At 40.2% G+C, this 144,179-nt stretch overlaps 1 protein-coding gene across 2 annotated transcripts; it reads right to left on the bottom strand.

Moving 5' to 3' along the window:
• Positions 1 to 46,479: 46,479 nt before the first annotated feature.
• Positions 46,480 to 102,388, bottom strand: LOC124776789. Of its 2 annotated transcripts, none has more exons than XM_047251927.1 (3): positions 101,927 to 102,388; positions 57,147 to 57,376; positions 46,480 to 47,237 (listed from the first exon to the last, which is right to left on the bottom strand). In XM_047251927.1, exons 1-3 carry the CDS (start codon positions 102,251 to 102,253, stop codon positions 47,159 to 47,161), a joined length of 636 nt encoding a protein of 211 aa, XP_047107883.1. In that variant the 5' UTR covers positions 102,254 to 102,388; the 3' UTR covers positions 46,480 to 47,158. The 2 variants fall into 2 exon arrangements, with proteins under 2 accessions (XP_047107883.1, XP_047107884.1); XM_047251928.1 differs by having other exon boundaries at positions 57,147 to 57,367.
• Between the last annotated feature and the right edge of the window lie 41,791 nt (positions 102,389 to 144,179).

Here is a 144,179-nt window from a genome sequence, read left to right as displayed (position 1 = left end):
GAAAGTTCGTTGCCAGTGGCAATGGCCAAGGTTCGGTGGCCGCAGCAGGTTCAGTTGCAGAAGGGGGCGTGACTGTGGGCAGAGCCAGTGACGTCCCAGTTGCTTGTTTACTGCTTCCCGGAGTGAGCGGAACGGTCGGCACAGTACAGCCCCAGCCGCGTCCGGCCGCAGGGCCATGAGCCTGAACCTGAGACTTGTCAGGTAGGCAGTGGCTGGCGAAATAGAGCAGTGATGCATCGTGTAGCTTGTCAGCAATTGTCAGTTTGCTCAACAGGTTCGGGAGACCTCTGAGCCAAAGCTAAGCGGATGTGAGGAGATAGTTTACCTGACCAGATGGCAAGGAGAGCTGTGTCAGAGAGTTGATCGGCGCTGACCACGGCACGTAGCCATCTCCAGAGCTGGGAAGGTTTGTCGTTGCCTAGTTGCTCAACGTGGAGCACTTGCCGTATTGCTGCCTCAGTTGAGTGTGCAAGCCGACATAGAACTGTCTTTTTGGCTAGAGTGAACCGGGTAGATGAGTCGGGGGCAACGACCAGGTCAGCAACCAAGTCCTCCTGGTCGTGCAGGTGGGTGATGAGGCACAGAAACCTGGTTGACTCGTCGAGTTTGTAATGGTCGAACACTTCGTCCACAATTTTGAACCAGGTTGTTGCTCTGTTGGGATTAAACGGCGGCAGCATCGGTGAGCATTGTAGAATGTTCAGAAGAACAGGTTGAGTTGATTTTGTTGGGGCACTGTCTGAATCGAGCTGTTGTTGCTGTAGTATTCCAGGAGAGTGTGCCTCCAGAGGATGTGGCAATGACGGCTGTTCGGGTGGCAGCATGAAGGTGACACGTTGTGGTTGAAGGATATCCGTCACGATGCAGAAGCCGACGTGGGTGAGACACTGTAATGTGTCGATTGCGGTTGTGGAAGCTCAACACGTTTCAGGTCTGTTCAGATTGATGCAACGTGGAAGACCGACGTGGATGAGGCACCGAGATGTGCCGAGAACAGTAGCGGAAGCTCGACTGGAGCCGGCGTGGGGGCGAGAGGTGAGAAAAAGTTCAAAGTTTGAGAATGCGTGTTAGTCCGTGGAAAGCTCGATGTATGATCAGAGCCGGGGCCACCTGTGTTGCAGGGAGGCTGCGGAGGTGCGGGCTGTCCAGAAGCACAGTGTGGGAAATGATGTCGAATGTGGGACGGAACGTGTGATGTTCACTGTCCATAGTCACTCCACTCAAAATGGTGTGCAGATAAGGTGAATGTTGTGGCACAAAACACTGAGGCGTAGCAGTGGACGGAGTTGGAGGTCAGGCACAGATAAGAAGTTATTTTTCCTGTTGCCGGCCGAGGTATCAAAGTAGGAAGTCATGCGCTGATGCTGAACCGAGCAAGGCGCCGGTGTGGTCAGATGTTGAGGAGGTAGACCTGTGAACGAAGTAGTTCCGGCCACGTGGAAGGTACCTGTGTGGTACTGCACGGATTGCAGTGTGGCAAATCATTGTCCTGGCGGTAGTAGGTTGTCCGACAAAGCATGTGCAGAAATCGGCATTGGTCCCGCACTGCAGTTGATAATGGAGGGCACATGTGGCAGGAACAAAGGCGTTTGATAGCCGGAGTCATGCGCACTCCTAACCTCACTTATTGTTGCAGGTTCGAAAACGTCCGGTGAAATCGGCAGAATCATTGAGTGAGAGGCATCGTGTTGCAGTCCTGACGGGTGCACATCGCCCGCAACATGATGCATGTCAATCACAAAATCTGGCGTTAGGTGCTGGGCCAAAGTAATTGTTCAAATGCTGTGTTGATGTAATACACGTGAAAATAACTGTCGCGGAGGTTGTAGACACAGTAAAACGGCGAAAACGAAGGACGTTACAACTCGGGGTCACCAGTGAGAAGGATTACCGGGATGGCTGCGCCAATAATCACACCCATTTAGCAGTAGTTCATTTATTAACCTTAACACATACAAGGACCACAAAGAACTGAACTGAACATGGTGGAACAGCCAAAGATAATACTTAGAGTCCACAGATGAATGCATATCGATGTTGGTATTGATTTCATCGGCGCCACACATACAAATACACAATGAATGAAAGGTTACTGAAAACATTTACAATAACTGTCTCAGTTTGCAGTTGTCATGAGGCACAAAATGTCTGCACCATCATCTCTGTATGAAATCTCTTGGCTTTGTACACTGACAATAACAACAGCACTGTCTCTGTTCTGAAACATTTACGTAAATAGGTAAAAGAACATTTCATCGCACCTACATTTTACATTACCTTATTCTACAAAATTTCCAATTTTCTCCTCATTTATTCTCATCCACTATTTAGTATATTAGTACAGTTTTAGTTAATACTGAAATTTTTTCAAAATTGGTTTATACTTTTATCTTCTGCAAAACACTATGTACACAAAATAGCAAAGAAAGAACAGTTGATAGCAAAAGTTCTGAATGAAGGAGAGGTAGGTTGACAATACGAAAATGAAAAGGAAATAACATAGCCAATAACTCAGGATGCCTGCTGTTCATCAAACACCTGATGTGACTAAGAATGTGCATCTCCTGAGGCCAGTTAGTTATTACTAGCCCTATCATCTTTCTGTATTCTTTTTCCATGTTCATTGTACCCCATGATATCCTCCTTCTTCCTGCACCAATGTATAGGTACATCACATTGCTCACCTGCTGGATATCACTTTCTTCCTGCAAATGGTACTGTTAAGCACTTTCCATCTACAGTAATGACAGCTTTGTTATTCCCAAAATCAACCTTCCCTTTGTATTTTTTCAGAATATGTGCCCCAGCCAACACCTCCAAACTTAACACAAAAGTTATCGGGAAATTTTGGTACAGTTGCTCACCCTGAATCTTCACAGGTAACATAACCTTGTGAGTTACTGCTTTCTTACTTTTGCCTGTTTATTCTGGAAACAGGCATAACTATTTCTTTCTGATTGGCAATAGCATCTACAAAATTTTTTGACACTGCAGAGTAGGCAAGGAACTTCTTCACTAGAAACTACAACTTCTATTATCGCTTGTCCTGATAATTCTTTAACAATTTCAGGATCTGGTTCTTCCAATAAATCCCACATTACCTCTTGACAGTCAAATCCTATACCTTCTGTGAAAATAAAATATAAATTTATGGGGTCTTTTTCCTTTTTAATATTGACAGCTTTAATTAATCTGTGTACTACTGACTAGTCAAAACATTTCTTCAAAAATTCTTCTTCTCTGATCCTCTCAGATTTGGAAACACTTCCTTTTATGTTTCAGAATTCTCAAAATAACCTCCAGCTTCATCTACTTCTGTGGCTGCATCACTATCCAATGAGCTTTCTTCTACTCTACTTACACCTTCTTCGACATCTGAAACAGCTCCATCACTATCAGACAGAATCTCCTCTATTTCACCTAAAACTTTGTCCGCCCCTGGTGGCTGAGTGGTCAGCACAACAGAATGTCAATACTCAGGGCCTGGGTTCGATTCTCGGCTGAGTCGGAGATTTTCTCCGCTCAATGACTGGGTGTTGTGCTATCCTAATCATCATCATTTCGTCTGCATCGACGTGCAAGTTGCCGAAGTGGTGTCAAATCGAAAGACTTGCACCCGGCAAATGGTGTACCTGATGAGAGGCCCTAGTCACATGACCTAAAACTTCATCTACTGGTAAATCCTTCTCCTCTGCTATGTTTGCCCCCTATACAGTGCTTTCTTCCATGTTCCCTGTAGGATCCTCTTTAGTATTGCAGTCCTCAGTGAAACTAATATCCTGCTTCACAATCTCATCAGGTAACGTTCCTCTTGCTAACCTGGTTCCTAGATTCACTATTTGCCTGTCTGCAACTTGACAGGTCTTTACGGTATGTATCTATCTTTCCCCACACTGTTCATATTCCTACCTGGTGCTTCCACTGTTTAATTTTAACCTGACTACTTTATAAATTTTACAAGTGTAAAGCATCTACATAAAATGATTTACATGGAAAGACTTTTTAACAAATTTAAATAATTTATTTCCTATAAAACATTAAACATGTGTTGTTTATTCTTATTTTTAACTAAAAATTATATTTAAATTTTGTTTCAGATAGCATGATATCTGTCTTAATATTTTCTCCTCTTTTCATTGGACGATAAAAAAGTCTGGTTGTGTTGCTAGGGTTAAATTATAGTAGAGTTGTATTTTGAAAGAAGTAGAAAATGGTAAAGTAGCCTTAAGGTAGGATTTTCTTGTAAAAATGTTTAGGGGTATAGAATGAGTTCGGGTTAAACTTTCGCCTGATCAAAAGCTGTTTCATATTTATTTATTTCTTACACCGTGGATCCACTGTGAGAATTTCACATGGATGTAGTGTGTGTCAATTTTTACATTGTCAGTGACAAGTACTTATACACTATGTTTACAAGCAAAGATTAGAAAGTTACGTAAGTACTACAATGATCCATAACGCAATAAGATGAAATGAGAAATCTTAGGCCTACAAATTACAAAGTTTAAAACATAGTAAATTAAATATGAAAAGGTCATATAACCCAGAGAGTTAAATATAAGCAGTTAACACTAAAAGAGTTACATATGTGACAAGAATGTACAGCTTACTGTTCAATTTATACGATAAAACATCTTATTTTATTTTAAGGCAGTTTCTCATTGTGTTTCACAAATTCTTCCAAACTGTAAAAGAAATTGCCTCAGAAGCTCTTTAAATATAGATTTGTTGGCTATTTCACATTTGATTTCTGGGGGAAGAGCATTAAATATCTTTATACCAGAGTACTGTACACCCTTCTGCACAACCTTCAAATTTTTACCTTCAGTGTGTAAAACATGCTTTCTCCTTGTGTTGTATTGATGGTATTCACTGTTACATTAGTATAAATCAGTGTTTTTACTTATGAAACACATAAGTGAATATATGTATTGAAAAGTAGTTGTAAGAATTCCCAGATTCCAGAATAGCCTTCTGCAACTGCATCTAGGGTCTACACCACACATCACTCTTACAACATGCTTCTGAGCAATGAATATTTTCTTTGCAAGAGGTTGATTTCCCCAGAAAATAATTCCATATGCCATCAGAGAATGGAAGTAACCATAGTATGCTGCTTTTTTAATGCTGAAGTTTGCACTGTCAGAGATGATTCGCATTACAAAAACTGAAGAGCTGAGTCTCTTGTAAAGATCTGAAATGTGATGGGACCAGTTTCCTCTACACTGTTTCTATGACCTGTATGGCATATTTAACAGTCATTTCTTCCTCAGTTTTGGCAGTTGGGATGAACTGAATATAATTAGTCTTACTAAGGTTTAGTGAAAGACCATTTGCAGTAAACCAATTCATTAAATCTACAACAATAATATTAACAGACTCTTGAACATTTTCCCATTTATGACCATTAACCATTATGTCCGTGTCATCTGCAAAGATAGTAAAATTACGCTGTATCATGATAGAATAAGGTAAATCATTTATATATAACAGGAACAGTAAAGGATCAAGAATAGAGCCCTGTGGCACTCCACAATTTATGTCTCTCCATTCTGAGGAAATCATGCCACCACACAAATTTTCTGACTTATATAAGACTACTTTCTGTTTCCTATCTGTCAGGTATGACTGAAGGCAGTTATTTGCTACACCACTTATTCCTAGATGATTTGCCTTCAGTAATAGTATTGGGTGGTTCGCAGTGTCAAAGGCTTTAGATAAATCACAAAATACCCCTGTTGTCACCATTTTTTCATTTATATATTCCAAAACCTTATCTATAAAGGCATATATCACTTCTTCAGTGGACAGACCTTTCCTGAAACCAAACTGATGTTTGCTAAGAATATTGGATTTATGTAGGTGTTCTAAAATTCTACAATACATAAGTTTTTCTAGTACCTTTTAAAACACAGCCAGGAGAGATACTGGTCTGAAATTTATAACATTAGTTTTCTCCCCTTTCTTAAAGAGATGTTTCACGATAGCATACTTTAGTCTACCAGGAACAATTCCTTGTTGCAAAGTGGCATTGAAAATATGATACCATGTACCACTTACAAAAGCACAACATTGTTTTAACAATTTGCTAGAAATATTGTCTACTCCACAGGAGTTCTTGGTTTTCATGGAGGCAATTGTTCTTTCAATTTATGATGCTGTAATAGGTCTAATATGCATTTGAATGATTTTTTTAGGGACAGCATTTTGCAAAAAGGTCAAGGCATCATTCACAGAACCCTTGCAGCCTATTTGCTCAGACACTGACAGGAAGTGTTTATTAAAGATTTCAACTATGATCTAAGGATTTTGTACAAGATTCCATTCGTCTTTGATTTTGAAGCTTTCTACGGGTCTTCTTTTATTTTTCCCTTTCTCCTTGCTAACCATTTGGCAGCCAGTCTTTATTTTATTATTGGAGTAATCAATTTCTTTTACATAATACAGTGTTTTTTATGTCTGTATAACTTTCTTTAGGATTTTACAATACATTTTATAATGGCTGATTGATTCTCTGTCCCTGGGCCCTCTGGTTGCAATATAAAGTTCCCTCTTACATTTACATCCACCCTTTGTGATCCATGGCTTCTTTAAGGATGAGGAAATATTGTTCCTAACAAACTTTTTAGGAAAAGCTTCTTCAAAGTGGGATAGGAAATTATTTATGAATATGTTTAACTTTCTATCAACATCGTCTACTCTGTGCACTGAATTCCAGTCTTCATGCTGCAGCTTATGTTTAAAAATTTCCAGGGCCTCTTTGTTCATAAGTCTGAATGCCTTCCAGGATGTGTCTGTTTTCTCAAGAGGTCTGTAGTCATGTAGAGTTAGGAGCTGTCCTTCATGGTCTGATATTCCATTTAAGATCGTGGTGACAGTGAAGTTCTGGTATAAGCTTATATCTAAAAATATATTGTCTATTAGAAATTGACAGTCAGGTGTGGTCCTAGTAGGAAAGTCAACCACCAATGTAAGATTGTAGAAACTCTGCAAATTCTGGAGCTCTACTTTGTTGTTGCATTCAGTTGCAAAGTTGACATTAAAGTCCCCAAGTAAGATAATGTCATTATTTTTTTTAAAATAAGGTTGATAGTAAACAGTTCTAACTGCATGATAAAGGCTGTGAAATTGGTTCCTGGTGCCCTGTAGACTGTAACCACTATTAATTTTGAACTGTTTAGTGTTGCTTCTACTGCACATACTTCAAACTGTTGGTCAATGCAATCTACATCTATACCAGTAGAGGTGACACTTTGCAAGATGCAGTTAATGAAACTACTTGTCATTTACAATTGTGGTTTGAAGCAAATAGACTACTCATAAATACTCAAAAAACTGTAAGTATGAACTTCCATAGTAGACAAAATCTAACCCCCTTCAATGCAGTTATAGTTATCGGCAAAGATGACATTACGAACAGGCAGGACACCAAATTTCTTGGACTTACCATCAGTAACACACTAAATTGGAAACCACGTATTGAGGCATTGTCACAAAAGCTTAGTAAAACCTGCTATCTATTACGATCATAAAAAGACACAGCCAGTGTAGATACCTTGAAGCTGGTGTACCATGCCCTGTTTGAGTCTGTCTTGAGCTATGGCCTAATCTTCTGGGGAAAGAGCTCTGATTCTCTCACAATTTTCAAGTTACAAAAACAAGTAGTAAGAATAATGAAATGTAAAAAAAGAACTGAACACTGTAAACCACTATTTCAACAGCTAAAAATCCTGCCACTGCCATGCCTCTATATATTGGAACTAGCTTGTTTTACAGTACAGCACTTGGACATCCTCGACAGTAATGCAGACCGCCACACACATGACACCAGAAACAAAACACAGTTACAAATTGTAGCCCACAACACAAAATTATATGTGAATGGGGTTAAATGTATGGGCATTAAAATATACAGTCACCTCCCAACCGACATAAAAACAAGCAAAAACCCAAAAATAATGAGAATTAAATTAAATGAATTGCTACTAAATCACTGTGTCTATTCCGTACATGAATTTTTTGAAACAAAATTTTAATTACTTGCAATAAGCTGTTTATTCAATTGTAGATGTTTCTACTTAGTAAGATAATTTAATTATTGTATCTTATCTATATTCTGTCTGTATCTCATATATGTATTCTGATATGTGAACTGTGTACCACAATATTTTAATTACTTGTAATAAGCTGTATATTCACTTGTAAATATTTCTACTTAGTAAGATAATTTAATTATTGTTTGTTACTCATATTCTGTCTGTATCTCTTACATGTATTCTGCTATTTGCAGTATGCACCACTGTCATCTCTCATCACACACCACCTTTCTTATATTTTGTCTGTATATCCTATATGTATTCTGCTATGTGAGTTATGTGCCACTACTGTCATCTATCGTCATATACCATCTTAACATAATTTTTCAAATTGACTTGTCCTATATCATGATGTGCTTTGTTGTACAAATTGTATGATCTACAGGACCAATAATAAATCAAATCAAATCAAATCTATAGATCTAAAAGTTATTTTTCATGAAACTAGCTACTACACGTTTTCCCATGCTGCCTCTACAGTATTAGGTAGCAACGCTATAGCTGTCTATATGTAACATTTCAATTCCTTCTGTAATATGGTGTTCTGAGAAACATAAGATCTAAGCATTGTTCATAAAGTTTATATCATTTTTGTTAACTTCTAATCAATCTAGTTTGCTTCTTATTCCCCTTATGTTTTGATGAAAAATGGAGAAGTTGTTTGGGTTATTACCTATTTGAGTGGTTTCTTCTTTCTCATGCCTGTGATTAAAAAAATCCTTCAGATGAGGAGGACACACAACTTTACATTAACCTGCTGTTCTCCGTGAGGATGTTGATTTTTCTTCAGGAGATGCTGCCTTCTTTACTGAAGATGATGAAGCTGTTGACTTGCTTGTTGATTTACCTCGAGCTGATGCTTTCCCTTGAAGATGATGAAGCTATTGTCTTGCTTGTAGGTGGGGTTAGGACTGCTGTTACTGTAGGTTCCAGGGATCTTACTGCTGTTGCAGCTGGCCTTTCTGCTGACAATGATATTTTTGATGAACTGCATGTAGGTGGGTGAACAAGTAGTGTTGCTGTAGGTTCAAAGGGTGGAACTGCTGCCTTTTCTTCTTCAATTTCGATTTCTTCTGAAGTACATGTAACCATTGAGTTACTCTGTTTGATGATGAAATTGGATCATCTGAGCATTAGCTACTGAAACTTCTGATGCATTCATTTCCTTCATTTTTGTTATTAAGCTTACTGGCAGAGGGATTACAGCATGACTTCCCACTGTGTTGCAGATAATAGCATTTAACACTTTTTTGAAAATAGCTTCCTTGCCCTGTGTGTTCCTATGCATACCATGCTTTGTAAAGTGACCTCTCTCCATGCTGTTTGCATCAATAAAGGTACCCTGTGGGAAACTGCAACAGATTTTTCATATTCTCCTGTGGACTTTGTTAATTTCTAAGTTAACACACGAGCTACTTATTAAGTCATGCCTATGAGGAGCACTAAGCATGAAAACTTTTATATGTGAGAGTTTTTCCAAAGTTTCTTTGAGTGCACCTGTTGCACGATGGCTTTCATTACGATAAACATCATTTACATCTACATCTACATTTATACTCCGCAAGCCACCCAACAGTGTGTGGCGGAGGGCACTTTACATGCCACTGTCATTACCTCCCTTTCCTGTTCCAGTCGCGTATGGTTCGCGGGAAGAACGACTGTCTGAAAGCCTCCGTGCACGCTCTAATCTCTCTAATTTTACATTCGTGATCTCCTCGGGAGGTATAAGTAGGGGGAAGCAACATATTTGGTACCTCATCCAGAAACGCACCCTCTCGAAACCTGGCGAGCAAGCTACACCGCGATGCAGAGCGCCTCTCTTGCAGAGTCTGCCACTTGAGTTTGTTAAACATCTCCGTAACGCTATCACGGTTACCAAATAGCCCTGTGATGAAACGCACCGCTCTTCTTTGGATCTTCTCCATCTCCTCCGTCAACCCGACCTGGTATGGATCCCACACTGATGAGCAATACTTAAGTATAGGTCGAATGAGTGTTTTGTAAGCCACCTCCTTTGTTGATGGACTACATTTTCTAAGCACTCTCCCAATGAATCTCAACCTGGTACTCGCCTTACCAACAATTAATTTTATATGATCATTCCACTTCAAATCGTTCTGCACACATACTCCCAAATATTTTACAGAAGTAACTGCTACCAGTGTTTGTTCCACTATCATATAATCATATAATAAAGGATCCTTCTTTCTATGTATTCGCAATACATTACATTTTTGCCACTCCCTGCACCAAGTGCCTATCCACTGCAGGTCTTCCTGCATTTCGTTACAATTTTCTAATGCTACAACTTCTCTGTATACTACAGCATCATCCGCGAAAAGCCACATGGAACTTCCGACACTATCTACTAGGTCATTTATATATATTGTGAAAAGCAATGGTCCCATAACACTCCCCTGTGGCACGCCAGAGGTTACTTTAACATCTGTAGACGTCTCTCCATTGATAACAACATGCTGTGTTCTGTTTGCTAAAAACTCTTCAATCCAGCCACACAGCTGGTCTGATATTCCGTAGGCTCTTACTTTGTTTATCAGGCGACAGTCCGGAACTGTATTGAACGCCTTCCGGAAGTCAAGAAAAATAGCATCTACCTGGGAGCCTGTATCTAATATTTTCCGGGTCTCATGAACAAATAAAGCGAGTTGGGTTTCACACGATCGCTGTTTCCGGAATCCATGTTGATTCCTACATAGTAGATTCTGGGTTTCCAAAAACGACATGATACTCGAGCAAAAAACACGTTCTAAAATTCTACAACAGATCGACATCAGAGATATAGGTCTATAGTTTTGCGCATCTGCTCGACGACCCTTCTTGAAGACTGGGACTACCTGTGCTCTTTTCCAATCATTTGGAACCTTCCGTTCCTCTAGAGACTTGCGGTACACGGCTGTTAGAAGGGGGGCAAGTTCTTTTGTGTACTCGGTGTAGAATCGAATTGGTATCCCGTCAGGTCCAGTGGACTTTCCTCTGTTGAGTGATTCCAGTAGCTTTTCTATTCCTTGGACACTTATTTCGATGTCAGCCATTTTTTCGTTTGTGCGAGGATTTAGAGAAGGAACTGCAGCGCGGTCTTCCTCTGTGAAAGAGCTTAGGAAAAAGGTGTTTAGTATTTCAGCTTTATGCGTGTCATCCTCTGTTTCAATGCCATCATCATCCCGGAGTGTCTGGATATGCTGTTTCGAGCCACTTACTGATTTAACGTAAGACCAGAACTTCCTAGGATTTTCTGTCAAGTCGGTACATAGAATTTTACTTTCGAATTCACTGAACGCTTCTCGCATAGCCCTCCTTACGCTAACTTTGACATTGTTTAGCTTCTGTTTGTCTGAGAGGTTTTGACTGCGTTTAAACTTGGAGTGAAGCTCTCTTAGCTTTCGCAGTAGTTTCCTAACTTTGTTGTTGCACCACGGTGGGTTTTTGCCGTCCCTCACAGTTTTACTCGGCACTTACCTGTCTAAAACGCATTTTATGATTGCCTTGAACTTTTTCCATAAACACTCAACGTTGTCAGTGTCGGAACAGAAATTTTCGTTTTGATCTGTTAGGTAGTCTGAAATCTGCCTTCTATTACTCTTGCTAAACGGATAAACCTTCTCCATTTTTTTTATATTCCTATTAATTTCCATATTCAGGGATGCTGCAACGGCCTTATGATCACTGATTCCCTGTTCTGCACATACAGAGTCGAAAAGTTTGGATCTGTTTGTTATCAGTAGGTCCAAGATGTTATCTCCACGAGTCAGTTCTCTGTTTAATTGCTCGAGGTAATTTTCGGATAGTGCACTCAGTATGTCACTCGATGCTCTGTCCCTACATCCTAAACATCTGAGTGTCCCAGTCTATATCTGGTAAATTGAAATCTCCACCTAAGACTATAACATGCTGAGAAAATTTATGTGAAATGTATTCCAAATTTTCTCTCAGTTGTTCTGCCACTAATGCTGCTGAGTCGGGAGGTCGGTAAAAGGAGCCAATTATTAACCTAGCTCGGTTGTTGAGTGTAACCTCCACCCATAATAATTCACAGCAACTATCCACTTCTACTTCACTACAGGATAAACTACTACTAACAGCGACAAACACTCCACCACCAGTTGCATCCAATCTATCCTTTCTAAACACCGTCTGTACCTTTGTAAAAATCTCGACAGAATTTATCTCTGGCTTCAGCCAGCTTTCTGTACCTATAACGATTTCAGTTTCGGTGCTTTCTATCAGCGCTTGAAGCTCCGGTACTTTATCAACGCAGCTTCGACAGTTTACAATTACAATACCAATTGCTGCTTGGTCCCCGCATATCCTGACTTTGCCCCGCACCGGTTGAGGCTGTTGCCCTTTCTGTACTTGCCCAAGGCCATCTAACCTAAAAAACCACCCAGCCCACGCCACACAACCCCTGCTACCCATGTAGCCGCTTGTTGCGTGTAGTGGACTCCTGACCTATCCAGCGGAACCCGAAACCCCACCACCCTATGGCGCAAGTCGAGGCATCTGCAGCCCACACGGTCACAGAACCGTCTCAGCCTCTGATTCAGACTCTCCACTCGGCTCTGTACCAAAGGTCCGCAGTCAGTCCTGTCGACGACGCTGCAGATGGTGGTGAGCTCTGCTTTCATCCCGCTAGCGAGACTGGCAGTCTTCACCAAATCAGATAGCCGCCGGAAGCCAGAGAGGATTTCCTCCAATCCATAGCGACACACATCATTGGTGCCGACATGAGCGACCACCTGCAGATGGGTGCACCCTGTACCCTTCATGGCATCCGGAAGGACCCTTTCCACATCTGGAATGACTCCCCCCAGTATGCACATGGAGTGCACATTGGTTTTCTTCCCCTCTCTTGCTGCCATGTCCCTAAGGGGCCCCATTACGCGCCTGACGTTGGAGCTCCCAACTACCAGTAAGCCCATCCTCTGCGACCGCCCGGATCTTGCAGACTGAGGGGCAACCTCTGGAACAGGACAAGCAGCCATGTCAGGCCGAAGATCAGTATTAGCCTGAGACAGAGCCTGAAACCGGTTCCTCAGACAAACTGGAGAGGCCTTCCGTTCAGCCCTCCGGAATGTCTTTCGCCCCCTGCCACACCTTGAGACGACCTCCCACTCTACCACAGGTGAGGGATCAGCCTCAATACGGGCAGTATCCCAGGCAACCACAGCCGTAGTCTGATCGGGGGATGCGTGGGACGAGCTGGCCGTCCCCGACAAACCCCCATCCGGACCCCCACAGTGATGCCCATTGGCAACAGCCTCAAGCTGTGTGACTGAAGCCAACACTGCCTGAAGCTTGGAGCGAAGGGATGCCAACTCAGCCTGCATCCGAACACAGCAGTTGCAGTCCCTATCCATGCTAAAAACTGTTGTGCAAAGAACGTCTGAACTAATCTACAGAGAGCGCAAACAAATTGACACAAAATTTAAACGGTTATTAAAATACAAGATTGCCTAGTAAATGCAGTAATGCTGCTACTTGCGCACTGCTGACACACTGCTCGGCGGCGGAAGGAGACTACGCGATTTTACACTATTCAGGTACTAAAACGCGATGCTACAACTCTCAAATACTATAATACGCCCGAAATTTATGAATTAAACAATGCAAGTACCAAAAAAAACACAAAGAAATTAAGAATTAAACTATGTAACAAATGAGTGAGCTAGGAGTATACGACTTGCTGCTGCAGCTGCTTATCCAACGGCGGCAGATAGCACACTGACTGTGACCAACCGACACTGGCCGTTCAAAACAAAAACAGAAGACAAACGACTACGCGAATTTACACTATTCAGGTACTAAAATGCGATGCTACAACTCTCAAATACTATAATACGCCCAAAATTTATGAATTAAACACTGCAAGTACCAAAAACACGCAAAGAAATTAAGAATTAAACTATGTAACAAATGAGTGAGCTAGGAGTATACGACTTGCTGCTGCAGCTGCTTATCCAACGGCGGCAGGGAGCACCATATTATGACACTGACAGAGGATCTTTTTGTTAACTGTTCACAGTTTTTCACAATATTGCCAAGAGTAGCACCTGATTTTACAACACTTGTAATTTTGTAATGCGATTGCATAGCTATCATTATACTGGCTACTCCTTTGGCGTGGCTATCTCCTAATATACATATTTCACTTTTATGTGGCACTGAATTGACATTAAAATTCTTCACTGTAGGTTTTGTTTTCTTTTCCTCCAGTATTCCTCAAAGAAAGCCTGTTTAAAACTTTCCATGTTGTCTTACTTGTCTACAGCTAAATTTTCCCAAACACGAGCTTCTCCCATAATATTAAATACCACAAAGCCTATTTTCTGTTTATCCTGCCATGACATAGGCAACACATCCTCAAAATCACTCCAGAACTCTTTGGGATCACAGTTTTACTGGCATAAAATCTCAAAAACTGTCTGTCATTAACATAGGCAATTTCAGATGATTCTGCAACACTATTTATTATTACATGAGCACTACTGTTACTACGAGGGCGGTTCAGAAAGTAACCCCCGATTGGTCACAGTGCGGGTTGTGGGGGGAATAGCGACGCCATCTGTGCGTTCACGCACTCAACAGGTCAGTCGGCATCAAGCCGTGGTCGAGTGAACGTCGTACCTGCGCTAGTTTAGTTTTTGTGGCAGTTTGAAATGTGTGCTGCAATAGAAAACCCCGCCAAATGTGAAGTGCGTGCTGTCATAAGGTTTTTTACAGCCAAAGGATATTCTGCAGCAGCTATTCATCGTGAGCTTTGTGCCGTGTACGGACCAAGAGTTATGAGTGAAGGAGTTGTCCGTGAATGGGTACGTTTATTTAAAAGTGGACGAGAAAACGTTCATGATGAAGAGAGGTAGACCATCATTGGTCGTTCAGACAGTTGATGCAAAAGTTCGTGAAAATCGACATTTCTCAATGTCGGAGTTGTCTACTGGTTTTCCACAGATTTCTAAGACTCTCTTGTACGAGATAGTGACAGCAAGATTGGGTTACCGTAAGTTCTGTGCACGATGGGTGCCCTAAATTCTTACCGACCACCACAAAACTCAAAGAATGGCCTCTGCATTAGACTTTCTGTCACGTCATGAGGACGAAGGAGAACCATTGTTAAACAGAATCGTGACCGGTGACGAAACCTGGATTAAGTACGTGAACCCTGAGACAAAAGAACAATCAAAGATGTGGGCACATTCAAATTCGCCTACCAAACCAAGAAAAGCCTCGCAAGATTTTTCTGCCAGAAAACTGATGGCAACGGTGTTTTGGGATGCCAAAGGGGTGTTGTTGGTTGAATTCATGGAACGTGGTACGACCATTAATCAAGACGTGTACTGTGAAACAATAAAAAAGTTACGACGGGCTATACAGAACAAACGCCGTGGTATGCTGACTTCCGGTATCGTTTTTTTGCACGATAACGCCCGTCCTCACTCTGCTCGCAGAACAACGGCCCTTCTTGAGTCCTTCAAGTGGGACGTTATCAACCATCCATCTTACAGCCCAGACCTGGCGCCAAGTGATTATCACCTCTTCATGCATTTGAAGAAATGGCTCGGGTCACAGTGGTTTGATGACGACGAAGAGCTCAAAGATGCGGTCACAGGCTGGCTCCAGGCACAAGCGGGTGATTTTTATGCAGAAGGAATTTCAAAGCTTGTGAAGAGATACGATAAGTGCCTCAATCGCTATGGAGACTATGTAGAAAAATAGTGCAAAGGTGTAGTTGTAAGATGTATATATTTAAATATTTTTATTTAACTTGGTGTATTTTTTTAAATCAACCGGAGGTTACTTTCTGAATGGCCCTCGTAATTCTCTATTCTACATTGGTTAGCCTAATGTCATGCTCTTGTAGGTTCACATTTACTGCTGCTCTAAATTGGAATAAGTTAGTTTCTAAATCAGTTATTTTTGTACACACTTACCCTCCAAACATTTTACAGTTATCGCTTTCCTCCTTAATTTTAGTAGCCAGAGTTTTATGATCCTCATTACACTGTTTTTCACCATGACCTACTTGGCCTGTACTTTGGTCAAATCAGTACTAGCTGTTTACAATCTTCAGCAACTTGCTTTGTATGAGTAGTCTGTTCACCTTTTACTGTTACAACATCATTCTTGCATTCTTGTTTTACATGGTAAATTTGCCCTCTCATGCTTCCGTGAAGCTGGGCTATTGCCTTTTTTAAAGAATCACTTAAGCCTGAAATTCTGTGACCCTTTTCCTTCTGAATTTCCTCTTTAAAAATTTTCAATTTGTTATCAAACTGTTCTGACTGGTTTATAAACCCCTGATTAATCTGAGAAGCTAATCAACTTATTTTACTGTCCATTTCATTGCCCAGTCCACTTATTTTTGTATTCATATTGCTATTCATTTCAGACCAAAGTTAATTTATTTTAATATTAATACCCCCATCTGTATCATAATGTTTTGGAAGGTAGTCGCAATGCAAACATTCTGCTCACCAGTCCCCAATGCCGGCTCTATTTTCACTTCAGTGACCATAAATAGTACTAATTTAACATTAGGACCAGCTACCTGATTCCTACTTATTTCTTGAACAGGAGTACTTTTATTTTTCTCATCAACTTCAAAATATGATTCACTTTTTATTTCCTTTATGGCTTACCCCATGTTAGATACTGAATTTGGATAATCACTGTTATTAATCTGAGACACATCAAAACTAAAATTTCTTCTTATATTATCATCTGCATGTACTGCATCATTAAAATCTACACCCTTCCTCCTTTCACTTATTACAGGCTTATCACTTTTCTCTATATTCACAAGTTTCTTTCCACACACACACACACACACACACACACACACACGCACACACACACACACACCAAAGGAAGGAAAACACTACTTAGCTTTTTCTCCACATTGCCAACATGTCAAAATGCTACTGTGAGTCCATCCTCCAAAGGCTGTCAACTCCAATCCAGTTTCTGGGACTGCGCGGCACTGTCCATGGCTGCCAACTGCTCCTTGTGCCAATCTGCTACTGACACTGCTCCCAGCTGTTATTGTTGTCATTCCTGAAGTTCTCTGACCTCTCTGCCTGCTCAGTCCAGAACCTCCGCTAATATTGTTCACAGTTCTGCACTGGATTTAAGCCCTCCTCCTATCACTTTGGTTTACAAGTTAATTTGCACACACATTGGTTTTCCTAACATGGGTTTTGCACTGCTGCTTTTGGAATTCATTCAACACTTAACTTTATTTACCTGGCCAATGCACTATATGGGGTGGGGTAGATTGCTCTCTCTTTTTCCTTTAAACAATCTGTCCACCTGCCTGGACTGGTTTCAGGTTGTCTGCCCCTTCACTCTGTGATGGTAGATATTGATTTAGCCAATAAAACAGTGTTGACAAAAAGTCATTTAAACAGCTACCATGAAAAGGCCATGTAACTCCAATCCATGGGCAGCATCTGAAAGTTAGTTATGTTAAATCCAGGCTAGTCATCAAAGATAGGGTGCCTAGGACACCTGTTTTCTCGAATCACTAGACAACATTCAAACAAATTGTATTGATGAGTTTTATTACAGAAGGAAAAGATTACAATATTTAACTTTGTGATTACACAGATGTGTTGCAAGCAAAGGGAAACATATGAAATAAACAAGTTTCTTCAGTATAGACAACGCTATGTAGTACAAGCGAAATGACTAGGCTTGAAGCCACTCTTGAACTGGGCTGCGATCAGTCGAGCGTGATGCTTATGTCCTCTTTGCATTGGGGCCATTGGGTCACGTTGTCATCCTGGAGAGGGCTCGGTCAGCGTGTGATTGGCTGAGAATTTGAGAAATTCCTAAATAGTTTTCTTGGTTTCTTTAAATAAACATTTCCACCTAGACTCTGCAGCAATAAAATAACAAATAAATTAAAGTGGATTACCCAGGGCATAAAAATTTCCTGTGTAAGTAAAAGGCAATTGCAAGAGAACTAAAATACAATAAAGTTTTTGATATCATTAAATATGTTAGACTCTATAAAACCATATTTAAAAGAGCTGTCAGGGCAGCAAAACAACTGGCAAATAACAGACTGATTTTAAATCACAAAAATAAGACAAAGGCTGTGTGGTCAGTCATTAAATCTGAGTTAGGTGTTAAATCCTGTAACCAATAAATTTCAAAAATTGACATTGAAAGAACTACTATTGTAAGTCCAACTCAGATACCAGAGTACTTTAATGAATTCTTTATAAATGTAGCAAAGTCTGATGTAGATGTAACAGATTGTCACAACAAAGTAAAGCCCTTTGGCCTAGGTGAAAACTCTGAAAAAAAATTACAAAATTCTTAAAGGTTTCTGTGGAGGATGTAGATAATGCTAGTCTAGCAGTAAGAAATAAAAAGTCTGCAGGTTGGAATGGAACACCCACCAAAGTTATTAAAGTGGTACACAACAGAACTGCAAACCCACGAGGCTCAAATAATAAATCAGTGTTTTGAAGAGGGCTGTTTCCCAGAGGTACTGAAATATGCTGAAGTCAAACCACTCTTCAAGAGGGGATCAAGAGAGATCACGGGAATTATCGTCCCATCTCGATTCTCCCAGTCCTATCTAAAATATCTGAAAAACTTGCTGTTGCACAAATCCAAAACTTCATTGCAAAATATTCTGCTGTTCTAAACAATCAGTTTGGTTTCCAGCAGGGGAAAAACACCATAGATGCAGTAAACAGTTTCATTGAGAAAATACGTACATCATTAGACAAGAGAAATAAGGCGGCATGAATTTTCTGTGACCTCACAAAGGCGTTTGATTCTGTAAATTGTGCATTGCTTGTTTAGAAACTTGAAAAGTATGGCATTAGCAGCAGTGCCCTACAATGGCTTAAATCCTACTTATCAGACAGAAAGCAAAGAGTTAGCATCTCTTCAAATGGTGCATATTATTTTTCTGACTGGAAAATAATAATAATAATAATAATAATATCTCAGGGTGTTCCAGAAGGCTCCATATTAGGCCCAGTCCTATTTCTCTTCTATGTTAATGACTTACCATTAAGTATCAGTGCCCCATCAGTTCTGTTCACAGATGATACTTCTGTCTTAGGTGAAGATCAGGATTTGGAGAAAATTCCCAAATCTGTGATCAAAACCCTCAGTACCTTAGAAACTTGGTTTCAGCTAAATGGGTTGAATCTAAGCATGTCTAAGACTCACATGGTGCAGTTCAAAACCAAACAGTCAAAATGTGAGCAGATTAAGACTGTACACAACAACCAAGCTACAGAAGAAGTTGACTCAGTCAAATTCTTAGGTTTAAATGTAGATAAAAATTTGAGCTGGCAGGCACACATTGGATATCTAGCAAACAAACTGAGCAGCTTTGCATTTGCAATGCAAATATTATTAACTGCAACTGACATGGACACACAAAAAGTAACATATACAAGCTACTTTGAATCCATTATTAGGTATGGTATTGTTTTTTGGGTAACTCAACAAACATAGTGTGGATACTAAAAATACAGAAAAAAATAATTCAAAATATGTGCACTGGAAATCACAAAGAACCATGTCGACCATTATTTAGAAAACTTAAAATATGAACTCTGCCATCCTTATACATATATGATATTATTATGTTTTTGTACACCAGACATGAATTATTTGACTGAAACCACTTTGTCCATTCACATGATACTAGAAACAAACAAAATTTTATGCTCACCACCCACCACCTCAGACTGTATGCCCAGGGACCTCAACACATGAGAACGAAAATTTGTTTTAAATTATAAGGGAACAAGTTGATGCAGATGAATTTAGGTTCACTTAAACAAAAGCTGTATGAGGTACTGACATTGAGGTGTTATTATTCAGTGGATGAATTCATGCAGGACAAACTGGAAATGTGAGCTGCGTACAATGAGTTACATATTCCAAGAAATATCCTTATAGTGTTATTATTTATTGTAGTGCTATTATTTAACAATGTAAAAATCATTGTAACTGTATTATAAATTTTTGACGTGTCTTCCATATGCAAACCAAAATGATTGCAAATGTACATCATAAGATGAATAAAACACAGTTCACAAAATTCACATGTCATGTACTAGGAAAAGGAAACGATTTAAAATGGTTAGGACCAACAGAGAGGTAGGACTGATTACACACACCACACCACTCAAAGATTAGGCACTAGGCCTGTTCTGACTGAGCATCTGCTGCCTGCAAGGCAGTGTGAGGAGCAATCTATGATTTTGAGACATTTAATCAGTATGTCATCAATCCCTCCAACTGTTATTGCCAGTAGATGAACCCTGATGATGCCACTGCTTCTATATTCAAGCAGCTCGTCATTTGGGCTCAAAAGGGGTGAGTGGACTCATAACAAGGCATCCCTCCTCAGAAAAAATCTGAGAGGGTACTGGGAATCAAACCCATGTCATTCTTCACCAAAGTCAGCAATGCTAACCATTTGACTACAGAGTTGGTCATTGATTACATATTACAAGTCATACAAAAATCAAAAACTCTCTGTACAATGCCTGAAATCAGATACTGAAATTCAATCTCTATGGCCAATAGTTGAAAGAGAAACATGAAAATCAGTCACAAAATATGTCACTGCAGGAAACAGCCATTTACTAAATGATAACAGGCAGGTAGCCCAATGTATTTAAAAATCATTATCTTGAAGTGGGTCAGAAGATTGTCATGAACATTTCAATGGATAAAGTAATAGAATGTAAGCCAGAAGCAATGCCTCATACATACTGGCAAAATACACTCCGCCAAAGACATTAAGAATGTAATTACCTCCATCAAAACAAAACACTCTTACAGAGTTGACAGTATGTCAGCTAAAATACTAAATTCCTCTTCTTCACATACATACATGTATTCAGTCATGTGTGCAACATGTCCCTGTCACAGGGGATATTTTCAGACTGACTGAGATATGCTATGGTCAGACCACTTTACAACAAAGGCACAATGCAGATATGAAGGACTACTAACCAGCCTCCTGCTTACTTCCTCCTTGAAGGTACTGGAAAAAATATGTATGCATGAACTATAACACAAATATTTCAAAAGGGTCTCCCTCCACAGAACGTGTTAATTTTTCAATTCACAAATCAGGTTACACAAAATTTAAATGATGAAATATTGCCAACTGATATTTTCCATGACTTGTTAAAAGCATTTGATTGGGCTGTACATAGTACTCTCCTAGGGAAGCTGAAATATTATGTATCAGAAATCTTGCTAGTAAATGGTTTTCATCCTATCTCAGTGGAAGGATTCTGCTTGTCACTTTAGAAAATCAGAAATTGTATATGGTGAAACAGAATCTTTAGAAAGTGGGAAATAGAATCTTTAGAATGTACCATAGAATGTCTATAGATGTACCACTTCATGTGTTTTTGTTGTATATTAGTGAAGCAGAAATAGTTCACTTTGTTGACATTCCAGGTACTGTAATCAAGCCCAATTATGACCTGAAAATGTAAATAGTATTTCACTGAGAATTAATAATGGTTCTCTGCAAATGGACTGTCACACAATTTAGGTAAAACACAATATACACAAAGAAGTACTGTACAAGACCTCATGACATCATTAAAATAATTTATGAGGATGAATCAATAAATGAAATAGAATATTCGAAATTCTTAAGTGTTTATATTGATAAGTATTTGAACTGGAAGTCATGTATTACAAGTCTTAAATGCATGTTCTTTGCAACTTACATGTTACGTTTACATTTTGGAGTTGAAATTGTAAAAAAGTACACTTACATTTTCTACTTTCATTTACTAGTATCCTATGATATGGTATTCTGGGGTAACTTGTCACTGAGGAAAAGAAATATTTCTTGCATGGCAGTATTTAATAAAGATAATATGTGTTGCCATTCTAGAATGTCTTGAAGACAGCTCTTTAAACAGCTGTACATACTGCCAATAGCCCCTGAATCTATTTATGTATAAGCCACTATTTCCTTATAAATAAAAATAATAAAAAAACTTTGGAAGTCATGTAAAAAGTCAATATGTTAGCATATTTTCCTCTGAATATATGTGCTACAAATTGTAGTGGTCACCCCTTGGGTCAGGATTTTTAGTAGATGTGGATGCTGAGCTGGTAAGGTGGTGGTGTTATTGGTGCAGGAGGCTGATCTCAGGAGCTGGTGTGAGTGGTTGTCATATGGTATAAGTCATAAGTGAAACACTGGTGTCTGGAATCATATTTACTACTTGTGATTTTATGATAGGTATTGGCTTCTCCAGCATGGCAAAAAGCATGTTGATTCACACACTCAAGTGTGACAAGGAATGTAGAGACAGCACTTCGTCAGCTGTGGCCATCAGGTAGGTCAGGACCCAACAGCAACGTCATGCTGGTAGCTGGGACAAGAATCTGCAGGAGCAAACTCATTGTGGCTCACTGGCAGCTAGTGCAACCTGCCTCAGCACTCTTAGAAGATGGACATGTGCTTAAACGTGTGCCATCAGCATATCACAGATGGTGGCTGTCACGAAGGTGGAAGCCCAGGACCCAAATAAGCTACACAGAATACAGCCAGGGAGGCAGCCCACAGGTATCTCACCCAACAGGTTGCAGGCAGTAGTTTACGATTACTTGTTATGGCCTTTCACCAGGGGAAAGTCAAGATTCATTCACATCTTCTTCAATCAAGGCAGTGACCACACAGCAGTGGCAGCTTGCAGCAGCTAACTCCCACTACAGCTGGCTGACTGTGGTGTCGGAGGTGAAGTCTTGTCTTGGCAGCAGGCAGCACATCGTGATTCGTCAACCAAGTTATCCTCTAACTAGTGAGACTATCATTTGTCGAAATCAGAGATGCTGACGGGATGACCACACAGTGAAACTGAGGCTTCTGAAACATTCGTATTTAAGCTGGACAGGATTTCATCGAAGCCAGCAAAGCAGTCGTTTTCCCTCATTATCTGGAGGTGTCAGTGGGCTTCTTCCCACTGTTGTGTATCAATTATTGTTGATTCCCTTTGCCTTCACACTTTCTGTGAGTGCTAGGAAGCTGTGGAGAGGTTGAGTGTTGAGGTTACAAGTTACAGCTGCATATTGCAAGGCTTGCAGAATAATGCAATAGGTGCTATCATACTGCATTGTTTGCACTTCTTGATTATGACCCAGCTCAGTGTGGAAATGAATTGTGAGCAGCATTGTATCTTCTACAACAATGCACTCTTTGCATGCTCCAGATACCAGTTATGACACACGGTACGAGCTGGATCTGATTCTCTGCCATTTGTACCAAATAATAACTTTAAAAAGTTATATGCACATTGTGGAAGTTGGACTTGCTGTTCAACAATTCTGTCTTCTTCAATAAATTCATCTCATATTTTACTGTTATGTTGCCCTAGACAACTTCATTTTACATGTATGGTTTATACTATACTATCCTCATGAGAGTGAGTTACATTATTTGTCCCCACTTAAATCTGGGTTTTACTCCCTAACATGGTCAATATCTTTCTATTCTACTTGTTATAATTTAATTGCAAGTATTGGTACCACTGGTTTCAGTTCATACTTCTTAGCAACGGTGTTAAGCCATTCTATGGGGAACTGGTGCAAAGGTAGGTCTGGAGGATTCGCAGATTTATGCCTCCAATGTAGGTAGAGTGTATAAGTTGATAAAAGAAACATGGCTACGCAAGTCACAGGAACACTTATAGTGACAATCGTCTGATGCAGTTTTTCCCAGAAATGTTGGATGCATTTGAATATCTGTTCTGTAGTAATACACCCCTTTTCTGATGCAATAAGTTCATCTGTTGAGTGTAGGATTTCCATATGTAAAGTGTCATTAAGAAATATTAGATTTTGGATAGGTTTGGTATTCAAATGATTTTCCGGCCAGTAAAACATCGTTGTTGATATACTGATCATGGTCTCACCAGTAACGGTTGTTAGAACCAATAGTTCATCCATGCTACAGCACCCATCAAGCCATTAATAAACATACCGCTGCCCTGAAGTTCCATCCTTTTCCATGCCCCTAGATTTCCCAACTTCACAACAGTTGATGATTAGTCTGTGGCATAAAAACTGAGTAAAACCAGTGGGTACCTACTTTCTAAAAATGTGTTTGAGGTTCCAACCCTTCTGTATGCCATTGTATTGCATCAAGTTTACCTCTTAGTAGCTATGTTGAAGGGAGATGTTATTTATCTTCTGTAGACATCCTTATGTGGTGAGTGACCTTGGCACTGTACATGCCAACTATAAACTGGAGGTGTGTGTCTTAATCTTATGTTGGCTGTTAACATAATGACCCATCACCTTTGAAATTGTTCTATAAATCCATTCCATTTGCCCGTTTGCTTGCTGTTGGAAGGGACTTGTCCATAACTTGTGAATGCAAATTATATGGCACAGGTGTTTCTTAAAATCAGACAAGAAGTTCATATCCTGATCAGCCAGTAAAGTTTCTGGTATACCAAATTAAAAAATCCAGTTATTCACTAATGATGAAGCAACAATAGCATCCTGCTAGTCATTAACAGCTGTCATCGATATAAAACCCAGAAATCTACATCTATACTCTGCAAATCACTGTGAGGTATATGGCGGAGGGTGTGTTCCATTGTACTGGTTATTAGGGTTTCTTCCTGTTCCAATCACGTACAGAATGATGAAACAAACCTGTGACCATTCGTGCTGCCCTTTTCTGTATACATGCAATATCCCCTGTTAGTCTTATTTGGTATGGGTTCCACACACTTGAGCAATATTCCAGAACCATTCATATGAGTGATTTGAAGCAGTCTCCTTGTAGACTGATTGCACTTCCCCAGTATTTTATCAATAAGCTGAAGTGTAACACCTGCTTTACCCTTGACTGAGGCTATGTAATCATTTGATTTCATATCAGTACAATGTGTTGTCATCCAGGTACTTGTAGGAGCTGGTCGATTCCAACTGTGACTCATTGGTAGTATAGGATACTAAATTTTTTTATTTTGTGAAGTGCACAATTTTACATTTCTAAATATTTAAAACAAGTTACCACTCTTTGCAAAACTCTGAAATCTTACCAAGATCTGGCTAAATATTTATGCAGCTTCTTTCAGGCAGTACTTCATTATAGATAACTGCATCATCTGCAAAAAGTCTGAGATTACTATTAATATTACCTGCAATGTCGTTAATATACAACATGAACAGCAAGGATCCCAACACATTTTCCTGGGGCACACCTGAAGTTACTTCTACATCTGATGATGACTCTCCATCCAAGATAAGATGCTGCATCTTCCCTACCAAAAAGTCGTCAACCCAGTAAAAAATTTCCACTTGATAACCCGTATTATGTACTTTTGAAAATAAGCATAGGTGTGGTACTGAGTCAAATGCTTTTTGGAAATTAAGAAGTACTGCATCTACCTGCCTGCCTCAATACAAAGCTTTCAGTATGTCATGTGAGAAAAGTGCGAGTTGGGTTTTTGGAATAAATGCTAGTTGGCATTGAGCAGATCATTCTGTTCAAGATACCTCATTATGCTTGAGCACAGCACATGTTCTAAGATTCTAGAACAAATCGATGTCAGCAATATTGGACTCTATTTTTGTGGATAACTTCTACCATCCTTCTTGTAGACAGGTATGACTTGTGCTTTTTTCCAAGAACTGAGCACAGTTTTTTGTTTGAGGAATCTATGATAGATTATAGTTAGAAGGGGAGCTAACTAAGCTGCAAATTCAGTATATAATTTGACAGGGATTCCATTGGGACCTGGAGCTTTGTTCAATTTTAACGACCACAGCTGTTTCTCAACACCACCGACACTAATACATATTTCACTTTTCAGTGGCACAGGGACAAAATTGGGGCAGTTCTGAGTTTTCTTTTGCAAAGGAAAATTTGAAAATGTAGTTAAGCATTTCAGCTTTTGATTTGCTACCCTCAATTTCAGTTCCTGTCTCATTCACTAGCCACTGGACACTAACTCTGGTGTCACTAACAGCCTTTACATATGACCATAATTTTTTTGGGTTTTGTGAAATGAAAATGAAATTTCATGTGGTGAGGGACTCTCGTCTGGTAGACCAGTCACCTGGTGCAAGTCTTTTTAGATGACACCACTTCGGTGACCTGCATATTGTTGAGGATGATAAGATGAAGATAACACAAACCCAGTCCCTAAGTGGAGAACAAACCCAGTCCCCTTGCCTGGCATTCTGCTGTGCTGACCACTGAGCTATCAAGGTGGACAGTTTCATGAAATATCATTTGACAGCATTCTGCTATGGTAGTCATTGTAGGCATCATGCATTTTTCTCTTAACAGTCAGATGTTTTTCATTCAGCATTTCTCTATCTATAGCACTGCAATTTGCTTTACAACTATTATGCAGGAATCTCTGTTTCTTTAGAAGTTTCTTTACAGTGACTGTGTACCATGGAACTGTTCTACTGGGTATATATCTATCCAGTGCATCATCAACTATTCTTTTAAACTTGAGACATAGTTCCTCTGCATGCTGCTGACCTGTGCTGAAAGTTGAAAGTTTCTCATTGATATATGACACTATTGATTTCTAAAAAGGTTTTGACACCTCTGGCAGTCTTTAAGAAATGAAATTTTTTGTAGTTAACATCAGTTCGTTGAACGTACTGCTCCACATCACATTTTCTCATCTGCCTCCACACTTTTTGGCTACCCTTCTCTCTGTCACTCTTCAACCACCATGACCTGTCGACACACGGTCAGGTGCCTGTTGCATTTCTTCATTGCTCAGCAAAAACGGAACCATTAGGCGCAGTCTACATTTTGCTGACTAGCCTTTATAAGCCCTTGTGCATTATAAACTGCACATGCAACCTGAGTTCCTTACAGTCTGTGTCACTTATCTGCACTCTCTGCCACTCACTCACGCGTTTCACAAACGCCTATAGCACTATGACCTTGGGGCAAAAAAAAAGTGTCCATGTTTGTATGTTTTTCCCAGTGTTATGAATGACTTCATAGACGAACTCACTCAACTTAAGAGAACATCTTGTCAACCTGCCAGAGGGATCATTCAAACCCAGTAGCCATTTCAGTGAAGCTGGTCTGTTACAACTTTGAATTTCTGCCTGTATATATAACATCGAAAGTAAGTGATCCCATAGATCACTGCCACCATTTCCTTCTCAATGGTAGATAAACTGTGTTCCACTCTGTTTAGCTAATTAGATGTGTATGCTTATAACCTCCCTCTTCCTAATCAGCATACTGGATTGCATTATAAATGACCCTGATCGCATTTGCCTAATGAAATTCTGAAGTATGTGAGGCTATTGTTACTGAAGGAAAATAACACCAGTTAGTTGAAGGAAAGTGTTGTACAAAAGAAAACACTGATTAGCTAAAATGGGGATAATTGGACGGTCGCCATCCTGCTAGGGCAATGAATCTCCAGAATCTTAAGAAAGGTAATGGCAAAGAAATTTATGCAAATAACCACTAGTGTGGCAACAGAAGGTTGTCAGGCTTCTCCACAATGCAACAGTTCATGAGAAAATAAATGAATCTGAAAGCACTGTGTTTGCAGTTACTTATTCTGAAATACTAAATTTTGAAAGTAAAGTTAAATGGAGTTACTGATTAAATAAATGCAACTAAAGCTTTGCTATGGAAAAAATTAGTGTCAGTAATCTCAGTGTAACATAACGCAAAATTTAGAGAAGAGCAAACAATTTACTTTTGATTACTGAAAGACTGAACTAAATTCCCTTTAAGCAAATGAGCAGCTAATTTTACTTGTAATATAAGAATAAGTGAAATTGTGCACTCTTAATTAGTGCTGTATCTTTAGTTATTAGTTTTGCCAGTGAAATTTTATGTTACTTTAAATAAATGAAGTTAATACTCAAAATCGCAAATTAGTTAAGCCTCTGTTATGCAATAAAAGAATGAACAGTTACTGATGCAAAAACTTTAGACTGAAACTGGTCATTAGCAAACACACAGAACTGTCAATAAATAGTTGGTCAATTTTCATAATTTTATGACACTTGGTGATTGCCTGGGAAGGAAAGGGACTCCGTTTGGTAATAATGTCAGGACAATGACAACACAGGTGCCCAACAAGTTTAAACTATTACAGGTTATTATTCAAGTTAATGATACTTTGCGAAAGAAATGCCTCTGGGTAATGCCTACATAAGTTTATAATTTTCCACTTAACAGTCTTACGATATAGCTGTATGGATGATGAAGAATGTAGCTGACAACAATGCTGAGCTGTCACTGTTGCTGCTCGTTGAGAACCTCGATCCGTCTCCAGAGCCACAGGTAATTATTGGACAGGCACAAGTCAGAACTGCAGCTTCTCCACCCGTCTGCTACTACTGTGCTCTCAATACTTGCGTGTTAACAACTTTGGTAAGCATATATTGGCACGATCATAGCTGCAAACTGCCTCAGTGGGAGTGCCCAACAAACATTTCTGGACTTTCTCATGACTCAAGCTGTTCTGCTTCCTCTCTGCTTGCAACACGCAGAGACTCTCCAGACCAAAAGATAAACAACAGCAAAGCTACAGCCATTTCATCATTGCTATTGATACGTTTATAAGTTCCCTTGGCTATTACCCAGCAATTTACAATATTTTCATTATAATTACAATCGATTACATACTGTCAGAAATAAATATACTATTACATCAATTATGTATTAAATGTACTTTCTGTAACAAAGCTTACAGATTCAGAATCAGAAGTACAGTACAAGTTATCAATGGATATTAAACGGAGAAAAGTTTTGGATGGTGCAGAAGATATTTTATCTACATTTTCAGTGTTACATGCTACAGGACACTCTTTACCATCTATTTCCTGACAGAGACCGCAATCAAAACCACTATCGCTAGCATTACAGGAAAGGGTGAATTCTTTGTCGAAATTAGAAAACACCAGTACTGGGTCTTTGTTTCATGCTTTTTTCAAAGCCTGAAAGGCACACCATGTTCCAGTGGTCATTCAGATATAGCAACTCTTTTCAGGAAATGATTTAATGTTTTTGACAATTTTTCGGCAATAGTTACAGAGCCACAGAAAAGACTGTAACTGTTTCATTGTTTGAGAGGTTGGAAATTCAGACTACTGACACTAAATGGGGATCATTCCATATACCCTCTTCCCTAGTAATGTGGCCTCTCATTGAAATTTACCATGCATTTTCTAGATTTTAGACCACACAAAACCGCATCTATCAATCTCCGAATGTGGTTGGTGCATTGACACTACCTCCATCAGGTGGTAATTACTCTGCATGCTCATTGTGGAGTAGTATTTGCATTTGCCTATGTCATTGAGCATTTCCTTGATATTTGGTATTGGATAGATGTCAGTGGTGGTTCGAATGTTCAAGTATGTAAAACTAAACTCTGCTTGAACAGGTCACGAAGTCCCAATGGTGCCGACCGGCTACTGTGTCGCCCTCGGCCCACAGACATCACTGGATGCAGATATGGAGGGATATGTGGTCAGTATTCAAGTATCTATAGTTGCAACGAAAACAATCTTTCAGGACCAGGACCATGAGTGACTATCATTGTGTTCTACCAGCTGCCAGTCGATGAATTCTTCCATGAGTTGTTGCAGTTGCACAGGAATACACAATAAGGCTTCCTATAAACCACAGCACTATTTCATGTCAGTAGGCGATGTTGGGTAAGCAGTGTCATGGCTAATGGGCACTGTGCATTAAACAGATTCTTAAACTGTAACAATAGTGCTTCCACAGCTCTCTGATCACTGCCCTCCAGATGACTCATTGTCACATAACGCAGAATCATTGCCAGTATGCTTGTTTGTGTGGTCAGTACATGACATATCTCTATCTTCCTCATGCAAAACATCAAATGTGGTGAGCTTTAAGCCCTGTTGTAGAGTGGCATCATCCACACCAAAATTATCTATGTTAACCAGAACCATACATTCACCATTCATGTTACTTATTTGTGCTATGCTTCTGCATACAAAACAGTGCGTTGTATCCAAACTCTCATTATCTTCAAGTGACTCAAACACACATAACTCTCCTACAGTAAGTGTGTACTCACTGAGACCCAAACTACATTCCCTGTATCAGATGGTATGTTAACAAGGAAACCCACCTTTAGCGCGAGTGTACCCAGTGCAGATAACAACACTACCTTCATTGCGATGATATCATCCAGCAGAAACAAAGTCCTTCCAAGCCCAACTGTATGCTGCAAAATATGAATTTTAGCCTGCTGTCTAATAATGAAATCAAACCCAGAACTGCAGAATACCCTTCACCAGCCAGTGGCAACACCACCATGTGCTCAAAAAAGTCTTAACGCCTGTGCTAAACTTGAACAGTGTTGCTCCAAGTAACTGTAAAGCAGAGACTGTCATCTGTTTCTACCCAAGAGATCTAGTGCAACAACTGATACACACATCCTTGTATCTACTAAAAACCTATATTACTTGGCACCAATAGCAGCACTACATTTTATTGGGAATGATTTCTGATGGCTGATACATTCTCGTTTGTGTTTAATAAATGATTTTGCTGATAGCAATTCTCCCATTTCTTAGGTACTCCTGTGCTCCAATGCTTTATGACCCATTCGTTCCCACTTGTAGTATTCCAACTGATGACAGTGTTGTTAGATGTGTTACTCATGACCACACCTATGGTATTTTATTACTCAGGCACACCCATGGAGGTCACCATGCCCCCTAACTGCTATATTTCTCTCTTCCAGCTGAGTGGAAATTCTTATAGGTGGGACCAAATTAGATGAATCCTCTCTCTTAACCCCACATGACTTTTCAGTGGAAATATCAAGTACAAATACATCAAGAGCCTGGTTCTTGGCTTCTTAGTGTAGCACTGTATTGATTTCCTTGTCCACCATTAGTTCTTATGTCTGGATGTTGATCTTGTGGATCCTATCCAAAAATGATTCAACATACTTGTTATGCTTCTGCGTCAACATATTTAATTTCCCTCTGAAGAAGCAACTGCAGTTTTACTTATGATACCACTGTTGTAACCCTCAGCTAGCTGTTGAATGTCTGTGCATCCTGCAAGGTCTCATGGTAAGTAACATATGCCTTAGCTTCTCCCGTCACCCGCAGTTTGGTCATAAGAAGGCAAATTTCATCAGACCAACAGCTCAACTCAGCTGCAGCTCAGACATCATTGAGAAACATGGTTATGTCCTCTGTTGCCTTGCCAGGAAAAGGTGATCTCACGTCCTCAAGTTTTCCTAGTACTTTTTGCTTCTCAGCGTGCATTACCTCTGCCTGCTCCTTGTAATATTCTAATTCCCCAGCTTCCTATTTAAGGACTGCTTGTAACCTAATGATCTTCTCCATCATGGCAGCAACAGAGTCAGCCAACCTAGTAGTGCACATGTTTCTACCCGGATCTTGTGTATTCTACTACTGCCCAAACAATAAAGAAATAAAAAACACAAAATGCAATCATGTCAGGTTTATACTACAGATTACAAAATACACAAGTTACTCTAGTTCTTACAGCATATCATAGCCCACCTACATTCACTACAATCTCAATCCAAATAACCCCATCATTGGCAAGTGAAACACTCGGCTGGTGCAGCCTTCATGCACATAGCTCATGGCCAGAAAGACTGCAAAACACACAACCTGAAGGTGTTAAATACGACTCATGACAGTTACCCTTAAGAGCAGACAAGTCAGGAGGTTAACATGGTTGTATACAGGTTGCCTTCAGATTAAAATGAACATTCTTACGAGCCACTATGCCCACTGAATGACATAATGAAAATGGCCATGTCGGCTGCACACTGATTGAAGCTGCTGTGATGACGGCGACACCAGAAACTGATTGTAGCAGTGTCCATTGGTGGTCCACTTCTAACCACCAGTTGTAGAGGTCACCCCTTGGGTCAGGACTTTTAGTGAGTGTGAGTGTGGAGGCTGAGTGGGTGAGATGGTGATGTTATTTGTGCAGGAGGCTGAGATCGGGAGCTGGTGTTGGTGGTTGTCATAAGCTCTAAAATGCCAATGAAACAATGTCGTCTGGAAACATATTTATTACTTGTGATTTTACAGTATGGATTGTCATCTCTGGTACGGCAGAAGACATACTGATTTGCACACTAGAGTGTGAGAAGGAATGCAGAAACAGCACTTTGTTAGCTGTAGTCACTGTGCATTTCAGGACCCAGTGGCAATGTCGATCAGGTAGCCAGAAAGAAGTCTGTAGGCACGAACCTGCTTTGGGCCACTGGCAGCTCATGTAGCCCACCCCAGCAGTCTCAAAGATGGATATGCACCAACAGCATATCATGGGGCCTGCACTCAGGTGTCTCGCCCAACATATTGTAGGTTTTGCCCAAAAGTGTCTCACCCAACATATTATAGGCAGTAGTTTGCAGTCACTTGGTATTGTCTAAACCAGGGGAAGGCCCAGATACATTGGTTTCTACTTCAACGATGACAGTGAACAGACAGCAGTGGCGTCTTGCAGTGGATAAGTTCCAATACAACTGGCTGACTGTAGTCTCAGAGGTGAAGTCTTCTCTTGGCAGCAGGCAGCACATCCCAATTCATCAAACAAGTTACCCTGTAACTAGCGAGACTGTCATTTCATTGGAATCAGAAATGCAGACAAGGTGATTACACATTTAGACTGAGGCTTCTGAAATGGTTGTATTTAAGATGGACGTAATGTCATCATAGCCAGCGATGCAGTCATTTGCCCTCATTATCCACAGGTATCAGCAGACTTTTCCCCACAATGGTGTATCAATTATTGCCAGTTTTGCTTGCCTTCACAATTTCTGTCGGTGCTAGGATGACATGTAGTGGCTCAGCTTGGAAGTTACATATTACAGTTGCATACTGCAAGGCTTGCAAATGATGCACTTTGTGCTTTCGTACTGTGTTGTTTGCAGTTCTTGATAATGGTTTGGCTCCCAATGGAAATATATTATGAGCTGCACCCTACCTTCTGGAACATTGCTCTCTTTGATTACTCCAGATACTAGTTGTGATACAGTGTATGAGCCGAACGTGATTCTCTGCTGTCTGTGCCAAGTAATAACTTATAAAAGTTTATGTGCACAACCCAGGAGTTGGCCCTGCTGTGCAACAAATTATAAAACTGATTTTCTCCATAATATTATGAGAATTTACAATATTATGCTCCATGGAATGTGCAAGTAAGTAACATAAATACTTAAAAATAGATAACAGTACTTCTAGCTTTGGCGATTACAGGATAAGCCCAGTTTTTAAGGCATTTGAACATGATGAACAGCTTCCACCCACCATCACCTACTCCGCTGTTAGCAAAACAAGTTTTAAAATTAAAGGTAGTACACTTACAAAACAACTTTTGTCATTTATCAAGTGATGTGTTCATTTTATGGTTTTCTACATGGAGGTGACAACCATCAAATTGGCAAAACATAGGAATGGACTTATACAAATTGTTGATCTTTGAGGTAACTATTATCTAGTTGGAGATAATGCTTTCAGTATGGCTTGAAGGATCAAAGTGCCTGCTATGCTACATTGGCCATTTGGACCCTCCAGTTCAACACAAGTTTTCCATAATTCTGGATACAGGTGTTTGTGCTCCAAAAAATCCTAAACTTGCTGTAATCTTGGATTTGACCCATGTTAGCCTAACACTCCATTTCCGTTCCTCCTCTGGTATCTGTCAGAATACTATCTTATTTTACTTTTATTTATTCTTCACAGTACGTGGCCCTACTTTTAACAGTTTGTCCTTTATCTATTTATTATAGTTTATTTATATTGTTCTTTCCGAGTCACTATATATATATAATAGCCATCTTAACTTAGGAAATCAGCAGTCACAATTTGTGATTAGTATACTTTTCCGAAATAGCCTCCAGTGGCTGCTTCTGTCAATGTATAAGGGTCATTCCACATCCACAAAAGCTCTCTTACATGATAAGACCTATGGGACATGATGTGTGAATGCATAAATGGATAGATGCTTGAATGAAAGAATGGACTTTTTGGTCTGTTCATCATTTCTTAAGTGAAGCTGACACAGCACTTACCAATGTACTACCTTTGGCCTTACAGTCTATCTCACATCTTTTCCTTTTTTCCTTCTTTCTTCTTCATACAAGACATGTCCCTATTGGCCAGGTGTTCTGAGTGATAATACTTTAATTCCCTGCCAATTAATTTTTTCCCCATCAAGTCCGTGTTCAGTCTTGATCTTTCTAAAGGATGAGTCTTCAGAGAAAGATCTCAGTTTACAAATAACATGCACAGAACAAAAGTTAGATAAGCAACAGAAATTACACATTGTATTCCAATTCTTATGTAGGATATACATCCATGACCTGTATTCTGTCCGAACTTATTTACTGCCCACTGTATTCAGATCTAATTATTGTAGTGTGGTGTAATGATAGACATGCATCCCCCTCTCTTTCTTGTGACATTGTAGAAGAGAAATTATTAATTGTGAATCATGTTGCAATGTTTACCCGAGTGTCAGTTTCATGTGGTGTCGCACACCCCTAAAGTTTCAATGACATGGATGGCTCTTGTCATGGTATATATCCAGTGTTTCACAAAAAATGCCGCAATCTTTTTTATAAAGACTCTAGTATGGGTTAACAGAACACACGCCAGTAAGTAAGCAAGTGTTACTAAACTGTGTGTGCTGCCTTATTGCTGTTAATGAGGATATGAGTGTCCAAGGGGTACAAGCGACAAAAAGTTAGTTTTGAGATAATCAACTTTAAACTTGAGGTTGCATAATTGATTCCACAACAAATATAGAAAAATTTATAGCAGATCATTTAAAGATATTGTTTAGTATTTCTATGCTTTATATTACTGTAGCAAATATTTTAGTCAGTTGACAATGATCATTGATAATTTTATGATGGGCTTCGCTTGTACCACTTTGCTTCCAAGCAAGAGTTAGGAAGGTATGAACTCAAAGAAGTATTAAAAGATTTTTCAAATGTTTTACTTTAATGTGGATCATAATATATAATGCACATTAAATACAATAATACTGAATGTTCGAAACAACCCTAGAAAAAAATTTCTTTTCTAATTATAGATAAACTGTAAGTTCCCGATATTTCTCTTTTGGTTCAAAAAATAAATTAAATGAAGTAATAGAATCAATCCTAAAATTCTTCTTGTATTATTACATTCTTAATCTGAATTGCTGTGAAAAATATTGTCATTTTCGTCTTCTGCATAATTGCTCTCTGAGATAGACTGTTCTTCATGATGCGCTGCACATGCTACTGACAAAGACCGATGGTTGTTTCTCTCTCTTATGGTTTTCCTCCGCAAGCTTAGTTGATTCCTTTCCTCTTGCGGACGGACTTCAGCATTGAGTTCTGTGCAAAATCAGTGATGACCAGGAGGCACAAATGACAGAAGGTTCAGTAAATCTTTGTACGTTTTTGCCGTAATTTTTGGCAGAGTTGTTCAGCAAGTTACGACTTCAAGAGTATCTGAACATTTCTTCCAATGGATTTATCTTTATACTGTAGGTGAAGAGTTCAAAATCTTCAAAATATACGTTTACAAGACACTGTCCATGGTTCATCTTTTTTGAAGTGCAGACACTGCATTTTTTAAATTCCTTTTACAGATTTTGCACAGAATGGCTCAACCATGTCCAATGTGATAAAATCCTTATCACCCAAAATGTCTTTATGTATTGGTGATTACATTACTCCAGTCTCGAGGAATGTAAATACCCCTTTGTGAAATTTTTCTAGCACACTCAATTCTTCCAAAGTCTCTGCTACAATCATTAAACAAGTGGCCAAAACGTAGAAACTTACAGACAATGATCTGAATGTGAGTGTTGTTGACTACATAGAGCCAAAATTTCACTATGTATTGACTTTTGTTTTGTCCTCCTGCAGTGTCATTAAATGCAGTGAGATGCATGATGTTTGGTGGCAAACTATTAATAAATGTCAGTGCAACAAGACTTTATCTCTTGAAATCCACGGGAAGCCTAACGTTTTTGCCACACAAACATGATGGCTTTTTCCATTCCCAAATCATGTACACACAAATTGTAAGTTCACAGTTGTTGAGAGTAATAAGCTCATGAACATGTCAGAACTGATGTTAAGAGCATTTTCTGTAAGTCACACGTCAAGACTCTTTAGCAACCAATTTTTTTGCCTCTACCAGTTTTTCCCAAACACTTCTTGCTTTCTGAAGTTCCTTTTGAACAAGAGCATCACCTTTTTCACCAGGTAATCCATGATGAATGCTATTTTGCACCTTATCACACACAGAAACTGTGTCTGTATATAGCCTGTGGGAGATAAGATTAAAGCATTTGTTCAAAATATGGCAGTAAAGGGTTTCCTGTACTGGCTCGGTTTCCTTTCCTTCACAAAATTCCTTATAAAGCTGGTACATACTCTTGAGGTTTAGGTTTCCTGCAAGATATTTCTCATTTGGTGCTTTCTGGTGCGAATAGTGGCTACTGTACTTTGCTCTAATGTGTTGCTTTAGCAGATATACTTTAGCTTGTTTCCAGGGGTTTTATGGCCTCACTTGTCCTTATGTGAAATATTTGTGGTCAAAGTGTTTTTATTTTGTGCCACATCTGTTACTCTCTTGTTAGATGCACCTAGGGTCCTCAAAAACAACTCTGCACACCCTTCTGCCCTGGCTAACAGATTTTCTTTTTATAGCATTTCCTTCCCTTCTACTCGGCTCACTGACAGCAACCAAAGAATTTAAGGAGGAGGTCTGCAGGTCCTAGTTACTAGAACACCAATATTCCTTAAATATTTCCTGTCTTTTTTGTTCACTGTTGTTTGGATTGCACTTGAATTGGCAGTTGTGACTGAACACACTTATCTCCCTTCACGCAACCTTCCATTGCAATCCATATACACTTTGTCTTCACTGAGTTTTCTAGATGATATTACTCTATTCCATAAATAGGTTCTTTATGTTTTTATTCTTCCCAAATGTTTTACTCTCTCAGAAACTGTGTGCTCTCCATTGTTTCACTCACTTTCATCCAACCCCTCATTTTTGCCTGAAAAGAAGAAGCACAGAGCAATACATTAGTCTGGTTAGTTTTAGTTTCTGAGGTAATTAAAGTTGTTTTGATTTTTCACTCTTTGTTAATTGTTGGTAAACGTAAAGCATGTAAAAATTTTCTGGGCAGTTTCATCAAAAGGAATGCGTGAATAGAAGGAAAATGCACTGCAATGCCTGCAGGGAAGGGAAGGTGAGGCGAGATATTTCTGTGCAGTGCTGCCAACTTCATACATCATACCGATAATTCGCTATGGTAGAAATGATGCACAGAAGTAATGCGCTGAATGAAAGCATATTATAGACACATTCACATTCAAAATAATGCACTTCTTTGTCGTAGTAATGAATTTGTAATTAATGATTAAGGCTTTTGTAGCACTTATGACTATTCAGTTCCTTACTATGGTTGGCAGTGGCTGCAAGCAGAACAGAAATGGCACAACGTCTTCTAACTTCTACCGACAAGTATCAATCGGAAGTAGGGAGCAACTCTGACTTGAAAATTTTTACAAACTATAGCTTTCTTTATTTCTTGTTTTGCATCAATTACTGAAAATCACCTTCATCAATAGGGTTTCCCCTGGAGTTAGTATTTACACTATCTATCTCTGATTCATATAAAGCATCATCATCTGTCTGGTCTGTAGCAAAAAACAATCGAAAACCATATCATTCTAGCAAATAATATCAACAGCCTTTAACTTGAATTTTATATGTATATGTATTTTTAAAGTGTATAATTTAAACACAAGACAATAATATTAATGGTATGCTTAATTACTCACCTTCGGAGATGTGTTGCCAAAAACGTCCTCTTCTGGAGATATCATAGTTATTGTTCACTCACATATTTTATGAGCAATTTGGAATAAAAATAATATTAATATTTATTGAACAAAGTAAATGAAGTTGGTTTTATCATTATAAGCACTGAACGAGCAAACTTCACTTCATAACTCAGTAGCACTGCATTTATACTCTGCCGTCCTTGCCATTTCATATATACCTCTTGGCCTTCAAACAATAAGGATGCTTCTGTAAGCAAGATACACTCCTCTCTCTTGGCCACCATAATTTTACAAATATTAGGTACCATTTCTGCACTTACCTCCTTTTTTCCAAAAATGTCAATTGTACCCCTTGGCTTCTCACCCCGTCATATGACACTATACATTTGACCACACATTGTGGTTACAGACACAACGGTAACCAGCAATTTGAAATATTTTTACCTCATAAGAGTCCTAATGTCGTTAAGTTAGAAGACACTTTATGAATCTTGAGAGAAACAAACATTTTATTTTGATCCTAGCAACCCACCTAAGCTTTGCACATATATCAGTAAATGCCTGCTTGTAAATTATATACGCAAACCTTCCTCTTGAATCATTCTGTCTATTAATGAAATCCATACCAAAATCCCTTCTGTAGTTCCTGACATCAGCTTTCACATACAGATAGAAAACCTTGTGGAGAAACTTGTTTCATCAGAGTTCAGCCAATTTGCACAAAATATTTGTAAATTATGTACAAAAACCTTCATTGTGAATCAGTCTACCTGTAAGTGAAAACTGTATCAAAATCCAAAAATTAGTCTTTATACAGACAGATAAATGCAGCAGGTGAGTTTATAGCATATAGTGAAGCACTCTCATACACAATATTTCTTGCATTTCAGGGTCTACCAAGAGTAATTTCCCTATATTAGAAATTGCCTGGCCTTGCTCAAGGTTAAGGGGGCACAACCCAGACAACGAAAGGGTAATGAAATTCTCTATGACTTCCCCACAGTGCTTTGTGGAAGTCACAAATGCTCCAATGCTATTCATTTCTCACATCATTCCTTATTTTGTTCTTGTATTACTGAAAGCACACTTTAAACAAATCATCATGCCTTTGATTTCTTTCTATCTTGCAGTCTTATTGCCAGAAGGAATTTACTTTGAATCTACAACAAATACATTTGTTGGTCCTGATATTTTTACATCTGAAAAGAATGACTTTTACAAACTTTCTGTTATACGCGTGGATTTGAACCATAATGGCTTATCACAATCATCAGATACACACAAACCTTTCTCAGCATTATTTATTTATTTGTAGAACTTAACAAGTTGTCAATTGTCTACCAATAAGCTGTAATTTCTGTTGTCCAACCAACTTATAATGCCACAAAGGAAACTACAGATATAAGGATTTTTGCTAGGCGTGAAGTGGAAGAACAATAATAAACTGAGACTTCAGCTACTATGCAGTGTATCATATAAAATGTCTTCCACAGTATTGTTCATATGTGTTTCTAATATGGCAATGGGAAATCCTAGGATACAAGTAATGAGAAGAATGAAGACAACATAACACTTATTTTCTGTTTACATAATGGGAAGTCAAAGTTGGAATATCAACAACATTATGAAAAGGCCACAGTGGCCAGAGACAGCAATCTTGCCTGCTTATGTGAATTTGTGTGTGTGTGTGTGTGTGTGTGTGTGTGTGTGTGTGTGTGTGTGTGTGTGTGTGTTTTCTTTAGTGAAGAATACTTTGGCTGGAAGTTCAATGTGTAACAGTTGCTTCTCTGCAACTCAATATGTCATCTTTACAATGAGTAGCAGTATGTCCTTTTCATAATAGTTTTGTTATTTTCTCTTTAATTATTTTCAATTCTAAAACAACTACACACTGTAGAGAGGTAGTGGTGATGACTGGGTGGACACAGAAACAAGAAGATGAACATTGTAGCACATCCCTAATAGTCTTCTTTCATCGACTAATGACACAGAAACAGTAACTTTATGAACATTATTTATTATGAAAGATACAACACTTTCGAATGTTTTGGTAGTAATCAGTGACATTTATTTTCTTGAGCATTTTATCCCATAACATTCTCATGTTTCAGATCATCCTCCTTCACTGTTCATTCCAATAACATTTTATACCATGCAAACATGTAAGATAAAAAAAATCAATAGCAATTTTTATACTGCCTAATAGGCTTTGTATTTAATCAAAATACCACACATTCAAACAGTCTAAGCCTTTAATATTCAATTAAATCTTACAAGAACGGTTTCCAGAAATATAAAGTACAATATTTCACCTAGGAATGCTGATAAACAAATTTATATACATGAACATAATAATCAAAGCTATAAACCATGTACACAAAATGTAGCACATTTTTCTAAATATTTTTGGCAAATGATGGCTTCATAACAAACATACTAAATATTCTTAATTCCAAGATATCATTAACACACAAGAGGGCACGTGAAGACTGCTACAATAGGAACAATAACATTGTAGAGAATGGTTTTAATGTCAAACAAATATTGCTCCACTTTTTTTCCAAGTTTTACTGTGAGGAACAAGTTAGCATGACAATTATAATTGTTTGTTTCTTTTCCTCCTCCTGCTCTTAAATGAAGTAAGTTAAACTGCCTTCAGAGCAAGCCTGCAATGTTAACTCTTTCTTTGGCACATTGACTAGAAGTGTTTAGTAACAGTTCTATAGAAATGTGTGAAAATAAACAACTATAACAAAAAATAATGTACATACAAGGATGGTTTGTCAAATGATGAGTATCACTGTAAAAGTATTTCTTTCTTGGATAATTAACATACAACATGTCATTAACTAGTATTGGACATTACACAACACATAATCTGCAAATGACACATTTCTGAATACCCAACCTAGCTGTAAATTCTGTAAAAACAGAATTACCAACACAGCTATGTACCAAACAACATATTTTTCATCAAACACAACAGAAAAATTTCATAAATTGTTCATTATTCCTCTTTGTAAATTAAAAAAGGAAGGGAAATCTTAATATGCGTGGAACAGGATGAAGACTGTATATGTTTATTTTAAAATTATTTTTCAGATCATAAGTTAAAAGCAGATGTTAGCTGTATATGATGGAAAATATTACCTTATAATTTACCTTCAGGAGGCAGATGGGCACATGTACAAATACATGGCACAACCCTAGCTTTTGGAATGAATGGTTATTTCCTTGGGCAGGAGAGAGGGGTAAGTTGGATAACATAACAAAAGGAGGGCAAATCACAGACCCCAAGATGAGACCTGACTGTTTTGAGGACGAGTGGAGACTCCTGACAGTAAGTAACTGGCCTTTAACTCCGTCTCATAATTTTACGGTTTCCTCGTACGAATGTTCCTTTTGATACCAACTATTACCTCACACAGTTCGAAACAAATAGAAGAATGGCCAAAACACAAATGGTAAAAGCTTTACAGCACCTGCCAGTACCAGTGAAATGTTACTTGTAACAAACACTGTAATGCTGAAACATTACTGCCTTACACTCCTGAGTCAGGAGTACAACATTTTATGCCATATAGTTAACAGCTGATAACAATAACAATCACAATTTTTTAAAAGTTTTTACCAATGTCAAACTGAAACAGAGATATGAAATTCTGGAGTTGTTGCAGCAAAATGTTAAGAGTTCCTGTATTGACAATAAGAAATACATTCATTGACTCTTGGAACAGTATATAAACCTGTAAGCATGGTTTTGAGAAATAAGATGATGCAAACAACTGGCAAACAGACTTATCCTTGAAACACTAGAAATTCAAACGCAAAAGTTTTGTCCCATCAAATGTTCCAAATAAGAGCACAAACAGAACTGTAACCCAAGCACTATCAGAACACCACAACGCCTAACTATATAGAGGAAACATAAAATTTAGAGAAAATTTCTTTTTTAAAATAAAAATGATTCTATACACAATTACCTTTTGGCTCTGAATGTTTGAAACAATGTGTTTCACTGGTCAACTACTCTGTCACATTTCACTATGTCGGACTTCCATCTCTGCTCCCACATCAATAATATCTTTGTGGAACCTTTTTTTGCACCAAACATTTATTTTGAAAAACCCTGCTGCAGGCATTCCTGAAGAGCAGTACAGAGTACAAATACTCTGCAACATGAAGCTACATAAAAAGTAGAATAGCTGTGTAATTTAGTTTGAAATCTTACTAAAAAAAAGTGTGCTCATAGGAACATTTACTATTGTCAAATATCCATTGCACATGTTTGCTTAAAAAGTATAAGTATTTGAAGTCATCAAAGAGAAATGGATAAAATCTAATAATATACCTAGTAACTGAAATAGATGCACACAAATGGTAGAATTCTTATTTGATGACAGATGAATGCAAAACGTAGAAACTAGTTACTTATTTCATAATATCACTGAATTCACATGAACCTAGTGGGTTCACCTCAGTAATACCTCAGAACCACCAGTTTCGAAACATCTGTGATACACCAAAGCAAGTTTGAAACACATAGATAAAAGCTGTGTGCCGACAGGAACTTCAATCCGAACCTTTGCCTTTCATAACCAATGACCTTTCTAGCAGAGCTTTCTGATAACTTGTGACCCACCTTCACAACTTGAGTTGCTGTGGTGCCTCTCTCCTATTTTCCAAACATGACAGCAGTTCACCAGCATATCTGCTCTGGCTGTTCAAGCCCTGTGCATGAGCGTGATACAGAAGCAAGTTTAACAACATAGAACACTCTGCTACAGAGTGAAAAATTCATTTTGGAAAAAAAGAATTTTCCAGAATCAATGTCCTGTCTCTAAATAAATTTATATTGTGGTCCACAGGTGGAAAAAAAAGGAGTACCACAATGCCGACCAGTGAAAAAGTATAAGTTTGTTATTTATTTATTTTTGCATGTAACATCCACTTCAGAGTATTTTTAATAAAACTATTTTAATCAGGAACTGACTTGAATTGGAGAAATATGCCACCATGTATATACATTATTTTGTTTCCAAGAAACTGATTTAATAACACAGGAATCAAATAAGAAAGTGACAATTTACTTCAATGAGATCTTGGAATTTTCAGCACCAGAATATTAATCCTCCATCTATTCAGTCTTAAAGTGTTCATGAATTATGCAATACTGTGTTCAAATCCCAGTTGTTAAGTGTAAAGTATGCATTTTGCTACTTGCAATTACTCTCACTCTATATAAAACTGGGCATTACACATGATTATTTAATTATGAGGGTATTTTCCTTCTTCACAGTAATAATACTTTATTGAAACAAAATCTGATTTTCAAATGAGGGATAGCAAACACATCGTGCTATGATGCTGGAATATTCCAAACATATATCATCTACAGCTCTATTCAATAGTATACTCCAAAATACATGATAAATAATGATTTACATTTATTTACTTATCATTTAAATCTTTACTTTTCTCATTTAGCTACTGACTTTTTTTATAGGTAAGCACTATGCTCTTCATACTGAGTAAAGGTGGTGATAATCCAAAGAAAGGCACTGAATCAGGCCTTTTATACACATAATAAACTATAATGTTGCATCTATATGTTTTAGTTAGCTTCCAACATCATAAATTAAATAAGTACTCCCCCTTTTATCTCTGGGCCTAATAAGCAACAAAATTAAACAGGCATTATATGAGGTCATAAGAATGTAATAGCAACAATTCACTTATAAATACATAAAATATTCTACTAGTAGAATAATAAAATTGTAAAGATACCAAGCTACATCACACAAAGCAAATTTTTTACATGCAACAATACCTTGCCATCTTATATTCTTGTTTCAGAGACTTCTCTTTGGTAATTTCACTTAATTTCACATAACTCTTAATTAAAATTATTCTTTTCAGCTCCCACAATATGCCTTACATCCATTGCAACAACAGACCCCAGTTGCTTTGGCACAGAAATACTGTGTTGCCAAGAATGCATTTGATCAACAGATAACCATAAGGTAACAATCATAATTGTAAACGACACTGTTTTAATGTAATATGACATTTCATGTTTTTAAAATTTCCAAATTAATGTTTCTGACTTTAAATAAAAAAATTTAACAATTACAAAAACATTTTTGATTTCATGGAAAAGATCATGCTAAAAAAAGCCCAAAATAATTTCATTAAGAAATCTTACCATTTTACTATGTAAAAAAAAAACTAGGAACTAAGAAAACATGGGTTGTGAAATGATTCCTCTCGTGAAGGTACGCAGTTCATTTTCTAAAAAAAACAAACATCAATACAAACATTACACCCTGTATCCATCATAGATACAACTGGGAATGGTGAAGAGAAACAGCTGAATTAAATTAAATTCAGCAGCATAACAGGCAATTAAATCAGTATTTATGTGAACTTCATCTAGTAAATGAAAATATAAAAATTAAGTGGAAATAGCTATCACACTGAATGTTCAAATTATGACACAATCGATTATTGCCACATTAGCTAAAATTACAGGTCACATACAGGCTGATGCTGGAAAAAACTTGATTTTTACAATGAAAGAAATAATCTCAGAATTTGAGTGGGAGAACAATGACAAAACACAAGCCAGTGAAGTGTAAATCACTCCAAGCTCAAGACACAAACACAGAAGGTAACCAAAATACACTACACATATTTACTGCATTATTATTTATCTTACTTCAACCTTTATTTTCGGGAAATTGGTTCATGCCAACCATCCCAATGTATGTAAATAGGAAAAGAAACACAACATATCACTGTATGACAAGTTAGACAGAATAATTAACAGCTCATAGCCAATACAATAGTGTTCAAAGGCTGCACAAGATATTTTGAGTGGTATAACTGACAACAAAATATACTGAAAAGTCATTATGCTACTACAAGACTTTTTTTTTTTTTGGAAAAAAATCTCACAACAATAAAATAGGTATACCATCTGACCCAGCAAGATTATCATTACGTACCTCAAAATGCAAAATTGTTACCCACCAATTCAAGTTGCTGCTGTTTTTAGAATCTTATTGATACTTACAGCCTATCAATTTTCCAGACATGGCACATGCCTGTCCATCACTTTAGTACAAATAGCATTTTAAAGTTTCCTAATTTTTTGTAAATTTATCTTTACCTTTCTATAGTCACTTTGTTTGTAGCAAGATGAGGTCAGTAGAATTTTGATTATTAAGTTTTGTGCATATCTTGTACAAGATTAGACAGCCAAGCATGAATCAAATTATATAGGCTGTATAGAATGACTTAAATTATACAGTAATTCTCTTGTTAGGTGCACCAAACTATTGTCTATAAAACTGTCAAAGATATTGCCAATATATATAAAACATGGAGAGCTGCATCAAACCAGTCTCAGGACTGAAGACCACAACAACAACAACATATAAAACCAGAATGGATAGCCCCAATACAACTGAATTTTCAAATAACCTTCACTGTACTTTATTTCATGTACACATTTCTAGGCACTTCATAGCTAAACTTTTGAATAACAATGGACACAGCTGTATAATAAGTGTACTATACCCATATAAGTCTGTAAATAGTTTTTATTTAAAGCAGACAAAACAACACTCAGATTAAATTTCAAGAAATTAGTGCAACGAGAATGTGTTGCATCAATGGATCAGTCAAAAATAAAGAGAAGCTTCTCATGCCTGAAGTGAAGTATGTTGACTTTTCTCTGAGATAGTTGAGAGATAACACTAGGTAAAGAGCACAAAATAAGCCACAAAATTTCTAGAGAAACAGTGTACAATATAAGAGACTGATTCCTGACACTACCACCAAAATCATAACAACAATTTTCCAACAGTATTATCTCCCATGTTATATATTTTAGAGAGGTAAAAAGAAAGGAAAACTGTTTTTGCCTGATGTTATTTTCAAGAAATATGTTATTATTTAGAATTTAAGAAATTTACTTGCCATTTAATTTACAAAGAAAATATTGCTTAATTTGAATACACACAAAACAAAATCATGGATATTTGCAGCTGACTTTCATAGTGCATCACAGACCTTACTTTTCAAAGTGTATTTGAGAGAGGGAGAGAACAGTTTCCACAGACATACAGAAATTAATATTTTACACGTCTGTCTATCAGCTAGTGAAGGTTAAAGTAACAAAAGGCCATGCATCAAATTTGAGAACAGAGTACTATTTCAAAATATCTCTTGTCATGTATCTCTCCTGATTTAATGATTAACAGCTCACCTGTAACATCTATCAAAAATAAGACATTATACACTAAATCTATTAACATTGATACTAAAGAAATATTCCAGAATTTAGATATATGCATTCAAATGTAAGGACATCTGAATCCATTTTCAACTCTGATCATCCTGAATTGCTGAAAATAAGAATAGAAATGTTTACCAGCAATTGCCCCAAAACTACTAATTTTAATAGGTTTGGCACCTCAAGTAAGAGAATCACTGTTTACTTTTTTTTTTTTTTTTTTTTTTTTTTTTTACGTACTACAAAGCCTGCTCTTATTCTGATTAGCTCAGAAGCCTGTAGTCTCTGAACACAGTTTGAACAGGGATATCATTTTCCACTTACAGGTTACAGGTACAGCACTGTACCTAAATTCTCCCTCACTTCATTTTCAATATCTGAAATGCAATAGTAACTGCTATTACAGAAATAATGACACTATTTTTTTTTTTCAATCCCACTATAAAGGCATTCTCATAGATACCTATGTTATTTTACATTAGTGAAGACAGCAGTATTAAGCACTCTAATGAAGAAAATGCATCCCTCATAAAACTTGTAGATACTTTAAAAACTAATTAACTGTAATACCACCTTCACAGTGTTATGGAAATGACTACTCCAATAGAGAGCTACAGATTTCCAGTTGCCAAATCTTGTGCAGTAAATAAATATTACCATTACTATTACTTCAAAATACTGTAGAAAAAATGTATTCCATCACAGGATATGTTTCCATTGTGTTTAAACACTTGTGGTGCAAAAATACTAGCAAAAATGTCATAAAATGTTTCCAAGTTGAACAGTCATCTCATTATTGACACCACCTACCCTTGTCTTTAAGACACTACAGCACTGATAACCACAACGGCTAACATGGTATGAATAAAAATCTATTCACAATCTTAATCTGCACCTGCTGCATCACCAGGTTTTTGACTCCTTGAGGTAGACTGAGAGCCTTTCCTCTGGTGCGAACTGGAACTGTAAGAGAAAAATTTCTTATTACATCACAGGAAGTGATCTCAAAACAAAAGACTGCAAGCAACTGTTTTTAAATGAAGAGCTTACACAATATCCACATAACAGTTAGAAGTATTCCTCACTGGCCAACGTAACTTCTATCTAGCCTGACACAATATATTTTGACAAAGTCTCCTGGCTCTTTTTTATTTCAGTTCAAGTACTGAACCAATGACAGCTAAAATTTGAAAGCTGTGTGTAATTCATGGGTTGTGCAGTAATCACAACTCCCACTAAATTCTAGAAGTCTATGTCAGGGCCAGCAGCAGTCATGGCTGTATTTCTTCACTGGTCACAGATTGGCAACATGTCAGTTTTGCATAGCCAATTTTTTGTTTTTGTTTTTAAATGAGTATGTCACAAACTATGAGGTTGTGGTTAGGTTGGGACATAACAGCATAGCTTGCATTTAATTTTATTAATTAAATTTATGATCTTCATTGTCATAAATATTTGACATTTTTTCCATGTACATCACGAATTATGAGGTGGTTAGGTTGGAATATGACAGTTTGGTTGTGAGTTGGCAAAGCCACAGAATGTGAAAGCTAAAATACCTGGTTGTGGTGACAGACTGACCTACTGCTTACTCCATGGCCTAGTTTTGTTTCTAATATAACTGTTTTACTCACAAAGATTAAATTAATAATCTCCATTGTCAATCATTTTTCTTCCGATTTTGTCACAAATTACAAGGTTGTATCTCGGTCAAAAATAATAGCGCACATTAAATTAAATTAATAACACTGACTGTCAAAATTTGTGATCATTTCATTGGAATGTTTAAAGATTTCAGAGGTTGTGATGTACTGATGTGAGAATGTGACAATGTTCCTTCAAAACATGTCGACTGTCTGTTGCTCCCTCATTGATTGCATTAGAACCAGCAAATGATACACCTTCCCATCATATCTCACATTGAACGCTGACAACACTGCACCATGAAACATGTTAGTGGGCCACTGTCTCTGATCTAGACTTTTACTCACAACTCCTCCTAATAGGGAAAACCTTTCAATAAGTGTAAGGGATTTTCGGAGCTAGTTCCTGGCAGCAAGAATGAAGAAATGTATTCTGTAACACACATAAAAGTTGTACAGGTGATTCTGAACCACTGCCTTCCACCTATACTGTGCCTTGGATATCATCTCATCATGTCAGTGGAAGCCCAAAACTCTTACCTTTCTTCATATATCATGACAACTTAAAATTTGTGCCAAACTTGACTCCAATCTCAGATCCCCTGCTTGTCACGAGCAACTGTCTTCTACAATTAGGCCATCCAAGCACACATCTAGGGGCCAATTCAAGCTTTCAATGTCACTGATGTTTCCCTCCCATTATACAACTACTGCCAGAGCTTCTCCCAAATGTAAAGTGGGAAAGCAGCACTGTAGGTAGGATTTGACAGAGCGGCTGGGCTGTGTCATAGTCCAGGTGATGTTATATAAAAGAAAACATTCAGTTGCTTTCAATCAATTCACTAAAACAGCCACTGCAATATTATTTATCTGCCAATACCCTATAATAAGATGCTGAACAGCTGACATGCACATAAAGGAGACTGAATTGCTAATCTCCTGAACAGCAATGTTTGATTCCACAGTATTCTGACTCAAATATCCCATAACCTCTGTCCCACTCCCACATCTTCTATTGTCCTCATGTTACTACCTCCTCCTCCCTCCTTCTCCTTGTTTCTCCCCCCCCCCCCCCCCCCCCCGCCACCTCGTCTGGTGTATACAATGAGTGGCTACTTTTACTCATTCCATTGGTTTTATTCTACCTAGGTACTTCCAGTATTGGATTATTGTACCAGATGAGTAATTCAGTTCCCTCAATGTCAAAAAGGAGGTTGCATTAGCGAACTGGTTTTTTGGTTTCTAAGGAGACATATTTAAATATGTCTGCTTGTGTCTGTATATGTGTGAATGGATATGTGTGTGTGTGCGCCAGTGTATACCCATCCTTTTTTCCCCTAAGGTAAGTCTTTCCGCTCCTGGGATTGGAATGACTCCTTACCCTCTCCCTTAAAACCCACATCCTTTCGTCTTTCCCTCTCCTTCCCTCTTTCCTGATGAGGCAACAGTTTGTTGCGAAAGCTTGAATTTTGTGTGTATGTTTGTGTTTGTTTGTGTGTCTGTCGACCTGCCAGCACTTTCATTTGGTAAGTCACATCATCTTTGTTTTTAGATATATTTTTCCTACGTGGAATGTTTCCCTCTATTATAACTATATATATAATAGGGAAACATTCCACGGGCTTTCACAAATGTCTGCTTGTGTCTGTGTATGTGCGGATGGATATATATCTGTGTGTGTGTGTGTGTGTGTGTGTGTGTGTGTGTGTGTGTGTGTGGGCGCGGGCGCGCGCGCGCGCGCGCAGCGCGCGCGCGCGCGCGCGTATACCTGTCCTTTTTTCCCCCTAAGGTAAGTCTTTCTGCTCCGGGATTGGAATGACTCCTTACCCTCTCCCTTAAAACCCACATCCTTCCGTCTTTCCCTCACCTTCCCTCTTTCCTGATGAGACAACAGTTTGTTGCGAAAGCTTGAATTTTGTGTGTATGTATGTGTCTGTGTTTCTATCAACCTGCCAGCGCTTTCGTATGGTTATATATCAGGGCAGATATATATATATATATATATATATATATATATATATATTAGAGGGAAACATTCCACGTAGGAAAAATATATCTAAAAACAAAGATGATGTGACTTACCAAATGAAAGTGCTGGCAGGTCGACAGACACACAAACAAACACAAACATACACACAAAATTCAAGCTTTCGCAACAAACTGTTGCCTCATCAGGAAAGAGGGAAGGAGAGGGAAAGACGAAAGGATGTGGGTTTTAAGGGAGAGGGTAAGGAGTCATTCCAATCCTGGGAGCGGAAAGACTTACCTTAGGGGGAAAAAAGGACGGGTATACACTCGCGCACGCACACACACACACACACACACACACACACACACACACATATATCCATCCACACATATACAGACACAAGCAGACATATTAAAAGACAAAGAGTTTGGGCAGAGATGTCAGTCGAGGCAGAAGTGCAGAGGCAAAGATGTTGTTGAATGACAGGTGAGGTATGAGTGGCGGCAACTTGAAATTAGCGGAGATTGAGGCCTGGTGGATAACGGGAAGAGAGGATATATTGAAGAGCAAGTTCCCATCTCCGGAGTTCGGATAGGTTGGTGTTAGTGGGAAGTATCCAGATAACCCGGACGGTGTAACACTGTGCCAAGATGTGCTGGCCGTGCACCAAGGCATGTTTAGCCACAGGGTGATCCTCATTACCAACAAACACTGTCTGCCTGTGTCCATTCATGCGAATGGACAGTTTGTTGCTGGTCATTCCCCACATAGAATGCGTCACAGTGTAGGCAGGTCAGTTGGTAGATCACTTGGGTGCTTTTACACGTGGCTCTGCCTTTGATCGTGTACACCTTCCGGGTTACAGGACTGGACTAGGTGGTGGTGGGAGGGTGCATGGGACAGGTTTTACACCGGGGGTGGTTACAACGGTAGGAGCCAGAGGGTAGGGAAGGTGGTTTGGGGATTTCATAGAGATGAACTAAGAGGTTACGAAGGTTAGGTGGACGGCGGAAAGACACTCTTGCTGGAGTGGGGAGGATTTCATGAAGGATGGATCTCATTTCAGGGCAGGATTTGAGGAAGTCGTATCCCTGCTGGAGAGCCACATTCAGAATCTGATCCAGTCCCGGAAAGTATCCTGTCACAAGTGGGGCACTTTTGTGGTTCTTCTGTGGGAGGTTCTGGGTTTGAGAGGATGAGGAAGTGGCTCTGGTTATTTGCTTCTGTACCAGGTCGGGAGGGTTGTTGCGGGATGCGAAAGCTGTTGTCAGGTTGTTGGTGTAACGCTTCAGGGATTCCGGACTGGAGCAGATTCGTTTGCCACGAAGACCCAGACTGTAGGGAAGGGACCGTTTAATGTGGAATGGGTGGCAGCTGTCGTAATGGAGGTACTGTTGCTTGTTGGTGGGTTTGATGTGGACGGACGTGTGAAGCTGGCCATTGGACAGGTGGAGGTCAACATCAAGGAAAGTGGCATGGGATTTGGAGTAGGACCAGGTGAATCTGATGGAACCAAAGGAGTTGATGTTGGAGAGGAAATTCTGGAGTTCTTCTTCACTGTGAGTCCAGATCATGAAGATGTCATCAATAAATCTGTACCAAACTTTGGGTTGGCAGGCCTGGGTAACCAAGAAGGCTTCCTCTAAACGACCCATGAATAGGTTGGAGTACAAAGGGGCCATCCTGGTACCCATGGCTGTTCCCTTTAATTGTTGGTATGTCTGGCCTTCAAAGTGAAGAAGTTGTGGGTCAGGATGAAGCTGGCTAAGGTAATGAGGAAAGAGGTTTTAGGTAGGGTGGCAGGTGATCGGCGTGAAAGGAAGTGCTCCATCGCAGCGAGGCCCTGGACGTGCATGATATTTGTGTATAAGGAAGTGGCATCAATGGTTACAAGGATGGTTTCTGGGGGTAACGGATTGGGTAAGGATTCCAGGCGTTCGAGAAAGTGGTTGGTGTCTTTGATGAAGGATGGGAGACTGCACATAATGGGTTGAAGGTGTTGATCTACGTAGGCAGAGATACGTTCTGTGGGGGCTTGGTAACCAGCTACAATGGGGCGGCCAGGATGATTGGGTCTGTGAATTTTAGGAAGAAGGTAGAAGGTAGGGGTGCGGGGTGTCGGTGGGGTCAGGAGGTTGATGGTGTCAGGTGAAAGTTTTTGTAGGGGGCCTAAGGTTCTGAGGATTCCTTGAAGCTCCGCCTGGACATCAGGAATGGGATTACCTTGCCAAACTTTGTATGTGGTGTTGTCTGAAAGCTGACGCAGTCCCTCAGCCACATACTCCCGACGATCAAGTACCACGGTCGTGGAACCCTTGTCCGCCGGAAGAATGACGATTGACCGGTCAGCCTTCAGATCACGGATAGCCTGGGCTTCAGCAGTGGTGATGTTGGGAGTAGGATTAAGGTTTTTTAAGAAGGACTGAGAGGCAAGGCTGGAAGTCAGAAATTCCTGGAAGGTTAGGAGAGGGTGATTTTGAGGAAGAGGAGGTGGGTCCCACTGTGACGGAGGACGGAACTGTTCCAGGCAGGGTTCAATTTGGATAGTGTCTTGGGGAGTTGGATCATTAGGGGTAGGATTAGGATCATTTTTCTTCGTGGCTCGTGGCAAAGTGATACTTCCAGCAGAGAGTACGAGTGTAGGACAGTAAATCTTGGACGAGGGCTGTTTGGTTGAATCTGGGAGTGGGGCTGAAGGGGTTAGGCCTTGGGATAGGACAAAGGTTTCGGATTGGGAGAGAGGTTTGGAGGAAAGGTTAATGGAGGAAAGGTTAACTACTGAATTAGGGTGTTGTGGTGCCAGATTGCGTTGATTGGAATTTTGAGGTTTTGGAGGGAGTGGAGCTGGAAGTGGGAGACTGTGTAGATGGGAGAGACTGGGTTTGTGTGCAATGAGAGGTGGTTGAGGTTTGCTGGAAAGGTTGTGAAGGGTGAGTGAGTTGCCTTTCTGGAGGTGGGAAACCAGGAGATTGGATAGTTTTTTGAGGTGAAGGGTGGCATGCTGTTCTAATTTGCGGTTGGCCTGTAGGAGGATGCTCTGAATAGCCGGTGTGGATGTCGGAGAGGAAAGATTGAGGACTTTTATTAAGGATAGGAGTTGACGGGTGTGTTCATTGGCTGAGTTGATGTGTAGGTGAAGGATTAGGTGGGTGAGGGCAATGGATTGTTCAGTTTGGAACTGATATAGGGACTGATGGAAAGAAGAGTTGCAGCCAGAGGTGGGAACTTTAAGTGTGAGGCCTTTGGGGGTTATGCCAAATGTCAGACAAGCCTGAGAAAATAAAATATGCGAGTGTAATCTGGCTAGGGTGAAGGCATGTTTGCGGAGGGAATGTAAATAAAACTTAATGGGGTCATTGTGGGGGTGCTGTGAGGGTGACATGGTATTAGAAGGTGGAAAGTGTAACATGAGTTTGAAATGAAAATGAAAGATAAAAATATATGGGGAGAGATAAGGGTGAACTAGAAAGTAACTGGAGATCTGGTATGAAAAAAGGCGAAAAAGTGTTGGTTAAGTTGATCCAGTGGTGAACTTGGGTTGGTAGACAGCGATGTGCATGAAGGTTAGGTGGTTGTGTTGCCGCTAAAACACGTTAAAGGACGGAGAAATTCGGGAAAATTTCGAAAAAACGTGTAAATGTATTAAAAGGAGTGGTGTTGTGGTGAAAGATTACAAAAATGGGGCTAACATTGTCTGACGAAGAAATAATGACGTTAAAACCTGTGGGGAGCAGCTAAAAATGATCAGTGATGTGCGAAAAACGGAAGTGGAAATAAAGTGAAAGTTATTAGAACTAGCCGAAATGGTTGTTTAATACGTGAAAGCAGCTGTTATTGAACTAGAAACGGTGGATTTTATAGCAGCGGTAGTGTTGAAAGCGGAAAATAAAAATTTTTTTGGTTATGGTTTGGAAGTGGGTTACGTATTATTAAGTACATATAGGCGGGATAAAATTGTATTACGGTAAAAAGGGGAAAGTGAATACAAAGTGAGACTACTGGTAAAAACAGAAAGAGAAAATAAAGAGAAAATAAGATGACAGGAAAGATTTCGAAATGCAACAGCGACAATAACAAACGTAATTGTTGGGTTCAAATTAATGATAAGGTTATAATAGAGGGAAACATTCCACGTTAGAAAAATATATCTAAAAACAAAGATGATGTGACTTACCAAATGAAAGTGCTGGCAGGTCGACAGACACACAAACAAACACAAACATACACACAAAATTCAAGCTTTCGCAACAAACTGTTGCCTCATCAGGAAAGAGGGAAGGAGAGGGAAAGACTAAAGGATGTGGGTTTTAAGGGAGAGGGTAAGGAGTCATTCCAATCCCGGGAGCGGAAAGACTTACCTTAGGGGGAAAAAAGGACGGGTATACACTCGCACACACACACACACACACACACACACACACACACACATATATCCATCCACACATATACAGACACAAGCAGACATATTTAAAGACAAAGAGTTTGGGCAGAGATGTCAGTCGAGGCAGAAGTGCAGAGGCAAAGATGTTGTTGAATGACAGGTGAGGTATGAGTGGCGGCAACTTGAAATTAGCGGAGGTTGAGGCCTGGTGGATAACGGGAAGAGAGGATATATTGAAGAGCAAGTTCCCATCTCCGGAGTTCGGATAGGTTGGTGTTAGTGGGAAGTATCCAGATAACCCGGACGGTGTAACACTGTGCCAAGATGTGCTGGCCGTGCACCAAGGCATGTTTAGCCACAGGGTGATCCTCATTACCAACAAACACTGTCTGCCTGTGTCTATTCATGCGAATGGACAGTTTGTTGCTGGTCATTCCCACATAGAACGCGTCACAGTGTAGGCAGGTCAGTTGGTAGATCACGTGGGTGCTCATCCCGGCCGCCCCTTTGTAGCTGGTTACCAAGCCCCCACAGAACGTATCTCTGCCTACGTAGATCAACACCTTCAACCCATTACGTGCAGTCTCCCATCCTTCATCAAAGACACCAACCACTTTCTCGAACGCCTGGAATCCTTACCCAATCCGTTACCCCCAGAAACCATCCTTGTAACCATTGATGCCACTTCCTTATACACAAATATCCTGCACGTCCAGGGCCTCACTGCGATGGAGCCCTTCCTTTCATGCCGATCACCTGCCACCCTACCTAAAACCTCTTTCCTCATTACCTTAGCCAGCTTCATCCTGACCCACAACATCTTCACTTTTGAAGGCCAGACATACCAACAATTAAAGGGAACAGCCATGGGTACCAAGATGGCCCCTTCGTACGCCAACCTATTCATGGGTCGCTTAGAGGAAGCCTCCTTGGTTACCCAGGCCTGCCAACCCAAAGTTTGGTACAGATTTATTCATGACATCTTCATGATCTGGACTCACAGTGAAGAAGAACTCCAGAATTTCCTCTCCAACCTCAACTCCTTTGGTTCCATCAGATTCACCTGGTCCTACTCCAAATCCCATGCCACTTTCCTTGACGTTGACCTCCACCTGTCCAATGGCCAGCTTCACACGTCCGTCCACATCAAACCCACCAACAAGCAACAGTACCTCCATTACGACAGCTGCCACCCATTCCACATCAAACGGTCCCTTCCCTACAGCCTAGGTCTTCGTGGCAAACAAATCTGCTCCAGTCCGGAATCCCTGAAGCATTACACCAACAACCTGACAACAGCTTTTGCATCCCGCAACAACCCTCCCGACCTGGTACAGAAGCAAATAACCAGAGCCTCTTCCTCATCCTCTCAAACCCAGAACCTCCCACAGAAGAACCACAAAAGTGCCCCACTTGTGACAGGATACTTTCCGGGACTGGATCAGATTCTGAATGTGGCTCTCCAGCAGGGATACGACTTCCTCAAATCCTGCCCTGAAATGAGATCCATCCTTCATGAAATCCTCCCCACTCCAGCAAGAGTGTCTTTCCGCCGTCCATCTAACCTTCGTAACCTCTTAGTTCATCCCTATGAAATCCCCAAACCACCTTCCCTACCCTCTGGCTTCTACCCTTGTACCCATCCCCGGTGTAAAACCTGTCCCATGCACCCTCCCACCACCACCTACTCCAGTCCTGTAACCCGGAAGGTGTACACGATCAAAGGCAGAGCCACGTGTGAAAGCACCCAAGTGATCTACCACTGCCTACACTGTGACGCATTCTATGTGGGAATGACCAGCAACAAACTGTCCATTCGCATGAATGGACACAGGCAGACAGTGTTTGTTGGTAATGAGGATCACCCTGTGGCTAAACATGCCTTGGTGCACGGCCAGCACATCTTGGCACAGTGTTACACCGTCCGGGTTATCTAGATACTTCCCACTAACACCAACCTATCCGAACTCCGGAGATGGGAACTTGCTCTTCAATATATCCTCTCTTCCCGTTATCCACCAGGCCTCAATCTCCGCTAATTTCAAGTTGCCGCCACTCATACCTCACCTGTCATTCAACAACATCTTTGTCTCTGCACTTCTGCCTCGACTGACATCTCTGCCCAAACTCTTTGTCTTTTAATATGTCTGCTTGTGTCTGTATATGTGTGGATGGATATATATGTGTGTGTGTGTGTGTGTGTGTGTGTGTGTGTGTGTGTGTGTGTGTGCGCGCGCGTGTGTGTGTATACCCATCCTTTTTTCCCCCTAAGGTAAGTCTTTCCGCTCCCGGGATTGGAATGACTCTTTACCCTCTCCCTTAAAACCCACATCCTTTCGTCTTTCCCTCTCCTTCCCTCTTTCCTGATGAGGCAACAGTTTGTTGCGAAAGCTTGAATTTTGTGTGTATGTTTGTGTTTGTTTGTGTGTCTGTCGACCTGCCAGCACTTTCATTTGGTAAGTCACATCATATATATATATATATATATATATATATATATATATATATATATATATATATATATATATATATATACTTTCTGTCTCTTATTTGCAAATGTCTTTTATAACACTTTTTTCTGGCATGCAAAATGGACATTATTAATAATCTCAATATAAGACATTTATCACAATACGAAGAATAGACTACACGCAATAAAACACATTTTCATCCTCATTGGTAGAAGTTACAAAGTAAATGATTACTTACACTAAATTACTGTCCTCGTAAAAAGTATTGTTGTTCCTTTCTGGCAACTATGCACCTTAACAATAACAACGTTTCCCACACCCTAAAGATAGCTGTGAATGTACTCTAAAAACTCAAAGACATAAAAATATTTCTTACTGGTACTGTTAAAAAATATAATCAGTACTTACGTAGTAGGATATTTGGGATCATCAAGCACAACACACAGCTTTTCATCACCCATGAGGAACATTGCTTCCTCGTATGTAGGTGGAGGTGCTTCTGTTGAGGTGCTACCACCATGTGATTCAGTAGTACCCATGAGGGCTTCATATGTTGGTGGCAATGTGACAGTGCTTGGGTTGCGTATTACACAGCCTGATTGTTGACTTCTTGACTGCTGGGCTAACTCCTGTAGTCCCTAGACAGTCCAGTAGAGTTGAAACATCTTAAAATAGCACTATGAGTCAGTAACAACAATATTTTCCACACACCTTTCAAAAAAAAAGTGTTGGTTGTACATTAAATGCCAAAATTGTTAAAACTTTATCGTATACTCACCTATAAACTCAAAATAGCCAAGTAACAATGAAGAATAATATTTGGACCATACTGATACTCCTTGTATTATATATAAAGTTTTGTGATAATCCAACAACTGTTCATTACATTTTTCGTCACTAAGACAAGCATTTGGACCTAACATATCTGCAATTACCTGTTAAGCATGGTTGTTAAGGAAACACAAATTAACTGCCAGTAAAATAAAATAATCACCATAAACTCATTTTGAAAGCTGTGAAAGACCAAGGAATTTTGGTTAGCAGAAACGATATGACTGACATCTTGAGCTTGTGAGATAAAAATGCTTCTCAGCCTAGCACAGTGGCAGTGTCTTTAGTGATCAGCCTGGGAAGCCAAGCACTCGGCCACTGAAGAAATAGCATGTCTATGGAGTAATTTCTCTGCCTGCTGAAGCAGTTGTCTATTAGAAAATTCATTATATTTATGTAAGTTGTATTAATGCACAAAGGGAAGTGACATTGAATTTTTAATTGATATTGCTAGAGTTGGCTTTGTCTGAGGCACACACATTCTGGTCAGAGGTAACGTGATAACCGATTGGTAATGTATGAACACACTGAACTCCCTTCCTTTTAAAGAATATAGTGAGGAACTAGTGAGTTTATTTTATTCTGCTGATATGTAAATTCTTAGATAGTGGGAGGGAAAAAGACATATTAGGTATCGGCCAAAGAGAAAGGAAAAACTTTTGTGTGTGTGTGATGGTACTAAATTGCTAATATTTTTGTTTTATTCTTCTGTTGATTTGAGTTTAGATTTTGAAAGTAAAGGTTAGATAAAAGTATATGAACACTGAGTGACTCACTGCACTTTTTCTTGCAACTTTTCAAAGAATTAATGGCATTCCCTAACCAGATTTAAACAAAAATTTGTGTGTTCCTTAGCAGAATGGAATTCACCTAAAAGGTCCCTCTCAGTATTCTTCTAGCAAGCTTAATCAAATTTTGAAAGAGTTCATCAGTCATAGCAAGTGGGAAGTGGGAGTGTTCCAGTCTCCTGAGAACCAATGACCAGATGTTTTCAATGAGAGATCTGCAGAATGTGTTGGCCTGGACAGTAGTCCAACACCTTCTGTACTGAGATATCAGGATAGCAAAGACATGTGGTCTACTGTTACACTACATATACATCTACACTCTGCAAACCACTGTGAAGCGCATGGCAGAGGGTACTTCCCACTGCGCCTGTCAGAGTTTCTTCCCGTCCCATTCACATGTGGAGTAGGGTAAGAACGATTGTTTGAATGCCTTTGTGCATGCTGTAATTTATCTAACCTTTTTCTCATGATCCTCACACAAGCAAAACACAGGGGGTTCTAGTATCTTCCTAGAGTCATCATTTACAGCCGGTTCTTGAAACTTCATTAGTAGACTTTCTCGGGATAGTTTACATCTATTTTGAAGAGTCTTCCAGTGCAGTTTCCTCAGCATATATGTGACACTCTCCCAAGGGTTAAACAAACCTGTGACCATTTGTGCTGCCCTTCTGTGTACACTTTCAATACCCCCTGCTAGTCCTATTTGGTACGGGTCCCACACGCTTGAGCGATATTCTGCAATGGGTCACACTAGTGCTTTGTATGGCATCTACTTTGTAGACTGATTGCATTTCCCTAGTATTCTAGCTATAAACTGAACTCTGCCACCTGCTTTACCCATGACTGAGCCTATGTGATCATTCCATTTCATATTCTTACAGAGTATTAAATCACAGTATTTTTAAGAGTTGGCTAAATCCAACTGTGACTCACAAACATTATAGTCATAAGATACCACTATTTTTTTTTTTTTTATTGTAAAGTGCACAATTTTACATTTCTGAACATTTAAAGCAAGATGCTAACCTCTGCACCAATTTGAAATCTTACAAAGGTGTGACTGAATATTTATGCAGCTTCTTTCAAACTGTATTTCACTACAGATAACTGCATCATCTGCAAAAAGTCTGAGGTTACTATTAATATTGTCTGCAAGGACATTAATATGTAACATAAACAGGGAGGGTCCCAACCCATTTCCCTAGGGACACCCTAAGTTACTTCTAAATCTGATGACTCTACCAGAAAAACTCAAGCCTATCACAAATTTGCTTGATTCCCAATATGATCATACTTTTGTTGATTAGCATAGATGTGATACTAAGCCAAATGCTTTCTGGAAATCAAGAATTACTGCATCTACCTGACTGTCTTTATCCAAAGCTTTCAGTACAGCATGCAAGAAAAGTGAGAGTTGGATTTCACATGATCAATGTTTTCCGAATCCAAGCTGGTTGTCACGGAGAAGGTCATTCTGTCAGAGAGAGCCCATTATTTTTAAGCTCAGAATATGTTCTACAACAAATCAACGTCAAGGATATTGAACAGCAGTTTTATGGTTCACTTATACTACCCTCCTTGTAAACTGGTGTGTCCTGTGCTTTCTTCCAACTAGTGTTGTTGTTGTTGTTGTGGTGGTGGTGGTGGTGGTGGTGGTGGTGGTGGTGGTGGTGGTGGTTGTTTAAAGGAAGGGGGAAAGGGACCAAACTGCAAGATCATTGGTCCCTTGTTCCCAGTAAAATAATTACACAAGGGAAAGAAGAAAAGAAAGGAGATGTACAGCACAATAACAGGAGAATGGAAGAACCAGAAGAATGGCAGAAGGACAAGCAACGCTACTACTGAGAAAAACAGTAAAAGAAAACCACAGAGAGAAGCAAGAAACAGGTAGAAGGAGTAAAAAAAAAGAGAGCAGATGACTGTGACTGGCCGCCCATGAGAACAAAAAGGAAAAGCCAGCCACTCTGCAACACATTAAAACATCCAGCCTAAAAGCATTAGAGTGGAGAACACAAGGGGACACAGGACAAGTGCAAAAACTTATATAGAATGATAAAACCCACCATCACATAAAAAACATAAAACTAAATTAGCCGATGAGGCGTTGTCAGCTAAAATTAATGACAACAAGTCCGGTAACTGAAGTCTCCTTCACAGGGCAGTCAAAGGAGGACAGCTCACCAAGATATGGGCCACCGTCAGCCGGGAGCTGCACCGACACTGATGTGGGTCATCACAGCGCAGGAGGTAGCCATATGTCATCCAAGCGCATCCAATGCAGAGCCGACAGAGAACCACAGAGCCCCTGCGAGAAGCCCTCATGGAGGTATTCCACACATTCGTAGTCTCCTTAATTGCACGCAGCTTGTTGTGCAAACTGAGGTTATGCCATTCCATCTCCCAAAGGCACAAAACCTTGTGGCATAGTACTGAACGCAGGTCAGTTGCAGAAAAGCCAATCTCCATAAGTGGTTACCGTGTAGCCTGTTTGGCCAGCCAGTCAGTAATTTCGATGTCTGGAATTCCAATGTGACCTGGGGTCCAGACAAACACTACTGAATGACTGGACCGTTCCAGGGCATAGATGGACTCCTGGATGGTCACTACCAAAGGATGACGAGGGTAGCACTGGTCGATAGCTTGTAGGCTGTTCAAGGAGTCACTATACAGAAGAAACGACTCCCCAGGACACGCGAACGGACGTGCTCAAGAGCACAAGATATAGCCACCAGCAGGGCAGTGAAAACACAGCAGCCATTGGGCAAGGAATGCTAAACAATATGTCCTCCATGGACATACGCAAAGCCGATGTGATCATCAGCCATCGAGCCGTCGGTGTAAACCACTTCATGACCTAGATACATGTCAAGAATCGAGAAGAAATGGTAGCGGAGAGCTGCGGGGTTAACTGAGTCCTTAGGGCCACGTGAGAGGTCTAGGCGGAGCAATGGCCTAGGTGTACACCATGGAGGTGTACGTGAATTGACCTCAAGTATAGGTGGTAAAGGCAAGGACTCAAGTTCGGAAAGAAGGGATCAGACACAAACTGCAATTGGAAGCCATGACCTGGACCACTGATGCAGGAGATGAATTGCTGTGGGTGGGAAAAGGAGATGGTAATTCGGATGTGCAGGTGTGAACTACAAACATGTGCAATTTAACTGGCCAGCAGTTGTGCACGCCTAACCTGCAATGGAGGGACTCAGGTCTCAACCAGGACACTCGTCACCAGACTCATCCTTAATGCTCCTGTTGCTAGACGAATGCCACAGTGCTGCACTGGGTCGAGTAAACGCAATGCTGAGGGTGCCGCTGAACCATAAACCAGACTCCCACAGTCAAGGTGGGATTGAACAAGGGCTCTGTAGAGCTGCAGCAGTGTAGAGCGATCTGCACCCCATTTGGTGTTGCTCTGGCAGTGGAGGGCATTGAGATGCTGCCAGCACTTCTGCTTAAGCTGATGAAGGTGAGGAAGCCAAATCAATCAGGTGTCGTAAACCAGTCCTAAGAATTGATATGTTTCCATTACAGTGAGTGGATTATCATTAAGGTAAAGTTTTAGTTCCGGATGAACGGTACAACACTGACAGAAGTGCATTGCACACGACTTTGCAGCTTAAAACTGGAAACCGTGGGCTAGAGCCCATGACTGCGCCTTGTGGATGGCTGCCTGTAGGTGCTACTCAGCAACACCAGTACTGAGCCCTGAGGGACCACATTCTTCTCGATATGGAGAGAACTAGGGGAAGCACCAACTTGGACACGGGAAGTATGAAGCAACAGGAAATTTTGGATAAAAATGGGGAGCGGGACTCAGAGACCCAACTCATATAATGTGGCAAGGATATGATGTTGCCAGGTGGTGTCATATGCTTTTCGTAAAACAAAAAAGACGGCAACCAGGTGTTTGCGTCTGGAAAAGGTTGTTCGGACAGCAGACTTGAGGGACACAAGATTATCAGTGGTAGAGAGACCCTGGTGGAAGCTGCCCTGACATCGATCCAGTATGCCCTGTGACTCCAGGACCCGACCCAACCCAACCGCCGACACGCCATACCTTCCAACAGCTTACACACAACATTGGCGAGGCTAATGGGCCAACAGCTATCCACATGAAGTGGGTTTTTACTGGGTTTGAGCACCAGAATGATGGTGCTCTCCAGCCATTGCGATGGAAAGATGTCATTACACCAGATCCGGTTGAAGATGACTAGGAGATGTCGCTTGTAGTCAGATGAGAGATGTTTAATCATATGACTCATTTGATCTTTGCCCAGACTTGGGAATGTGACGCATGGAACCCAATGGACAAGACTTCTCTCTCCCAACACTCCTGCTTCCATCATTTTATAAGTTGGCAAACACGAGCACAGAGCCGTTTAAAGGCTATGAGGTGCTATAGGGAAGGGTGCCACTTATGCCGCTGTAGAGCTCACTGATGCTCCTTAATTGCCTCAGCAACTTCCAGCGACCACCAAGGGACTGCCTTTCACCGGGGCACCCTAAAGAGTGAGGGATCGTGTTTTCTGCCAAAGAAAGGATTGTTATAGTCACATGCTCAACCATCACATCGATGTTCCCTTGTGGCGGAGATTCAATGGTGACAGCAGAGGTCAAAGTTTCCCAGTCCGCCTTGTTTCAAGCCCATTTGGACAGACATCCATGTGCCTGATGCCGGGGCAGTGACAAGAAGATGGGGAAGTGGTCACTACCACTCGTACTTTCCAGTGGATAGATGGGAGAAGTCCTGGACTGTAAATTGATAAATCAATGGCCAAATAACTACCATGAGCCACACTGAAATGTGTGGTGGTCCCAGTATTTAACAGGCAGAGGTTGAACTGAGACAGGAAAGTTTCAACATCTTAGCCAGTAAGCATGCTGCCACCCCACAAGGTGTTACGGGCATTAAAATCTCCCAAAAGTAGTAAAGGTTTAGGGAGTTGGTCAATCAGTGTAGCTAATACATTCAGGGGTACTGCACCATCTGGAAGAAGATATAAATTGCAGACAGCTATTTTCTGTGTCGTCCTTATTCTGACAGCCACGGCTTCAAGAGGGGTTTGAAGGGGTACAGTTTCACTACAGACTGAGTTTAGGACATAAACGCAAACTCCACCTGACACTCGATTATAGTCACTACAGTTCCTGTAATATGCCTTATAGCCATAGAGGACAGGGGTCTGCATTGCCAGGAACCAGGTTTCCTGGAGGGCAATACAGGAAGCGGGTATAAAGCGTAACTGTTGCCGTAGCTCAGCCAGGTGGTGGAAAGAATCGCCGCAATTACACTAGAGGATGATGTCATTGTGAGACTGGGAACGCATGGAACATACAATGAGGCAGTTGACACCTCAGGGTCACCTGCTGCCACCGACTTATTGCCTGAGCAGTCTATATCCATTGTTTCTGAGGGTCCGGTGAGCTCTAGGTCCTCAGCGGACGCCAGAATCTCCACCTCGTCTGCAGACGCAGAGCTTGTAGGTAGCGGTGGTATGGGAGCCACTGCAATTCCCTTGGTCTTGGGGATCTTCTTTTTGGATTTCTCTCGCTGCTCCTTGGGTTTCTCTGGCTGGGAGGACTTCACTGATTCAGTCTCTGGGACTGAGGATGGGTGTGAAGCCCTATGACCAGCTGCTTTTGGGCTCTTCAGCCACTGGTGGGTGTAATCTTTTCCACCAGCACAAACCTGCGAAGGGAGTGACCCAAGGGACCCCTTTTTGGCGAGAGTACGTGAAGGAGACTTTTGCTTCTCCGGCACATAAGTGGGGACTGATATCCCTGATGGTTTGGGGAGGGAGGGGGGGGGGAGGGGGAGTTGCTCCCGAAGTAGGTGGTGCAGGAGCAACAGGGAGGGAAGTGCCTCCACCATCAAGGGGGGAGGTGTAGTCTGCTGGCTCTGAGAGGTGACGGGGGTTGGCGGAGCTGATGGAGCTAGAACTGTTGTAGTGGCCGCGTAAGACGATGTCATACGTACAGGATGTAGGTGTTCAAATTTCTTCTTAGCCTCAGTGTAGGTCAATCGGTCCAGGGTCTTGTACTCCATGATTTTCCTTTCTTTCTGGAGAATCCTGCAGTCACACAAACAAGGGGAATGATGCTCTCCGGAGCTGACACACATGGGAGGAGGGGCACATGGAGTATTGGGATGTGATGGGCGTCTGCAATCTCGACATGTGATGCTGGAAGTACTGTGGGAAGACATATGGCCGATCTTCCAGCATTTAAAGCACTGCATTGGGGGAGGGATATAGGGATTTACATCACAGTGGTAGACCATCACCTTCGAAGGCCAAGATGAAGGCACTGGTAGCAACCTAATTATCCCTAGGACCTTGGTGGACACGCCGAACAAAACGTACACCTCGCAGCTCTAAATTGGTGTGCAGCTCATCATCAGACTGCAAAAGAAGGTACCTGTGAAATATGATACCCTGGACAATATTCAAGCTCTTATGGGCCATGATGGTTAGCGAAACATCCCCCAGCTAGTCACAAGCCAGTAACGCCCGTGACTGGGCAGAGGATGCTGTTTTGATCAAGACTGACCCAGACCTCATTTTGGACAAGCCCTCCACCTCCCCAAACCCATCCTCTAAATGCTCATACAAGGTACCAGGGCAAATAAGAGCTGCTGCCATCCTTAGCCTGAAGTTTCTCCCATGGTGTGGCCAGGGAGGGGAATAATTTGGGGCTGTATTTCTGTGCATTGAATTGAGCCCGTAACTGCTTAGGGACTGCTGGTGTTTGACCACCAGCAAGAGATGATGCACTACACTACGCTTTATCGTGTGTCACCCACCCTGATGCCACCCACTCCGACCAGGGGTCCTTCCCATGGGTGCCACCCAGCCGCAGCAAAGGCCACCTGGCTGGTTGGCCATTGCCAGGAGTCCTGACGCCCCAAGGTGACGGGCATCTACTCCTCAGCATACGTGGGAAGTTAACGGCACAGGCATCAGCAGAGCGATCCCTGTGTGGTCAGGGGACTACAGCCAACAGGGTACATGGCGGCCCCACCACAATGGACAGGCTACCGTGCTGGATATCAGGGGCAACCGAGCAAACAAGTCCATTATCATCGTCAGCGTAGAAAATGATACTGCACAGTTGATGGAAAAATATGCACCCAGGAGGGTGACCTTGCCCAACAGTTGGAGAATGAGCCAAAGTGCATATCCACATTGATGAAGGATGCAATAGGTCTCAGCGCATGATGGACACAATGCACCACGTAAGGCGCCCTTCCCCAATTAGCTTGCTCTTCGAAAAAATTTGGAAAAACAGAAGTCAAACTCTACAGAGGACCATGACATAAAGGCCGAAACGTGTGAGACTTCTTTTAGTCACCTCTTACGACAGGCAGGAATGCCTTGGGCCTATTCTAACCCCCGGACCTGTAGGGGGATCCAACTAGTGGGCATGGTTTCTTGTTCCAGGAATATACATTACATTATAGTTAGAAGAGGGGCTAACTCAGCTGTATTTCAGTATAGAATCTGATAGGGATTCACTGGAGCCTGGAGGTTTGTTTAATTTTAACAATTTCAGCTGTTTCTCAACACCAATGACACTAACACTTATTTCACTCATCTTTTCAGCGGTACAAGGATTAAATTGGGGCAATTCTCCTGGGTTTTCTTCTGTAAAGGAACACTTGAAAATTTAGTTAAGCATTTCAGCTTTTGCTTTGCTACCCTCAATTTCAGTTCCTGTCTCATTCACAAGTGGCTAGAAACTAGCTTTGGTGCCACTAACAGCCTTTACATACAGCCAGAATTTCTTTGGGATTCATGAGAGATCAATTGACATTATTCTGCTATGGTAATCATTGAAGGCTTCGTATATTGCCCTCTACACAGCCAAAATATGTTTCATTCAGTATCTGTCTATAGCTCTATGTTTTACTTTACACTTATTATGCTGTAGTCTCTGTTTCTTAGAAGTTTCAAGCAGCACAGAGGGTATCTCCAATTATGAACTGTTCAGCTGGGCACATATCAATCCAGAGCATGGCCAACTATTCTTTCAAACTTGTGCCATTGTTCCTCTACATGCCCCTCTCCTGTGCTGAAAGTTTCGTGTTCCTGATTTAGATATGACTCTATTGCTTTTTTATCTAGTTTACTGAACATACATATCTTTCTATTTGTTTTAGTTGTCCTATGCATTTTGGTAATCAGTATTGCCACATCTGTATCGTGATCACTGATATGATGTTCTATGTGCATATCCTGAAAGATGTCACATCTATTTCTTACCAGTAGATCTAATATATTTCCATCAGGAGTGGGGTTACAAACTACCTGTTCTAGGTAGTTTTCTGGTAAGACATTTAGCAATGTTTCACAGTATATCTTCTCATGTCCACCACCAACAAAACTGTAATTTTCCCACTTGACTGTTAGATGATTAAAGTCTCCATTGATGATTACAGTATGACTGGGAAACTTACCTACAAGCAAACTGATGTTGTCTCTTAAGTTTTTTGTTACATCAGGAGGTGAGTCTTGTGGTGACAGAAGGATCCAGTTACCACTATATGCCCACCCTCGATACTGAGTCTTGACTACACAATCTCCCATGCAGCTTCAGTTTTTTTCTTGGTGGGTTTAAGTTCGTCTACTGCAAAAAATACACCACCTCCGTTCCCTATTAGCCTTTTCTTTTGCTATACACTTAAATTTCTCATGATCATAAAAAATGATAATGCCATAGTAAAAGAAAATAAGGCTTTTAGGATGTGACTTATATCACAAGTCGCTAAAAGCTTATTATCTTATACAATTGAGCAGTGAAGAGATGATAATAAATAACACTTGGGATAACCAATTAAGAATAAAGAGATATTAGCAAGTCCTCTCATTTTGGCACCCTCTTTTACCTCATTTATTTGGTGTAAAAAGGAGCAGTCTGTAATTATGCCTCATATCTTTAAAACAGCAATGTTTCTGTAACCAGCTACATAAAGTGCTCTTTGCCTTTCCTGGTGGTCATGATGTGATTCTGATTTAATAAAATTTATATAATAGCAATATCTAATACATCTGAAGTAATGTAATTGGTTGTGAGCTTAACAATGAACTGTGCACGTTTCTATCTACATCTATGCACTATACAATGTGCTGCAGAGGGTACTTTTCAAACCCTTTTTCCCCTTTGCCCGCTCCATGTGAGAAAGTCGTATAGTGATAATGGTTGTGGGTTAAACCTCCATATGAGCTCTAATTTCTCTGACTTTTTTCGCTGTGCTTATTTCATGAAAAGTGTGTAGGAGGACAAAATTTAATAGTTAAATACCCCGTGCTGTTCAGCACCTCTCTTTTAGCATATGTCACTGGAATTTGTTGAGCAGCCCCATAACATTCTCACTTACTAAATAAATCCTTGATGAAACTTACCACTCTTTGTTGGATATTTTGTATCTCTTCTATTAATCTAATCTCAAAGGTACCAGACTGATAAAGCATATGCAAACATTGTTTGAATGTATGTTTTGGAAATCATTTCTTTCGAAGACGAGTCCATAGCCTTAAAAATTTTCCAGTGAATATTATCTTGGCATCTTTTTCCACAATTATTTTTCATGTGGTCGTTACATTTTAAGTTGCTCCACATAGTTACTCCCACCTATTTTATTGTTGGAACTGTTTGCAGTGATTAATCAGCAATATGAACTGCATAGCAAAATTATGCAAGTTTCTGTGGCACGTTTGTCAATTAATATCATAATAACTGTTGTTATCACTCACTATAACAGTCACTCCACTGAATGTGATGGAAAATTGATAAACAGAGAGGTCCAGAAAAAATGTAGACACTCTGACAGTCAATATCTTTGGAACAAAATTACATTGTTGCAATTGTGTGTGGTAGCGTATACCATTAGTTTCTCAGCAGATCTTGGTGTGCATTTTCCAGAGTAGGACAGTTAAGCAATGAATGAAGTAAGAGTGTTGTTTGAGCAACACAAGGCCATACTGAAGTAGTACTGGAATTACAAAAACATGCTGGATACACAACGGCAATTGCTTAATGTGTTCAGAACTCTGCCACCAATATTTATAATAATTTGCCATTGTTGTTGCTGTTGTTGTTGTTGTTGTTGTCTTCAGTTGAGAGGCTGGTTTGATGCAGCTCTCCATGCTACTCTATCCTGTGCAAACTTCTACCTCTCCAAGTAACTACTACAACCTACATCCTTCTGAATCTGCTTAGTGTATTCATCTCTTGATCTTCCTCTATGATTTTTAACGTTGCCCTCCAATACTAAACTCACGATCTCTTGATGCCTCATAACATGTCCTACCACCTGATCCCTTCTTCTAGTCAAGTTGTGCCACAAATTCCTCCTCTCCCCAATTCTATTCAGTACCTCCTCATTAGTTACGTGGTCTATCCATAGAATCTTCAGCATTCTTCTGAAGCATCATATTTCGAAAGCTTCTACTCTCTTCTCGTATAAATTATTTATCGTCCATGTTTCACTTCCACACACGGCTATACTCTATACAAACACTTTCAGAAAAGACTTCCTGACACTTAAATCTATTCAATGTTAACAAATTTCTCTTCTTCAGAAACATTTTCCTTGCCATTGCCAGTCTACATTTTATATCATCCCTACTTCGACCATCATCAGTTATTTTGTTCACCAAATAGCAAAACTCATCTACTAGTTTAAAGTGTCTCATTTCCTAATCTATTTCCTTCAGCATCGCCTGATTTAATTTGACTACATTGCATTATCCTCATTTTGCTTTTGTTGATGTTCATCAAATATCCTCCTTTCAAGACACTGTCCATTCCGTTCAGCTGCTCTTCCAGGTCCTTCGCTGTCTCAGACAGAATTACAATGTCGTTGGCAAACCTCAAAGTTCTTATTTCTTCTCCATGGATTTAAATTCCTACTCCAAATTTCTCTTTTGTTTCCTTAACTACTTGCTCAATATACAGATTGAATAACATCGGAGATAGGCTACAACCCTGTCTCACTCCCTTCCCAACCACTGCTTCCCTTTCAGGTCCCTTGACTCTTATAACTGCCATCTGGTGTCTGTACGAATTGTAAATAGCCTTTTCCTCCCAGTATTTGACCCCTGCCATCTTCAGAATTTGAAAGAGAGCATTCCAGTCAACATTGTCAAAAGCTTTCTCCACGTCTACAAATGCTAGAAACGTAGGTTTGCCTTTCCTTAATATATCCTCTAAGATAAGTCGTAGAGTCAGTATTGCCTCACTGGTTCCAACATTTCTACGGAAAACAAATTGATCTTCCCCCAGGTTGGCTTTTACCAGTTTTTTCATTCGTCTGTAAAGAATTCATGTAAGTATTTTGCCGTTGTGACTTATTAAACTGATAGTTCAGTAATTTTCACATCTGTCAACACCCGCTTTCTTTGGGATTGGAATTATTATATTCTTCTTGAAGTCTGAGGGTATTTTGCCTGTCTCATACACCTTACTCACCAGATGGTAGGGTTTTGCCAGGGCTGGCTCTCTCAAGGCTATCAGTAGTTCTAATGGAATATTGTCTACTCCCAGGGCCTTGTTTCGACTTAGATCATTCAGTGCTCTGTCAAATTCTTCATGCAGTATCATATCTCCCATTCCATCTTCATCTACATCCTCTTCCATTTCCATAATATTGTCCTCAAGAACATCGCCCTGTATAGACCCTCTATATACTCCTTCCACCTTTTTGCTTTCCCTTCTTTGCTTAGAACTGGTTTTCCGTCAGCTCTTGATATTCATCCAAGTGGATCTCTTTTCTCCAAAGGCCTCTCTAATTTTCCTGTAGGCAGTATCTAGCTTACCCCTAGTGATATATGCCTCTACATCCTTACATTTGTCTTCTAGCCATCCCTGCTTAGCCATTTTGCACTTCCTGTCGATCTAATTTTTGAGACTTTTGTATTCCTTTTTGCCTGCTTCATTTAATGCATATTTATAGTTTCCCCTTTCATCAATTACATTCAATATCTCTTCTGTTACCCAAGGATTTCTAATAGCCCTTGTCTTTATACCTACTCAATCCTCTGCTGTCTTCACTATTTCATCTCTCGAAGCTACCCAATCTTCTTCTACTATATTTCTTTCCCCCATTCTTGTTAATCGTTCCCTAAAGCTCTCTCTGAAACTCTCTACAACCTCTGGTTCTTTCAGTTTATCCAGGCCACATCTCTTTAAATTCCTACCTTTTTGCAGTTTCTTCAGTTTCAATCTGCAGTTCATAACCAATAGATTGTGGTCAGAGTCCATATCTGCCCCTGGGAATGTCTTACAATTTAAAACCTGGTTCCTAAATCTCTATCTTACCATTATATAATCTATCTGAAACCTTCCCGTGTTTCCAGGCCTCTTCCATGTATACAACCTTCTTTCAAGATTCTTAAACCAGGTGTTAGCTACGATTATTCTATGCTCCAGGCAGCTTCCTCTTTCATTCCTTAATCCCATTCCATATTCATCTACTGCTTTTCCTTCTCTTCCTTTTCCTACTATCGAATTTCAGTCCCCCATGACTATTAAATTTTCATCTCCCTTCACTGTCTGAATAATTTCTTTTATCTCACCATACATTTCTTCAATCTCTTTGTCAGCTGCGGAGCTAGTTGGTATATAAACTTGTACTACTGTGGTAGTATTTGGGATAAATTTGAAGCCGACATTACTATTCAGGAAGTGCATAGGGAAATGCCTGCCAATCCAAAAACATCAACAGGTCCAGCCAGCTTAGAGTGCTACTGTGTTGCAACATTTTAATAGATCATCTCAAATATCTGTGAAGCAGGGCGCACATGAAAGCAGGGTAAGCTGATCAAGTGTACGACAAATTCTGAAGACTGCAAAGTGGAGAGAGTATATTCCAAGATCACTGCACACTATGAATGATAATGACCTGGATTGAAGGGTGGAGCACTCAGTGTGGTTTGAAGCCATGCTTCACAAGGATGAATGGTTTGCAAGGATGGTTATCCCGTATGACACGGTGCAATTCAAATTGAATGGTACTGTAAACCGCTACAACTGCATTATACTGGGCTACAGAAAATCCTCATGTTCACGTGCACAAACATGTTAATCTACTGGGTGTTAATGCATGGTGTGGACTTTATTCATGTGGTTTGATTGCCTCATTCTTCTCTGAAGGTACCGTAACTGTTGAAGTGTATGTTCATATGCTGCTAACATCGATTTTACCTGTCATCCGAGAGTTGTTTTGAAATGAAAGATTTTACTTACAACAAGATGGTGCTGTCCTCACTACCACAGAGATGTAAGAGCGTACTTGGATGAAAATCTACATGGCAAATGGGTAGGCAAAGAGAAGCTGTTGAGTACCCACCAGTCTCCAGACCTTACACCTCTTGACTATGGGGGACCTTGAAAAAATGAACTTTATCCACAGAAGCCAGCTACACTGAATGAGTTACAAGCAACCACCGAGGTGTCCTGTGGGGCTATCACATCGTAGTTCAGTCAACAGTTCAGCGGCATTGACAATGTTTGGCTGCTAATGGGGGTCACTTTGAACACACACAATAGCCTCATCCCCTTCCCCCCTGCAAGAATTATAACGGTATGTCATTTTGTTTGATTAATATTGACTATCAAAGAGTGTCTACATTCTTATGGATGCCTCTGTACTGATAAACATTATGGTCTGGCCATTTACAGTAAAACTACCACAATTTTGGTGTGGTAATACAATGATAGGGCTTGCTTAATTGGAATGCCAGTTTATTTTGGTACACATCAGTGCCAACAAGACCAAGTATAGTTACAAGGCAAAAGCTGTCAACGGTATAATGGCACTATAAGTACAGGTTATAAAAAGTTATGTGCTTAGAGAAACTACAGTGTATTGAGGAACATGGTGACTGTCCATCCAGCTCAAACGTATGACGACACTTCCTGGCAACGAAAATGAATTATAATACCGTGGAAAACATCTAGATAGCAAGCCTACCAGTGGAAACATATTCTCCAAAGATGGAGTATCCTTAGAAGCACTCAACGCACTAGTTACTGAGCGATCTAAACAAATGGCAGACCCCCAATCATGTCTCCAAGGACAATGTTAAAGTACAAACCAGCTGTGACAGTGGGAGCTATTTTTGTTCCTAGTGTTATATTTTTCAGTGGAACTATTATTTTCGAATTGTGCCTGAATCTTCACAACAAACTTGATAAGAGAATAATTTTACTGTGAGGCAGTTACAAGCAAGCCTAATTTTGAAAAGTCTGCCAACATGAAGGTCAAGGATGGATATCAGATTTTTTCTTACAGCAAATTTCTGTGCAATGAATACTGCACATGGAATTCACAGAAAATTATTCCATATGATATCAATGAATTTAAGTGCACAAAGAAAGCTAATTTTCTAATGCTTTCATCACCAAAATCAGCAATTACGCAATGAGGAAATGTTGCTGAACTCAAGCATTTTGGAATATATATAACACCTAACTTCGAATTCAAGTTCTGGTCAATGTGCACACAAGGATATCTGAAAAATCAGTTTTGCATATTTTCTTTCACCAGTTCTGTACGGTTCAGGAGTAGCTAATGATATAAAGAATTCAATGAATTGTATTTTTTCCTAAGTTAAGTGGTAGATCATTTACCGAGAATCAAACAATAACACTTTTGAATATTCATTTATTGTTCCTGTTGCTGCAGCTCTATTGGGTTTCATTATGATGTTCGCATCAACAGCAATAACACTATTTCCATCTTATAAGCGTAAGATGGAGGTCATTTTATCTATAGCAAGAACAGTAGTGATCCCAGAACTGAACAATTAAATGCATAGCAGTAGTAATTTGTCGCCACTCAAAGACAGCTGCATGATCAATCTAACATGACCTTCCACTTTCTATCAGAAAAATATGAATTGAACCAGTTACTCATTGTACCATGAAATCAATTAACTTTAGATTTCTCCATAAGAATGATGGCATCTTGTAGTGCTTCGATAATTTCTGGGTAAATTCTAGAATCATTCGGCCTTCTACCATCTCGAACACATGATATTTTAAATACAAGTGTGAGAGAGCCTATCTACTGCGAGTCGCCTGTCTGTGTGTGCAGGTCCGAAGTGTGTAATAAGAAGACCGTAGACATGGCGGTTGAATGGCACCGACAAGTGTTTGCCGGTCGCGCCATGGAAGCCGTAGTGAAAGGACAAGGAGTGTTTATGTATTCTGTGCTGTTTTATGACTGACTATTGTAGTGGGAAAAAACAGTTGAAATCTTGTTAATTACTGTTCATTTTGGACATGGAGAGGTTAAGACGTGTGTTCAGATACACAATGAGAATGGATACACAATGAGAATGGACTTGGATTTTAAGCCAACCTTTTCTTACATGTAAATACTCTCTGTTTTTAACCTTTGGAGACATGAAGAGACTTACTTGATAGTGTTTATTTATGTGGCGAATGAGTCTTGTAAAAGTTTGATGTTCAAATATACGTTGAGAAGTTAAGCAAAAGAAACTGCGTACGTCTGTTTATTTTTATATGTAGAAAGAGTCTTGAGAAATTCCTGTTCCTAGCAGATATAATTCGGAGAAGAAGAGAAAAGGAGGATGCAGCAGCAAGCTAACCAGCAAGGAAAGTCGGCTCACCATCTCAAGTCAGTCTGTCATTACAGAAGTGGGATTTTGCACACATACTACGCCACTTTAAGTCGTCCAAAGCATTAGAATTTGTGTAGTGAAATGCCTCAGACTGCTCGCAAAGAAACACTGGCTCGCAAAAAAGCACTAGTGAGTGTATCTTGTCACCATGTACATTCAGATATTTTAATATGAGGTTAGCAAAATTCAAGATGGCATGTTCAGTGGAAAAGCTTTTTTGTGATTCAAATTCTGACTGACTCAGAATCTTATATTTGCAGAGAGGTCCAACCATACCTCAATACTCTAGCTTTTTCAAAACATTTCAGAAGTTAATACAGGTCCCAGGCCTTCTTCCCTTGTATCTGTGTGTAGTACAGTTTTGCATTTTTTATTGTAGATTTTTAAAACTGGACTCAATGAAAGGATAACCTTAAGTGTCTCAAACGTTCATCTCTACTCTTCTTCAAACTTGTATTCCTGATTATTCCTCAGTAAATCACTTGGGGTTTTAGCAATCATACAGTAATTCAGCTGCAACAGATATATATGAAAGCAATATACAAGGCGTCACAAGGGTGATGGTCAATATTCAGGGATATGACAGGCACGATAGTTTGAGCCAAAAAAGCCTAGTAAACATAGGCTCTAAAATGCATGTTTTATAAGCTATGAGCACTTCATCTTTGACACTGTGAAACAAATCTCTTCTACTGCATCCTCTTTGCTTTCCATATTTTGGCAGAAGGTAGTATGGGCCAAAATAAGAAAAAATTGTCTCGTAAATATTGCCTCTAAAACGCACATCTTAAGACCTATGAACATTTGTTCGGTAGAAGAGACCTGTCTTGCATTAGCGAAGATGAATAAGTGCTTATAGCTCTTAAGTTATGCATTTTAGAACCCATTTTACTGGATTTTTTTTTATATTGCTTTGGTCCATACTACCAAAAATAGCTGCTCCACTGGCAGAACTAATGTGCACTTAGTGCAATCGTTTTAGCATCATGATCAGCCTCATCTTAATGTTGCTATTAGGTGTCTTAACATGGAACAGGAGAAGGCACAGACAGCGCAGGGTATGGCTCACATTGGTGCCAGTTGAGTCTATCAATAGATAAGGTTTCACTAGGCATGGCCTGCACCCCAATAGGTGTGGGAAGGGGATGCTGGCAAAGATTATAGGTGATAGTGTAGTGGGCGGTGGTGGGATCACACATGGAAAAATTCCTGTAGTAATTGGTGTTAGTGCTACACCTTTTTTAGACTGAAGTCAGCTGATAGGTATCCCTGCTCAAAGGAAGTCCCTCTAACAAAGGAATCACCTCCAGAGGAGGTCAGGTATCTAAGTAGCGGAGGAATTAGCATATTTCATCAAAATACAAGAGGTATTAAATGTTGACTCAGACATTATTGGTATATGGGTGCACCACTTCAATAATTTGACAATTTGGAGAGTTCCTTTACCAAGGTTCAGATTAGCTGGTTGTTTTTCAAGACCTTTGTGGAGTGGCGGGAGTGGCTATGTACATAAAGAACAGTATTCCATTCGAGTCCATAGATGTATCACAGCATTGCACTGAACAGGTATTTGAACATTGTGCAGGGGCAGTCGAATTTAGTGAAACTAAACTTCTAATTGTTTTTGTTTATAGGTCCACTAACCCTGACTTCAGAGCATTTCTGCTCAAGCTAAAGAGGGTTCTCGGTTCACTTTATAAGAAGTGCCAAAAATTAGTTATATGTGGTGACTTCAATATTAATTTTGTATGTGACTGTGCACAACAAAAAGCATGTTGGATGATCTAAATTTATATGATCTGATGCAGACTGTGTGTTTTACAACCAGGGTGCAGGGGAACAGTAGCACAGTCATAGACAATATTTTTACTCATTCTTCATTACTAGATCGGCATTCTGTTAGTAAAAGGGTGAATGGCCTTTCAGACCATGATGCACAAATTTTAACTCTAAAAGATTTTTATACTCGAACAAATGTTATATGTAATTACAAACTATGTAGAAAAGCTAATCCAATGGCAGTAGAGAGTTTTTTAAACCTCATTAAGGGACAAGAGTGGCAGGATGTTTATAGTGCCAATAACATACATGATAAATATAATGCTTTTAATTAACACATTCCTCGTGCTCTTTAAATGTTGGTTTCATTAGAATGTTCTAAATTGGTAATAGCAGTAAAATGTGCATATATGGCTGACTAGAGGGATAAATATATCCTGTAGAACAAAGCAGGAATTATATCAAAATGTTAGAAGTAGTCACAATCAAGCTGCTATAGTCCACAACAAACAGTATTGTAAGGTGGGTGGTTGGTTTAAAGAGGGGGGAAGAGACAAAACTACTAGGTCATAGGTCCATTGTTCCAAATAAAACAATGCCACAAGGGTAAGAATAAAACAAGCGAGACTGACAATACAAAACGGAGAGAAAGGAAAAACCACAAGAATGATGGAAGGGCAACAAGCACTTAAATGGACAAAAGAGGAGAAGAAAACCACAGAAACACAAGAAGCAGATAGACGAGATTAAAATGACAAAACAGATTATCATGGCTGGCTGACTGTGAGAATAACAAGGAGAAGCCAGCCACTCTGCAACAGATTAAAACCTCCACCCTAAAAGCACTAGAGTGGAGGACACAGAGGGACAAAGGACATGCACTAAACCGTAGGTCAAATGATAGACTCCACCCTCACGAATAAAATGTAAAACTAAATCAGCCGATGAGGGGTTGTCAGATAAAATTAGCGGCAACGAGTCCGGTAACCAAAGATTTTGTTAAAGGACAGTCAAAGTGGGACAGTGCACCAGAATATGAGCCACTGTCAACCAGGTGCCACACCGACACTGAATCAAGTCTTCACGGCACAGGAGGTAGCCACGAGTCGCCCAAGCATGGGCATTGCAGAGCCAGCTGAGAACCACAGAGTCCCTGTGAGAGGCCTGCATGGAGGACTGCCACACATGTGTAGTCTCCTTAATGGCACACAATTGTGCATACCGAGACTACACTATTCCATCTCCCAGAGCCAAAAAACCTAAAGGCATAAAAACAAATGCAGGTCAGTTATTGGAAAGCCGATCTCCATTAGCAGTTTCCGTGTAGCCTGTTTGGCCAGCATGTCTGCAAGTTCGTTGCCTGGGTTTCTGACATGTGCTGCGGTCCACACAAACACCACTGAATGACTGGACCGTTCCAGAGCACAGATGGACTCCACGATGGTTGCTACCAAAGGATGACGAGGGTAGCACTGGTCAATAGCTTGTAGGCTGCTCAAGGAGTCAGTACACAGAAGAAACAACTCCCCAGGGCACGAACGGATATGTTCAAGAGCACAAGATATAGCCACCAGCTTGGCAGTGAAAACAATGCAGCCATTGAGCAAGGAATGCTGTTCAATATGTCCTTCATAGATATACGCAATGCCGACATGACCATCAGCCATCGAAGCATCAGTGTGAACCACTTCATGCCCTTGGTACTTGTCAAAAATTGAGAGGAACTGACAGCGGACAGCCGTGGGGTGAACTGAGTCCTTTGGGCCATGTGAAAGGTCCAGGCAGAACTGCAGCCTAGATGTACACCATGGAGGTGTACGCGAATGGATCTCGAGTATAGGTGGTAAAGGCAAGGACTCCAGTTCAGATAGAAGAGGTCAGACACGAACTGCAATTGTAAGCCCTGACATGGGTCCCTGACGTGGGAGATGAACTGCCGTGGGTGGGAAAATGAGACGATAATTTGGATGCACATGAGAACTATGAATGTGTGCAATGTAACTGATGAGCACTTGCGCATGTCTGACCTGCAATGGAGGGGCTCCAGCCTCCGTCAGGATGCTGGTCACCAGACCCAACCTAACTGCTCCCATTGCTAGTCGAACGCCACGATGGTGCACTGGGTCGAGTAAACGCAACACTGAGGGGGCTGTGAACCATAAACCAGACTCCCATAGTCAAGGCAGGATTGAACAAGGGCTCTGTAGAACTGCAGCAGCATAGAGCTATCTGCACCCCAGTTTGTGTTGCTCAGGCAGCAGAGGACATTGAGGTGGTGCCAGCACTTCTGCTTAAGCTGACGAATGTGAGGAAGCCAAGTCAATCGAGCATCGAAAACCAGTCCTAAAAATCTATAGGTCTTCACTACAGTGAGGGGATCATCAGAAAGGTACAGTTCTGGTTCTGGATGAACGGTACAACACCGAAAGAAGTGCATAACATACGACTTTGCAGCCAAAAACTGGAAGCCGTGGGCTAGAGCCCATGACTGCGCCTTGTGGATGGCTGCCTGTAGGTGCTACCCAGTAACACCAGTACTGGTGGAGCAGTACGAAATGCAGAAGTTGTCTGCATAAAGAGACGGTGAGACAGACGGACCTACAGTTGCCACTAGACCTTTAATGGCCACTAAAAATAGAGATACACTCAATACAGAGCCTTGCAGGACACCATTCTCCTGGATATGGGGAGAACTACAGGAGACACCAACTTGGACATGGAAAGTACGAAGTGACAGGAAATCCTAGAAAAAATCGGGAGCGGACCTCGGAGATCCCACTCGCGTAATGTGGCAAGGATATGATGTCGCCAGGTGGTGTCATACGCTTTTCGTAATTAAACAAAGAGGGCAACAGGGTGTTGGCGTCTGGAAAAGGCTGTTCAGATGGCAGACTTGAGGGACACAAGATTATCTGTGGTAGAACGACCCAGGTGGAAACCACCCTGGCACAGAGCTAGTATGCCACGTGACTCCAGGGGCCAATAGCTATCCACATCAAGCAGGTTTTTGCTGGGTTTGAGCATTTGTATGATGGTGCTCTCCCGCCAGTGCGATGGAAAGATGCCATTGCACCAGATCCGGTTGAACATCACAAAGAGATGTCATTTTTAGTCAGACGGCAGACGAGAGATGTTTAATCATCAGACTGTGGATCTGATCTGGCTCAGGAGATGTGTCGGGGCTATGTGCAAGGGGTGTCGGGGCTATGTGCAAGGGCACTGGGGAGCTCCCACTTAGTAAATGGGGCGTTATAGAGTTCACTGTGGCGTGTAGTGAACGAGAGGACTTTCCCTTCCAACCACTGTTTGAGAGTGCGAACGGCTGGGGGTAATTCACTGATGCAGAGGCTCAAGCATAGTGCTCAGCAAAGCGCTCTCTAATCGTGTTTGCGTCGGTAGATAACACGCCATTTATGTTAACACCAGGAACACCTGTTGGGGTCTGGTACCCAAAAACTCATTTGATCTTTGCCCAGACTTCGGAAGGTGACATATGGCGCCCAATGGTTGAGACTTATCTCTCCCAACACTCCTGTTTCTGTCTTTTAATAAGCTGGCGAACACGGGCGAGGTGCTCCAGGCAAGGGTGCCACTTACGCCGCTGTAGAGCTCGCCAACGCTCCTTAATTGCCTCAGTGACTTCCACTGGGGGCACCCTGAAACAATGAGGGATCGCACTTTTTACCACAGAAACGACCGTTGTAGTTACCTGCTCAACCACCACATCGAGATGTTACCATGTGAGGGAGATTCCGGTGACAGCAGAGATGAAAGCGTCCCAGTCTGCCTGGTTTAAAGCCCATCTGGGCAGGCATCCGTGGGCCTAATGCCGGAGCAGTGACAGGAAGATGGGGAAGTGGTCACTCCCAAACAGGTCATCACGTGCTCGTCAGTGGATAGATGGGAGAAGGCCATGACGGCAAACCGAGAGATCAATGGCCGAATATGTACCATGGTCCACATTGAAATGTGTGGAGGCACCTGTATTTAAGAGGCAGAGGTCGAGTTGTGACAGTAAATTTTCGACATCTCTGCCTCAGCAAGTTAGCACGGTGCCACCCCTCAAGGTGCTATGAGCGTTAAAATCTCCCAAAAGTAGGAAAGGTTTAAGGAGTTGATCAATCAGTGCAGCAAATGCATTCAGGGTTACTGCACCATCTGAAGGAAGATATACGTTGCAGACAAGTATTTCCTGTGCCATCCTTATCCTGACAGCCACAGCTTCAAGAGGGGTTTGAAGGGGCACAGGTTAACTGCATATTGAGTTCAGGACATAGACACAAACTCCACCTGACACTCTATTATAGTCACTACAGTTCTTGTAATATCTCCTATAGCTGCGGAGGGAAGGGGTCCATATTGCCAAGAACCAGGTTCCCTGGAGAGCAATGCAGACAGCAGGTGCAAAGCTTAAGAGCTGCCGTAGCTGTGCCAGGTGGTGGAAAAAACTGCCACAATTCCACTGGAGGATGATGTTATCATCAGGCTGGGAATGCATGAAGCATGCAAGGAGGCAGGTTATGCCTCAGGGTTACCTGATGCCACAGATTGAATATTTGTAGCCATTTCCATGGTGGATGAGGCATCAGTGAGATCCAGGTCTCCAGAAGGTGCTAAGATCTCCACTGCATCTTCAGATGCAGAATTGATAGGGAGTGGTGGTGTTGGGGCCACCAGAGGGTCCTGTTACTTAGCAGACTACTTCTTAGTTTGCTTGCTGTCTCGCTTCTCTTTAGGGGCTTGCTGGGAAGATTTCTCCAAAGCAGCTTCAGGCACAGAGGAAGACTGAAGCTCTTCGTCCAGCAGCTTTTGGCTCCTTGAGCCACTGGCAAGTGTCTGCCGTGGCATTAGTGAAAAACTTGAGAGAGAGGGCTCCAAGGGACCCCCTCCACACAAGAGGAGCCGAAGGAGGCTGTTGCTTCTCCGGGGCAGGGGGGAAGGGACTGGTGTCCACTGCATTTGGGGAGGGGGGGGGGCACTTGCTCATGAAGTAGGTGCTTTGGGTGAAACGGAGGAAGATTTGCCCCCTACCACCAAGGGGGCAGATGTATTCTGGTGGCCCGGAGGGTCCACTGTTCATGGCACAGAGTGAGGAACCACTGGCACTTGGGACAGCAATGATGACATAGCAGTAGTATATGTCGACGTCAACCAAATGGGGTATAATCTTTCAAATTTACGTTTAGCCTCTCTACATGTCGACCGGTCCAGGGTCTTTTACTCCATGATTTTCTGCTCCTTTTGGAGTTCTGAGCAGTCTGGCGAGCAGGGGTAGTGAGGCTCTCCACAGCTGATGCAAGTGGGAGGAGGTGCACAGGGAGTGTCTGGATGCAGTGGATGTCCGCAGTCTTGACATGTGGCGCTGGAAGTGCACCGGGATGACCTGTGCCAGAACTTCCAGCACTTAAAGCACTACATAGGGAGAGGGACGTGTGGTTTAACGTCATAGCAGTAAATCACCTTCACCTCTCCAGGCAGTGAATCACCCTCAAGGGCCAAGATGAAGGCACCAGTAGCAACTCTGTTGTCTCTGGGTCACCTGTAAACGCGTCAGGTGAAATGAACACCCTGCCGTTCTAAATTGGTGTGGAGCTCGTCGTCAGACTGCAAGAGGAGATTGCGATGGAAAATTATCCCCTGGACCATGTTGAGGCTTTTATGGGGAGTGAGGGAAACAGGAATATCACCCTTCTTGTAATAGGCGAGTAAGCTCGGGACTGGGCTGGGGATGCTGTCTGAATCAAGACTGCGCCGTTTCGCATCTTGGACAGCGCTGTCACTTCTCCAAACTTATCCTCAAGGTGCTCAATGAAAAACTGAGGCTTCGTAGGTAGAAAGGGGTCCCCATTAGTTCTGCTACAGACTAAAAACTGAGGTGAATATGGCTCTCTCCATTCTATAGCCCTACATTCCTCCCATGGTATAATGAGGGAGGGAAATGATATAGGATCATAACTGTCGGCACTGTATTCGATCTCGCCCTACTTATAGGCTGCTTATACCGTATGGTCACCAGCAAGAGATGACTTAGTCTGCTTCATTGTGGGTCATCCTTCCTGATGGCACCCACTCCGATCAGGGGCTCTCCCCACGGGTGCCACCCAGCCACACCAATGGCCAACAGGCATGATGGCCATTGCTGGGAGTCCTGATGAACCAGGAAGACAGGGCATACATGAGGAGTTTACAGATCAGGCATCAGCAGTGCAATCCCTGTGTTGTCAGGGGGCTACCACCAAATGGGTACATGACAGCCCTACCACAACAGACTGGCTACCATGCTGGATATTGGGCACAGAGACATCCAATATTGTCATGGGGGCGAAAGACGACAGGAGACAATGGAAGAAGATGACATAACCCAGAAAGTGTCCTCGCTCAAATAGTTGAATCGCAGGTGGCGATGCAAAGCCACAACAAGAGATTCAGGAGATCGAATTTAAGGTCACTATGGATAACTCATGCACCACATAAGGCATTCTTCCCCATATGGCCCGCACTTCTGTAGAATTTTGAATATGGCAGGTCAAACCATAGACTGGGATTTACTCATAGGGCCGAAAAGTGAGAGACTCCTTTTAGTCGCCTCTTACGACAGGCGGGAATGCCTCAGATCTATGCTAACCCCCAGACCTGCAGGGGAGTATTGTAATGTGCTTAAAATGTTATTAGGTAGGCAAAAACTATGTGGTACACAGATAGGATAGCTAATTCACAGGACAATATTAAAACCAATGGTCAGTCGTGAAGGAAGTGTCTGGTCAGCAGCACAAGGTAGACGTCATAAGGTCAGTTCATAGTAAAAATATTTCTGTTACTGATAAGTCAAATATATGTAAAGTATTCAAGAATCACTTTCTGAGCATTGCTGGTGAATTAAATAAAAACTTAGTTTCTACAGGGAATCATATAACTCTCTTGGAAAATTGCCTTTCCAAGACTGATATCTGAAATATTCCTCTGTGATACTGACACAGGGGAGATTGAGTCAATAATTAAATCAAAGAAAACTAAGGACTCTCATGGATATGATGGAGTGCCTAGCAGACTATTACAGTATAGTGCTGCACATGGTAGCCCTGTTCTTAGCCACATTTGTAATTTTTCCTTTAAGTGTGATTAGTTTACCAAACGATTGAAGTACTCAGTAGTAAAGCCGCTTTATAAAAATGGAGAAAGGGTTAATGTAGACAATTTTAGACCCATTTCTGTGCCATCAGTGTTTGCTAAAGTTATTGGAAAGGCTGTGTATGTAAGGGTAATTTATCATTTTACTTCACATAATTTGCTGTCAAATGTGCAGTTTGGTTGTAGAAGTGGTTTGACAACTGAAAATGCTATACTCTTGTTTCTCTGAGAGGTACTGGATGCATTAAACAAAAGGTTTTGAACCCTAGGCATCTTTTTTGATTAAATTAAAGTGTTTGATTGTGTTGATCACAAAATATTGCTCCAGAACTTGAACCATTATGGGATGCGGGGAGTAGCTCACAATTAGTTCAACCCTTACTTTAACAACAGACAGCAACAGGTCATATCCAGTGTTGAGAATGGCTATGATGTGGGGCCTGAGTGGGGTACAATCAAATGGGGGATGCCACTCCTATTCCTTATTTATATAAATGATATGCCCTCTAACATTACAGGTGATTCTAAAATATTTCTGTTTGCTGATGACACTAGCTTGGTAGTAAAGGATGTGTGCAACATTGACACTGTTTCAAATAGTGCAGTTCATGGTTTGCAGAAAATAAACTAACACTAAATCTCAGTAAGATTCAGTTTTTACAGTTTCTAACACACAATTCAACAAACCTCGATTTTTTAATTTCACAGAATGGGCATGTGATTAGTGAAACTGAACAGTTACAATTTCTAGGTTTTCAGATAGATAGTAAACTGTCGTGGAAAGCCCACGTTCAGGATCTTGTTCAAAGATTTAATGTGAGATTTAACAGTCCACTGAAACCCATTTAAAACACATATTTTTCAATCCAATTTGAAATAAACAGGAATCAATTATGTAAAAAAACGGGTAGTGGTATGGGAAAACCTATACTTATAAAATTGTTACAATGAAACTGGTTACTAAATTATAATTGTATTGAAGCATATAGGTACTGTAATTGGTAGGAATATTTAGGATTAATGTAATTAGGTGAAATCTGGAACAAATGATCGAGTACAATGGTCAAAGTCATTTCTTTGAAACTGAGATGGATTTGTGTTAAAACAGTATTTAAATTAAAATCTGTGGTATTTAAAGGAAAAACCAACTGAGAGAATCAAAACTGATTAGAAAATTAAAATGTAATTAGCAAAAATGTTATAAATGTTATTAGTGGCACGTAAACATAGTCAGTTCTTTAGGGGTTTTGTCAATAATGAATAAAAGACCTATTTTGCCACATTCAATGGGAGACTTGGAAACATATACATTGGTAGGAACATTTTCCGAACCATATATCTTTTGTACTTAATAAAAATAGTAAAAATATTGTTAATATTTCATATTTTGAGCATTTGTACACTCTTAAAATGTTATATGCTTGAAAATTCATCTATGTATTTGCTCTATTAGCGCTAGTGCAACTGTTGAAATGAGTCATTAATTTTGAGGTAATACCGAGGATTGTTCGGAATTGTATACAAAAGGGGCAGCCACGTAGGCACAAGAAGGTCAGTACTTTATGATTATTCGATGAAGTAAGGTGTACGTCAGTGTCTTATGAGATTTTGTACATGAAGCATGTAATTGCTTACTGCGTACTTTATGTAAATTCATGCAGTAAGCATGTCAGACTTGGCAAATTGTATGAAATATGTAAGAAGACTGATCTGTTATTACACTAGTCTACATAAAATGGTTAAAAACTAGATGATATAATAAAAAGAAGGTCCGAAACATAATGTTCAATTTAGTCATTCTTGGCATAAAGCACCAAGTTACAGTGGACATACAGTAACTCAGTGACTGTTGCAGCAGCGGATCTACAAAAAGGAATGGATGAGTCAACCCCACAATATTATATGAATTTTAATATTTAATTTTCCAGTATTTGGTTTGACAATTCTTTTTGAGATGTACTGAAGTTGCATTATTAGCAAATAGTAGTCTACTTCGCTTATTTTCATTCGTTTATGACATATGGGATTATATTTTGGAGAAAATCTTCCCATTCTCAAAGGACATTTTTGGCTCGGAAATGGGCGGTTCGGGCAATAAGTGGTGTAAAGTTGCGAACCTCTTGTCAACCCCTGTTCACTAGTCTGCACTTTCTGACATTGGCCTCTCAATATCTGTCGTTTCTTGTTAACAATATCATCCTTTGTGCATTTGGATTGCACTTCGTTGACTCTTGTGCAGAAAGGTGTGCAGTATACTGTTGCATCCATTTTGAAGAAGCTACCTCAAGAATAAAAAGAACTTAGCAGTAATCCACATGCTTTTCAAATCAAAACTGAAGAGTTTCCTCATAAGTCGCTCCTACTATTCTGTCAAGGAGTTCCTTGAAAAATTAAGGTGATTCCTGCATTATATTGTTGATTGCATCTACATAAACTTATACTTACTTACTTACTTACTTATTTACTTACTCATTGGTCATACCGGACTCGAGAGTCCATTACCGCAGCAACGTATTTTCGCCATCTGTCCCTGTCTTGGGCTATTTCCTTCCATTCACCTTCAATACCTAGGCTCCTCAAATCAGCCTTCACATTGTCCTCCCATCTATGCCTCGGTCTCCCCACAGGACGTTTTCCTTCTAGGTGCCCTACCAGTACTCTGCGCGCTGCCCTGCCCTCATCCATTTGAGCTACGTGACCCGCCCATCGCAGCCTATGTGATTTAATAATACTGATTATGTCAGGGCTTGAATAGAGTTCGTGAACCTCTTCGTTATGCAGTTTTTGCCACTCTCCGCTAATGTCATCCCTTTTTGGTCTGAAAATTATCCTCAAAATTTTGTTTTCAAATACTCGAAACGGCTTTTCATTTTGCACAGCGAGAGACCAAGTCTCACACCCATACAGCATAACTGGTACAATAACAGTTCTGTATATTCTAATCTTTAAATTCCTAGACAATATCCGTGATGAAAGTAATCTATTCAGTGAGAAGTAGCACGCATTTCCCGCCCGTAATCTCTTCTTCAGTTCAGATTCAATCTCATTTCTCGAAGTGATGTCCACGCCTAGATACTTAAATGTGTTCACTTTTTCAAACTGCATGTCTCCAACTCTTAACATTTCCTGATCTACTGCTGTTGGCATTCTAGTAGTAACCACGTATTTAGTTTTGTCTTCACTTATCCTTAGACCTACATCTTCACTATCCTTGATTAACGCATTTGCATTTGCTGTTACAGATTCTTTCCTATTGCTAATGATGTTTAGATCATCTGCATACCCTAATATCTTAATATTTCCATTTAACTCCACACCCTCTGAATTATCTGTTGCCATCTGTACAATATATTCTAGGACTAAATTAAAAAGTAGTGGACACAGGGCATCTCCCTGCTTAAGTCCGTTCTTTATTACAAATTCTTCCGACTCCAATTTCTCCACACGTACTCTACCTTTTGTGTTTTTCAAACTCGCTTCTATAAGTCTAACATACTTCTTTGGTATTCCAAGTTCCAAAAGAATTCTGTACAATTTTGACTGCTATACAGAATCATATGCTTTTGTAAAATCTATGAAAAGATTATGAACTGGTTTATTGTATTCCCATTTCTTTTCCAAAATTTGACGCAGGGTGAATATTTGGTCTATAGTTGATCTGTTCCTCCGAAAGCCGGCTTGGTAATCCCCCATAATTTCATCTACTTAGCAGAATATTCGAGAAAATTTTGGAACATACTGGTAATAGCGATATCCCTCTAATTGCTACAATCCATTTTGTCACCTTTCTCAAAATTTGGAATCAGAATCGACTCCTGCCACTCTTCAGGTATCATCTCTGAGTTCCATACTTTAGTTATCACTTTGTGAACTACTTCCACCAATTTCTGTCCCCCATTTTAACTAATTCTGCAGTTATGCAATCTGATCCTTGTGCTTTATGGTTTTTCAATTTGTTGATTGCATCTCTTACTTCCTTTAACGTTGGCTCAGGTATCTGGGGTTCTGCTTTATGTATTTCGTACGCCTGCTCATTCCTGCTTCCTGATGTACATTTAATAGATGCTCAAAATACACCCTCCATTTACTTAATATAGCACTGGGGTCTGTCAGTATTTCCCCAGCATCCCCTCAAAGTGCATTTGTCCTAGCCTTGAAGCCCTTCCTATACCCATTTATGTCTAGGTAAAGTTCCTTAATGTTTTTTTTTGTATTACTGTTTGTTTCCATTTTTGTAATTTTATTGTTCAAATAATCCCTCTTCTTAGCCCGTAGCCTACGACCAACTTCCCTTCTGAAGTTCAAGAACTTCTCTCGTTTTCTGTCTCCCATTCTATCGCAATCTAATCACGCTTTTCTCCTTTCCTCTACCAATTTCTTGCATTCCTCATCAAACCATAGTTTCCTCCTGTTCTTCTTAATTGTACCTATTGTGACCTTCGCTGCCTCTTTGATATTATTCCTCACAGTGATCCACTGTTTATTTACATCCTTGTCTTGATCTTCATGTGTCCTGAGAGTATCAAACCTATTTGAAATTTCTATCATGTACCTTCTTCTAAAGTTTTCATCATTTAGCTTGTCAGTGTCGAACCTAAGAAGTTCTGCATTGTGGCACCTTGATGTTGCTCTAGATAGCCGTTGGTGAACTTTGGCAACTACAAGAAAATGATCAGAATCGCAGTCTGCTCCCCTGAAAGTCCTAACATTTTCTATACTAGTGTGCCATCTTCAATCTACAAGAACATCATCAATTTGGTTTCGGGTGTGTCCATCCGGAGAGACCCAAGTTGCTTTATGAATGTCCTTCCTTTTGAAATATGTGCTCTCAACAATCATGTCTTTTGAAACAGCAAAATTAACCACCCTTGTGCCATTATCATTCGAAATGTTATGCAAACTTTCTTTCCCAATTGTAGGCCGGAATGCTTCCTCCTTCCCTATCTCCGCATTAAAATCACCTATGATTAATTTTGTATCATACGAGGAGAACTCGTCTCATAGTTGATATAGTTCTTCATAAAAGCCGTCTTAAACAACCTCTTCAGTGTCCTCAGTTGGTGCGTGTACATTAATTACCACTAGTCTATTCCATCTACCGGACAACACTATAACTGATAGTCGGTCACTAATGAACCTTATATCTCTGATTGCGTGAAGCACTTTTCTCTGTACTGCGAAACCTGTTTCGAAACTGTGAGCTTCCGCACCTCCATAGAAAAATGTATAGTTACCCCTCTTTATGCTACCCTCCACCTGCCACCGAGTTTCTTGAATAGCTATAATGTCTACATCGTATCTGTCTAATTCGTCTAATAATGTCTGGAACGTTCCTGGCCTGTTCAAACTTTTAACATTCCATGTTCCCAAACTGAAAGTACCTTTCGGCCTGAATCTCTTCAAAGTAGGTTCCGCCCGGAGATCCGAATGGGAACCTAGTTTACCTTCGGAATATTTTACTTCAAAGGGACCCATTCCCATTAATGTTGCTGATTCTTGATGAATAGATTTGATAGTAAGAGAAGAAGCAACAGGGATGGTTCATCACGCCATCGCCTGCTCCCCACCGGCTGTCCGCGACTGCTTATTTTTTGTATTCGCAGCTACCCTTCATATCTGAAGGCCATATCCCCTATCCGCAACCTGGGGACGCGCTGTGCCGTGGTGGTCGGGGCCCACGAGACAGACATAAACTTATGGCTTGTCTTTTTTTGGTTTCATAAACATTTTATTTTATCCATTATTACTTTTATGTTGTAATTTCATGTAATGACATGTTCCATGACCTTGGAGATTTGCTCATCAATTTGGTCCTACAGAACTAGACATGTACAATAAAAAATAAATAAAAAACAAAGAGCTTGCAGAAGAAGAGACTTTTTTTCACAGTATCAAAGATGAAGACGTCCTCAAAGCTCTTTAGGTGTGCAGTTTAAGGCTCATGTTTACTACTCTTTATTGCATCGAATGATCATTCCTGTCATGTCCCTGAATACTGACCATTCCTCCGGGGACATTCTATATATACAAGCAAAGAATTAGGATGAGGCACTTCAACAACACTGAAAACTGCAGCACAACACAGATTAGGAATTAATTTTGCAAAATGCCATTTCTTGATGAAAACTGTTGATTTTCTTGGACTTGTTACACAATGTGGACAAATGTGATATGTTCTAAACTCTTCTGAATCAAAAACTATTGCAGCAATATGGAGTTTCCTAGGACTCCTGGGATACTTTAGAATGTTTACCTCATACTGCTTTACATCTGATAAAGCTGGCTGTAGAAATTTAAAAATTTACAACCAAAAGTACATAACTGCACTACACAGAGATTAAAGGAAAGAAGGCCTGGGAGCTGTGTTATTGCAAAAATCTCCTGATGATGACAAATTCCATCTAGTCCCTTACATAAGAAAAACACTGCACGTTCTTCATGTCAGACAATATATAGGGTGTTACAAAAAGGTGCGGCCAAACTTTCAGGAAATATTCCTCACACACAAAGAAAGAAAATATGTTATGTGGACATGTGTCCGTAAACGCTTACTTTCCATGTTAGAGCTCATTTTATTACTTCTTTTCAAATCACATTAATCATGTAATGGAAACACACAGCAACAGAACGTACCAGCATGACTTCAAACACTTTGTTACAGGAAATGTTCAAAATGTCCTCCGTTAGCGAGGATACATGCATCCACCCTCCGTCGCATGGAATCCCTGATGCGCTAATGTAGCCCTGGAGAATGGCGTATTGTATCACAGCCGTCCACAATACGAGCACAAAGAGTCTCTACATTTGGTACCAGGGTTGCGTAGACAAGAGCTTTCAAATGCCCCCATAAATGAAAGTCAAGAGGGTTGAGGTCAGGAGAGCGTGGAGGCCATGGAATTGGTCCACCTCTACCAATCCATCGGTCACCGAATCTGTTGTTGAGAAGTGTACAAACACTTCAACTGAAATGTGCAGGAGCTCCATCGTGCATGAACCACATGTTGTGTCGTACTTGTAAAGGCACATGTTCTAGCAGCACAGGTAGAGTATCCCGTATGAAATCATGATAATGTGCTCCATTGAGTGCAGGTGGAAGAACATGGGGCCCAATCAAGACATCACCAACAATGCCTGCCCAAACATTCACAGAAAATATGTGTTGCGTGCAGATTCTCGTCAGCCCACACATGTTGATTGGGAAAATTTACAATTTGATCACGCTGGAGTGAAGCCTCATCCGTAAAGAGAACATTTGCACTGAAATGAGGATTGACACATTGTTGGATGAACCATTCGCAGAAGTGTACCTGTGGAGGCCAATCAGCTGCTGATAGTGCCTGCACACGCTGTACATGGTACGGAAACAACTGTTTGTCCCGTAGCACTCTCCATACAGTGACGTGGTCAACGTTACCTTGTACAGCAGCAACTTCTCTGACGCTGACATTAGGGTTATCGTCAACTCCACAACGAATTATCTCGTCCATTGCAGGTGTCCTCGTCGTTCTAGGTGTTCCCCAGTCGCGAGTCATAGGCTGGAATGTTCCGTGCTCCCTAAGATGCCGATCAATTGCTTCGAACGTCTTCCTGTTGGGACACCTTCATTCTGGAAATCTGTCTCGATACAAACATACCGCGCCACGGCTATTGCCCCTGCTAATCCATACATCAAATGGGCATCTGACAACTCCGCATTTGAAAACATTGCACTGACTGCAAAACCACGTTTGTGATTAACACTAACCTGTTGATGCTACGTACTGATGTGCTTGATGCTAGTACTGTAGAGCAATGAGTCGCATGTCAACACAAGCACCGAAGTCAACATTACCTTCCTTCAATTGGGCCAACTGGCGGTGAATCGAGGAAGTACAGTACATACTGACGAAACCAAAATGAGCTCTAACATAAAAATTAAGCATTTCCGGACACATGTCCACATAACAGCTTTTCTTTATTTGTGTGTGAGGAATGTTTCCTGAAAGTTTGGCCGTACCTTTTTGTAACACCCTGTATGTCCATCTTACTATACTTTCAGCAGACTAGGTGAAGTAGTGTAAGCGTGTCTGTTGACTTGAAGTGGAGTACTGTAGAGCTCAGTGGGATTTCGTTCTTCATGGAGCTTACAATTACAGTCACAACCACCACTGATGATGCCAAATTAACATGAGATGATGATAAAGCCCTTAATGGAACTGATAAGACGTGATAATACTCCCTTAAGCTCAACTTCCGTGATATATTTCCAAAATGAACAAAAAAGAAAATATCACTAGATGTCCAGGCCATGTTGACAATGGATGTATTGTCCACTAAGAAGCCAATGGCAGACAGTGATGAAGTGAACATGGTGTACCTCTTGGTATGCAGTACTCCATCGTATGTTCACAGGCATGATGGGCATTGCATAATTCTTGTCAGGCTGGATAATCTCAGATAAATTGAGGCTAAATTAACTTGGAGAACACTGACTGCAAGCTTGAAGAATTAGCTGAAGAAGACTTGGAAAATGACAAAAGTTTACATGGGCCACAGCCAAGGAAAGATGTTGACAAAATTGCACTATGAGGAAAAGTGGCATTTTGCCAAAAGATAGATGGAAAAAATGGCTGTGCTTCTTGAAGCGGATGCCAAATTATTCAGTCTTTATGTAACACTTCCAGCAACATTTGTTACCCAGCACTGGGTTCCCACCAGGAACTTGCAACTGATGTACAGAAAACCTTATCACATTCCATATTTCTTTAAACCCATAGTGGAGGTACTGGTAAACCAGTAGTTCTAAGACAGAATTATAGAGGAACGAATGAGTCTGAGGGAAGCACCAACAGTGCTCACACTTAAGAAATGAATATATGGGGACAAGTGTATCATTTCTGGTGTGACTATAGGTAGCTGAATTAATGTATAGTATTTGATGTATCTCCATTACCAAATATTACAGACAGCCTGAACAACATTGGATGATGCAAGTATTTTACTACCAAGGATCAATGTTGCAACATGGCCTTTGGATTAAAAAATGCCCCAGAGTGATTCCATTGTCTGCTAGATAGTGAGTCATGAGGACTCTAAGCTCGGGGATTGTCTGCCTATTTAGGTGACATTATTATTTTCTCTGGGGGAAACTGCCCAACATGTTGCAAAGATTGCACAGCTTGATAGATCAATGAGGATGATAAAGGAAGGTAATATGGGCTCAATAGCCTTACAACTAACAAATCCTTATAATCAGCGAACAAGCAGTAAATTCTTACACGTAATATAGGGTAGAGGCAGTTCAATGACTGTGCCACATGATATTACTTCTAAAATACAATGAACTAAGAGTTATGGTAAAGGAATATGAGGGACCTCTCCACATAAAGGTAGAGCATCAAGAAGCATGCAGGGTAGGGCACCCAGGCTCCCCTGGGACACAAATTGTGATGTAAAATGTGCCCTCACCCCTTGTACATGCACTAGTGTGCGTCATATTAAAAAATGAAAAAGTCATTCAACATAGAATGGGTGATACAGATTGATTTCAAGTATAGGAAGATAGTATGAAGATTGGTCACATGCTGGTCATCCACTAGTCTTCATATTTTTGTAAGATATGGTGTCTGAGAAGCATCCACTCTTAAGCTTCCATAAACAGTGGTGGTAGCAGGTCCCTGTTGAGGCTTCCTTATTTTCCATGACACTTATGAGGCTCCATGTCCAGACATGGTGGCATGTCTATTGTGGAGGTCATATAAAAGTTCATGAATGGGTAAGACTAATTGGATGAATTGGAGAGTAATTATCAATCATCTTACAACTACTGAGGGAATAATTACACAACAGCATATTGTTGGTCGGTTGAGGCTTTAAATGTGTGAGAGTTATCCATATTGCTACTACATCTACAATGTAGATACTGCACATAAAGGGTTGCAAGAGATTAGATTAGATTAGTACTTGTTCCATAGATCATGAATACGAAACTTCATAATGATGTGGAACGTGTCAGGTTAATAAAAGGTGTCTATACAAGATGTTACATTACACAAAATATTACATGACACTCAATTTTTTTTTTGTGAGGGTTGGGAAATTACCCACTTACTATATCCAAAACTTCATCTAATGATTAGGAGTTGCCATTAATAAATTCTTTTAATTTCCTTTTAAATGCTATATGGCTATCTGTCAGGCTTTTGATGCTATTAGGTAAGTGACCAAAGATTTTTGTGGCAGCATAATTTACCCCCTTCTGAGTCAAAGTTAGATTTAACCTTGAGCATTGTTCATACAAATTTTATTCAATAAAAGGTACAGCCAATTGCTCATTGTACTTTTAGTCATCAGTATGTATTGGACTCAACACTGTATGTCCACAGAGGAGCAAATATAACCTACAGTGAATAATAGCGTCTGTGTGGTCCTGGGCGACATTTCTGAGGCATATTCGTACAGTGGGCTGGAGAACACAGAAAAGGAGAAGTTGTGACTGTGAGGTTGGCAGGCGTGTGGTCATGCAGAAATAGAACTATTAATGCATTTTTTCTAGTCCAATCAGAACTGTTCTCAGTGTTTTCAAATGATTCATAAGCTGGCAGATGTCAGGATTCTGGAAAAGTATTTAAGATAACTAGCCTACAACCAGTCTCAAGCACATATGGGGTGAACCCAAAAATAAGGTCTCTATTTTTTTTTTAAATATAGAGAAACATTTATTTACAATAAATTTCATATAGTTTTGAAGATTGAACATTTTTCTATTTTTCCACAAAATCGCCATTTCGATCGCTGCACTTTTGTAAATGCTATAACAGTTTTTGTATGCCCTTATCGTAGCATCCCGACACCATGCTATTGAAGAAGCACTGGACCTCATTTTTCAATTGTCGTCATCACTGAAGTGCCTTCCAGCCAAGAGTTCTTTCAACTTGGGAAACAAGTGGTAGTCATTGTGTGCCAAGTCCAGACTATAATGTGGATCGTTGATGGTGCCCCATTGAAATTGTTGCAGAAGGTTCACAGTTTGATTGGTGATGTGGGGGCGAGCATTGCTGAAGAGAAGGCTTATGCCCTTGGTTTAACACCTGACGATACCTGTTGGCATTTATTGTTGCCCCAGGAAACAAAGTCAACCAACAATATAATCTTTCGATCCGCAAGTTCAGCTGCCATGACTTTACTGGCAGACTGTGTTCTTTTGGATTTTTGCGGCATGAGTGAATCAGAATGGCACCACTCACATGACTGTTGTTTGGTCCCATGTGCAAAGTGGAAATCTCAGGTTTCATCAACTGTGACTACTGAATCTTTTCATCTGCTTAGCATTGAAGAAACTGCCAGAAGTTTCAAGGTGTTGCCATTTGTAATCTACTGTCAGCTTTATTTGGACCCATCTGAAATTTTGACACTTCAGTTGAAAGTCCAGTGAATGGTGCTTCGAGAAACCTCAGGAACAACATTGCAGAGATTTCAGAGCTCATCAGGACTGATCCGCCGATCTCAAAGCACGAGCAACAAGAGTTCCCTTACATTTGGCTGCCAAGCCAAGACTGAAAGCTCCAGTGGATCTGCAGTGGTTTCTGCAGAGAGTGGAGAAACAAGGGAAAAACAGTGTGGCCAACTGCCACACAAACAGTTTTCCTGTGGCCCCAGTACTTTGCACACCTTACTTCTGGGCTTAACCTCATAATTAGTCCAGTGTTCTTGATGGCATACCTTCATTGGTGGAATGCCTGCTTTTGAAAGAAGACTATCAACATGGCTTGTGCAGAAAGCTCCAGTTGCAAGGTGGACTCCATTGTGCTGCATGGAGCCCAGCAGGCCTAAAATGGAAGCTGCTACTGACCCATATGGGACACATCCATTGGCTGATTGAGTTAAAATAAGCGACTTTTAAACTTTTACTTGAAACTGTTGATCTGCTCTCCAAGATATCTTTCCAAGAAAGCTAATGGAATCTGATATTGATATACAAGTTGTCTTGGGCTGCTTTATGCGTAGTAACCATGTCAGTCTGTTTTCAAACTACAGTCTTACAAAGCAAAAGTTGTACAGCATTTCCAGCAGTAGGTTATCCAGATATAATTCTGGATGTGTGTGGGTGGGATACATTCTGCTTAAGGGCATAGCATAGGATTTTGTAGGACAAAAACAGTAACCATGATTTTACACACATACCATGTCTTACACATGGGCAGTTGCAGATGACGATCTGCTGAGTGTTGTGTCATAGAACTACAGAATAAACAGAAGTTATGAACGTACAAGGCCGACGATACATTTGGTCCCACAATAGTGGTAATTGGTAGCTTTTGATTGTAAGAGGTGATCTTCCAATAACCATGATTGTTGCAGTATAACACACAAGGTGAAGAAGAGGAACACCAGTGAGTTCAGCTATATAGCAGGAATATTTATTACAATTACATCGTATTAGTGCTAAAAGAGGGGAGGGGAGTTGGGGCAACAAAAGTGAAAGCCAGTTCGGTTGTATCACTGTTTCTTCCGTAGTTTCCCACAGGACTGGTGTGATATCCATACTATTCTAATATAGGGAACAAGGTCAAATGACACTACAAAATGTGTATTTCATTTATATAATTTTTTTCTTTCTCTTTGATGGATTTTAATTTTTGTTACAATTTGATGGGCCACATAGCTGGATATCAGAATGCCTGGATCTTTCTATGGTGCAGTACTTCTACCCCTTTCTCCCATTAACTGTTATTTGTGTGAGAGTCACTTAAAATACAGGAGGAAGACGTCCCAGGGGGGGGGTTGTTCTCCTCTTCAGCAAGACCAGTGACGCATGAGGGGGGGGGGGGGGTGTTCTCCAGTTGCATCAGCAGGCTGGTATGGGTGGTGTTCATGCGAGGACATAATTTCTGGCTACAATGGTTTCCAAAACAGTATTGGCTAATTTACCAAGTATAACTTTTGGGTCATTCCATGTCAATTCAACCAATTTGAGAAAATGTTCCAGCTGATAGTCTCAGATTTGGCTGAAATTTAGCACACCAATGCTACCAAGTGTGGAACACTCATGTACAAAATTTTAAGTTCCCCTGCCAATTAGTTCCAGAATTATGACTTGTGAAAGAAGGTGGCATGACCCAGAAATAGCAACCCGCATATGGCAATCTATCTTCAGACCCAACTTCAGGTCTTAATAACTTTGGAACTATACCGCAAAGTCCAATGAAATTTTTACAACCCAGTAACATCCACTTAGAGAAGACATTCTATTAATCCAACAACATATTTCTGAGGGAAAATAAAAAAATCCAAAATGTGATTAAAAAATGTAATACGTTAAAAGGTACATATTGTAGGTGCTCTCTATGCCAAATATAATTCACTCAAAAAGGGTATAAATTTTTTTGTGGTAAACTTAATGTGGCCTAAACACACACACAACTCATCTTGCCCATATCAGTCACACAAACAGTAACATACACACGAAAATATAAAAATTTGGAAAATTACCTGAAAAACATGGATTTTCTAAGTGTGGTAGCACAAAAGTGACAAGTGATATCCAAGCCAAATTTCAAACACCGCATAAGTAGACCATAATATAATATGTGGAAAATTTCAACTTGTTATTGCAAGGCATTTGTGTACAATAAAAGTTGACAATTATATTTGGTTACGTTTCTTTAACATGATTTAGCAAGTAATAGTGATGATGCAGACAGCTTGTTTCAGATAAAGCCGCAGCAATTGTTGGGAACCATTAGGCAAAAGAAAGTTAAACAATGGTAGTTTTCAGGGACAGAATGAGTCATTGTTAGGCAGGAACAATAAAGGAAACAAGCAACAATTACAGGTTACTCATGTTTTTAAGATTCTACTTCAGACTGGTCAGTACTGTTGTGGAAAGTCAGTATGGAGGCAGAAGAGTGTACTAGTGGTGCTTTTGTTCAAACAAGTTGCAGTATCTGAATGTCATAAAACAACATTGGAACAAAATGTGGCATTCGCTTTGTACTGTATGATCTGGATGAATCAGACCAAGATTTGTTGCTATGGAGATCCTGGATACACCATGTGGGCACAAGAAGTACAGTTCCAGGAAACTTTAGTGTTTGTTATCATCATATGAAAGTGTTTCTGGATAAGTATTCTTTCCTACAAAGAAGTTGTTTTGATCCATTTCGGATTCATAAGAAGACAGTGAAATGTAGCCTCAGAGAAATTGATATAAAATCAGTGTTGGAAGTGAATCAGTGCATGGGACTTAATATGAAACCAGGACAAAAGTTATGTTCCAGGTGTGTTACACTGCTAAAAAATTAAGAATATTCTGATAATTTACATGACAGTGACGAAGAGTATCAGCCATCTACCACCACAGTGGATCAGCAATTAAATACTTCAGGGACTGCTCTTGGTTTGTCTCCCATGAAGTTGGGAAAAGAGACAGGCCCAGCTATGGTAGAAGAAAACTACAAGAAGCTCAAATGGAATTAAAACACAAAATAGCTGACACGCTAATGGTGGAAGAGGAAGAACTATCTGCTCCAAAGGAACAGAAATCATGCCAGAAATGCTCTGCTTTGGACAAAATTGTGCATAATTTGAAAGAAAAATGTGCCATATCCACACGGCAGAAAAAAGTAGCTATTCTTACCCTTGCACCTTCCAGCTCGTCTATTGACCAAACTGCAAAGGAATTCAATGTTTCTACATATATGGTAAAGCAAGCTAGGAAAATAACAGCAACCCAAGGAGTGCTTCCACAACTGGCTCAGGGTAAGCAATCGAGTTCAGAAATAAAGGCGCTAGTGTCAGAGTTTTATGAAAATAATGACTACAGCCGAATAATTCCTGGAAAAAAAGACTATGCAACGGTGAAAATGGGAAATGTACATGTACAGATGCAAAAAAGACTGTTGCTATGCAACATATCAGAACTATATGCAGAATTCAAGGAAAAGTATCCCAATACCAAAGTAGGTTTATCATCTTTTTTCAATCTTTGGCCAAAATGGGTTGTGCCTGTAAGTGCAAGGGACACACCCAATGTTTGTGTATGTGAGACCCATCAAAATGCTAAGCTGATGTTTGCTGCTATAAAGGATTCTGGTCTGGTCGACCACTACCTCCATGGCCGTTGTCAGGGCTAAAACTGCCTGTTGTAAACTGGCGAGGCTCCCACTTTTTATATGCAAAGGCCGGCTTCTGATTGGTTGGAGTAAGTCATAGCAACAGTGATATGGCACGTAGTGAAGTGGTGCCCTCTACTTCCATAGATGTAGTTTCTATCCAGCATTGCTTGCAGTGCCATCCCTTGAATCAGGAGGTAAAGTGCGGGAAGTTATCCTCTGCAATTTTTCTTTATCCAGTGCACTCTTCCAGGTGTTGCTAAGTGCATAGACGTTGTCTCTGTTAAAGTTATTATCGCTAAGTCTAATTTCGACAGCTTCCCGGATCCGACAAGGACCACCGCAGTCCCGAGATTAACCATTTGATGACTGTTTTCAAGAGGAATAGTTACTCTGCCGGTGAAATTAAATCAGTATTGTCCAAGAAAGTAAGACATGATGCCATCCATAAACAAGAAGAGGACCAACACATAGCGCGGCTTCCATTTTGCAGTGCTACAATAAGCAAGATAGGCAGAGTCCTAAAGAGGCAAGGAATTAAACCAGTTTTCCGACCACCTAGGAAAATTAAGGAAATGTTGAGACCAGTGAAAGATAGTCCTGGCTTAAGGGTGCTGGGAATTTATAGTACTCCTTGTGAATGCGGCAAGAATAACATGGGCCAGTCGGTAAGAACCGTTGCCGACCGTTGCACCGAGCACCAGCGCCACCTGAAATACAGGTATTTGGAAAAATCAGCGGTGGCTGAGCATAGCCTGCTTAACAAGCATAAGATTTTATTTGAAGAAACCAGAGTAAAAGCCCACACATCGAATTACTGGGAGTTGTGTGATCCGGGAAGTGATTGAAATTAGACTTAGCGATAATAACTTTAACAGAGACAACGTCTATGCACTTAGCAACACCTGGAAGAGTGCACTGGATAAAGAAAAATCGCAGAGGATAACTTCCCGCACTTGACCTCCTGATTCAAGGGATGGCGCTGCAAGCAATGCTGGATAGAAACTACATCTATGGAAGCAGAGGGCACCACTTCACTACGTGCCATATCGCCGTTGCTAAGGTGTACTCCAACCAATCAGAAGCTGTCCTTTGCATATAAAAAGTGGGAGCCTCACTAGTTTACGACAGTCAGTTTTAGCCCTGACGACGACCATGGAGGTAGTGGTCGAAAGCTTGGAGTTTTATCCTGAATTGACGTGGCATGTACACCGAGAGATTTTTATTCAAGAAATACGTCACGAAAGGCTTCATAGCCACCTACATTGGGCAAGGAGGCATATCTCACTCGCTTATGAGTCATACAAATAAGTTACGTCAATAAGAGATTCCTATCATATGAGAGACATACTGTCGCTAATGTCATATATGAAACATCAAATGCGTTTTCCTATGGAAGATTTGATGACTTGTTGCCTTGTCATCAAATGCTGTGGTTCCTATTCAAAAGTCACTTTCTTTTGGCTGCTAATAGAGTAGTCATGCAGAATCAGCTGTCGTCATAGGTCCCTCCCATATACCTCACTGTTGCAAGCACATGTTACACCACAACACAGACACATATATGGCACTTGGAAGCTTTGAACAGAGTTCACTCGTTTGACAGTCCAACACTAACTATTTCACCATGGCTCCATTTCTCTTCCTGGCTTCTCTATATTGCGCTTCTTGTTTCTGGACCATTCATCTTGACCTGAACCATTATGTTTCTATTTTGTTTTTTTTTCCCCCCACAGTTCAGTACACCTTCTTACTGTTTTTATGTTTATTCCCTCTACTTGTTCTTAACAACAGATACATTTCTCTTTTCTTTCACAAGATACTTCAATCCCCCTAGTGATCCATGGTTGTTTACATAGTTGTACAATTCCTTTTCTGATTAGCTTATGCAGACAGCTGTTCAAATAATAATATGAATTTATCGTGGAACAGATTAAAGTTTATGTTAGCATTTAGTTCATTATAAATTTCATCTCAGGTCATCCTTGTGAAGTGTGCTGAGACACATTTGTCCTGGAGTCTTTAATTATTCCAACTGATTTCCACTGAGGAGTATCCATACTGTAAGGCCCTATCTTATTTATGCTAACTAACTGTGCATCACAATCAGTGAAAGCATTTGTTACTGTGTAAACAGTTATTTTCTTGCCCTGTGTTTCAACAATGAAAACACTGTCCATTAGGGTTCTATTGCCTTTAACAACCAATGTTGGGAAGTTAATTTAAGAGATCAAATTGTAGGGTGAAAATAAGGTTTCTAGATCATTTTTCTGGTCAGAATACTTTAGAAAATCTATACTGAAGTCCTCAAAGATTATTAACTGTTTGCTGCTGTCTGACAGACAGCGTAGTAAGGAATCAAACAGTTCCAGATTTCCCACTGAGGATGTACATAGAGTTACAATTAAAAGTGAACCATTTTTCAGTATTAATTCTTAAGGGCATGTTCTATGTGCTGATCACTACAAAATCTGCTTGTGTGTATGAGAGCACACAGAGAAAAGTTCTATATATGGCAGGAAAATGACTTCACCTCTTGAATTACCAAAACCACTGACAGGAGGAAACCTATCTTTTATAGACACTTTTGACAGGAGACTGAGGGCCATCTGGAAGCAGATAAATGGTAGCAACATGAACCCTCTCCAATGCCTAAAATCAAGCCTTTGAAGTACCATACTGGGTCAAAGCCGACGCTTGGGATTGGACGCTTCTGTCGACCCAAGGATGGTACTAAACAACCATTATATCACTAAGGGTAAAATGAAGTATTCAACATAATTTCAGATGCCCCGTCAGACACTGAGTTATTGCAAGTCAACATTTAACTACTACTACTACTACTACTACTACTACTACTACTACCACTACCCAACACAACTACCTTTCTTCCTGTGGATTAAGTCCAATCCTTGCAGAGGGGCCCCAGAAAGGCTGTGTTTGTGACCCACAATGCCAGGACCCATAATGGTAACAAACACTGATATGAAGAGTTCCCAAATAAAAGGAGAAGTATCAGGGAAATAGGGTTCCATCAATACCCATACATAAACTTATGTACATACATACACACACATACATACTGTGATCTCTGACTATACTTGGGGAGCTGCATGGTAGCCATGACACCAATAGCTCATGTTGTGAGCCACTGGCATATTATTTTAAGAGTGATTGCATATGTTATGCACCTGGCATCTGTAATGTTTTTGTTTCTGCACTCTAGATTTAATAGCAACTGTGTTCTCTAACAACATGTCATTTAAGTATTCTGGATGGTACTGTAGATGATATTGTGTGCTAGACCTACATTGGTCTAGGGGAGATGATTTGTGTATTGAAGATGCCATTCTGTTTTAGACTTTTTTCAAATGACAGTTGTGGTGATGAGATGGATGTCTAACATAGCCTGAGGTCTGCGTTATGTTGCAAGGTGATAGTTCAGTTGAGAGCTAACAAAGCTAATGACTATGTTATGACAAAAAGATTTTTTTATGAAAACAGTGATCTGTGCCGTAATATAAAATTTTCAGTATGTAGCTACTGCTATGGAATTGTAGTGATGATCAATATGAATTCTTTCACGAAAAGTTGAAAATAGCATTTAATACTGTGTTGTCACCTATCTTGAACACTTGCACATATTAGCTCCCTTGTACTTCACCTCCTCCCTCCTAAGTACGAACTAAGAAACTAACGGTGAGATTGCCAAAGCTTTCATTAATCACAATTCAAAAAAATCAACTCTTCAAAGTCAATAACACTATTTCTAAAATTTTTCTCTCAGATAAATAACCAGGACTGCAGAATTTGTTCATATTAACACATCAGACTTCAGGAACATAAATCGTCGACAGGCTGAAAACTTTATTTTATTACTGGTGCGAATCTGCAAAACCTCAACACACAGAAATAGAACATACCCTTAACAGCGCTCGCTGCCGCAGTAACATCTGGATGACACTTTTTCTTCTGAGATATAAAATACTTTTCACTGCAATCATGAGTCCAGAGCAAATAAAAATTGGCCCGACGAGCCACATGTGACCTAAGTTAGAAAATAGGTACCCGTCGGCGTCACCGAGAGCAAGCACGGTTATTACGGCCCCCATCACAAATAGGACTAAAGAGAGAGCAAAGTAAGAATATGATGTGCAGTCACAGTGCCCAAATGTTGAAGGTTCCGGATACAGCTGATCCATTTGTCTCAGCCTATGCCGCAAATAGGCATTTTCGAGTACTGATGACATGTCCAACGAACGATATAATACACCTCAAACAAATACACTCTGACAGCTGTGAGTGGCAAACGCATAAAATAACGTCAAACTTGACAAATGTTTCAAGGCCATTAATGTTTTGACGACTGTGTTGACATCTTGCGACACTGCAAATTTAAGCAGAGATAACTGCTCGTACACCAGACTTCTTCAGCAGATTACACTCTGGTTAAAGGAGAACTACCACTATAGAACTACCGAGAACGAAATCCTTTAATAGTGCTTGCTCAAAATTCAATGATTTTCATGACTGTGTCAGTAGGCCTAGAAATGTAACAACTCACAGAAAAATGGGTTGATATTTTTAACTGTTTATTGAAATAGTAAACACACCTCGTCAGCCAACAAAATGTCAACATGCGGTTAGAACACAAGAACAAAAAGAGTTTCCATTGTAGTGGAAATTACTGATACCTTACACAAATGTACTTCAAGTATCAGTGGACTGTTAATTAATGGACCCAAATAATACACTAATATTACGCACGTATTACAAAGATCTTCAACTTCTCTTTTTTTCTTATTCCAGGTAATTTAATGCCCAATAATTTTGTGGGCATATGAGGCATCCTAGATTACATTATGCCCATGAAGAACTCGGGTGACGGTATTACGAAATCGCTGATCCCTCTGTGCAACAGTTAACTGTCAACTGAAACTTTCCTCAGTTGTTTAAAGTTCAAATCGCTTTTAACGCATGGGGAAACATAAGTCGTGCACAAATAACAACAATATTGTATGGTTTAAAAAATTTCCCGCAAGAAGTTCTGAGATGCCCTGTATTGACGCCAACCTCTACAGTACGACATGACTTCCATACTTGATGAGTCAGACAAGGAGGAGTGTATACCTTTATAAATGCTCAAATGGCTCTCAGCACTATGGGACTTAACATCTGAGATCATCAGTCCCCTAACTAATAAATGCCTTGGTCTTTGACATCACTCAGCACAAATCACTAAGCAGGGTTGTTAAGTGTAACATAAAGATAATACGAATACCGTAATTTCAAGTCCTGTATGACTTAAGAGATTAAGTGGATGATTCTACATTAAAATATGATAATTTTGGGAGTTACACTTTCTGACAGAGGCACTGTTGCGAAACCAATCAACTTTGCATATATTATTAGATTACTATGAAATGATTACGAAGCACAAGCCCAGCAACTAACTACGCTCACATTAAGATTATTTTGCTGAGTGTCAGCTCGTCTTCCGATACATGCGCCACGCAGGGACCTTGTTTAGCAGTAAGGTTTGTTTTAGCTCAGTGTGTACATTACAATTCGGCTTAATACTTAAGTATTTAACTAACAATGGATTTCTGATAGGTGCTTCATGTAATATATTATTTCTCATTACACGTGGTTATACCGGCAGCTGCTGTGCTATGAGCTATTTAACAATCATTCTCAGATTAGATTAGATTCAGTTTTCGTTCCTTAGACCCAAAAAATGAGATGATTCTAGTGGGTGTGGAACATGTCAGAGAGTATAACATAAAAACATAAAACATTTAAGTATAATACTTACTACCCTGATCATTTGTCCATAAATTGTCGAAATAGGTGAATACAATGTGGTAAACTGGAACAGCTAACATTTACAGAAGTAGCACGTTGTCAGAATGAAACACTGTTACGCACTATTAATACATTTATCATACACAAAATACCTAATCCTGACTGTTGTGACAAAGTGCTATCAAAACTGAAATCTAACAAATATTTTTACTTAAGCTGGCTTAAGAATCTCTGTTAGATATTCATCTATGGAGTAGAAGGAGTTGCCTATCAAAAAGTCTTTCAAACTCTGTTTAAACCGTGCTTTATCTAAAACCATGTTTTTAATGGTTGCTGGTAATTTGTTGATAATTTGTGTTCCTGAATAGTGGACCCCTTTTTGGACCAAGTTAAGTGATTTTAGATCCTAGTACTGATACTACGTATTGAGCTATTGGTTGGGAACAGATGTGTATTACTTGCAACAAATTTCACTGAGAAGCAGTGGTTAGAATTCAAAGTTTGTTCAACAGGTTCTACAGGATTTTCTTGAATTTACACCACAAATGATTCTTATCACACGCTTTTGCACCCTAAAAACTTTTGCTTGGTTTGATGCGTTGCCCCAGAATATGATCTCATATGACATAATAGAATGAAAGAATGCAAGTTTTTTTATATTTATATCTCCTACATCTGACATAATTCTTATGGCAAATACAGACTTGTTTAGGGCCTTAACGAACTGTGTAGTCTGCCCTTCCCAACGGAATTTATTATCGATTTGTAATCCCAGAAATTTAGCACTGTCAACCTCTTCGATCTGCATGTCTGCATATGTTATGCACATGCTGGAAGGAAATCTCTTTCAGATTCTGAACTGCATATAGTGGGTATTATCAAACTTTAATGACAGTGAATTAGCTTTAAGCTACTTATTAATGTAAGTGAAAATTTGATTAGCAGCTATTTCTAAATCTGTACTTGACTTGCTACTTATTGGAATGTTTGTATCATCTGCAAACAAAACAAACGTAGCATCTGGCAATGTAACAGATGAGAGGTCATTAATGTATACAAGCAAAAGCAATGGGCCCAAGTTGGAACCTTGACGAACACCACATGTAATTAATGCCCAGTCAGTTGAAACCTGACTACTTACTGCACAGGTATTTCTCAATGACACCCTTTGTCCACTGTTCGATATGTAACACGCCCTGTCAAACTGCATGTATTTTGTGTGATTTATTAAGCAGGTGTAATGTCAAGTAGTGATGAAGCGATGTGCAGTGTTTCTATGGCAAAGAAAAAAAGGCATGAAGAGGTCAGTTGCCAAAAAGTGAGAAACGTCATCACAGGCTTCAGCAGTATCGCATTGCATGGTAGGAGGATACAGTATTTCGTTCATGGATAACAAAGCATTCTAATAATTGCTACAAGGCAAGATGTAAACATTATAATGATTCTATAGTAGCTACTCTAACTGCATTACAGAACAATGAGCATTCAAAAAAGCACATTGATATAGTGAGTGGTATGACCAGTGGCGGATTGTGAGTAACTATACATTCCCGCTGTCCACAAATTTTTAGATTCAGATAAATTTGAGAGTGTGAAATTAATAGCACCTGCTGTATAACAGTTATGCATACCAATGTATTTACACAACTACAGCCACTGCCAATAATAATATTATGCATAAGTTGCAGAAAACAGGAAGAATTGTTTTGTGGGATTTTTCTTGTTTTGTACATAATAAGTACAGTTTAGGCAAGAACGAAATGATGTTTAAGCTTTCACTAGTCTACATCCCATATTTCATTGTAAGTGGGAGTTTCGTGGATTTTTATTTTTCCAGACAAATGTACAAGATCCCTAACATATGTATTAGTTAATGGATTAACTTCTCATCTGAAAATCTGACATTACTACATTTCACCCAAACAACAACTTATGCTTATTATACCCAGTGTGCAATTTGCAGGGGGGATGGGGGGGATTTCCCCCCTCTGCATCAGACCATCCCCTCCTCTGGCTGTAGTTTATGCATCCCAACCTGGGATGTTTATTTCCCACGCACTGGAGTAAAACTTTAGATATAATTTAAATTTGTGGAGCCGAACACTGAAAGTTTTTAATACAGTCTTACTATTAATACTATTAATATGTTTGCTTATTAATTTTGAAAAAAGTTTTATGGAGTAGTTAAGCATTTCAAAACATTTAGAGCTAAATCATCATTGTCATGTTGTCATTGTTGCTTTCGTTTAAGGTGCGTCATCCGTTTACTTGCGAGCTTGCGAGGGAAGTAGTGTGGCAGTCACACTGCGGCAGTCATACCGCAGAGTTGGGTGAACTGGAGGCTGAAAGTCCCACCCACAGGGTGGTGACCGGCCCGGTACCTGTGCGAACATTTACCGTTAGGCCACCTTTTGGCAACGGTATGGCGCGGACTGACGCGCCTGGGACGAAAGCACACATTATTAAACAATGCACCATCCTCTGCTTCTAGTTCCTATGATACTATTTCGTGGACCTTCTTTAAATACTCTTCTCTTCCACCATCGTTTACTTTTCCTTTGGTTTTCATTTCTGTTGTTAGCTGCATGTGCATGTACCAAGTAGGCCGCCGCTGCGATACTTTATCATCCTTTATACTGCAAGACCAACACACGTGTGTCACAAATTCTGTTGCTTTGGTATAAATTAACCTGCCGCATGCAACGTACGCCGCAAGATGTTGCCTGTTGTAGCATGCATGGAGGTAAGAATAAGGGGAGATGGCACTCCGAATCCCAGCCGTACCACGTTTTGAAGCCATGGGGGCGTGGCTCGCTGTCATGACACTCTGACCAAAACATTGCCAGTGTACTATACCGCTGCGTGTATTACAGTCGCTAATTGCACCATATACGCATGTAACGTCATCAGATTGGTTGTTTGAAAGTTTTTGTTTAAAATAAAATCTCGTAAAGGCGAAATTCCGCGTTTCTTCTGATTAAAAATAGTTTTTAATGTAATATTACGAATAGCTAGCCTTCAATGTAAACGATACAATTTTGTTAATTCAGTAATAAACGTGTATCACAAACTAAATAATAGAAACTGAAAACTAAGTTAGCTATACCCTCCCTCCAAAGCCCCATAAATACATCTTGTTTGTAATACGTACTGGGACATTTCAGTTACGTTACACTACTGGGAAACACTGTTCATTACCGCCAATATTTACTGAAATACGGTACATAGAATGTCAAATCTACACAGTGTCCTGTTTAGCCCTATACTTTACGCCAGTTAATGTAGTGTTAGCTTTCAATTTGGCACATGATGAAGACAAAATGAGTTACTCAACACTTCGATTATCGACGATACGTACGTATTATACAGAAACGTGAACTTGAAAACTAAGAATTTAATTCTTTGAATTGACATACCTTTTGCAAATGTTTTGGGTGTGGGGGGAAAACTTATGGTACAGCATTTTCTCCGAGCCTTACTGTTGAAAGGGAAGTTCGGTCTATGTCCTCTTCTCGGAGATGCTGAGAACATATAATGCTCCATTTAGACGCATGCCAATTCTTCCTCCTCACGGCATTCTCCCACAGAGCTTTCCGACTTTCATTTTTAGGAAATCTAAAATCATACAGGAGAAAAACACGCTATAGTACAAGTACCGATGTAGCACACGTTCATTCACAATGAAGTTGTAAAATCACACTTAACGAGACAACTTACACATGAAATGTTATTCCCTTCGATTTCGCATCACAATCAGAACGATTCGTACATCCGAACACCACACAAGTCACCATAATAGCGCAAAATCCTTCCAAAAGCGAGCGACAAGCCTATGCACACAAGCTTACAGCAGCAATGTTTTGGTCGGATTGAGATGGCTACCCTCGGCTTCACATAGCTTCACAGCTGTGACGTCACGGCGTCTCCCTCTATTCTTACCTCCATGGTAGCATGCTTCAAGACGACGCACGCCACATTTCCGTAGCATGCCACAATGTTGCTAGACGTCGCCCCAGCATAAACGAGGCTTTAGAGCCAGGTCTGTATTGTATGATGGATGTGATGTGTTGCGTACGAAACTAAAACCTGCAATCAGATCCAAACGTCGTGGAAAACTGTGAAGAGGTGTCATCCTGCAGCAAGATAACGCTCGCCAATATTCTGCCAAACGGACAGCCGACGCAATAAAGGAGGATCGAGGTGCTGAAACATCCACCATACAGTACAGACCTGGCTCCAAGTGATTTTCACATGTTTGGACCCTTAACGGAAGCACTACAGGGAAGAAGATTTGAAAGTGATGAAAACGTCATTGCTGCAGCGCAAAATTGGTTACAGATGCAACCGAAAAACGTATTTTCTGATGAAATAAAAAAAAATTGTAAAACGTCGGGAAAACTGCATTGAAGTCCAGGGAGGTTACGTAGAAAAATAACGCATGTTTCAGTTCTCTATCATCAGAATAAGTACAGCTTTTCACAAATGTGCCTTTACTTTTTGAATTCCCGTCGTATACCTGTATGTAGATGATTTTGTAAATAAGCTTTACGTATAATGTACTTTTAAAGATATAACAAGGGATGGCTTTTTTGATAGTGCATACGCGTGAATAGTGAGTTTCGGCATTAACATCTATTTATAAATAATTGTTTAACCATGGATAACGCCACGGTTCAAACTAGTAACATATGTAATTATACTAACCCCCTAAGACATCCCCCCCCCCCCTCACTGGTAAACGCACAAATCGCACACTGATTATACCTTTCTTTGTCAAATGGTCGCTTGAGACTCAGTTATTTGATTTCGTCACTTTCTCAGTCAACGGTTCTGGTCTGGGAGGCTCTAGTTCCTTTGTGACTAAATCTTCCTGGTAATTTTCTTTTCTGTTAGCATTTAAAATAGATTCAACAGAGTTCATGTTAATACTGCATACGACAGCCGATTCCTGCACAGTAAACAAGCAACTCCAAACTGCCATTTGTGGAAATGATTAAATTCAAGTAGTACTGTGTAAAAACAAGGTCACTTCACTAGAATACAAATGAAACGCCGAGAACCATAATGCCCAACAGCACACACCAGTGAGACAGTCTTTCATGAATGTTCATATATGCATTGTGGGCCTACAGCATGTAGTAGTAGTAGTAGCTTTAATCATCCGTAGATCTCTTTCTACAAGGATATAGAACATGTCAAAGTATTTACAAATTTAGATCAATTTAAAATAAGGTAACTTGTATACATAAATATTTACAGACGTCTAATTATAGACAATCATTAGATTTACTCCTGGTATACAATACGTTTTTTACAAATTACTTATGAAATAATGTAATCGCACATTGTTCACTCATATCTCACTATCAGTCACTGCACACACTATACATACATTGTTCCATAACACTTCACTCACTACACACACACACACACACACACACACACACACACACACACATGCTCACTGGTGATCTCTGGGCCATTTTCTGTACCGCAACTTTCCATTTGCTATCCTCTTAAACTGAGTCAGCATTCCTCCATAATGAGTGAGATGTTGAGCTCAGAAAGAGGAAGAGGTGTTAGTATTGTGCCATGCATAGCTCGGGGGTAAGTATTTCTAGAAAGGAAAAAAAGAAGGAAAAAAAGATAAAGTGAAGATGTTATGTGGAATGATTGGTGTTTTATAATCATTATTATTTCTCTTTCCTGTCTCAGACGTTATGTCTGGTTAAAAATGGAAAGTGACACAGACCTTGATCAAGTGTGACTTCCTTTTAACTGTACGGTATATGTTACATTGCATTTAGGAACTCTCCTGTTTTCTTTTGTATATTTGTTGTATTGGGTATGAATATTTCGATTAGCTGTGTTAATTTCTTCTTTTTATTGGTGAGTATGATGTCAGGTTTGCTATGTGGTGTTGTTTTATCTGTTATAATGGTTCTGTTCCAGTATAATTTGTATTCATCATTCTCCAGTACATTTTGTGGTGCATACTTGTATGTGGGAACGTGTTGTTTTATTAGTTTATGTTGTATGGCAAGTTGTTGATCTATTATTTTGGTACATTGTCATGTCTTCTGGGGTATTCTGTATTTGCTGGTATTGTACATCCGCTGTTTCTGTTTGTTGTTTGCAAAGTATGCATTTATCTGTTGTGGTATTGGGATCGTTAATAATATGCTTGCTGTAATATCTGGTGTTTATTGTTTGATCCTGTATTGCAATCATGAATCCTTCTGTCTCACTGTATATATTGCCTTTTCTTAGCCATGTGTTGGATGTGTCTTGATCGATGTGTGGCTGTGTTAGATGATACGGGTGCTTGCCATGCAGTGCTTTCTTTTTGCAATTTACTTTCTTCATATCTGTTGATGTTATGTTATCTAAAGGATTTAGAAGTGGTTATGAAATTGCAATGGTGTAGCCAGTGTATTTATAAGAGTTATTGCTTTGTGTATTTTGCTAGTTTCTGCTCGTTCTATAAAGAATTTTCTTAAATTGTCTACCTGTCCATAATGTAGGTTTTTATGTCGATAAATCCCCTTCCTCCTTCCTTTCTGCTTAATGTGAATCTTTCTGTTGCTGAATCTATGTGATGTATTCTGTATTTGTGGCATTGTGATCGTGTAAGTCTATTGAGTGCTTCTAGGTCTGTGTCACTCCATTTCACTACTCCAAATGAGTAGGTCAATATTGGTATAGCGTAAGTATTTATAGCTTTTGTCTTGTTTCTTGCTGTCAATTCTGTTTTCAGTATTTTTATTAGTCTGTGTATATATTTTTCTTTTAGTTCTTCTTTAATATTTGTATTATCTATTCCTATTTTTTGTCTGTATCCTAGATATTTATAGGCATCTGTTTTTTCCATCACTTCTATGCAGTCGCTGTGATTATTCCATATGTAATCTTCTTGTTTAGTGTGTTTTCCCTTGACTATGCTATTTTTCTTACATTTGTCTGTTCCAAAAGCCATATTCATATCATTGCTGAATACTTCTGTTATCTTTAGTAATTGGTTGAGTTGTTGATTTGTTGCTGCCAGTAGTTTTAGATCATCCATGTATAGCAAATGTGTGATTTTGTGTGGGTATGTTCCAGTAATATTATATCCATAATTTGTATTGTTTAGCATGTTGGATAGTGGATTCAGAGCAAGGCAGAACCAGAAAGGACTTAATGAGTCTCCTTGGTATATTCCACGCTTAATCTTTATTGGCTGTGATGTGATATTATTTGAATTTGTTTGGATATTAAGTGTGATTTTCCAATTTTTCATTACTATGTTTAGGAACTGTATTAATTTAGGATCTACTTTGTATATTTCCAATATCTGTAGTAACCATGAGTGGGGTACACTATCAAAAGCTTTTTGGTAATCAATGTACGTGTAGTGCAGCGACCTTTGTCTAGTTTTAGCTTGATATGTCACCTCTGTATCTATTATCAGTTGCTCTTTACATCCTCGTGCTCCTTTGCAGCAGCCTTTTTGTTCTTCATTTATAATTTTGTTCTGTGTTGTATGTGTCATTAATTTCTGTGTAAGGACTGAAGTTAATATTTTGTATATTGTTGGTAGGCATGTTATGGGGCGATATATTTCTGGATTTGCTGTGTCTGCTTGATCTTTAGGTTTCAGATAAGTTATTCCATGTGTAAGTGTATCAGGGACTGTGTATGGGTCTGCAATGTAATTGTTAAATAATTTAGTTAGATGTGAATGTGTTGAGGTGAACTTCTTTAATCAAAAATGTACTATTTTATCATTTCCCAGGGCTTTCCAATTGTGCGTAGAATTAATTGTTCGGGTGACTTCATGTTACAAAATTATCACTTTAGGCATTTGTGGTACCATCTTGTATGAGTCTGTTTCTGCTTGTATCTACCGTGCGTGTCTGTTATGTTGTACCAGGTTTGACCATATGTTGCTCCAGAAGTTTTCCATGTCTGTTATGTTTGGTGGATTGTCTACTTTAATGTGTGTGTTATCTATTGTCTGGTAAAACTTCTTTTGGTTTGTGTTGAATGTTTGGTTTTGTTTCCTTCTATTTTCACTTTTTTTGTATCTTCTAAGTCGTTTGGCCAATGCTTGTAATTTCTGCTTCTTTTCATCTAATTGCTCTATCGCTTCTTGTTGTGAGATTTTACCTAACCTTTTTCGTTTTTTGTCTGATATTCCATTTCTTATAAATTGTGTTAGCTGTCCAATGTCTTTTCTCAGTTTTTCTATTCTGATCGGTAGCCTGTGTTGCCATGCTGGTTTTGTGGGTTTCTTCTGTGTGTTGGTTGGTTCTGATCTCTGCCTAGTATGTATATTTAGTGTAGTGAGTGCTCCTACATAAACCAGTAGTAATAACTCTTCCATAGTTGTATTTTCATTTATTTTGTTATGTATGATTGTGTTGATAGTTGTTATTGTTGTTTCGACTTGTGGGTTATTTTGTGGTCTATGCAAGAATGGTCTAATGTCTATATTTGGGTCTTTGTATTCTATATATGTCAACTGAAATTTTTCTTCTATATCTAACATGTGTGTCACTTCATGTTCTATTTGTGCTTGTTCTCATGGCTGTCCTAAGATTTCGTTTTCCTCTGATTGTTTAATTGATGCGTGTTGTTCTTTGTTTGTTTGCTCTGGGATGTTTGATTCCATTACTGTAGTTTCTTCTTCTTCTGATTGCACATTATTTTGTTCCAGTATCTGTTGTACTTGTTGTTTGATGCTTTCTAATTCTGACTGGTGTATCCTGTTATTTTTGATTATTACATGAATCTGATCAGCTAGTCGTTGTTCTGTTAAAAATTTTAATTCTGGGTATCTGGTAATAAATGTTGTGTATACTTGTGATCTGTATCCAGTTGTGTTGGTTTCTAAGTTTGTTGTTTGGTAATAACAGAACATGAGGTGTCGATTAACTTCATCGCACCATCTCATCCTCTGCCTTTGTTTTCCTTCTAGAGTGGTTGCAGGAAGCATGTCCTGCAAAACACCTCTATTTGGATTTAAATCATTTTCTGTGTCGTTACCATTGTGGACGGACATAGGGTTCAAGTATCGTCCCCGACCATGACAGCGCTTGTCCGAGGCTTCATGAGTTCTGTCCTGAACCAACTAATCACACTAAAAGGGGCGTTAGCCCTATTAGTGGTTTGTTCTTTTCGTCGCCTTTTACGACTGGCAGAACATACCGAAGGCCTATTCTTTTCCTGAACCTCCACGGGGCTCATTATTATTATTCTTATTAATTATTATTATTATTTATATAACATTTTTTTATTAAACACCGACTCTGTTTTAGCTAAGTAAACCTTCAATGTACAAAATGTATTGCATAGAAACCCTGGCGCACCATCAGACCAACACATGTCAGAAATATGAATAAATGTTACAGTTTCACAGTCGAAGATGATGTGCTTTATGGTTCTCAACGACTCAAATGAATTACTGCATGATAAAATCTAAAACTTAATATAGTATATCTCATTCAGAATCCCACAAACTAGGTCTTTCTATGAGTATAACTATAACATATACTGATGTCTGATCTAATTTAACTATATAATGAGTGAACTGGCATATCTGAGGAGTGTGCTACAGTCTAGCGTGATTTACGCCAGGTGAACAGGGATAACAGTTTGCTGCATTGTGCTACCATCTGATGGCACTGACATAAACTTATAGTTGAGTGGTAAGGGCCATCTGTGCACGCCATGAACCGTACACATTGTATATCAATTCCATAGGTATTAGGCTTGAAAAGCAATTACATCAAGCCATCTGTGCATGAGTAAAAGCTCCTTACAGCGTGCACAACTAAAGGAGGTCTAACGATTTTGATGCCAAGTTTCACGGATTCTAGAGAAGTAGCGGTGTAGTATGATGTGTTAGATTTATCGCTGTGTACTTCAGATTACTGCATCTACATTATGTTGAAAGACATTCAAAGAAAAATAACAAGTAAATCTGCAAAATGTCAAAAGCTAGGGTGTTCAGCCACTTTTGTGTTCTTTCAAAACAGCCGCCATGGGTATCATAGAAAATTAATGCTTAACTTCTGCAAAGTTTCTGTCTAAAGGCGGAACAATGCTCGACAAACAAACAACGGAATCCAAGCTTAATATTGCCGCAGGTCTAGCAGCTAATGGTATCCCTGATCAAATGATCATTTGACACCTACGTTAAAAAGTTTGTTTCCTCTTTCTAAGATACTGGCAGCACAAAATGTCGTTATGAAAAGGAACAAAAGCATGGCTATTATAATAAATGCTATCGCACCTTCTCATAAAAATGATATTATTTCCAAGTTTCAAGAAATAAAATTCTCCACGTTGACAGATGAAAGTACCGATATTGCTACAGTCAATTCTGCTTACGTTGTTGCATGCTGTTATTACAGGATGGAAGGGTAAATATTTAGCAAACTCTTCAATTTGACTGGCATAATGACAAGCCACTTACGCCTTAGTATAACATAATATTCTGTTAGAAAACATCATTGATTTTGTCTTAGATGGCGCAAATGCTATGGTAGGGGAACACAATTCGGTATCCAGTCAACCGAAAGTTTCTTTGTAAAATCATGTTAACAAAATGCATTTGTCATTCAGTTTACTTGTGTGATAGCAATGGTTGCAAGGGACTTCCTAATTGTTAAGAGGAACTTTCAAGAGATGTACATAATTAATTAAAACTAAATTCCAAATGGCAATTTGAGCTAGTTCAGTTTCAACAATATATGCAGCTTAAAGTACATAAAATACTACATCCAGCACAGACTCGTTGGCTTTCATTTCTTTCCATTGTGGAACTACTTTTGGAATAGTGGGATGCACTAATTGTATCTTTTATTGATCAGTAAGCAACACTAAAGGTTAGTAAGCCCAAAGGGATCATAATTTGTTCCGTGATACATTTATTACAGTGTATTTCCAATTTCTAAAGCGTATGTTGCCCGAATTTAATACTATGAATGCTTACTTCCAATTTTCAAAAGTTCTAGTACTAAACTTAAAGAAACAAATGGAAAAAACCTATAATGACATTTTTGTAACCTAAATGAAACAGGATTTTGTTCACAAAGAGTCTCTGTATACAATCATTGTGGATCCTGTAGAGACTGCAATGAGACCATTTTTTTGGACATTAACAGCAGGTATTATTTGTAGATCTTATGGAAGCAATGATGTTGAAGGGTGTTTTGGCTCTGTCTCATAAGTGAATTTATCGAGAAACGCCACAGCTTCTTAATTTGTGGATGTAAAGGAATTCAGATGTGACTTATTATTAATAACCCTCTTCTAGAACATTTATATGTATTATGTCCAAAAGGAGCCTTGTCTCATACAGAGAGAGAAGTTCACCTACTTAACAACACTAGTAGATCTTTTACTGTGTGCTAAGCTATCTGAAATGCAGAAAGTGGAGATGAATGGCGCTCTTTAGCCTTGGATGAGATTTCAGTGGATGTTTCTTCAGAATCTGAAACTGATTTTGGCACAAGCTTTTCATAATAATTATACTATATACGAATTTTTATAAAATAATTTATGTGAAAGGGGAGCTGGAATACCCTACCCTGTCAGTGTTAAATATAGTGACTGGCTTCCCCGTATGTCAGGAACCACTGTAGTCATTGACATGAAACTTTTACAGGACATTAAACTTTATTTTCTGCGTTTATTGAACTACAATAATTGCATTTCAGCCACTGCTTTCGGAAATACATTTTTTAATTATACAGTTAAAAATCTTGTGTACCAAATAATTTTATTATACATGCGCATTATGTTCTTCTTTTAGTTCAATAGACTTAGGATATCACCCTCTTGATCTTTTTACAAGTTTTTTCTTCCTTTCTTCTTTCTGGACTCCTTAGTGGCCAACTGTGCTGCATTCTCTGCTTTATCAATGCAAACCTTGTCCATCCATTCAAGTTCTCTGATTCAGTTTCCTTCAGGATTAATTCCCATATGCTGTAGCACCTTCACCCTACCAATGTTGCCATCATTAAAAGCAATAACAGCATCACTGAACCCCTCCCCCCCCCCCCCACTTCAGAGTCTGCATTCCAACAAAAACATTTTTTGGTAAGCCAGTCCATATAAGATTATTGAACGACTCATTGGGATTTTGAGTCTGACCATTTAGACACTTCTTCAGTAATTCAGGATTTGCCAGGTCTCAGTAAATAGGTTTTATGATATCCATGACTGCTGCTGGGATGGAATGCTTATGGCTGTGTGAACTTTTTGAGTACTGGGCATTGCGGTAATTGCACCATGAATCAGGTCCAGGAGGGCAAAGATGGTGAACTGGTTTTTCATCAGTTGACAGTCTGTGGACGAAGGTAGCCCATACTGCCTGCTTCATCACTATTATTTCTAGTAGCCATTCCACAATACTGCTGTAGTTCATCAATAATTTTGTCTGTCAGCCTGCCTCTTAATGTTTTATCAACAGAAAGTTTCTTGTCTCTCAAACTTTATTTCAGCTTTCTCAACCTGGTGTCCATCGTTTTCTGGACGTGACGAACACATTCTAGTCTTGTGATAATCTTCTCATCCTAAGGCTGAGCAGCTACTACAATGTTATTTGCTTTTGAGTCTCCATCACCTAAGAACTTGGTGTAACACACTCCCCTTTCGTTCACAGATCAACTAAAAATTTCAATAGCTGCAGAGGACTCCATACCACCACTTGTGCCTTTATAATTTCTGTCACAGATATGTCCTTCTTCATTCCATGATTTACACTTATAACAATGTTTGGCTAAAATCTGAAAATTATTACCCTTCCAGTATCCACACTGATCACTGTTGGAACAGAATTCTTCGAACTGCAGCCACACTTCTGCAAAGTGCCATCAAAAGCTACTGATATGTCAGTCATACCATCTTTTATTTCAACAGCTTCGTTTGCAGCTCCCCTCATTGACTCACATTCAACAGATTCCACAGCAGCTCCAATAAATCCTGCATACTTGTCCATTTTACAACGTGGGTGTGGAATATTCATCACAGCACACATTGCGTCTCCTGTAGTGTGTCCTTTGCCAATAGCTCTCAATCCACAAAACCACCTAACATTTACTTCAAAATAGTTATCTCTACACTTATTAGAATTCCAAAGTGAATGAGTATGTTTACAACTGCCACAATTAAAGGTAAGTTTCCTGGCTGCTCCATTTGATACCTCAGTCTTCATGTAAACTAACTGGCCCTCCACATATTTTACAACATACACATTCATCTAACACCCTTGGTAGTGTGTGTAAATCTATCAGAATATGACCTACTGTAGCGGGACTTTGAATTTCGCCGTGGTACACTCGTTCCCTCAGACGTAAATTATACCGTCGCAGCGGTATGAGCGCTCGACGGCAGAGAAAATTCTAAAATTGTAACTCTTTTTTTTCGATCCGTTTCTTTATTGTCTCTCGAGAGCGGAAGCTTAATGCAGACGTGATCTGATTAAGACGAAAAAACTTATTAATGTGTAGACATTGTGGAAGTTGTTATGAAATTCGAAGGATGGAGAGAAGCAACTATAATAAATTGCATTTAATATCAAGACGGTTTTGTATACATTAGAAATTCCTGGACAATGAAACTTATTACAAGATTTCGGAGCAGACTTTTCACGCAGAAATGAAGTAGGAGATTTTTGAAGACCTGGAAGCCACACGAAAGAGACATGTTAACATGGTAAAGGATGAACTCTTATCTACGCCGTTTCCCCCTGTCAGTTACATTTTGTTATTCTCTGTTCTTTTTCAATAATTTTTGTAGTGGAAATTGGTTTAACGTTTGCTCAAAAACGCCACAAGGACCACCCCAACAATAGCTTTTCCGAATCAGGAAGTCCGATAGCTTTTCTGTAATACGAAGTCCGATTTGCATTTCATTCTTTCCCTTTTTCATGGTCATTTACGATTTTAAAACCCCCTTTCTATTCACCATTCCTTCCCACCATTTTCAACATTTTATTTTATTTTATTTTCTTTTTCTTTTTTATTAACCACTACAACTGGCTCCCACGACAGGACGCAATTCTCGGATGTGTCGTTTTTGAGCAAATTTGAAACTTTAATTTGTATTTTTTTCCCAACAGAGAATAACCAAAAATCCTGAAACTTAAATGGTAACTAAAAGACCAACTTTATTGTACCTAAGCAAATGATCATACAACAATATTGTAAAGAATTTTTGTAACTAATTCAATCTGTTTTTCTTTGCATGGCATATATTGATGCAAACCTGTTATTTTGAGACCTTTTGGTGATTATCCGATGGAGATGTATTAAGAAAATCCATATTTTTACGAATACAATTTACGCAGAAGTGATTGGCTAGCCGCTGCAGGACAGAAAATTTAATGGTGAGTCACACAATTATGTTTCATTCAAGCATTCAATAGCCAACTGCAGAATCCATTTTGCCCTTTCCACACATCCTGTAGTCTTCTTCTAGATTTTTCCAAAATTATCTATCTCTATTGTAGTTTGTGGTAATTATAGTATCGTTGTAGCTGCATATGAAGATCGTGAATTTGACTGCCAAACAGGCGTTTGTTACGAAAAATTTTGTTCGCCCTGTTGCTTCTTTGTCAACCATTGTTTGCAATAGAGCAATCATTTACATTGACGAGAAAATATTTCAACCTTAATTTGAGTCAAATCTTTATTAATCAGACTTATATTATTCCCTTGTTGGACTTACAGTTATACATCCTATTACAACAGAATGTGGTAAGGTAGAGATAGTTTCGGCAGATGAGTTAAGTGAAGTAGATTCATCGTTCAACCAACAAGAAAGTCCGCGTTTCCCTCCTTGGACGAGTTCACAGGTCAATGCAATGATTCTGCCTCAAACTCGCAACATTTCTGATAATACACAGATGGCGACTTTAAATGACGAAATGTGGAATGGACGCGAGACTAGACCGTCAGCGCCATTGTTAACATCAATGTCAGAACCGAATATGAGACAAATTCAGCAATGTGGCACAAATCAGACACAGGGGACTGACAAACTGGACCGACTATTAGAGTTATTTGCAGACATGAAACGAGACGTCAGTTAGAAAATTGACGCAAAACTGGACGCACTTGTCAGGACTTTAAACAAAGACTAGATAAAAGCAACGAAAAATTTGACATATTAAACCGTACTATGACCGAAAATTTTGAACGAACGACAAAGCAGATGACAGAATTAAATAACAACACTCAACAGCTCAGCCAGCGATTTGAGACATTGTCTGACCGTGTCACTAAACAGGGAGAAGCTTTGGTTACATTCACACATGAAACAAAAAACAATATCACCCGATGTCAGAATCAGTTAACTCAAATAGTTAATGTGCTGCAGGAAGTGAACAGCTGTGTGGAACAGTTAGCTCAGGCCCACACTTCAGCTAGCTCCACCCAAGAAAAGCTGACTGAAGAAGTGGGAAATATTACCCAACAGCTCACAAAGGTAGTTCTTGAACAAACCCACCTCAAAGAAAAGATAGAAAAATTAGAAGACCGAGCGGACCTCGCGTCACTAAACAACGACACCAACATGGCCGAAAGAATTGTACACGAATGTAAATTGTGTGACGACTATCTGGACAAAAAACTTGAAAGAATTACACAGGACGACACATGTTAAAGACGAGACAAAACACATAGAAGACGAACTGACAAAATTACGAGACAATGTTGTGCCGTGTTTGGCGATTGGTGCAAACGCATCGTCAGGGAACGACAAAACAGCTAAAACCAAGGCTAATGACACAGACAGAACACCTATTGTGGAATCACCTATTTCAAATCAAAATTACAGTGTGCCACTTTCTTTTCCACCAAACGAGCAATATTACAGTACGACACCTAGAGTAGCAAGTGACACAAACCACGTCAATAGAGTTATGCCAACCGGCATGGCCGATGACACGTTTGTAAGACACGGATATTTCCAGACATTTTCCAGTGAGGACAAGCATAAAGTCCACTCTATTGTGTTTATTAGATCATTTGACGGTGTTTTTCCATGTAGTTAGTCAGAAGTCGATAAAATCAGATACGTCACCAATCTCATGAGAGGACGAGCAGCTAAGTGGGGTGCCGCTATGAAACGGCGGTGCCTTACGTTTGAACAGTTCGAACAAGCCTACCTGTACGAATTCTGGTCCGAGAATGAGCAACAGAGTCTAAGGAGAGAAGTGTGCAACCCCGAGACCTATGACCCTAAAAAAGAGACATTAAGACAATACTTTGAGAGGTACCTAGACAAGACGCTGTACTGGTCCAAAGCAGCCGACTTGCCAGCCATAATTGACACTTTAAAGAGCCACTTACCCTTTCCATACCGAGACAGATTAATAGGAGTACCGGAGAATGACATTAAGACTTTCTTAAACTTCTTAGATCAAATGGACGTAGTTTACAGAGGCGATTCACGCCATTCAAATTTTACTCATGTTAGTAACCAAAATCAGCACCCACCCCAAAGGAACCGTAGTGACGGTGGTTGGTGGAACCATTCGTCCGCGCCGCGGCACAATACGATGCCTGTGCGCGAAACATATTCAAATGGAAACGTGTATGATGGTAGGAACAACCGCAGAAATTCGTGGAATAATAATAACAACAATAATTATCACCCATATCAAAATGGTAACGACATGCAAAATGAAAATCACAGACAGTACAACAACAACCGCAATGGGAGACGTGAGAATAATCGGTACAACCCGGACTACTTTGACAGGAACATGCCATCTAACAGACATAATTACCACCAAAACAATAACAATCCCAACAATCACCGACAGAATATGTGAAACACACAAAATTTATGCATGACAAATCATAACCCTCCACGGAATCCGCCGCCGTTCCCCAGTACAGTTATGCACTCCCCGCCACGAAGTAGCAATAACAATTGCGGTGCGCCATCAGCGCAAGACCACATGTGACAGTAACATACAGTAGTTGTCGCGATCGGGTTTTTTAACATATGAGACGATTACAGCTCTCTTTCTAAGACACAGTGGTATCACTCACAAGAAAAACTTATGAGACATGTCCACCCATCGCGATTTCCTCTCAGTATCACAGGTAATCAGCTATTGACGAAGTATTATACTTAGTAGTAGGGTGTGTGTGATAGGTCCGCCTTGAGCATCAGGCAAAGTATATGTTTGTGTTCCGACATATACAAAGGAAATGACTATGTCCATTCGTAAGTAATGTATGGATTTGATGTCTAGTACTGTGATAGCAAAGTAAGAGTATGTCAAGTCATAAGAATGGTACTGATATTTCTATTTCCAGAGCCACAGCTTCGCTGATTGTCGAATGTCGTTCAACTGACACTGCGATCGTAACATTTAGTTGTAAGTACAGGGATAAAATATATATGTGAGCGATTTCTTGGGATGCTCGGCCTGCAGCGTCAGTGATCTGTGCAGTGGTGATTCACGTTTCCCGTTAACAGTAGGAGCTGTGTGAGCAGAGGGGCCTGTTGGAGTGTAGGAATGTAGATGAATTAACGTGTTGTCCTCTAGACTACCGAATAGCGAACTATTACTTAGTAGGTGTTGGATAGATTTCGTGATCGCGTGGAAAGTTGAGATTGAATATGGAGTTGCGTTTGTGCTGGACCGTTATTCCTTCCCATGTAAATTGTTCGGTTGACAGCTTCTGCACATTTCGCGATTTTATTTAGTTGAGAAAAGATCGATTGTGGTGTGTGCATCTAGCATGTGGGAGACACATTTGCCAATTCTCTAGACATGAGAAACACCTTAGTTGACCTTGTAAATTATAAGGATGATTTGGAATCTGTTACAACACCGACATCGGTATTAGCGAGTGGAAATATCAGTTTCCTCTATGTTTTTTTTCGAGTCTCCGTGTAAATGTCTTAGCAGACGTGACAGACTTCCAGTCAGTCAGTAGTTTACAGGATGCCCCACCTAGCTAAAGTTTGGGGTTTGTAGACAAATAATTTCCAGTCTATATTTTGGGAATTACGTTGCACAAGCGATCGGTAGGGTGCTGCCGTGTGCTTGATATCGAGAAGTACTGCGAAAATAGTATGACATTCCAGCAAACTATGCGAAATTAGATATGTTCTTGTAATCCTAGAGTCTGGAGGTGGGTGTAGAAAAGCGAGCAAGCAAACAGGCATGTCTGGACCAGAAACAGTAATGCACTTGTGCTGAGGTGGGAAACGAGACCGAATTTGCAGAATAGTTCTGAGAGTTACTTCGATCCACTGAGGGTGCTCTGGTCATGCATTGGGGGTGGATGCCCACCCAACTTCATGATAAATATCTACTGGTGTGAGTATACATACTGTGCTGTCTGTCACCATGGTATATGTACAAATGACATAAAAGGGCTGATTTTGTATGGCGTAGGATACGAGTTGTAAATTTACTAGATCGAGATGGTAGGCGGTGATACATTGCTGGGTTGGATATTGGTTTCACGCTCTAATATTCAAGCTCCGGTCCTCAGTGGGAAAGTAGTGCAATTGAGTAGGTGTCTTTCTATATTTGATGATATGTAGCGTATGCAGTGATATATTGATGGGTCGCAGGTCGGTTTCACATTCTAATATTCAACCTCCTGTCGTCGGTAGGAGATCAGTGTAATTGAGTAGGAGTCCTTCTGTATTTGACAATATGTAGGGGCACTTTACAGGGTTTAATTGTCGCTGCAATATGGCGATCTGTGTAAAATAGTTTTTACCTCTGAAAGTCTCGTCTGCAGAAATCAGCATCAGTAATTTGGCAGGTAAATTCGATAAGAGCCAATCATAATGTTCGATTCATTCACAAGACATCCTTTGTGCTGGGATATAGGAGTCTCTACATAGTGGTGCGAACGTTTGTGTGTGTTGAAAGCAGGAAGGGTAACACGTGATGGACTGGGTATCACGTTAGGACCGCTAGTAAGAGTGCATTCGATGTTATTATGCGCTATTTTCTTAAACCGGTTCTGTTAGGGTAATAATTTCCTTGCATACAAGGTAAGACATCACGAAAACTCCTACAAAAGCGTACATTATGTATTTCTGTGACACTATGCAATTTACTAGAGTTCGACTTGGTTATTATTTAGATAGCCACATCGCTTCAGTATAACATTGAGAACATTGCTGGATGCACTTGTGATAGTATGTAGCTACATGCGGCAATGCGTTAACCACACGTCACGCATGGTCCGTTAGAATCACTAGGGACAAAGCTTCTTGTGCTATTCTGGAATGAATTTCAGCACTGTCGCTTGGCAATAAGCTCTTCGCCAGAGCGAAGGTAGAGGGAGGGTCCATGCCAGCAGTGGTGAACTCACACATGTGCAGCCCACCTTGGAGTGTTTGTACTTTCCACATAGGTCTTCTTTCTAGTCCAGTCGCGCCATCAATGGCACCTAAGTGATCACGTATTTTGAGAGGAATTTCTCAGGTGTTGAGTATGAAAGGGATTCCACCACTTCATGCATGCAAGATCCGAACAGGCGCCTGTGTGTGGTTTGACAGATGACGGCCGAGTCACTTCTTGTGGCTGTTGGTAGCCTCCTGTGCAGTTTAGTGGACAGGAGATGGTGGGTAGTTTCTGCACGTGTCTGTTGCATTATTTTGTGAGCGGGTCTGTAGACTGTGTTATGAAGTATTTGGACAGTTTACGAGTACTGAGCATGTCTACACATTATTGTGCTGTATTATTTAGGAGCAGTTTGCAGGTCTGCACTGAAATTATTTCGGTAAGTTAGGAGTTGTTTGCATGTCTGCAGAGCGTTATTTAGGATTAGTTTACAGATCTGTGGGCTGTGTGGTGTGACCCCAAGCATGTGTTTTGTATCTGTGTGATAAATATACTATCTCTCAAAATAGTTCCCTAAATAAATTGTTCCAAAATAAATAAAGTACACTCCTTCCTTACTCTGTGCAGCAGCCCAGCGCAGGCTGAGTCATTTTCGCGCCAATATCCCCCTCCAGACCACCATCTTGGATTATGTCACATGAATGAAGACAGCACTCTCTGGTGGCAGTATTATGTACTAGGTCAGTTGGAGTCTAGATCTCATGGTGGAAACACTGCCTGCAAAATAAAAACTTATGTCCAGCTCAGGCAGAGTCACATTCCCACCATTTCCCCCCACCATCTTTGATTACATCACGCAATGGACGACAGCGCTCTCTGGTGGTAGTACTGTGTATTAGGTCCAGGCCTCGTGGTGGACACACTGTTTGCCACCAACTTGGATAACTATACTTGCGTCATCAGCTGACGTCATAGCTGCCATCTTTGATTATGTCACAGAATGGACGACAGCGCCCTCTGGTGGTGGTTCTGTGTACTAGGTCAGTTGGAGTCAAGACCTCATGGCGATCACACTGGATGGTGGTGCTGCCTCTAGTTGTTTAAATAAAGACTGTTGATGTTTAGCAAGCATGTTTGCAGAGTCTTTTAGATGGATTATTATTTTGACAATTTATGGGTTGTTTGGCTCTCTAGACATAAAGGTATTTATGAGTAGTTTGCAGCTCTGTAGGCTGTGCAATGCGTTATTTTGACAGTTTACAATTAGCAAGAGTGTGTGCAGAGCATTATACATGAGTAACTTAGGAGTAGTTTGCAGGTCTGTATGCTGTGAGGCATGTCAGAATGTGTGTTCTGTATCACTGTGATAAATATACTGCATCTCTAAATAAATTGTTCCAACACTCCTTCCTCTCTCCAGCAGCCCAGTGCAGGCTGAGTCCTTTTCCCACCAATCCCTAGGAAGAGGTGGCGGTCGGGTTACTTAGGTTAGTCCAAATGCCCCTTCTTACCCGCCATTTCCTTAGGTTAGTAGAGATAGCCCGAGTGACCTTTCTTTACCGGCAAAACTCAAACTTGGCGCCAGTTCATAGGATGAGGTTGCGGTCAGATGACTTCGATTGGTGGGGGTAGCCCTATTGACCTATTTTCCCACCATTTTCTTAGGTTAGTAGAGGTAACCACAGTGTGTTGCATTGTCCTAATGGAATTTGAACTTCCCACCATTTCTCTGGGGTAGGGGAGGGTGGGGGTTAGGTTAGTGGATGTAGCCCAATTGATCTATCTTCCCGCCAAAATCCGACATCTTGGATGGCGCCATCTTGGATGACGTAATTGGCGCCATCTTGGATAATGGTACTTGGGGTTACACGAACATAGCCCCCCTACTGTGGCTGTCTGTAGTGTTGAAAATGCTTGAACCTCTCATCATTGCATGAAAAATACTGTATCTACAGCATGCTCAGCCAGCCACATTGTGGTGTCTGACGGAGGGTACGTTTTGTACCACTAACTGAGCCCTCCAACCCTCTTCCACTTGCGAATAGCACATGGGAAGAAATTTCTTCTCATTGTCATTACCAGAGACATATGTGAGGGGAAGTAAGGTGTTGCCTGACTCTTCTAGGAAAGTGCACTCTCGAAATTTCAGTAGTAAATCTCTCCGTGATGCACAACATCTCTCTTGTAACGCCTGCCAGGGGAGTCTCTTGAGCATTTCCATAACGCTCTCGCGCCAGCTAAACGATGCTGTGACGAAACGTCCCGCTCTACATAGAATCTTCTCTATCTCTTCTATTAGTCCTACTTGGTAGAGATCCTAGATAGATGAACAATAACCAAGAATCGGTCTAAAAAGCGCCTTATAAGGCACTTCCTTTGTGAATGAGTTACATTTCCTTAAGATCCTTCTCATGAATCTGAGTCTGGCATCTGCTTTTCCCATTATTTGTTTTATGTGGTCATTCCTCTTAAGGCCACTCTGGATAGTTAGTCCTAGATATTTTACGGCAGAAATTGCTTCCACCGTTTTGTCGTCAATAGTGTAGCTGTACAATAACGGATTTTTTCCTAAAGGTGTGGCTAGTGGTGTGAAGTCTAAATGTAGATAGTAAGGATCCTGGTAACAAGGAATACCATCGCATTGTGTTCCTGATTACGACTTCTTGTGTGTAACGTACCTTTTGAATTGCATTGTGAATATGTTGCTGGTCTTCAGGTATATTTTTGCATGCATTTACAATAATGTGAGGGGGGCAGAGTAAATGATTCCACATTTATATTTGTTTCGTATAAAACAAAAGTTGGTTTCGTGCATAGTGTTCTGTGGACATTTGTTCCTGGCTACAAATCCGTACGTGAACTGTTCGATTTAAATGTGTTGTCAGTATAGACTGTGGGAAAACCGGAACAGAAGATAATTGAAGTATTTGAGAAGCAGTACTACAGGAGAATATTGAAAATTAGATGGACAGGTAAGATAGGAAATGAGGAGGAAAGGAACATATGGAAGACTGACAAGAAGAAGGGACAGGATGGTAGGGCATCTGTTCGGACACCAGGGAATAATTTATATTGCGCTAGAGGGAGCTGTAGAGGCTAGGTACTGTACAGGAAGACAGATATTGTAATACGTCTAGTAATGTAGATTGCAAGTGCTACTCTGAGCTGATAAAGTTGGCTCAGGTGAGGAATTCATGTTTGGCCGCATCAAACCGGGCAGAAGACCGATTACTAAAAAAAAAAAAATCCTCCCTCGATTTAGCAAGAAGCCGCCCCTGCACAAACAGATTTATGAGTGGCACTAAATTCTCGATAGTTGGTTGCATATACATAGGGAAGAGCGCTGGTCGACCACACATGTCTGCTGAAAATGTCGGGCGCGTCTGAGATGTGTTCACCTGAAGTCCTTAGAAGCCACAAGATGGGCAGATCAGGAACTTAAATGTCCTCAAACAAAGGTTCGGCGTGTTTTGAAACGACGCCTGCATATGAAGATTTACAAGTGGCAGTTAGTACAGCAATTGTATCCTGGCGACCGTAAGAGAAGACGTGAACCTTGCATTTCAATTCACCACCATATGACAGAGGACACTTTTTCCGAACGACTCATCTTTCTGGACGAAACGACGTATCATCCGTCGGGTAAAGTAAACCGCCATAATCTAAGAATTTGGGCCTGATAAAATCCTGGCTTCGTCGCCGAACATGAAAAAGACTCACTGAAACTAAAAATGTTTCAAATGATTTCTGTTACCAAAGTTTATGTACGTTTCCTTTTTTCGGACTTCCTCAAATTCACAAAGATTCCAATGACTTCATTTTTATGCTTAACGGCGCCACGTCTCACTTTCACCATGCAAAGCAGCGTTATCTTAACAGAACTATCCCACAATGTTGTATTAGAAGATGTGGACAACAAGATCTTGTGGATTGCTTTTGGCCTCCCAGGTCACAAGACCTCACATCTTGCGATTTTTTTCTGTGAAGGTACCTTTGGCAGCTACTCTTCAAGAGCTGGGAAATCGAATTTTTGAAGCTGTCGATTCAATAAAGAGAGACCTTTAGATTTGTGTGTGGAATGCAGTGTACTACGTCTTCTATGTTTCTCAAGCAACGAATGGTGCTCATGTTGAGTGTACAATATAATGCCTGTGTGAACATAAAATTTTGAACCCTCCTCTATCCAGTGATATGTGGAATGTGCTTCTGTATTTCATGGTTTGTAATAAACAATTGAAATCTGTTCTTCCTTTTGAATCACCCTGTATACTGCCTCCATTTTTCGTACTTTCTCTCTTTTTGTGGAGAACCATGAACCATGGACCTTGCTGTCAGTGGGGTGGCTTACACACCTCAACGACACAGATAGCCATACCACAGATTCAGCTACACTGAAGGCATGAAAAATATGTGATTCCCGAAGAGGAGCAGCAACCTTTTCAAATAGTTTGCAGGGGCAACATTCTGGATCATTTGACTGGTTTGCCCTTGTAACATCAAACAAAACGGCCCTGCTGTGCTGGTATTGCGACCAGCTGAACGCAAGGGGAAAATGCAGCTCTGTTGTATAGTTAAATAACGATGTAGTCCTCTTGGATAAAATATTCCGGTGGTAAAATAGTCACCCATTCAGATCTCCAAGTGGGGACTACTCACAAAGACGTCGTCCTCAGGAAAAACAAAATGACATTCTATGGACCAGAGAATAGAATGTTAGATCCCTTAATCTGGCAGGTAGGTTAGCAAATTTAAAAAGAGAAATGGATAGGTGGGAATTACTGAAGTTTGGTGGCAGGTAGAACAGGACTTCTCGTCAGGTGAGTACAGAGTTATAAATACAAGATCTAATAGGGGTAATGCAGGAGTGGTTTTAATAACAAATAAGAAAACAGGAACGTAGGTAAGCTAGTGAACGCATTATTGTAGCCAAGATAGACACAAAGCTCACATCTGCCACAATAGTACAAGTTCACATGCCAACTAGGTCTGCAAATGATGAGGAGATTGAAGAAATGTATGATGAGATAGAAGAAATCATTCACATAGTTAAAGGAGACGACAATTTTGTTGTGATGGAGGACTGGAATTCGATAGTAGGAGAAGGAAGAGAAGACAAAATAGTAAGTGAATATGGTCTGTGGGAAAGGAATGAAAGAGGAATCGCCTGATAGAATTTTGCACAGAGCATAATTTAATCATCGCTAACACATGGCTTAAGAATCATGAAAGAAGGTCGTATACATGTAAAAGACCTGGAGACACTGGAAAGTTTCAGATTGATCATATAATGGTTAGGCAGTGATTTAGGAACCCGATTTTAAATTGTAGGATGTTGCCAGGCACAGATGTGGACTCTGACCACAATTCATTGTTTATGAACTGTATATTAAATTTGAAGAAATTGGAAAAAGGTAGGTAATTAAGGAGATGGGACCTGGATAAGTTGAAAGAACTAGAGGTTGTTGAGAGTTTCAGAAGGGGCATTAGACAACAGTTGCCTAGAACAGGGAAGGGATACATTAGAAGACGAATGGGTAGCTTTAATAGATGAAATAGTGAGGGCAGCAGAGGATCAAGTAGGTAAAAAGGGAAGGCCTAGTAGAAATCCTAGGATAGCACAAGATGTATTAATTTTAAATTATGAAAGGAGGAAATTTAAAAATGTAGCAAATGAAGCAGGAGAAAGGGAATACAAATTTAAAAAATGAGGTTGACAGGAAGTGTAAAACTGCTAAACAGGAATGGCTGGAGGACAAATATAAGGACTTAGAAGCATATTTTACTGGTAAAAAATAGATACTGCTTACAGGAAAATTAAAGAAGCCTTTGGGCAAAAGAGAAGCAGCTGTACGAAAATGAAGAGCTCAGATGGTAATCTAGTCCTAGGCAAAGAAGGAAAAGCTGAAAGCTGGAAGGAGTATATAGAGTGTCTACACAAGGGAGATGTAATTTTATTATCTATTATAGAAAGGGATGTGAGTGTAGATGAAGATAAAATGGGAGATATAGTACTGCAAGAAGGATTTGACAAAGCTCTGAAAGTTTTAGCTGAAAACAAGGTCCTGGGGGTAGCAATATTCCATCAGAACTACTGATAGTCTTGGAAGAGTCTCCCATGATAAAACTCTTCCACCTGGTATGCAAGATGTATGAGACAGACGAAACACCCTAACACTTCAAGAAGATTGGAGTAATTCCAATTCCAAAGAAATCAGTTGCTGACAGGTGTGAAAATTGCCGAACTATCATTTTAATTAGTCATGTTGGTGAAATATAAAACACGATTTCTTTACAAAAGAATGGAAAAGCTGGTAGAAGCTGACTTTGGGGAAGATCAGTTTGGATTCCAGAGGAATGTAGGAACACAAGAGTCAGTACTGGCCCTATGACTTACCTTAGAAGATAGGCTAAGGAAACGCAAACCTACATTTATACCATTTGTAGACTTAGAGAAAGCATTTGACAATATTGACTCTCTTCGAAATTCTGAAGGTAACAGGGGTAAAATGCAGGGAGCAAAAGGCTATCTACAACTTGCACAGAATCCATACAGTAGTTATAAGTGTCGAGTAGCATGAAGGGGAGACAGTGGTTGAAAAGGGAGTGAGGTAGAGTTGTAGCTCATCCCTGATGTTACTCAATATGCAGAGTGAACAAGCAGTAAAGGAAACCAAAGAAATATTTGGAGTAGAAATTAAAGTTCAGGGAGAAGAATTAAAACTTTGAGGTTTGCCAGTGACACTGTAATTCTGTCAGAGACAACAAAGGACTCAGAAAAGCAGCTGAACGGAATGGACAGTGTCTTGAAAGAAGAATGTGAGATGAACATCAACAAAAACAAAACAAGGATAATGGAATGTAGTCGAATAACATCAGGTGATTCTAAGGAAATCAAATTAGGAAATTAGACACTTAAAGTAGTAGATGAGTTTTGCTATTTGGACAGAAAAATAACTGATGACGGCTGAAGTGGAGAGGATGTAAAATCTAGACAGACAATGAAAAGAAAAGCATGTTTGAAGAACAAAATTTGTTAACATCGAATATAGATTTAAGTGTTAGAAAGTCTTTTCTGAAGGTGTTTTTCTGGAGTGTAGCCATGTATGGAAGTGCAACATGGACGATAAATTTAAATTAAATAGAATAGAAGCTTTCGAAATGTGGTGCTACAGAAGACTGTTGAAGATGACATGGGTCGATCATGTAACTAATGAGGACGTGCTGAATGGAACTGGGAGACAAGAAATTTATGGCACAACTTGATCAAAAAACGGAGTCTGTTGATAGGAAACATTCTGAGACATCAAGGGATCACCAATTAAGTATTGGAAAGAGGTGTTGGAGGTAAAAATCGTAGAGAGAGACCAAGAGATGATACAAAAAGCAGATTCAGAAAGATGTAGGTTTAGTATTTATTTGTAGATGAAGAGGCTTGCATAGGACAGAGTAGCATGGAGAGCTGCATCAAACTAGTCTTCAGACTGAAGACCACAACAACAACAACAACAACAACAACAATGGAGATTTCCATGTTAGCAGGTTTTGTCATAATTGGTATTCAGTTTTATTACACTGTGCCATGGAATTAGTATACATTTTTGCTTCCAATGGTGTTGGACCTCACAACTAAGTATGCTTTGTAGGTAAATGTCAGAGTATCAGAGTACATAGTTACTGTGCTACTGCATTTAGCAGATTACAGTTATACAAAGTTCGCTAGTAACTCCAATGACGTGCGTGTACTATTTGCTTTTAAATTTTCATTGAAATGGTAGGATGATTGGAGTACATCCATTTACTGTTTAAATATATTATTAGTTGTACCTACTAATAATATGGATAGGTTGTTTTTTTTGTATAGTGGAAAGGAATGTACCAGTAGTGGAAAGGAATGTAATAGTAATACACAAAAAATACACTCCAACATAAAACTTTCATTAGAAACTGCATTATACAAAAGTATCCATCACACAGCATCACTCAGCACATACTGCCAGTCCAAAGCAAAGACACACCACAGGTTCAATTGGGTGCATTGGTCAGTGATGTTATTTGACTCAATGACCCTACAGTGCCTCCCATGAAAGGACCTCTGTCCTTGCACCCCCATGAGACATGACTCCTGTCTTCATTGTGCAATGCCATCCTTTCACCAGGCCATAGCTCTGGGGATGATATGCTGTGCTGCATTGGCAGTATATACCACAGAAGTTGAAGAGAGCTGCAAACAGTGCAGATTCAAATTGGCACCCCTGATCCATGGTGATGGTATTCAGGTAACAAAAACGTGATATCCAAGTCTCTATGAAAGCTCTGGCCAGAGATTCTGCCATGATGTCTGCGACTGGAACAGCTTCCACTCAGTGTGGAACATAATTGATCATAGAGGGAAGGTAGTTTTACATTCTGGCTCCTGTAGAGGTCCCACAAGGTCGAAGTGTACATGACGGAAGTATCTGCATGGTATGTCGAAAATGCCAAAACGTGCCCAACTCGCTCAGTTTGATTCATTGGCAATCGAGGTACATCTGCGTCCATTAATGGCAGTCGCACCTTACTCCTAGCCAAACGAACTGCGCAATGACAAGTAACATTATCGATCGAACTCCTAGATGCATGAGGTTGTGTAGACAGTTCAAGATTGTCTGTCACACTAGTGTGGGTAGGACCAGTGAAATCCTGTGCTATGATTCATCGCGAAGGACGCTGGACTCTCAACCTGGAACTGAGCAGCGTTCGATTTTTGAGGCTGGAGACTATGTCGTCAAACAAGCCCAAAACTGTTGGGTCCCGCTCTTGTTTGTCTGCTGTAGTCGAGAGTGAGGGAGATTGTCTGCGCTCATGAAAAGGTATCAGCGACGATGTTATCTGCCCCTTGTTGGTGGCAGACATCACAAGAGGACTGGACAGTAGGTTGATGTGACAGAATTGTCTTAGCTTGACTGCTATTGATGCATGTCATATGGTGCCTGCCAGCATTTTGTGGTCAGTTGATCATGAGATGGCATCTGTCTATATCTTCTCAAAAGTAGAGTATGGTCTTGTATATGACTAGCAGCTCATGGTCTAATGCTGACCATTTTGTTTGGGGTGCTATTAGTTTCCTGTTGAAAATCTGAGGGGCTGCATGTCACATGACATCTCTTGCCATACGACTGCGCTGATAGCTGAGTCACAGGTGTATGTGATGATAGTAATCTGATCATCTCGTGTAGGGAATGCCAGAGAAACTGCCGTTGCTAGACGTTCTTTGAGCAGTCAAATACCGTTTGCATATCTGTATTCCATATCGGTTTTGGTAGAAATTTAGGGCATGGGGAACCGGGAAATGTCGTGATAGATTCGAGGCAGTGGCAACTGGCGAACGAGTTAGGCACAGTTTTGTATTGGTGTGATATCCACATCGTTAAGGCTGTCCAAGGAATGTAACCTCCTGCTTCCACGATTTCGATTTGTCGTCATTAATGGTCATTCCTCTATCATAGTGGGCAGTGAGAAAAGGTTCGAAGTGTCAGTCGTGACTTTTGGGATCAAGGGAGAAATTAAAAATGTCACCAAGATAAAGGTAAAAGTAACAGAGCTTCCAAAGTACCCTGTCAATAAAACGCTGTCATGTCTGCGCCGCATTTTTCAGTCCATAGGGCGTTACTAGAACCCAAACAAGCCAAAGGGCGTAATTATTGCCATCTTGGCAACAATGTCTGGATGCACGAGGAGTTGATAAAAATTTGCAGCTCCTGTAAGGAAATGTGTGAAATCTTGTATATTTGGCATGGGGTAGATGACATAAATGGTGAGGGATTTAAGAGCTGTGTAGTTCCCACAGAGTCATACAGAACCGTCTTTTTTAGACACTAAATTTATCGGCGATGTCCAAGCACTGTCTGAAGGTCGACCGATGCCTGCTTTCAACATTTCGTCCACTGCTGCCTTAACAGCGTTGTGAAAAACGGGCAAAGCACTGTACTTTGTGCTGAATGGATGAGCTCTTAGTTACCTTGCTGCTGTGCATCATAGCATTCCTGATGCACACTGATAGAGTCTAACTTGTGATGTGTCATGCGAACAACAAGAATGAATTTACTGAAATGGGAGGGGTGAGGCGGAAAGTGCTGTGCTCACTTGAGTTGTTTGTTGGTACAGAGGGTTGTGTGTTGCGATTTCATCAGGTCATGATGAAGGGACATGGCCACCTGATGAGTGCTTGGTCGCTCCATCCAAGGCCACTGAGGCATGTGATAGGTCCAGAGTTGCTCATGTGCTTTGCGAGTACTGTCTGTGCAATGAGTCATTCCCAGAGAGTGGCAGCTGTGTGTCATCATGACGAGATGTTCATGCACTATGGTGATAGCTTGTATTGTTGTGACACACTCATGAAGACCTGAACCACAGTCAGCAGCGATAGCGACGTAGGTTGTGGGTGGACAGAAGCATTGGTTCACTGCTCATGGCAGAGCTGGGGTGAAAAGCCGTGGTAACTGCTGCGTCACATGGTGAAATGGATAGCACCGCCGTTGTCGGGGAGAGATGGAATTAGTGGAGAAAGTCGATTCCTGGTACAGGCTTATTTAAGTCGGTGATGTAGAAGGTCCAAAGGCAGCATAACGCATCTATAAGTTGTACATCATCATTCATAGTGCCATGCATGCGGATACTGGCGTCATTAGTTGCGTGGAACTGCAAAGTGAACACTTCGGAGTGCAGTTCAGACATCTCTCGAGGCACTAATATATGTTTGAGCCCATGCCGATAAGGAAGAATGGGTTCATGGAGTAATTGCAGATATACAGACGTCTTTGGCGGGATGTTGATGCTGTGAAAGAGAGGTGCCTCAATGTTATGGCACAAGCCGGTGCAGCTACTGTGGTCCATGTTTCTCATTAGAGTAAGAGCTCAGCTGCTGGCATACCGCCATTTTGCACATGATACCAATATTGGTGTAGGTGTGACATGGCATAATCAGCTGGTGCAGCATTGTCTGCTGTTGGTGTGTTCCATCCGGTCTGCAAATTGGCACAGTATTGTAACAGGGCTAGTTCTTGGGCAGTGTGTCGTCGACGACATCATCTTTGATGTTATCAATGAGTCATGAAATTACCCCACTCATGATTGAGACAGACCAACTGCCCTATATACAGAATGGTGGGAATCAAATTTTGGTGAGTAATTCAAGTTTTGAGGTAAATTCAAAGAACAGCCCAACTGTGGCAGCGTGGAAGTTGAACTGTGGTCCTAAGTGCGAATTGGTGAGAAATTTAAAATGGTGCATTGTGATGCTGGCTGACTTCGATTACTGGGACGGGGTCTATGCTGTCACAACCCAAGACTTGGAATACTGGGACAGGCTCTGTGACGTCAGAACACAAGATGGACGACCTGGAATACTTGGGCGGGAAATCCAAGATTATGAATAATGAGAAAGGCTGTATGACATAACAAACCAAGTTTAGAAATACTGGCACCATGACATCTGAGACAAGGGATGTTTGCACAGGTCCAGCCATGCTTGCTATCTTACCTGACGTGTTTACCTCAGCTTCCATTCACTTAGAGATGAGTGGCCACTGCTTCTCCTAACTCTAAGTTTAGTTCTTTCCACTTCATATCTCTAATACCACAACAGGATCGAAAGGCTCACACTCAGAGGTGTATAGTTACTTACAGAATTTCTGCATGCTGCTTCTCTTAATTCCAGTTCCTCTAACTCGACCAGGAATAGCACCAGTGACAGTTCTGTTCACAAAACACGCATAGCGTTGATTCAACTACCTCACGAAAAATGGAGGCTATTGCTGCAGCCACACCACTTGTCCTAAGTTTAGCTCCGTATGTCCTATGTTTAAAACATCTGCAGGTAGTAGGATAGTAACAATTCATCTTTGTTTAAACAAACAAATACCAGACTGGGGAGAAGCACCCTTTCTGCAATCACGAAGTTTGTGATCGAGAAATTCACCCAGGGCCACTAAGAGCTGTGCCACCACGCATCACTGTCAAAGGCTAGGGCTGCAGGGCTCGCCTTGTTGCATAAACCATGAGGGGTCCCAAGTTAAAATGACGGAAAACATGAAAACAGTTGTACTTCAACACAAGTGACAGGTAAGGGGTAACAGCAGTGAGAATGAGAGAGGGATACTGGGATTGAGAAGCACTAGAAGTTGCTGCAGCCAAGTCTGCTCAATAGAGAATGAGTGAGGAACACTAGGACAGCTAGTGAGAAACACAAATAATCTATAACCCACACATACATGCATACATACATACACTCTGGATGTAAACTGTCCACAGCTCGTGGTCTAGTGGCTAGCGTTGCTGCCTCCGGATCATGGGCTCGATTCCCGGCCAGGTTGGGGATTTTTCTCTGCCCAGGGACTGGATGTTTGTGTTGTACTCATCGTTTCATCATCATTATCATTCGTGACAGTGGTTAGATTTGGCTGTGTAAAAATTGGGACTTTGTACACCCACTGACGACCGCGCAGTTGAGCGCCTCAAAAACCAAACATCATCATCATCATCTGGATAGAAACTAAAAATCAAGAGACACTCGTTGATCCTCGTGAGACTGGACACTTGTGCGCAGGCTCTGAAGCTGAAAAAAAATGTTCGGTTACTATGGTTGTAAAATTCGCCACAAAAATGAATTGTTTATGCAGTGGACTGTGGCTATTTACTGACAGTAACATAACCAATATTACAAAGCCATCTTTTTTTCCTTTATTGATTTTCGATTCCCCCCTCCACCTGGGAAGGGGTGGGCTGACAGCAGCTTAATACGATGCTCTACAGCCGAGAGAAAAGTTAAAACAAACAATGGTGAAAGACCAAACAATATAAAAAGGCGATAAAAGGGTGACTTTGTTAATAACAGTAAAATGGCGGAAAGTTGCTGAACTTAAAATACAAAAACACAGCATTGACGATGCGGATGAAGGCACACAGGAAGGAGACATGCACAATTAAAAAAAACTGACAGGGAATTCACAACACTGAAAACTTTCTTAAAACAGCACTGTAGAGGCGACATGGCGGCAGATGGGAGGGGGGGGGGGGAGGGGAAGGACCCAGACCGATGAAGGGAAAGAAAAGAAAGGGGGAAGTCGATGGAGGGAAAGGACATAGAAAATAAGGGGCTGGGCAGACACGAGAGGGAGTGGGAAAGGCAGTGGAGTGGAGAGCAAAAGGACTCAGAGGAGAGAAGGGAGGCAGAGAGAGGGTAGATGAGGAAAAAGCGGGATGGAAGGGAGAAGAGGGAGCCTGGGAAAAGGACAGAGGAAGGGAGGGGCAGATGAGGATCAGAGTTGATAGGAGGGATAAATGGAGGGAGAGATGGCATCATTCGGGAGGGGGAGTCGACGGAAGCCACCTTGGGAAAGGAGATGAAGGGTGTAGAGGTGGAGGGTAGAGGGGACACAACTGTGAAGGCGCAGCAGATGTCAGGGGTTGGAGAGGAGAGGAGCAACCAGGGGATGAAGGGGATCAAGGTGGCGGGAGGTGTAGAGGACGCAGATATGTTCGAGGAATAGGAGCAGATGGGGGAAAGGAATCAGGTCATAGAGGATCTACGTGGGGGACGGGAGGCGTTTATGGAAGGCGAGGCGGAGTCCACGGCACTCGAGGATCTGGAGGGACTTATAGAATTTGGAGGGGGGTGAGGATATCCAGGTGGGACTGGCATAACAGAGGATGTGACGAATTAAGGATTTGTAGGTATGAAGGATGGTAGAGGGGTTCAATCCCCATGTCCGGCCAGAGAGGAGTTTGAGGAGTCGGAGGTGTCTGTGGACAGAGCCATCAAACATGGAAACATAAATGCTGAAGCCAACTAGCATCAAAAATTGAGAATGAAACATGCCTATACTTGCAACTCGAATCGAACCCATCAAAAACGCAGTAAATATAAACGATAAGAAAAGACATCTTACGAGAGTAACAGTCAAGACCATATTCATACATCACATTTCAAGATGAAAAACTGAACTGCTGCCAAGAAAAGAGTGCAGTGTACAGCGACACAGTAGAGGTTGATAGCTCCATCTGAAGGGGGGGGGGGAATATGAACACAATAACACGTTATTTCTCCACTGCTCCATATGCAAGTGAAACAGAAAAAGTTGCCGACTTGCAGTCACATAAGTAATTCGCTGCAATGTGTTGTATGCATGGTTACTAGCCATCAAAAATGTATTGAAGCAAGACAGCGTCAGAGCCTTTAACTCTACACACAACACACACCAGGAACCACACATCGTACCTCCTATTTCTAATGAGTTGTAAGATGTATCCAGCTACTTTTCCAGTGTCGCTGATTGACGAGAGAAACACGTGGAATGTCCGATGAGAATAACCTGTTATATATTTAAAGCAGAGACTTCATACTTGGGTCGCTTTTCTAAGGATTGTAACTTAGCAGAAGCAGTGTGAAAGTCTAGAGTTTTGAATAACACGATAATTTCACATGTTCCTTGTATATAATGTTTTTTGCTCTAGATCAGATCATGTGGGGTACTGGAACATGTGATGTATGACAAAATAATCGAAGAGCAGTTATGGTTTGTCTACCATTGAGTGTTTCTCCATAGTGATCCGTATTGCAAAGTTAAAGTCCCACAGGTTCACCACAATTTAACACTTATAAGTTACCTGTCAGAGGCACATATTCCTTCTCCCATTGCTCCATACGCAAATGGAATATAAAAAAGGACTGACCAGCAGTGATATAACATATTTTCCACAATGTGTTGTATGCAGACTTACTACCCACCAAGAATGTATTGGAGGAAGACAGCATAAAAGTCTTTGACACCACATAGAACACACACTAGAAACTGCACATCTCACCTCTCATTTCTTATGAATCATAAGATTAATCATACAGGAAAATATACTATAGTAGTTCATACAGATGTGTAGGTTGCTTTGGTTCAGTTGGTATACTACCATACTAGCATTTCTAGTAGTACATTCAACAGATTGGTACGCTAGACCTCACAGTGAATACAGATTACAATAAGTTCCCAACTAACTGTAGAATTCTCAGCCAGCTGTACCATAGCGACTCACAGACTCTTTTGATGGGTGACAGTATAACTTTTTAACTAACATCGATTTTCGCTGTGGACACGCCTTGGTGTGGTCGAAATTTGATACCAATGTCGATGATACATAACATTCCAACCATCTTTCCTATAAGCAGAATGTTAATTAATGTTCACACTACATTTTTAAGTGAACCCTAACATAATTTTTATATATTTTACATTGTACTTAGGACATCTAAGATCTCCAGTACATTTCTATCCACTACTCACCTGTTGCGTCCAGCAATACCACCCATTAAAAAAGAGGTCGCTGCATGAATGTCTAGCATGTTATTCATATCTGACATGCCAGCATAGTAAATCGCAAAGGAGGGTAACGCTATTTCTATGACATCACCCTGCAGGTTCTAACCCATTTGGTTCTAAGTTTAGAATCCATGATGTCTTCAGTGACACTACAAGGAAAGATGGCTGACCTGGGGTATGAAGAAACTTCAAAATAGTATTTCCAGTTCCCATGAGACTCCGGTCACTTACCCCCACCTCTCAGCATCAGCACAGACCTACTAGCCATGAAGTGAACCCACTACTTGTGCTCTGTAGTCTATAGTGAAAGACTGATCATCATCATCATCATCATGAAGCATCATCAGAGATCTACCAACTACAGATGGAAGAAACTGATTTGCACACTAGATTTTAAGTATTAAAGCATTTCTCTCTAATGTTTATTATTCCTTATATGTATGTGTGTCTGTGCATGTGTATGTATGTATGTGTTTTTTTTATAGTCCTGTTTTGTTTCCTTCTCAGTTCAACAGCTCCCTGATGCACATGATGCAGTGCCTAATACATTTGAGGAGGAGCAGTAAGAGCAGATATCAAGCCAGCATGCCACTCCCAAGACATTGGAGTGGAAATCAAGTGCATCTGAGCAGCAGCAGAAGCAGAAATCAAGTCAGCATGCAGACAAGCCCCCTGATGCAGCACCCAACATGCTGGAGTGGAAATCAAGTCAGCATGCAGAGATACATATCCATCGCTTGCACCACTGAGTCAGCATGCAGCCTGACTCCATGATACAGCGACTGATATATCAGAGTATGACACAGAATTGTTTCCAGACTTCAAGTTACCAACATATCCACCGATCCTCGAGCTGCCACCATTGCATAGTCCACCTGATGCAAAGGAGCAGAAATCAGTTCAGTGTGCAGAATTGTTTCCAGACTCATCGACGACGTTATCGGTGACACACTATGTTCTTGAGCTGGCCCTGTTATACTACTTAATACTAGGTGACAGGCCAATTGACATCAGCTTCACGTGACGTCGGGTGGTGCTGAACTTGTTCTTGAGCTGGCCCTGTTATACTACTTAATACTAGGTGACAGGCCAATTGACATCAGCTTCACGTGAGGTCGGGTGGTGCTGAACTTGTTTGAGGCGTGCTGGTCGACCAGGTTGTGTGGGAATGTGATATGAAACTAATATAATGCGCAATCACTGTGAACTGTAACTGAGGTGGGAGTTGGAAAATGCACAGAGTCCAGAGTGTCCGGACTGTCTTCAGAGTGGAGTCAACCAGAGAACATGATCCGCGATACAACTGAAAAGGAGTCCTCCCAGTGAGCTGCTCATTGTAGATCACGTTCGCATCTGTTGCTTCGGAGTGCAAGCAGTCTGTTGTAGTAACACAGCCTTTGCAGCACTGTACTCATTGTGTCTCGGTGGGGCGAGAATAATGTCACTGATTATGGCTTTTTCTTCAAGATGGAAGACTGATATTACGAACTTTGAATTGTCATTCAATACGCCCATCACGGAAAAAACTAGGCTGTCTTGAAACATAATTTGCTTGACTGGGACGAAAAAGCAAAAATTTCGGTTGAGGTGTAGGCCGGCACTGTCCTGTAAAGTCTGAGAGTGGCTGTAACATAGGAGCTGAATAGTAAGTTATTACCGCGCCAGCGCTGGCATCCACAGAGTAGTCGTAGCATCAAACATGGCGTCGACGTTGCACAACGGTTGTGATTATAAAGTGATTGCATAGAATTACAGCGATTGTGGTACATAAGATGTGGATGATACCATATCCCTTCACACGAACTCAGAACACGAATTATAACTGCAACCTGCTGAAGTAGGTTCCGTCTGCAAGTTTACTAATGACGTTTCCATTGCCGACCATTGTTGTGTCAGTCACCGTGTCCTGTGAATCAATATTTTCATGACAATTCTGTTTAGTTTTCCATACTGTTTATTGCTGAAGGTAATGAGAACACTGAACGGTGGCCTATATTGATTAATTCATAGCAGTGTCTAATGACTGCATTGTCACGGTCAATAAGGTGACTCAAGAAGAAATTTCGTGACTCATGTGGCGTTCACTGCAGTCAGGATAATCAATGTAGGTGGTAGTTTCCTTCATATAGTCGAAAGGAGTGTACCACTAATAAGTGAACATAGATGTTCCAGTATAAACGTTATTTGAGACAGTGCAATACAAAAGCGTCCATCACATAGCATCAATCAGTATGAACTGCCAGTCCAAAGCACAAATGTTCCACGTCTTTACTCGGCTATGTTGGTCAGTGATGTTGTTTGACCCAATGTCACCACAAGCTGCTAACTAGAAGTACACCATTAAGTGCTGAAAGTACAAAAAATGGATGCAAACTAAAGGAAAGTATAATATCAACAATGTACTTACAGTGCATAATAAAGTGTGATATGAATAATATACTTATAGCATATTTAAATTAGTCACTTCACTTGTGGATTCCTAGGCAGACACTGTGCAAAGAAAGCAATCTCTGTAATATACGAAAGAAAAACAAATATGGATTCATTTACTCCACCCAATGTTACCAATGTGTGCCAAAATCAAGCAATTCAAAAAGTGCTTTCCACACGCAAATTTGTAATCTAGAACACAAACCTATAAAATCAGCTTTTGTTTTCAACAAAACCAAAACGAATATGGAAGAATTTAAACCACCCAATAAGAAAATAGGATGATAAAGGTTAGAGAACTGCTAGTGAAATGGTAGTGAACAAAGGTTGTGTTACCGAAAATCCCTATACAAGATTCACTCCCGTGGTATGGGCTATGTGACAGGTCAAAGGTCTCGTCATAGTAGATTTTTTCCATCTTCACCTATTGTTTCAGTAGCTGGATTTACTGTGACATGGGTAAATGTTAGTCGTTTATTATTATGACTGCTACTCATACACACTTGTTTAAAAAATGCTGTAGAAGCAATGACAAGTTTACATATTACAACTGTCAGAAATCTTACCTACATTGATGGTGGACAGCCTCAGCAGTTCAAGCAGCAAAGATACCTCTTAAAGTAATTACTTATTTGTTACGGGTAATATACTGGTGTATGTTTATTTGTGTAAATGGTTGCAACATGATTTAACATATATCTTATGGTTACTTCAACGATAGAGTTATCATGGAGAAGTTGTGCTAGACTGTTGAGTTCGCACTGGGACATTCTCAGTGTAAGTGATTTGCTGACACTTACAGGAAGATGTAGTACAAACAGTCACAACAGAATACTAACAGCAGAGTTTGTTTACTTAAAGATCAGAGAAATTAATGGCTCAAGATACTTGATTTGTGTAGCTTTGCGACTTCTTCCTGTGAAATGCTATCAAGTGCTTTCCACTGTGAATCACTGTGTTGCTAGTGAGGGAGATCTGGCTTTGTGATGGTAATGAGTTGGCTTAAATAATCGCTGGAACTTTGGAATATTTCATAGGGAGGATTGTACTGATACTAGGAACTTATTGTTGATTCAGGATTGTATTTAAAGCCAAATAATAATTTGTATTGTACCATATTTTCTAACTAGTATTCCTATGCAGCAAACACAGGAGAAATTGAGTATTGCTCTGTTCTTATGTATGTGGTTAGCACAGTCTGAGAGAATAAACTGTTTTTCATGTTGATTTGGAGGTTGTGCACATACTAAGAGGATAGTCTGGTACCTAATTGGTACACGGGAGTGGATTGTTACTTAGCACTGAGCATGAGTGACTCATGTTGCCCTGTTTTGGTTTGAACAATCACTAGATAATTTCGGAACTAAACTATTTATTGATCATACAGTGGTGATTGGCTGTAAATTGTCAACATCTTTACTGTAACACTAGATGGTAACCTATTAGAACCATTTATACAGGCATAGCACTTCATTACCATTGCTTTCATTTCCTTAAGTGATGAGTGATCATTCAGTTAGGTACCGACAGTGGGTAATGATTTGCCAACAGCCGAAGAAGCTCAAATGTAGTTTTTTATTGTATAACTTCAGTGCCTCAAGTGGTGGTGGCACATAGGTTTATTGTTTCTATTTTTTGTGAATTTTATAATATTATATTGGGACAATTGCTGGCACTCTCCCTCTGCAGTGGAATTCTTATGTATGAGGAAAAATCTAAATAAAGCTTTGGTGTATTAAAAAAATAAACTTCAAATGTTATTTGAAGTTCATTGAATTTTCCATAAAATAAAGTTAAGTTCCAAAAGAAAAGTAGTACTGAGACTCATGTAAAAGCAAAACTTTCATAATTTCGTGAAAGTAATTCGAATACAAAGATATTATTGGTTTTATATTATTTAAGGAAATGAAATAAACAAAATTCAGAGATGCAATACGTTAGCATTACATCTGTCTTGATGATATTATCTGAGTAAAATTTTATACAAAAAAAAATAATTAAGGAAAAAATATTTACCCCATATACTGAAAGAGACACACGTAGGTGGCGTACAGCGAACTGGAGCCCATTGCTAACACTATATGAAAAAGGAATCTCTTTTTTGTCACATTATGAGGAAATCAGAAACAAGATTATGAAGTAAAATTGTAGAGAAACTTTGGAACATAAGCAACAAGTAGGATATATAAAGGAAATCTGGGAGCACACGAAAGAGCTAGAACTAACGTTGGGCGATTTGCGAAACAAGACAAAAAATTTAAAGATGCTGAAAGACTTAAAAATACGATTTAAACCAAAAACAGGAAACATCAAATCATAAAAAGCAATTTCAGCATATGCCTTAATGTAGGTTAATTCTTAAAAAGAAGAAAACAGCGACCAGCCACTATTCACACTGCTATTTATTTAGGTAAATAGCGCCGTTACCGGTTTCGAACTGGCAAGTTCATCATCGGACGGCTGTTCACATGATTTTCAAGATACACTTTACATTATCGTCCGTTTCCGATGTTTATTATTCCACTGTGGCGAAGTATTTTTGGTGTGTTGTTGCCGTCGAAAATTCCGCGCGATTTTGTTGCGAAGTTGCAGGATTGTATTTTTCGCATATTCCAAAATATATCCAGCACTTACATAACTTGTATATCACCATATTGTACAAAGCAGCACACACACACACACACACACACACACACACACACACACACACACGCACACTAAAAAGAATTTGCCACATGTGAAGTTATCACAGAGATTGCAGATTTACAAACACAAAAAACCTTAAATTCATTTCCTGCACATTACTGCTTCAGTTCACTTCATTTGTTTATTTCCGTTACAACACTGGCATCCACAGATTAAAGAGCATAGAACATTACTGCAAAACATCACAGCTAACTTCTTGAGGTGTATCATATTGTTCACTTAGCACATATTTCATATAAGGACAAGTATTACAGGTTCATGTAAGTTATTTCCTCACTCCCTCCCTTCCTCTCTCTATCTCTCTTTCTCTCTCTCTCTCTCTCTGTGTGTGTGTGTGTGTGTGTGTGTGTGTGTGTGTGTGTGTGCGCGCGCGTGCTTGCATACGCATTCATCCCTACCCTGCTAAGTGAAATATGTCACGTATACTTTTGATATTCGTACTATATTTATTCATCTGTTTGATTTTTCTCACTTGTTACTTATTCTACCAAGTAATGGGAGCCTGTAAATAGAATGCGCTAAACATATAGGTTAGACTGTTAGCGGTAACAATTAATGAACAAGCAG

This window comes from Schistocerca piceifrons, chromosome 2 (assembly GCF_021461385.2).
Source record: "Schistocerca piceifrons isolate TAMUIC-IGC-003096 chromosome 2, iqSchPice1.1, whole genome shotgun sequence".
NCBI classification, from domain to species: Eukaryota; Metazoa; Arthropoda; class Insecta; order Orthoptera; family Acrididae; genus Schistocerca; species Schistocerca piceifrons.
This window is presented reverse-complemented; position numbering and strand designations above follow the sequence as displayed.

Coding starts and splice junctions, on each gene's coding strand:
- LOC124776789 (XM_047251927.1), bottom strand. CDS start 102,253: ATGTCATCAGTACTCGAAAATGCCTATTTGCGGCATAGGCTGAGACAA. Junction 57,377..101,926: donor GGCAGCGAGCGCTGTTAAGG/GTATGTTCTATT, acceptor TGGACTGTCTAG/GGACTACAGGAGTTAGCCCA. Junction 47,238..57,146: donor GATCCCAAATATCCTACTAC/GTAAGTACTGAT, acceptor TTTCTCTTACAG/TTCCAGTTCGCACCAGAGGA.